Genomic DNA, 144,179 nt, shown 5'->3' with positions numbered 1-144,179 from the left:
TTTTCATTGGGAAGAAGAATTGCAGTTTCAACTCCTTGAAATCAAAGTGCAAAGCTCTGTAAAGTTTTCACTCTGCTAATTTTGGATTGTTTTCCTTTTAACTGCTTGGACTCCTCCTTGGGTTTTGTAGCAAGTGTGATGGAAGATCCACACCCAAGCTGTGACCACTACTGGGAGATGCTGAAGTATCTGCAGAAGTGAGAAAAACTAATCGCTAAGAAAAGGTGTGAATATGCACATATGTGTAGAAAAGGCTCTATATTCAGCTCTCACCCACCTCTGAAGTGGTCTGGGTGGGTCAAGACACTGAAAGTTGTGGCTTTTATGAGACAGAACCATAGAATGGCCTGGGCTAGAAGGGTCCTTAAAGATCAACCAGTCCCAACCTCATCTCTTACTGTCCCAGGCTGCTCCAACCCCCATCCAGCCTGGCCTTGGACACTTCCAGGGATCCAGGGGCAGCCACAGCTGCTCTGGGCACCCTGTGCCAGGGCCTCCCCACCTCACAGGATAGGATTTCTTCCTGGTATCCAATCTAAAGATCCCCTCTGGCACCATGAAGCCATTCCTCCTTGTCCTGTCACTTCAGGTCCTTGCATACAGTTTCTTCTCTCTGCCTTTCCTGCACTGGAAGGCCACAATTAGATAACTCCAAAGCCCTCTGTTCTCCAAGCTGAACAATCCAAATTCTCCCATCCTTTCTCCATAGCAGAGGGTGCTCCATCCCTCTGATCACCCTGGTGTCCCCCCTCTGAAGTCACTAGGTGGTGGGTAGGAGCTCCATAGATGACCAAAGCATAGCATAAAAAGTAAAAATGTTCCAGGCTCTCTGCCAGAATGGGCAGGAGCCTCAGAGTAACATCCCCCAGAACAGAGTTTGAGATCATAAAAAACTGGGGAGCTCTCAGCACACAGCTCAGCACTAGAAATCTACGTTTTGGTGCATTTTACTAAAGCATATGAAGAAAAAGCTCCTGTCAAAACTGCTGTTTGGGTTACAAAGCCCCCAGGGCACAGGAGGAACAGGGTGGCAGGAGCCAAGAGCTCTTGCACATCTCTGGATAACCAGACTAGCCTTGCAGCTCCCGGCCCTTCCCCAGGACAATTGCTGGGGAAATCAGTGCACAGCTCATGAGGGAAACAGGAATATTTTCATTCTCAACACCCTGCACTGCTGTGAAACCAGCCTGGGTTTAACCAGCAAGGTTGCCTGGCCATCACTGCCCTGACCTTGGGGATGCTTCAGTCCCTGGGCCACCACTGATATGTTCAAGATGCAGTTCAGGGAGCAGAGAGGGAAAAACCCCAAGGAGCAAAGGGAAACAGCCTGACAGGATACAGAAAGTCTGTCTGGCTCTTTCCAACAAAGCAGGAAACTGCCCCCCGAAGCTTTGCTTCATGCACAGACTCAGAAAATGCAGGGATTGGGATTAGCAGCCCCCAGAAAGTGGCTGGCAGCTCACAGGCAGGGCTGCAACTTCCCTCAGCTCTGCACTCTTGGCTCATAGAGAATTCTTTGTGCACAGAACATCCAAAAGGAATAAACCCTCCTGGTGCTCAGAACAGGACTTCTCCCCCTCTTGCTGCTTTGTGCTCTCTTCCTCCCTTTCATACTTTCAGAAACAGAGAATATGTATTTTTAATAATACAGATTTCTAAAGAACTGAGTATGCAACATTTCCTTTTCCCCCAGGAACGCAGCAACCTCTGCACTAACACCGACATGGAGGAGAACGCGTTGGAAATCCATCTGCCAGGAGAGGCAAATCAGAATTACATTGACCATAAACGCTGCAATTATGCCTTGGGGCTGAGCATTAGTGCTCACCTGAACAGTCTGTGCACGGCAGGGATGGCGTGACTGCAGAAAATCCTCCAGCTCTGCAGCGAGCTGGGCCACAGAGCCATGAATGTTTCATCTCCCTCTGGCCCTGGAGAGGAGGAACCACGGGAGCTGCGGGCTGGAACCGCGCGGAGCAGCTGTTAATGAGCATCGCCTTCAAACCCTTCTGCTGCTCCAAAGGGGCCTGCAGGGAACCAGAGAGAGCCCCAAAACAGGGGGGAGATGTGCTGGGGCTGAGCCCCTAAGCTTAGGAGATGGCTGCACGCTGTGGAGAGCGATGCCAAAGAATTAAGCTTCATCTTACAAGGCTAAAGCTTGACCTGAAGCTTATTAAGGTCAGTGGAAAACCTTCCACTGATGTGTCTGAGTTTTGGTCCAGGTACACAATGTACTAAATCTCAACTACCGTCACTATAATTTATTTTTGCCATTGCAATTTCATGCATTTAATTCAAGTTGTAGTTGTTGGGTTCTTGGGACCTTCCTAAGCTAAAATCCCAAGTTGTTTAGGTAGAAAAAATGGCTTCCAGATTTTCAAAGACATTCTGCTTGTAAGGAAAACAAAGAGCTGAAACTTTTACCCAGGATAAAAACAAGAAAACTAAGGGAAAAAAATAGACATTAATCCTAAAAATCTCCGTTCTGTGACAAAGAAAAGAGAGAAAAAAACCCCAAATCAACAAACCCAAAGAAAATAAACCAATTCTTTTCTCTGGTTTTTGGCTAAGGAATTGGTTTCAAAGGTTCTCCTAAAGTATTTTTGTGCTTTTACACTTCATACTATAGACAGTATTGGCTCAGTGCTTCCATACCAGAAAAATAGACTAAAACACCTTTTAGCACATCATCAATCCTGATCAGAAACGGACAAATTAGACAAGTTGCTGGGGAAGACTCCAGTAAACAAACTGGAAAACTTCACTCAGCTGAGATTTCAACCCAGCCACCTGGGTACCAATGCAGAACACGCAGCACTTGTGTGGCTTAAAAATAAATGCATATTTTTTTCTTTGGGAAAGAAAAATCAGACAAATACATACAGTCTGTGCAAAATTAAACCCTAAATTTGAAAAGACAGGAAGAGGGAGATGGCTGGGAAGAGATAGATAATTCTATACAAACACAAATATATGTCAAGTAGCCAGAAAAAAGTTCTGAGCTCAGAGAGGAGCATGGGGCCAGATCCTCAGCAGAGATAAATCAGCTCAATTCCATCAAAATCAAGGCAGACACAGCTCATTGCACCAGCTGCCAATCTCATCCACCAACCAGACTCTCCACCAACTTGCATTTTGGGTCCTGCAAAAAAATTTCCTCTTGGAGTATAAAGCCTGTATTTATCCATTGGCCTTAGAAAGTATGCACAGCTGTGACATAAGTAACCCCTGCTCTGTTTTTGAATGTATGCAAACATAAAACGAAGAAGAAAAACGACATTAAAATAATGTTAAGGATTTGGCTGGGGGCCATCAAAGCTAGGACATTCCAAGTTAAAGCTGAAACGACATCCTTAACCTTAAGTCACCCCATTGTGCCTGGGTATTGCAGCTGCTGAAAGGGGAAAATCAGAGCGGTTACGGTCTGGCGTGTGAATGAGAGCTGAGGGACTCTTAAATCCAGGATTATTTGGCTGCCGCACACCATGCACTGCAGCCACGTGCTAGCAATCCTTATGCAATCTTCTCTGGGAGAGGGGGAAAATGAAATATCCCTCAGGCTGCGTGTGCACACTGAGGGGACTTTGGAGAAAGCAGAAAGGGCAGTTTTTTAATTAAGGCGAGAGCTGTAACTGGGTTTGGGGAGGGTGTGAGGAGCAGCAAGGACCTGAACCACCAACTCAGTTACCTGAGACTGACAGGGAACCTCCTGCACCCAGTGATTCTGGGGAAGCAGCAGGTGAATCCCTCACCATTCAGGAACTTTACAGAAGAGGATCTTTCTGACAAAAAAAAAGTTCCACTTCCCAGAATTTTTTTTTTTTTTTTTAATTCATGGTTTCAACACACCAACATCAAATTTCCTGAAAATCAGAACTGCTTTTTGTTTCCAAAAGGAACACATTGAGACATTGGACACACTGAGGAATTGGTTGAATTGGATTTTTTGCTTCTAGGCATTTACTAGTTTGGACATAGATTCCTTCTCTTTTCTCCCATTTTCTTTTTATACCAGTGCATCTCTTCCTTCTTTCTCCTAAAATGGCAGAAATAAAGACAAGGAATAGAAAAAGCAAAACTAGAAGAAACCATCAAGGAAATCCTTCCAGTCCAAACTTGGTCAGTGTCTCAAGAGTGCTGGAAGCTGTAGGTAAAACCAATTGTAAAAACCACTTGTACACGCACATCTGCACGCAAATAAAGAGCAATACATAAATATTTGCAGTTTAGACTAATATTTGCTTGACTTGAGCAATAAACAACTGGAGCAAAGCTGGTTAATATAGACTTTATATTTTTTTTAAGTAGTCCAGATAGTCCTCAAGTTAAGATAGCGAGTGAACTGTCAAGCTCAAAGGCTCCTAAAGCCCTCTCTAGCCCTGGTTTTCTGCAGCCCTCTGGTTCATGGGTTTAGCACATCCAAAAGCACTCAGGTTATTGAGGACAGTCATTAAGAGCTGTGGCTGAAGTGCAACCACTGTGACAGTCTCCAGGAACTTGTTTCTACATCCAGTTTGCCTTTGTTTCAAGTAGCACTGCCAGCACCCAAGGGCAGGATCCTTGGCCACGGACTCTTTTTTTTTTTTTTTTTTTTTGCCTTGAAATGTAAGGGAGATCCTTCCCAACAACTGTATTTTCCAGCTCAGTGTTTCATCTTGCAGGAGAAAGCACAATAAAATGTTATTTTTATAGAACATGTTACTATGTCTGAACCCTCCTGCTCCAAAGAGATAGGAAAATAACCAAATGGGTACAATAAACTCTCTCTATATTCCTCTGCTTGCACAGTACCAGTACATTTCTGCCCATGTAAACTCAGCCCTCAGGAGGGACAAGAGACAAGGAGGAATGGAAAGACCTGAGGGTTCTGTTATTTTGTTTTGCCACAGCCTCCAGCAGGACTGTGCCCCTTTGAATGCTGTGGAATTGGGATTGTTCAGCCTGGAGAAGAGCAGGATTTGGGGTGACCTGATTGTGGCCTTCCAGAACTTGAAGGGAGCTGACACGAAAGATGGAATGAGACTATTTACAAGGGCCAGGGAGAATGGCTTCCCACTGACAGAGAGGAGAGTTTGATGGGATATTAGGAATTAATTTGCCCCTGCTAAGGCCCTGGCAGAGGGTGCCCAGTGAAGCTGTCGCTGCCCCTGGATCCCTGGAAGTGTCCAAGGCCAGGGCTTGAAGCCACCTGGGATAAAGGAAGGTGTCCCTGCCCATGACAGGGTGTGGAACTTGATGATCTTTAAGGTCTCTGCCAACCCAAATAATTCTGGAATTCCGTGAAATTAGAGTCACCTCTATGACACCTACACCCTCTTGGGTGACACATTTACCAAGGACTGGTTAATTTATTTGAAAGATTCATGCAGAATCTCCACCATCTCCTCACTATTCTCCCTTCCCAGTCTCTGCTGCTGCTGAGAATACTTCATTTCAACATGAAGGTAGGGGAATGGCAGAAGGATGGATTGCAGTAATAATTTAATCATGAAAAATAAGCTCCACTGGAAAATACTGATGAGTGGTCATATTTAAAAGTCTGGCGATTATGTTTGATTAAAGTAGAGTGCAAAAATATTAATTAATTGGGCTAGTTACATAGACAGCTTTATGTCCTGCAGCAATTCACATAATAACAAATTGATTTTTAGCTAAGCAAGCTGAAGGAAAGGAGGAACTGGAAACAGTGCCTGAATGCATTAAAGTAGCCTGAGTGTGAAGTTATAATGTATGTCTGGCATAAAAGGCTGGGGAGAAACACAGAGAACAGTTCCTTCAGTGAGAGAATGAATGTTAATTAATTTAGTGCCCTTTGCCTGTTTAAATTCCTCCATTTCACATTCATGTCATTTTACTCTTGCTAATACTCCATACTGGGTAGACTGTGATATTAAAAACCCCAAAATAAATCTGGAATACAGCGACAAGTTAAAGAAGTTTTCTATGAAAATGCCTCCAGCTGGAGTAAGGGACAGCTGTATTTCGGCTCTGCACAACCCAAGTCACTTCCAAAAATAACAGCACCTTCCACCACTCTTGACAAGCAGAGCCAGAAATAAAGGTTATATAGAAAGAAATTTGGTCCAGGTCCCTAAATCGAGTTTAATGGGTTTGTACCATGATTTCAGTGGGATCCTGAGTGAGTCCCGTGGTGGGACTGCTATGCAGAGACCCCAAAAGAGGCTGATGCCTGCACACAGGAATCCCGTGCCAGGTTAGGTGAAGCTGGGACAGCAGAGCACACCCACAAATCTGGATTTTGCTGCATTTATGCCCTGCTCCAAGTCACTGGTCTGCTCCTGAGCTTGGCTTCAGTCTCTGTCCCCCAACCCTTGAGAGCACCTGAGGGAAAACCCCTCAGTTATCCAGAAGGTGGGAGATGGATGGGGAACAGTGGGAAAAGCTGCAGGATCCTGCAGCACTGGTATTGCAGGGAGAAGGAAGATGAGAACAGATAACGATGGCAAGGGCAGAAGGAAGCTGCCTCCTGCCTCACTGATACACTCCCCCTGCCCTGCCTCTGCTTCCCACCAGGATATAGGTGGGATGGTTTTTTGTTTGTTTTTTTTTTGTTTGTTTGTTTTTTGCGTTTATTTTTAGGGTTTTTTGGGTTTTTTTTTTTTTGAGGGAAAACAAAGAGCACTGAGAGGCCAAAGAGAAAAATAAGGGGTTTCAGAAGAAAGAGAGCACTCATGTGAAAAGTGTCACAGCTACTTAGGAAATTGAAAATATTTTCCATCCTTGCCTGAATGATCATTTCCAGATTTTAATTATTCCCCGATTGTCTCCAAGAAGGATACATGGCCACTGACCTCATTTGGGCCTGAGGAAATAAGACTGTCAACATTTTCGGATAGATCTGATCAGATTAAGAGATATTTCGGATATTGAACATTAGAATTTGACAAGCAAGCTAGAACAGTGGATGTGTTTGGATACGTGCAAACCCCCAGAGTATTTCTGCAAGCTCATGCCTACTTCCCTGGGCTGCTTGCACTGAGTTATGAGAACAAACAGTTTGAGCACATTTTCCTCTATATTTGATTTTTTTCTCTGTTTCTACTCCCAGCAACAGCTGGTTTCAAACAATCTGAGCAGAGCTGAGCATTAGCAAAACGAAAGAACAAGAGAAGCCTTAATTTATACTCAGCTAGAAAAGAGTCTCAGGCATAGCCATGAAAAAAGAGAGAAAATCAAGGTCAGTAAATCGAGGCTGAGCTGGACCAAGGTCAGAGGTGAGGTTCTAGGATGCTAACAGAGAGGAGAGTTAGATGGGATATTAGAAGAAATTTGCCCCTGCTGAGGCTCTGGCACAGGGTGCCCAGAGCAGCTGTGGCTGCTCCTGGATCCCTGGCAGTGCCCAAGGCCAGGCTGGACAGGTTTGGAGCAGCCTGGGATAATGGAAGGTGTCCCTGCCATGGCAGGGGGTGGAATGAGATGATCTTTAAGATTTCTACCAGCCCAAATCATTCTGGAATTCCATTAAATTAGTCACTTCCATGACAAGAAGAACAAAGAGCAGTGGGTTTGCCCTCTTGGGGCTAAAGGCACATCTTTTCAATCTGCAAGCACTGAACAGGGCAGAAATAACGAGAAACTGAGTCACACTCTTCCTAGAGACGCACCAAGAGCAAGAGGAAACAGACAGATTACAACAAGAGAAAGTTCAGCTGGAAAGGGGTGGCGGGGAACAGCTCTAAAAGCAAGCACTAGAACAAATCTGCCCAGGGAGACTGCAACCTTTGTCCCTAAAGATAACCCAATCCCAGCTGCACAAAGCCCTGAGCGAGCCCACAGAGCCTCGAGGGGTCCTGCTGGGAGCAGAAGGGCTGGACCAGAAACACCAAACTCCCCCCTCATACCCAACCTAGTTACACTCTGTTTCATCTTCTATTGAGACAGTACTTTTCCTAAAAGAAGAGGGAGTCGGTCTTTTAGCAAGAGAAATGAATTTTGAACACGCCTTGACTCGAATACAGCACAATTGAGTCCAGCCCCCCCAACCCCTCTGATGTTGCTCAGTGAACAGCAGAGCCCCTGACTGTGAGTACACTGAACAGAGCCTCCTGTGAAATCAGGATTCTCTTTCTAGTGCAATTTGATGCCTTTGGTTTGGTGATACAGACAGGGCGAACAAAAGCAATTTGAGGAGAGATTGGCAGAGAAGCTCAGCTCTCACATGTGCCTCACAATGGCACAGTGGTTAGTTCAGATCGTCTCTGAACAGCGAGAGCACAAAGTCCAAAACTGCCTGGGCAGGCACTGGCTCCACTTCAACAGCAGCCAGCACAAAGCGAGGACATTTAGGGAGTAAATGAACATTTCTGGGGGCTCAGCATCTGATGAGTTTGATCAGAAAGCAAACGATAAAGTTTCCATCCTCAAGGCTGGCCCACAGCAAGCCTTCCCAGAGAGCTCTGATGTTATATATAAGTCCTGTGCAGGGAGGAATGTGGTGCTGGGGGTGCATTGCACAACCTCTGCTCCCTGCACCTCCTCCTCACGCAAGGCCTTCATTCCCCAGAGGAATTTTCCAGTCTAAGGAGCAAAACAAGCCAAGAATGTGTTAAAACAGGTGTTCCAATCAGCTCTGAGTGCAATCTTAGCACAACTGAGGTTAAAAATATTTGGGAATGATGTAATATAAAGATAATCAGTTGTTACTGTATATTCCCCTCCACCCACCTCGAAGGAAGGTCTGTGTGGAGGTTGTCAGTTGTCTCTCCTTTCCCAAAGCCTGAGCTCAGGTTCAAGGGCCAGCACCACTGCATTTTGCCATATTAGGCCAGACCAGCCAAGGCTGGTGAGGAACCAGCAACAGCAAGCCCAGACTTGGAAGAAAGGAGGAACTCTGTGGTAGCACAGAACTGTCTGGGTGCTCTCCTGTGCTGGCTGTTCACACCAGGAGCAGAAAGAATAACCAAGTAAGCATTTGGAGCTGGAAAGCTGTTTCATCAGCAAGGAATAAGGAGACACCCAAACACACCATGCCATGAATTCCAGCCCCTGTGTGCTTCAGTTTCACCAGCCAGCCATGCCCCTTAGAGAAAACGTGATGCTCCTTCTCCAGTGCCACTTATTATGCTGCAGGAGAGAGGTGCTGCTGACTGGCCTGGTTAACATGCAAGTGTGCTGCTGCTCACATCACTGTGGCTGCTGCAGAAACCCTGGCAGTGCCTGAGGGATGATCTCTGTGCATGCAACTCAGGCAGAATAAGAGCTCTTCATATTCCCCCCTCTCTGTCACAGGAGGTGAAATCCTGGTGGGCTTGCAGTCAGTTTTCCTGAGGTGGGAAATTTGCAAGTCACAGTGTACCCCTAAACCAGTACTGAGGTTCTGTGTGCATTATTACTGCTCCATTTGTTGCCTCCATAGCTGAGCTATTGTGTGTTTTGTCGTGGCAAAGTGCTTAGGGAGACTCTCAGCACAAAAGGCACAATAGCAAGGCCAGTTCCAGCTGAAATGAAGGCTGTTAATAGATCATTTCCACCCTGTATCCTGATTTCAAGAAAGATCAGTCTGCTTCACTTGGAAAATATCACATCACTTTACATTCCACTCTCCCCAGCTATAAATCATTGGTTAAGACCTACCTGATTTAAATTTGGAAAGCATCCATCTGTCAAGCTCCACATCACCAGCACCTTTTGTGCCAAACACCCCCAGGTGCTCTTATCAAATACTCACATTAACAGCTCAATTAATTATGAGTTAGCCAGATCAAACAGGCCAGTCTCAGGCTTGACAGGCATCTGATGTTCAGATATCCTACCTATGCAAACTTCACAAAGTCAAGCAAATTCAAATTCCACAGGGCTCAGATCAATACCACATTAAGATGCTGAGCTTATCTCCTCACTTGAAAAACTCATGAGAGAGTGTGGAGAATCTGTTTTTCGATTCATCTGTGGAATTAAAATGGAAAAACAACCCACTAGATCTTAACAGTTTGATGTGGTAGTAAAGGACACAAACCAGGAAGCACAGAAGTACAAAACTCCATGAAGCCAACAGAAAGCAGTAAGTGGTGCCTGCAGAATGAACACATGGATGAGATCTCAGAGATACAGAGCAGCTGGACAGAAGGCAGGCACAGGATCTGCAGTGAAGTCTGCCCACCCAGCTCTGCTCCCCTCTGCAAATCTCAGTCTAGAGAGAAGGAAAAGCTCCATAGAGGAGGTTTTTCTCTGAGCATCTTCATCTGCCTTCCCCAGCTAAGACACCCACCTGGGGGCATTTCTCTCCCTGCTCACCAAAGCTTCATGAATCAAATAAAATCATCTCCTTCTGAGCCCATCCCATTCCCCCTCCAGGCTGATGATGCTGGGAAGGGGTTCAACACAACACTGCTCCAAATTTAAGTTCTGTACATGAAAAAAAATCCATACAGGCTCCTGCAGATATCTACTGCTTATGGCTCTGGGGTCTTTAGAAACCCTCAATGCTCACAGAGTTTGGGATATCGCTTTGTTTAGATAAGAGACCAGATGAAAGCCAAACTATTAATCCTGGCTGCAGAGAAATGGCAGGAAAATACAGTGAGATGGAAAGCTCAAAGTCCTCAGCATTGCAGAGCTCCAGGTCTCAGACCTATTCAGAAATGTGAGGATATTTTTCCAGTTCATGCTTTTAATTACTTAAGCTTTGTCAATTCAAATTTGTCAGCTACAGATCCGTAGCTGAGTAAGACTTTACACATTTATTTTGTTGTTGTTAATGACATGGGCTTTTATTTATTTAAAACTAAGGAACTGAGTCACAGATGCCACAGTAAGAGCTGTACTTGGCATTTATGGCAAACAACATTTCCCAGTTTCCCAGAATTTTACAGGCAAAGAACTGATCAATCTTCCCAGCATACATATGAGATAAGGAAGTATTATCTTGGTAATGTATGATTGGTCAAATCTCACACACTTAAGGGTACTGAGCAATGTTCCTTCATTTCAGTCACTCTATCAAATTGCACTGAGGAAAACCTCAGGGGAAATCACAAGTGTTTACACATTTCCATAATCTGTAACACTGTTTGTATTCTACCTCCCAGCTGGCACAAACTAAAGGCAGGACTTGTGCAGGAACTTAAGAAGGGGGGAAAAGATGCAGCCCTGGCTGGGCTCTTGTGCTGCCCAAGGTGGATCCATGGAGGCTTTCAATCAATCCCTGCTTTATTCTTTAGCTCAGTCTGGTCTCTGTTCTAGGGCAGCCCGCACAAGGCATCAGCACAGCCTGTGGCTGTGGTTGGTGGGCAGACACAGCAGCAGAGAGGCGTACCCTGCGGGGACTGTGATTCCCTCATCCCTGTGCCATTCCCTGGCACAGCCCTCAGCAAGTGGCTGGATCCAGCCCAACCTGCTCCAGTGTTTCCCAAAGAACACACCTGGCTTGACCTCAGGTGAGATCTCTACCTGCAGCTCATCCTGCCACACCCCCATGCTCCTGAGGGAGTTCCAGCTGCACAGCTCCAGCTTCCTCTGCCTGCCTGGGTTTTATGGTAGAGACCAACCTCTAATCTGTCCAGAAAACTGAAGGGGTTGAGGAAGCACAGAATGTTTTGGGTTGATAGGGACCTTAAAGAGCATCCCATCCCACTCCCTGCCATGGCAGGGATACCTCCCACTGTCCCAGGCTGCTCCAAGCCCTCTACAGCCTGGCCTTGGGCACTGCCAGGGATCCAGGGGCAGCCACAGCTGCTCTGGGCACCCTGTGCCAGGGCCTGCCCACCCTCACAAGGAAGGATTTTTCCCCATATCCCATCCATCCCTGCCCTCTGGCAGTGGGAGCCATTCCCCTTGTCCTGGTACTCCAGGCCCTTGTCAATTGTCTCTCTCCATCTTTCCTGTAGCTCCTTCAGGCACTGCAAGGCCACAGTTAAATCACCCCTGGTCTCTCCTCCAGGCTGAACAACCCCAGCCTTCCCTCCCAGCAGAGCTGCTCCATCCTCTGATCCCCTGGTGCCTCCTCTGGATCTCTGCAGCAGCTCCAGCTCCTCCCTGTGCTGGGCCAGGGCTGGGGCAGCTCTGCAGGTGGGGTCTCACCTGAGCCCAGGGCACAGGGGCACAATCCCCCTGCCCTGCTGCCCACGCTGGGCTCAGCCCAGGGCAGGGGGTTCAGGGTGTCAGCAGACACTCCAAAAACAGTGTGCTTTATTGCAGTTACAAACATCTAATTTAATACAGCTCACTCAATACTTGGGTGTGAATCCCTCACAAACAAAGATCCAGAGAAAGCAATGATCAACAGCTGAGCACAGCAAGGTGGGACTTCTGCAAGGTCACTCAGGGATTCTGTGGCAGACCCTCCATCCATTCCAAGGCACTGGTGTCCATTGCTTTGATCAACATCATCCCTTCTCCTAATTCCTAGGATTTGATGCCACTGCTTTTCACTATTTAAATGCAATCAAATGCCAGAGCACTTTGCTGGATCTGGGTCTCCTGACTGACCCTTGCCATTGGCAGCTGCGTGCTGAGATAACAGAGAATGAAACACACAAAGGCTGGAAACATCAAATGGGGCTAAGGTATTTTTATGGCCAATTTTTGCCAAAAAAATGTGGAATCCCCACTGGGCCTCTTGAAAATTTCAGCTCAAAGATTGCACAGCAGGGCACAACAGAGGCATCAAACCAGCCTGGACCAGAGAAAGTTTCTGCCTTACAGTCAATAGAGAAAGAGAAAAGATTGTCCACGGGGTGATTCAGAGCTCTGGTGGGCCCTTAAATCTCTTTTAAAAAGTACATTTACGACAGCAAAAGATAGTCACAAACATGCTAATTCCACCAGAGACATCAATTTCGACTGCCATGGGAAAGTAAGTCAAGTGAAAGGAAAATAAAAGGAAATAATTTTCTGTTAAGTTTAGCTTTTCCTCATTCTTGGTAGTTTGTTTTATGATGCATTGTCTGTTATGATCCTCCACTAAGAACCTCTACTTCATCCACCAGGGCTTTCCTCGAGGCTGAAAGCATCATGGTAATTGTTTTCCTCTTCCATTATCATTTATCTTTTATAAAGAGGTGTTAACTATGACACTTGCCTATGAAGGGCAGTTTTTCTTGCTGAAAGCTTAGCTTCAGAATAATGGGAAAGATTAGCATACCTTTAAGTTGTCTCATTTCTTTACAAAGCCATGACAGATAAATGATACTTCACAGAGCCGATTCCCTCATTTTAAGTACTGCATTTAATTAAATGAAGGAGCACAACTGTATTTCTTAAAGGAAGCTTTTGAGTTTCCCAACTACAGGTTACTCTCAAGAGTCTCCATCTGCAGTTTGCTGGTCTCTAAGACACAGTTTTGGAAGAGAGAGCTTTTTACAAAAGTCAGGAGTAAAAATAGAAATTATCTATGCTTCTGTGAAAAATACAAAAGGCCAAAAACCTTTTTGAAATTGAACAAGTAGAATATCTGTTTCTTCCCTACAGAAGATTTTGATGACCAGACATGAGTCTTTCAACACACACTCCTTTAAGTCTGTCTTTCAATCAGAACCATCTAAGATTAAATCTTCCCCGAATTACCTTTCTCTTTTCAATTTGGGGTTGTTTGTTTCTGTCTCAGGAGGGAAAAATTGAGGTTGTACCACTTGAGGAGCAGCAGCTTAGTGAAAGCTGTAAAAGGATATATCAGACTTGCAGGAAATAAAGAGATGGGAATGTGATTTACCCATGTACCTTCTCCAAGGCAACTAAGCAGGACATTTCCTTTAGCAAATTTGAAATCCTCTTGTCTACTGAACCCAAAAAACCATGCAGAACTACTTGTCACGATTCATAAACATATAAAAAATAATGATAACAAGGAAAAAAAGCAATAAATTGGAAGTTTTAAATTGCGTATTCTTATGGAAACACAAATAATCAGATTTGAGACACTCAAGCCAAGCAGGAGTCACAGTTTACACAACATCAGGTTAGAAAAGATGCATCATGAATTCAAGCTCACTGCTAAGAAATTTCTTTGATGGACATCACGAGGGTGGAAAGCCAAGAGCTCGGATATAAAACTGATTCCAGAGACAGAACAGGAGCAAACTAAAAAGGCAAAACCCCTTTTCCCTCCAAACTCTAACCCATGGCAGCACCTCTGAAGGTCATTTGTGCAACATTTGCAGACCAAAGTGTTTCTGACAGATGTCTGATTTCCAAGTGGGCTCTGTGTCTCTCAGTGCATCTTTGTCTCTGTCCATGAACATTGTGTTACAGTTCTAAGGCACGAGGCATTGTGACTTTTAACAATGGGATTAAAAATCACTGGGATCGTAAAAGCTCTGGAGCAGGGGGCATCTCTTTGGCATTTGTACAGTTCCAAGTACAATGTGGGGGTCTTGTCCATGGCCAAAGTCCCTCAGAGTGACAGCACAAATATAAGTTAAAGTCCCAGAAAAGTCCAGGTTTCAGCAACATCGAGCACCTGCAGTTTCAATTATCACAATGGGGCGGTGTGGTACTAATTATTGTCATGCTTGGAATGCTTTGGTTGCCCAATGGGGGAGCAAAAAGGATCCCAGTCAGTGAAGGGAATAGGAAACATATTGGGGCCCCGAGCAGGAATGGGACCCCTCGGAGCTGCCTCCAGCAACTGCACAACAAATGCTCTGCAAGCAAAGCAGCCCTGATTTGCAACCTCTTAACGACAAGAAAAGTTGTTAATCCTGGTTGTAATGAGGGGTTTGGCCCATTCTAGGCTTGAGCATTCAGGGCTCTTGCAAACAGCTCCGTGATCCCTGCCAAGCTGCAGCCCTGCTAATTTCTTCCTTACATCCCTACCTCCCAATTCCATTATTTGTAGTAAGTCAAATGCTGAGCTGGAATAAGCCAGACCAGATCCATTCGTTTATGGAAATACACTAATTTTTACCAGCTGAAGTCTCTGCTCTCTGTGATAAATGGTAACTACATGAAAAATGACTTAAATTAAGAGAACCAGTGCTGGCTTTTTTAAAATGTAAAATATTCATCACTTCTTCTGTTCTGCACTTCCAGAAAATCTGAAGCATTTTCACTGAGCTAAAGCTCACGTCCCACTTCTTTTTTTCCCCTGGATATCCTTATTCACAGCCCAGTGGAGCTGGCACATGTGCTGTGCTCACCACAGAGGTGACTTGGAACCACGGAGGCTGAAAGAAACTCGCTGTGTGATGGAGCTCTCCCTTCTACACGGGGTATCACTTTTCATCCTGCTTCAGCTAAAGCCTGGAAAACAGCAGACCCCAGAGTTTCTCTGCCTCTGAGTTGTTAGGCAAGCCACAGGGCCAGGTAAATAATGCCATTAAAAGGAATTAGAAAGAGCAGGCAAGAATGAAATGAGTGGGAAGAAAGGCCTGGATGGGCAGGAGGGAAGTGGGAATCATATATTTGACTGCAGAGACTTCATGGTAATTCTTCATTGATTTTTTCCCCCCCTTTTGTTAAGCACTCAAAATTATCTATTTCAGTATGGGGCTTTTTTGGCAAGCTTCTTTGTTTTAGATCTTTCTGGAAATTTCCTTACAATTTCTGTAGAATGTAGAACTAGTAAAAAAAAAATATTCTTTGAGCACTGCTAAGATGCTTCTCATAGCAGAGAATTGTGTACCAGGACAGGAGCCACCATTTATGGCTTTCTGTTTTATGTTATTCCATTTATGTGTCTAAATTTCACTATAGAGAGGGGCTCAATATTCACCCAAAACCTGTAACATCACATATTAAACACAGTTAAGGGAAAGGGGAAAACGTTCCAGAGCTCTGAATATGGAACTGAATACAAAAGAATTAGGAATTTTCTGGTAGGGCTGAGATCTAGGGAGAAATTCAACTTTTCTCCTGGCAGACACAGCCCCCAGGAGCAGCACAGGTCAGGCTGCTCTGCCCAGGGCTGCCTGGAGCTGCTTCACAGCCAGCTCTAACACACGAGTGACTCCAGCATCTGCTCTGCCACTGAGTGCTGCTGGCCAAGCACTTCTGCCTCTTCAGCTCCAACACACTCTGCTGCTGTGAAGAAATGAAGGTGAGTGTGAGGATTCTGCTCAGCTATGAATAATATGAGCTGTCTAAAGGCCTCCCGGCACATTCCAGACCAAATTAAAGCAGCAATAAATAAGAGAAGTACAGCCAAAACGATAAGGTACAGACAGAAATACAAAACTAAGCAATCCCAAGCTACAACTTGGCAACACTGCTGTCCCTACCACACTCAGTGTATTCCCTGCTTTAAGGAGACCATCTCCACAACTCAACATACCTTTTTCTATTGTTATTATGAATGCCATTATTGCTTTAGAACAGCAAAGCTTTTAGGGAACAAATAAAGCCTTTGCTAAGGTGGATGTTCCATGATCACTAATCATCAGGCTCACAGAATTAAAACACTTGAATATTCATCCCACCCTTACGCCATCTCTGTCTGCCAGCTTGGTCTGCAAAGATTTTGACAAACAACCTTTCAAAGCTGCCTTTTAGTGCCTGTCTCCCATTCCCAGGAAACTGAAAAGCAACACAGAAAAGTACAACAAAGAAATAATGAACATCAAACAGTCCAAATAGAAAGAGAGGAAGTGATTCCCATTCTGGAGTAACCCAACTCTGTATTTCTTATATTCATGATGATTCTTTCTAAAAGTCTATCAGATTCTGGGAGCCCCTGACATGGCAAACTTGAGGAAGGTGCCCAGCATCCTTTAACCTCTGGATGAGGCAACAGGAGAATTCCTCAGCTCCAGAGGAAAAATGTGAACCCTGACCCACGAAGAGGAGTTCCCCTTAATGTAAAATCTGTAGGGAGAGTCCCCCACACGTTTCTGGATCCTGGCAAGAGGCTGAGGGTCATGTTCTTGCCCTGCCATGGCCTTTGCATGGCCAACGTGGGAAATGAGTAATGGAAACCATTTTTGGCTTCTCTCAAAAACAGCTAAAAATAACAAATAGCTTTGTCAACTGACTAGAGGGAGAACCCCCCTCCCAGAGGATATGAAAATATGAAAACTGTGGGGACAAATCAAGTGGATTCCCCCAATGACATCCCTGCTCCTCACTGGAAACTCTTCCATTTTCAGAAACAAGAGTCACAGGGTAAACACAACACTTGCTACAGAGGCACCTCTCCTCATTGAAAACTGACATTCCTGGGAGTCCCTGAAGAAAATGGGGGAAAAAATAAACACATGTGAGACGTCAGCACTCGGGGGTAAAGGCAACATAACCAGAATGGGATATTTATAAAGAAAAATATATAGGGAAAAGGACTTTCCCTCTGACCTACAGCATCCCATCGAGAGAGATGCCTGGAAAAGCTCCCCAGTCTTCCTATAATGGAGTTACAATATAAAGTACAAATAAAATAAGAGGCTTTAGAAAAAAAAATCTTTGAGAAAAGATGCTAAAATAACCCCAAGGTGCTTGGAGAAATCCCCAGGATTTGACCTGTTCTCTGCAGAGGGATGCACAACTGAGTATATATAGAAAACTCATTCATCATTGCATCCAGCTGCCATCCTGGTGATGACACCCAGATCCTGAAGGCTTGAAAGAGCTGCTCAAAACCACATCCATACCTGTGGGCAAGGAGGAGGAAAGAACTCATCTCTGCCCTCCCAAACCAGGGAGAACCTCACACAACACAGCTGCAAGCCAGCGTGGCCAAGCATAATTTCATTCCTTGAGCAGCAACCCCTCAGCTCAGCCATGTATAATCTAAATTTCCCTACTCCAGTTTGCTCTGATGCTGGAATTACTGCTCTGCACCAGTGTGAGACCGGACCAAGGATGCAAAGGCGCAGTGCCCACTCTTCACCTTCACCTCTTGTGGTGCAGCTGGTGGTTACTCACACTTTTCACACAGTAACACAGATCTCAGCAATGATTTGCTAGTGGCAGTGTTGGTACAACTCCTCTGGAGTCTCAAAAGGCACATTCTGGGCAGGACAGATCACCCAGGTGTGTCACACAGTGGGACAGGCTCCTGTCACCCAGCACCACACCAGTCCTCCCTCTGCCCATCTGTCTTGGTTTGAAAAGCCAGGTGTCTGCTGAGGAAGACAGGAGCCTCCCTTGAAATGGAAAATGTAAATCCCCTCCCTCCAAATTATTATGATTTTGAAATTAAGGGGCTCTCAGGCAAAGATATGGGAGCAGGAATAACAGGTCCTTACTAGGAAAAAAAAAAAAAAAAAAGAACGAAAAAAAGAATTTGATCAGCCATGCAGGGACACTCAGTGGCCATGAACAGCAGAGATCTCCTGGAGGGAGGATTTTCTTTATCTCTCCTGTGGGAGAGATAAAGAAAAAACTGCCCCATGAACAGAGGAGAACTGCCCCAGCTCTGACAGATGGGGACAGAACACACACCCCTCACCACATCTTCCAACCGGAGACACCGTCACACCCGGGGCTCCAAGGGCATCACCACGAGGACACTGGTCAGGGACCCAGCAAACAGGAGCCTGCCACATGCAGATGAGTATTTTAGCAAAGTAAATAAATAAAGGGAGTGTGTATGAAAGATGCAAGATAATCCCCTGCAGCAGCTCCGGTACAGGAAATTAAAAAGCTGGAGTGGGAGCTGTTCCTGAGCCAGCAGCAGTGCCACAGAGCATCACTCCCCTGCCATGAAGCTTCCCCTCCTTGTGCTGGGGGTTCTCCTGCCTTGGGACTATTTTAATTCTTTTCAGTTTGGTCAAAACCATTCGAATAGCAACTCCAAATACATGCAATCATTTCTAACATGATTTTCCCTTTATTCTGTTGGGGGGGGGGGGATATTTTTATATTTATTGTTCAAATTCAGGCTTTTTCCAACACAGAAAGTGGCTTTTTTGGCTTTTTTTTTTTTTTTTGTGTGTAAATTTCCAGCTACACAGACGACCAAGCTTATCTGCTTTACAAAGATGAGTAGCTGAGTCAACTCTGCAGGGATTCAACCCTCTAGGCTCAAACATCATGAGTGCTTCCTCTCCCTCATTATCTAAAACAATTAGTAGGGAGGAGAGAAAGCTGCATTACAGCTGGCATTTCCTGTGCTCATCCCCTGGTAAGACATCTCTCAGCAATGCCTGTATTTATGTGAGCTGATCTTAAGCCCCAGATATTGGATCCAGACAGGGATTCAGATTGCTATCAATCCCCTGAGCTGGGGCTGGCCAGGAGAAGTGATGCAGTTCAGGCACATCAGTAAAGGGGGCCTGAAATTCAGTGATTTGCTCCAAAGCTGGCTGGCATTTTTGGGAGAGGGGCTTTCTCACCTCCTGTTGGGTTCATGTCTAATGAATCCCCCATTAGCACACACTGTCAGACCACTAAAATTCAGTACTTTCAAACCCCAAAAGCATTCCAGGGTGAGAAAGCACAGCTACAATTCAAAAGCAGGTCTGGGCCCAGGAAAACACAACAGCTCATGTGTTTTCAAGGCTTTTGCCCTTTGGGTTTAGCACACACCAGGTTCACTTAAACTCTATTCTGAAGTTCGGAATAGAACAGCTTGGGCTACAGGATAATATTCTTGATGAGGTATATGTTGAGGATGCTTGGAAACGTCACTTCTCTGATAAAAAGTGAATTTTAGTCCCATTTAGAGCAATAAAACCACTTAAGCAGTATCTTTCTTGGAAGGCTGAATCATTGCTCAAGCTAAGCCTGATAAGTGTATTGCTTAAAACTGCCTCTTTCTGCATTTAGAGTCGGTAAGCAGAAAATAGAGCCTTCATTTCTCACTGAAGGCTTAATGTCCAGTCCTAATTTACTGCCTTGGAAACTATTGTCAGGAGAGCATCAAAGGGAGGCAATGAGGGCTGTCAGAGACTGTCAATCTTGAGAACATCTCATTAACTGCCCTGCTAGGACCGGAACAATACAATTTATTCTCAGGCTTTAAGGAAGGGGATCTCCAGGCAGATCTTTAGCTGAAAGGTAGCAGGTTTTGAGGTCTCTCTGCTGGACTTGGGAAGACTGGACAGGGTTGCCTTTCCTTCAGAAAAGGGCTGATGAGGCAGGGAGCAGGATATGGAGTTGGCCTGTGGTTTGTTAATTATCTGCAGATTCCCCAACCTCTTTTTATTACCAGGACTTAAAACCTGCAAACCCAGAGCCAAAGGAGGTTTGAAGTTCACTCAGCAAACCAGCTGACTTTGATGGGAATTACTTAAAGTTCACATAAGGGCTGCAGGACTGGACAGAGAGAGGGGGAAGCGTGGAGGAGGATATTACACTCTTGGATGTGAGTTCTGGCTGAGGAACACATGAGAGGTGAATAGGCACTAAAGAGCACATTCAGGCTGCTGAGATTTCTCCCGAGTCCCTTTGCCTCTTGGCTGGCTTCAAAATCAGGTCTTCAGATCTTCCTTTGGGTCTCCTGAGGACTTCAGTAGTGCCTGGATTTTGATAGAGCTTCGGCAGAGAGATGGAGGTGAAATTTAAACTCTGAATAAGCCTGTATGTATCATTATTTTAACCTCCCCATGAAGGGTTTTTTACTCTTGAGGGAATGCTTAAGAGCAGAGCCTTTGCACATTTAGCAGCTTCACGTGCTTAGCAAAAAGGTGAAATTTTGCTGGTCTATGCAGACTCTACTGTTTTGGGAGAAACTTTGTTATGGCCATTCCTACAATATTTTTCACACCTCTGCTGCACGTTAGTGTATTCCCTAGAAAAATAGCAAAATATAGCTCATATTACCCATAAGAAAGGTAGAAATAAAGCAGAATACAGTCAGATTATGAGCAAAATAAATAAAATAATACACTAACCAGAGGAGTTTATGCACAGCCTCTGTGCAAGCCTTGCCTGCAGCCTCAGACTTTACACACAGGCACTGACCCTTAGCCTATGGGGGCCAGGAGCAGCAGCACTGAAGCACAAGACATGGTGCAACTTGACATTCCTGGCTGCCTTAGGTTGGAAATGGGGAATATCTTTGCCTGAGAGCCACTTAATTTCAAAATCATAATAATTTCGAGGAAGGGGGTTTATATTTTCCATTTCAAGGGAGGCTCCTGCCTTCCTTAGCAGACACCTGGCTTTTCAAAGCAAGACCAGACTGGCCAGACCCAGCACTCCCAGGGCTTTGAAGGGAACAGGAGGTTTGAGAGCCACAAGTTCAGGACCACTGTGCTGGAATCTGGGAGAAAATATGAGTTAGGAAGTTTTATGTTGTCATGTTTTGATTCCCATCCTGAGTAGCAAGCACTGAAAGAGGAGCAGTCTCACCCAGGTGGGGTTTATCTCTGCCTGTACACACTTGCATCCATGACTTGCCAGATGTTTTCCAGGAATTCAAGGAGATTAAACCCAGCTCTAAGAAATTCACAGTTGAACAACATAAAGGGATATGTTAGACACAAGAGAAAGAAAAGGTGGCAGTATTTGCTTCACAGTAATCACCACTGTAAGTCTGCATGAAAGTGTATCTGTTACAAGGAGAGGGAAGGTGTTAGAGCAGAGATACACACGGTATCCTTAATCTGGTTTACTGGGAGCAGCGAGGCAGGAGCTGCCAAAATTAATCCTGCACATGCACAAAGCCTCTCAGATTCACTCTGTGCACCTGGCACTGAAGCCTGGACCACTAAGGCGTGGATTTATCAGCCCTTGAGCTGCCTGGACTAAAGTCACTCTGCATGTTTGGAACCAGAGCTGAGTCCCTTTCACCACAGGCGGAAAAGAGGACTTGCAGTAACTGTGCTGAATATATTTTGCAGTTTAGTTAACCTTCAGTCACTTCTTTTTATGTCTATATTTCTCTATTCCAAACTCAGACTGCTTTTTTACTAACCATCCTAACATGCAGGGAGCCTCCAGCAGCAAATACCTGCCCAGCAGCTGGGTTGGACACCTAAAAGAGAAAGAAAAGGTTTTCTCTCTGGTGCTGGATGTGATTGAGGCCTCTGCCCAATGGCAGGTGCAGAAGCAGCTCTTCTCCTTGGACCCTGAAATTATCCTTGTCACCAAGAGGAGAAGGGCTGCTGAGAAGAGCTGTGCTGGCCCTTTTTGATAATTGATGCCACAATAAAACTTTTGGCCTGGTTCCTGGGGAAGGCTCTGCACTGCATGCAGGCACCATGGAATTCTTTAGGTGTTCATGCTCTTTGGATCCTTGCTGGCATCTTTTATGGGAGCCCTACAGACAGGCACACATCTTCCCCAGAGATTTAAGACAGTGCCATTACCAATATTATTTCTTCAACCTCTTACACAGCAGATGGCTTTAAAGGAGCCACGTGTGATGCAAGTGACCCTGTGCAGACATCCTCTCCCGTGTTGCTGACTCTTCTCAAACAATTCCAACTTCACTGGATCTCCAGCGTGGACTCTGTCACCATTCCCAGTGGGAGAGCGTTCACTGCTGTGTCTCTGTTCAGGCAAATCAGGAGGAACAGCCCCAAAAGCAGGTTATGGAGCTGTACGTGCTGTTTATGCTTGTTTTACTGCAGAGAGCAGTTTCCTGATTACCCTTTTGCCTCACAAAACCTTTTCCTGTGTGCTGGGGTTGGCTCGGAACGCTGCTCTGCAGTGTCCCTGCATTCCATGCAGGTGTGTGCGATGGAATGTACCTCTATCACTCATAAAAGGAATCACTGCTATGCCAGGGTCATGCCAGGCAGGTGAAGGGGTTAAGTACACCCTGCTCACCCCATCCCCACACAGCTCCCTCAAGCACTTTGCCAACTGAACAGACAGACAAGCAGTACATTTTCCTCACTGAATTTTTCTGTCCTCGCTGTCCTGAGGAAGAGGAAGTCATTGATTTTTATTTTTTTCCTGAATTCCTGTTGTTTTGGTTTTTTTTTCTTCCAAACATCGAAATCATAAACACCCTCTCTAGGAGACAGAAGATTTCCCTGCCAGAACAACTGGCAAATCTACAGCCTTGACAACCCCACAGGTGCCATCAAAGGTGCCATCAGGACAGGAGCTGACCACCCTTCAGCAAAGGAAGGGCAGAGTGAAGGGACAGGCCATTGCCAGGGGTCTCCAAAAATTCAATCTGTGCCACAGCTTGGTAGAAGCCAGATATGAAAGACTTTATAACCTCATTCAAATTTAGGGAAAATCTGAGCAAGGAGCTGACTAAAATTTTGGTCCAAACAAGTTTTGATGCCTCAGTTTTAGAAGAAGGGATCTTTGCAATCTGCTTATGGATTTTATAAGTCAAGCTGGGGCATGAATCATTTCAAATGTGTTTTGTAATACAGTAATACTTAAAGCTGAAAGGAAGAGTCTGCATTTCAAATACTGCACTTCAATGAAAACCCCCCATATTTTCTCTTTTAAGTCTCCTTACTTTCCATTTTCAAAATCCAATAAATGAATAGACACTAAATGGGGCTGATAGTGGGGAGCTATTGATTCTAAGCAAGATCTGCCTGTGAAAGAGAGCTAAAATGGGCTAAAAGAAGAGAAAATTGATGTCTGAGGCTTCAGACAGGCATATTTCCAGAGAAATGTAAGCCAGGCAGGTAATGCTGGGCCAGCAAGAGGAGAACATGTGTATTTTTCTGTCTACCTGACTTGCCCTTAATGCAAGGTGAATAACATTTAGCTCTGCCTCACACTCCAGCTGCAGGATCAGCTTTTTCAGCCCAGCCTTGCTCACATCAATTCCAGCCCTGCTCGCTCATGCAGGGACCAGCAGGATGAATCCAGGGTAATCACAGTCAGGGCTCTTACAGTGCCTGGTTCTCACTCTGAGCCAGCCTGTCAGGGGGTGTAAATTAGCAAAGCTTCCCCAAAACTGGGGCTGGAGTCTTACCCCAGCAGCAGGGGTCAAACAGGCCTTTGGTCAAACACAGGTAACAGGACACATCCTCACCACAGGCCCTTTTGCACAGGCACTTTTAAGGGCTTGGTTTAGGTCTCACTGGCTCATAGAGAGGCAGAACTCTCTCAAAGCTCATTGCACAAATTTTCAGCTCATATTCAAGAGCCACCTCCTTTTAACCACGCGAGTTGTGCCCGTGGAGCAGCACAAGCATGTCAAGACAAGCATTTGAGTTCCTGCCTCAAAAAAAAAGCCAGTGTATCCCTCTGTCATTGTGTTTGTGAATCTGAAGGCTGGGGAAGAACATCTGCACTGCCTCAATGCCTACTCTTCAAAACCTTCCCTGACAAAACCATCAGGTAGCCAAGAAAACTTTCAAGCTCCCTAAATTGCTTTCAGCCCTGGGTTTGATACTTGTTGTTACAGAGGTCTCAGCGCAGAGAGCTGTTCCCAGTTTGTTTCTCAGTGCACAGAGTTGTTCCAGTTGTTTTTAATCAAACTGCTTAATTACAAAACACTGGGGAACTCGCTGCTTGCTTTTCAAGTTCGCTCATTAATCTGTGTTAGATTCTACCCAAATGACTGTGGCACCAAGCCAGCCTCTGCCTCACAAACCCAACATTTAAGGAAGTAAATAACCGAAAATGGCTAAAAGGCATAATTATTTTTGTAATGCAACATCTAATTAATCCGTGAAGCTCACTGAAACAAGTGCTAATTGACGAGAATACCTTAACAAGCTTTTCAAAAAGAATGATTAGACATGGTTAGGCATAGCAGAAATCAAGATGCAAAGTCACTTTCCCATTTCTATATTTAAGCTGAGTGCAGGCAGGGCTGGGAAAGGCTCCTGTCTCCTCGCATGAGCAGCCTGATGCAGCACTTGGCTCTTTGCATCCGTCTGAGGCGTGACACGTTCACCATTATCAGAGACAAGGTCCATCTCATCTGCCATCATTTATCTGCCTTTGCTCGTGGCAGCTCCAATATTGCTGCGTAACATCGCAGGAATGTGATAATGAACAACTGACTCATGATGAAGCCATCATCTCCCAAAACCTCCTATGCAGCTAAATGAATCAGGGCTTGCTCTCAGCAGTATCTTGATGTGACTAAGCTCCCACGATAACTCAACCATTCAGCCATTAGGAAGCAAACTGGAACAGCCCAGAATGAGATTTCTGGCAGAGCACCTTCAAGGTAATTTCCCCATGGCAGGCGTGACAAGCATGCCCTCAAGAGATGTGATCCTGTAGGAGAAACATCACAGAGAGGACAGGAGTTATTCAAAAACAGCTGAAATGCCTGATCTGCCAAAGCCCCATTTCACAGGGATCCTAAAATTCCGTTCCCTGTTCTGCAGCTTGGGAAGGTCCAATAGAGGCTTTTAGGGAGTGTATGTGGAGAAAAAGATCATCCCCCCAGCAGGAGCACCAAGCTTGGACACGGTTTCTTTGTCCTGTGTTGGGGATCTGCCCTTTCAGGGTGTCACAGCTCTGAGTGCCACTGCAGGGACATGGATGTCACCAGGCTGTGCCTACCTGCTGCTCCCATGACTCCACAAAACCAGGGCCAGCTCACACTTTCCTGGGAGAAGAGAAATCTTTGAAAAACCCTGATCATTTGAAAGCAAAATAACTGCTACCACCTGCAAGTATTCCTTTATATTTTTTTTCTCAGGAGATTTTCCTCTGATCTTCAAATGCAACCAAGCAGTCTTTTTTTTTTTTCTTTCTTTCTTTTTTTCCTTTTTTTTTTTATTTTTTTTTTTTTTTTTTTTTTTTGTAGTAACAACTGACGTACAAGATGAAACCAGCCTCTGGTACATGGTTCTGATTTCAGCCACAACCCACTGATTACTCCACTTTGCTGCTACAAGCCAACTATTATGACACAGGAAAAAATATTGAAGTGAGTTCAAAAAATCTTAGAATACACACCCAAAGTATTAGCTGTTTTCCAAATGAGTAAACATAATAAAACAAATTTTGTTTATACGGAGCTGGAAATAAGGAGCCTGTGGAATCTATGCTTAATTGTCCCAAAGTGAAGAAAAGCTGTGACAGATCCACTGGTGTTTGACATGCACACAAATGGATGGATGTCACTTGAGATGCTGCAGAATTGTTTGGGGTTTTTTTAAGAAGGCTAAAGTACAATACAGCATCTGAATGTCTCATTGTTTTATTGGATTTTTAAGGTGTTCTTTTGTCCACATTTCTAATAAATGCTTTCCTCAGGATTGCCCTCCCTCAACTGATTCTGTCTGATGGCGAGGATTAAAATAAATGTTTTTTGCAGATACAGCTGCTCCCTTCCAATCTCTCTTATCACAGAGTTATTGGCCATGAGGGCCCTCTCTTTGTCCTGCTCAGTGTGGGCCTGTGGCCAAGGCTGGCTCAGGTTTAGCCAAGGCTCCACATCCTCCAAGGATGGCGCTTCCACAGCCTGTCTAGACAGCCCATCCCAGGCCTGGCCTTCCTTTCTAGGGAAAATTCTCTTCCTAATATTCAACTCTGAGTTTCCAAGCAGCTCATTTACAGCCCCTGCACTCTTGTTTTATTATCTGGCACTGCAGCATCTCCCCCAGCTGGCTAACACCCCTCCAAGGAGCCGTGGGTGCTCGTAGGGATCTGCTCCATCCCCTCCCGGCCCAGCCTGATGCCTTAGGATTTGAGCTTTTATATTTTTCACATTCTGTACTGCTTTAGTGTATAACTGTAAAACTCCATAGCCTGTCAGCTACTGTTCTCCCATTTTATTCAGACAAAAAAAATTGCTCTCCAGGCCTCAAACTCAAGGACACCTCACTGTCTCAGGCCCTGAAAAATGTAAACAACAGTGAATTGGGAGGATAACTTGGAGTAAATGACTTCATTACTGAAGCTTTAATTGGAAGATTAACTCCTGATATGTAAAGGAACCAAATTTATAATTGTGTGAAAAACTCGTGGCCATTGTCCAGCTTGGGTGTAGCCTCTGGGAGCCTTTGACTGCCAAAGGTGTATCTATTGAAGGCCTTTAATAAATACCTACTTTTATTCTCTTAATCTTGTCTAGTCTCTGTTCTAGGCAGCCATCCTGAGGCACCAAGCCCAGTTCTTTGTCTCCAATAACCTCAATGGCTTTGTCCTGGATCCTCTCCCTTACACCTGGAGAACAGCAGCTCCCTGTTTTCAAGGACAGGAAAAACTGGAAGAAGAAGGAAACAGCACTTTCACTTCCACAGCCCTCCCCCCCCGAAACTGGGTCTTGCTAACAAATTTCCCACTTTTTAATTTGGGCAAAGGCAGGATGCCAGCAGCCAATCCTCCAGCTGGCTGTACCTGACAGTTTGCTAATTGTGCATTATCATTTTACAATTGGAATTATGTTGCCATTGGATCACCATGTACCCAGTCCATTCAGGAATAAAACAATGCAATAGAGCTGAAGTGGAATAAATGAGTCTTTATCCCAGTTTGCTCATATGGGCCTTTTACAGCTGTTACAGTAACATCCATCTGTCTGTCGTATTTCTGATGCCATTCTCTGCTGTGATTTTTGCAGCCACGGTCTCCTTTCATCCAAATGAAGGATTTGTGTGGGAACAGCTGGACTGCTGCTCACAGCTCCCAGTCCATCACTCCCTTATTTCTGTGGAGCAAGGAGAAGGGAGCATAACTTTGTGTGCTGCTTCACAGGACTTCAAAGGGAAACCTGGCCTTCCTCCAAAATGAATTTATTGTGGTTTTACCAAACCAAAAAGCTAAAAAAACCTCGCAAATAAAGTCAGCCCCAAACCATTCGATTGATTTATTTCGATGCTTCATTCAGCAGCTTCAAAATAGGAAAAAGATGCTGGAATTCTTCAAGGATCTGGATACAAATACCTCACAAATGATACTGAAATCACCCTCTGCCAGCATTTAGGGAGGTTTTTTTAGTCTCACTTTATGGATTAAGGGTTGAGTGAGAAACGTCAACAAGGTCTGACAATGCTGGAGAAGCCAAACCTTTGCTCCCCTTGATCTCTGCATCAGTTCAGATCCACACTTGCCACATGACCCTTCCTCCTCACTGCTCCATCAGCTGGAGCCCTGTGCCAGGACACAGACACCCCAGGAGCACCAAACAGCAGGAGACATGCCCGGGCTCCAAACACCTTTGTGTTCTCAGAGATGCCATTTGAGGAGGCTGCTGTGCACAAAAGCTGGAGGGGAGCACTCACCTTGACCCACCTACACCAACCAACCCTGAGCTCCACTGGTTCTGCCCCAGCAAAGAGTCTCTGACCAAAATAATGACATCATCCCACAAAATTTGAGTGCCACTGCCTGATTCAGTGGGATGACCTCAGGTAGAACTCCCCTTTGGATTCCTTGCCATGCTCCTCACCCTGCTATAAACCTAAAACCTACAGCAAGACCAGCTAAAGAATTATTTTCTATTGAATAATTATTTTAATATACATTCTATATATATTTTTGCAGACTAACTACTTTTAAGGAATATTATTAAAGAACTAGAGCAGAACAGATATAGCTCAGCTTCATGCTTAGGGGAAACCACTAAAGACCAGCTCAGTACTGGTTTGAGTGGTCCCACACACAGCAATTAATGCTGCTTTCACCAGTCAACACACAGGATGCTTCCCTGGAAAGTTCTCAGCATTTAAAAATTGGCTTGCAGTTATCAGCTCAGTCTTGTGGCCCAAGGAAGGAACAGAGAGGAACCAAGCATTCTCTATTATTATTTTAAAAGGAATCCTCAATTTTGGGGCCGTCTCAAATACTTCCTTTGAGTTCCTGATTTCCCTTTGAGTGGAGCTAAAGTTATGTACTGCCTTTGGACCAGGATTCATGAGATGTTAGGGAAACAAATTCCTGCACAAAGCCAGGCCAGAGGTCTGATATGGGATTCTGAAAGACTGAGGCAAGTCAACAACCATTCCAAGAAAAAATCCACAAGGTGTCCAAGATTTACCCACAAAAAGAGCAGGCAACTGGGGAGACAAACATCCCTTTACCTTCTACTTCCACTATTTATAATCCAGCCAAGGATCCAGGCACACTTCTGCCCCTTGCATCCCCAGCAGAGCCCACAGCAGCAGGAGCAGTGCTAATACACAGCTTTTCCAAGAGCACTGGGCACAACTAATGCCGCATTAATTACAGTGTGAGAGCCCTCGTTAAATCAATAAAGATTAGAGCACAAATCTGAAAACTGCAGTAACCAAAAACCTGCTCAATGTGCACTAAGTGATGCATTTACCCAGCGTGGCTCAGTCTCTCTTACCCTGCCCTGACCTCTCCTACACTCTCTCCATACTTATCGTTCTGTAAAACACAAATTAAAATTCAGTTAACATTCCTGGAGACTTCAATCACAGGGCTCCAAACCCCTACATCTCTCAGCAAATGCACTCATCTCCCAGTTCTGAGATGAGCACAATTTTTATTTTTATTATTTTAAAGTTCTTGCCAGTTTCCATTGCAGATTGTACAATGTCTGGTGAGCAAAATGAAAGGGTAGAATGTTCTCATGCTTTGGGGAGGATATTCAGTGTGGGAGAAAAAGTTTCTTAGAAGAAGTTGAACTCTTTCTAAAAAGAAAAATACAGTACATGCTTGGAATGGAATGAATAGAACAGAAAAGATGACATTAATACAGGGGTGCAGGGAATATTTTGATGGTGGCCATAAGAGCTGAAGATGTTTCTATGCTACGCTGGTAACTGAGAAACATCTGGATGGGGAAGGAATCAGAGAAAGGAGCCTTTATTACCAAACCCTGGCATGAAATGAGAGTGTTTACTTGCTAAAGAGAATACAGGGAGTTTTTATGCCCTGTTCATACAGAAAATCATGATTGCCACCCTCGCATTATGGCTGCCCCAGGCAGATACACTCAGTCTCCAAACTAAACTGAGCTGACAGAAATAAACTTCACTTTTCATGTGTGGCTTTGCACAGGGCTTCAGCTGTTGCCTCAGCACTGTTTGTGCTTCAGGATCTGGGAACAGCAGCAGCTGGCACTGTGCAGCAGGAGGGATGGGGTGGCTAGGGGTTAAAAAACCTCCTGTTTTCATCGGGTTACAAAATAGTTTGAGTGAAAAAGGACCTTAAAGCTCATCCCATCCCACCCCTGCCACGGGCAGGGACACCTTCCACTGTCCCAGGCTGCTCCAAGCCCCATTCAACCTGGCCTTGGACACTGCCAGGGATCCAGGGGCAGCTACAGCTGCTCTGGGCACCCTGTGCCAGGGCCTGTCCACTCTCCCAGGGAACAATTCCTTCCCAATATCCCATCTAAATGTCCCCTCTGACAGTTTGAAGCCATTCTCCCTTGTGCCATCACTCCAGGCCATTGTAAATCGTCTCTCTCCATCTTTCTTGTTGCTCCCCCCAGGCTCTGCAAGGCCACACTGAGCTCAGCCCAAAGCTTCTCCAGTGAACAATCCCAGCTGTGCCAGCCTTTCCTCCCAGCAGAGCTGCTCCATCCTCTGACCATCTTGGTCTTTTGACTGCTTAGTGTACATAGTCTAAATTAGGCACCACTTCTGGATTTCACTAATAAGCATTTACCCCTTTACTTGATAATCCCTGACTCTGCTGAGTCTGGGATTGTAGGAGTTTGCATCAGGAGCTGCTCTGTGGGGCTGATTCTTCCTAATGTTTATAGGGAGTGTAAGTGACACATATTCACCCTGAGAGCTGCAGCAGAGTCATTTACATTAAAGTGAGTTTAATTATCCACAGTCAAATTTAGAAACACTTCTGCTTTGATGGATGCAACTACGACATGCAGTGCAGCAGAAATTCATGGCTGGAGCATGGTTAGGAATTCAGAGAACAGAACAGCAGGGTACAGGTTTAATGATAATTGTACAGTGATCTCTAGGACTTTCTTTTAAGCCCCTCCTTATTTATAACCAATGTATATAACCTATACCATGAGCAATAGCCTCAAAAATATTTTAAAAAGTAGAATATTTGGGCTCTGTAGAAGGTTCAGATTGGCATCTCCCAGCAGTAAGAGAGTGAATGAAATAAGTCATGTTTCGGAGCAGAAGCAGAGATTGGGGATGTGGGGTTTTTCCTATTCAAAGCACTGGGATCAGATTTGGGAGCTAAGCACAGGCTTAGAGCAATTTCACATAAATACAGGAAGAACTGATGACAACACTTGGGAATAATCACAATGAGTCAAATCTGCAGAAGTCTTCCCAATGCTGCAGGATCACTTGGAAAAACAATCTCTCATTTTCCAGTAAGTGATGATAAATGAGGACTCATTTATTAAGAGGGAACTTTGCATTCAATTTTCTTTTCTGAAATCACAGCAGAGGATGGGGCTCTCTGGATGCTGAGCACCTTTCCTAATGAAATAATCCAAACTTGTTCATGGAACCAAGATGAGAGTAAATCTTATTGATAGCTTTGTTTAACACCTTGAAGGGCTCTGCAGCTCCAGAAAAGACAGCAATAAGGATATTTATTTTGAACACAACTCATCTTCTCATTTGACCTCACTTTCCCGAGGTTCAAACAGAAGAATAAGCACATCTCAAGGGAAACCCTTAAACTCAAAAAATGTGTAATTAAAACTGGAACATATGTGATGCTGAAGGCTGTCCTTTGCCTCTGCCAGGATGGCCATGAGCTTTAGTCAATCAAGATTCCCCCCCCCCGCACCCCCACAATGCAGTCAAAGTACAAACCAACCCAAAATGAAGTAGGCAGCTGAGAAGACATCTCCCTCCTGCCATGGGCTGCCACCGAATTCATGCACAGCCTTCATGTCTCTCCCTCTTCTTTTTCCTCACTTACAGGACATAATCACACTCGGTTCCCCATACAGGACTGGTGTGAATTGAAATTCCTTCAGGCTGGTGCAGAGATGATGGGGAATGCAAAGCATCCCGACGAGCTGCAGCCAGCCCTGTGCACGGGAGGAGAATTACAGTCGGGTGGTGGCACAGGGGAAATTATGAAAGCAATTCAGAAGCATTGTAATAAAGTACAATGCACTGTAGTGCTGCTCAAATTCAAACCAGGAATGAATTCTTTCATATGTTAAGTGCTCCCTGAAGTACAGCGCTGCCTGAAGCGCGAGGCCCTGGCTGGGGGCACAGTGGTACATGCTGGAGCTGGGGCTGGGTGCCTGACACAGGGCTGCAGCTCAAATTCTAACTGACATGCCCACAGCTCCTTAGCTGTCTGAGCCACAAAAGCCAAATTAAACATTGCTTCAGCTGCAACTTACCCTTTGTACCTTCCAAGCCATTATATTAAAGAGCAGTGTCATTTATGAGCTGGCCATGGGGAAGGGCAGGTGTCTAACACTGAGAAATCATTGTAGCTAGGGGTGATAAATCCACTCTATAAACTGCAACCAACAGAAATGAGCTCCACATTCGATCCCACCCCTTCCCTTTCTTTTTGCCTTTGCTGGGATGGATGCTGAGCTCAAACCTGAACAGCCTCCTTTGGTGGCAATGGCACAGCTGTAACCTGAGGTCACACCAGCATGATCCTGGCAGCTCTCTCCAATACCTGCTGAATTCAATGGAAACCTTTCAATGGGCTTCAGCGAGCTTTGGTTTACTCCCTAGGTGACACTGCATGTCTTTTTTCCCCCCTCCTTTTAAGCTTCACAGTATCAGGCAGTTAAAAGTGTTATTTAATCTCTAGCCAGCTTGAGTTGTCTTCTCAGCAGGAAGCTCCATCTCACCAACAAACCTTGCAGCCTTCCCCTGCGAAGCTTGGGGGCTGCTTTAGTCATCCCTTCAAATAGATCCTGATATCCAAACAACACGAGTTCAGCGGGGCACAGGAGGCACCTCCTCGCCTCCCAGCTCAGCCCCACAGAGAAGGGGGATCATTAAAACACTCCTGGCTGTTTTCTCAGCACTGGGGCTTGTCCACACTCCTCCCTGGGCATTTAGGGGGTGGGAGGGCCACCTCAGAGACAGCACAGAGCCCCTGAGCATTTACCTTCAGAAAATACAGCAGTGATACTGCTGGTAACAACAACAACGTGTGTCTCAGCCCCTCGAGTAGCTCAGCCACTCAAGGTGCTCTGTTCATCCATCCTCAAGCATTCCCAAATTAAGCCTCGCTTCCAAAGGCCTGGCAGCCACGTGTGGCACGTGTGTTCCTCATGAATATCCAAGTGCACTTCTGCTGCACGAAGGTTATGAACATACAGAGCTTGCAGAAGAAGAATACAAATTATCTTTGCTAAGAACCTAAAAATTACATGGAAACTGGGGTGAAGAAGCAAACCTAACCAATGTTTTTTGTTGGTTTTTATTTTTTTTCTATCTAGCAAGCCAGAGGAATGATCTGCTTCCAAAGCTGGAAGCAGATCAGCAGCAATACCAGCCATGCTTCAGAGGAGTGATTTTCAGACCATTTCCTGAGGGGATACCTCCCCAGCAGCTTCGTGTTCCTCTTTCCATGGTGCTAAACTGGGGAAGATGAACTTGGCTGCTTGGTGCACCCCTGAGTGCCCCTGTCCTGCCACCTGCAGCAGCCTGTGACACTCTGCTGCCCCAGCACCTGCTGAGCTCCTGGAAACACCCCACACTGTTTGTTGAACACAGGGCAGGGCTCCATTACTCACACATTTCTAGGTCCTTCTTTCCTAGGGAGAGAACTTTCCTCTGGAGTGATCAGTATGGAAAAAAATTATCCAGGTTACTCATAGTAAACTACATTTACATCTAGAAACAGATCAAGGTTTCCCTGCTGCTCCAAGGATGGTCAGCTTGGCGTTGGTCACTCAGAGCTTCCCAGGATCACGAAGTCAACAGAACCACAAAACTGGGAGTGGATTTACTTTGGTGCTTGCCCCTGGCACTGTTATTTGTGGTGCCACCTCTCAGTCTGTCATGAGCGAAGTGCAGAATCCTCTCCAGCCCTATCTCACCTCCCCTGCATGACAGCTCTTTCTCAGAAAGGTACTTGGGCTCAGTTTAAAATATTCTTTGTTGTACACAGCCTTCCTGCGGAGTGCTTGCAAAATAGTCACATTGCCTGAACATGGTCTGTAAAACGCAAACCGTGTGTCAAACCACACACTTACAGGGGACTGCTGCCCACTGCTTTGAGTCTCACGGTGTGTAATTACTGAGTAGCATTTTTAGGTGTCACACTAGGCATACATTATGCCCATCTGCATGAGTGGTCTCATTTCCTTACATTTACAACCTGCAAAAACCATGAATAAACTTGGACTTTATGATTTTTCTTCTTTTTTTTTTTTTTTTTTTTTTTGCTTTCCAGTAAATTTCAGGTTTGTGACTTGGCAGAGGGAGCCATTGTATATAACCACCTGTGCAGACATTAACTAAACACTTGAGCTTTACGACCAAGAAAACACAAAGTGCTAACACTGCTCACTGAGATGTTTGGGCACCTTCCAGCTCTTAGCAGGACAAGGTTGGGAATGTGCAGCACCTCTGTGCAGCCTCTGCTCTCCCTCACTGTGCAAGGGGTGGGAGTGCTGCCTCGTGCAGGAGGATTTATGGGGTTAGAGCCATTCCCAGGCAAAATCTGTTGCAAGGAAAGGTGCAGGCAGGGCTTTGGGGAGGTCACAGCCTCTCTGAGTGCTGTGCTTGACAAAGGTTGCTCATGAGCTGGAAGCCACAGAGGCTTCCCAGCTCCTTCCAGCAGGAGTTTCCACTCGTGTTGTTGGAATTATTTCATTGAAAAACATCCCCAGGCCTGGACAAAGCAACAGCCTGGTTCTGTGAGGGGCTTTACAGGCACGCAGGTCACGGGTGGCCCCATCCCTGTGCTGACAACAGGCGAAGAAAAGCTCATTGACCACATTTCCTGGGGGGAGAGTTGAAACCCCCAGGGAATAAATGACTTTACTGATGGCAGCCCAGGCCACAGGCAGCACCAGGGTCTGAATTGTTGTACACCAATTCCAAGATTCACTCCTTAACTCCAGCACTCTCCTTAGCTACTGCTGGAGCAACAAAGTCCATGAGAGCTGGTGCAGAAAAACCCTCACATTCTTCCAAGCTAGAGACACAACACAGAGGGAAGCCTTAGAACTGCAGCAAAGGCAAATCTATACCATGGCCTGGCCCTTCTTGGACTCTCTCCAAACCCTTGCTGTTGAACACCCCAGGGATTTTGATTTCAGAGCGGCCAGGTTTCAGTTAATTCTCTGTATTTTGCGGGGCTCTGGCCTGCCCCATTTCTCCTGTAGAGCCCAGGGCAGGGTGTGCTGTGCCCACCTCTGGAGGGCACATGAGCAGCACAACCTTTACACCCAAGCTGATTTGACACTAACAGCTCTAAGGCTTCAACCAGAGCCCTTTCCTTAGGCTGAGCTGGGCTGTAGCTGGACCTCCCCAGCCCAGAGCCTGTTGTCCATAAAATCCATGTATTCCAAGGCTCTTCCCTCGCACAGCAGAGCCCAGAAGCCCCAGTGAAATGGTCAGTTCAGAGTCAGTACAAATAAACTGACATTGCTCCAAAGTGAGATCATTGGCAATTTATTCCTGCCCGAGCCCTACCAGAAAGAAAACAGTGTTTCATGTTGGGGCTTTTTTCCTCCTCTCTCCCTCTCTCATTTCTCATCTCTCTGCTATTTCCATGTGCTTCCCACCACACTGTGATTAATCTTTTCTAAGGCCTAAGGGACTGGAGGAAAGAGGTAAGTCAGACTCTATCAAAGACCCTACAGAGAGGCAGCCGGGATCTGCCCCAGCCTTTGTGGGGCTTGCAGCATTCCAAGAAACATTTTCCATCCTCAGAAGTTATAAAGAGTCAGAACTTTTACAGCTCATTAGTAAATCATTAATGAGATATTCCCTTTACCTCTCAACAAGCTCCTTGCTGCCCTCCCCCAGACCAATCCTAAAAATCCTCCTGTGAAAAGGAGCATTTTGTTTTCAAGGCCCTGTAAATGCCCAACTCCTCCTTTTCTTCCACTCCCCAGCACATTTTCCAAGAGCAGAATTCAAACCCACCAAAGCTCCTCCAGGGAGGTGCAGAGCTGGAGCCAACCTGCCTGGCACAAGCAAAGGAATTGCCACACGTGAACCTACCATGCCCAAATTCTGCCTTTTTAAGGAAAAAAAAACCAAACCAAACACCAAATAATTAAGAGCTGGAACCATGGTGGAAGTCTGGGAAATGCCTGACTCCAGCACAGATCCTAAATCCACACAGGGAATTTGCCAGCCTGGCCATCAGTGAGGAACAGGAGCAGCTTTTGTGGTATTGTCAGTAAAAGCTCCTCGAGTGCAGCCCTAGAAAAGCATATTTCTCAGCACTTTTCATACACTGGTGGTTATCAAGTAACATCAGCAAAAGCAGTTTCTGTCAGTATAAATTATGCCTATTCCACGAGGATTGTAGAAGCACAGGTGTTTTAGAGAAACAGGTGTAAAACAGGTCTGGAGCTCCTGCACTGAGAAATAAATCCAGTGTTTTCAAAGGAGCAGTTGCAAAAAGGTTCTGTACAGCACAAGTGCCATAGGAGATGGAGACTTGGCTGAAATACTCAAAAATGAATAGGTTTCCAACAGATATTCAGCTCCAAGAAAGTCATCCACCCTATCTACAAAGGTTTGGGGTCTCTGTTAGATCCAAACCTCACAAAATTGCACTTGGCTTTTAGAAAAAAAAAAGAAGTTTAGAGAAATAACTTGTCTTCTTGTCTTGTGGCTTCTAGTTTTCCTTACTTTTTATTAAATAAAAGTATCTCCCATATGTACCTCATGGCATGTTAAGACTTATTTTTGTGCTTGCCATGGAGTATCTGCAACCATTTACAGTGTTTTGGTGTGGTCATTCTTGCAAAATTATCAATAATCTCACACTACTTGACTGTATCCCTGAAGTCTGAGCTGCTGACACCTTCTGATTGAAACCAGAATTCCCTGATAAAGAAAAAAGACTGTCCCTGGTTTGAGAGAGGGAAGTCAGAAAGTATTAGGTTGCTGAAAGATTAGAAGGAAAAGCAAAGAACTCCAAGTATGTTCTATATTTCAATATCACAGGGAATATGGTACTTGGCTGTAAAGTTTTAACATATCACTGATAATAATGGGACACATAAGAGCTAAGCCCAAGTCAGAAAGCATCAGGGCCTAGAAGATGATTAGAAATTGAGAGCTCAAATCCATTTTGTGTTTTAAATGTAAATCCAAACCAACTCTATTCCACGTAGATTTGCCTGAGCAATTTTAAGAGAGATATTGTCAACACCGGAATATTTCACTCAGGATGGGGTCTCCCATGCCATGGCCCCTCTCCAGCTCTTCCAGAGCTTCCCCTGTGCCTGGGAGTTGGGGAAAACGAGCTCAGATCTCACCCAGGACAGAGTTATTTTTTGTGTGGGGCAGGAAGCACAGCTTTGGCTGTTCAGGGTAGACAGACCAACGTTGTCACAGCAGCGCAGTGATCAAACACCACATGAACGTTCGCTAAATTCCTTTTTACATCTGAGGGAGGAAAGAAGGCAGTGTGAAGATGAAGTGTTGCCCTACAGTGTCTCGGGAAGGAGGGTCTGGTGCTGAACTGGGACCACAGCTCAGTGCCATCACACCCCCTTTCTTCAGCTTCTCCTTCTGCAGTCCAACTCAGGTCCCAGGGCAGGAATTTTGCCCTTTTCTCTAACCTCGGGTTATCATCTTTACAGGAACTAAGAGCTGGAGTCCAACCCCAGCAAAGCAAGGTCTTGTGCATCCTTGTAAAGTGTCCAGCACCCATTCTACTCAACATTCAATTAGAGACTAAATCCTACAGGGTCCCACCTTAATAAATGAACACAGCAGTTGCAAGTCAGCAGAGGCAGAAAAAACGTTTGTGATGCTTCACTTTGAGAACATTAAGACAGCAGCTGGCAGCCTTTGCTTTTTAAAATACTACTGAGATGCCCCAGTTATTCAATGGAAAATACACAGAAAAGCAAAATATTTCTTTACTTGCCAAAGTGCAAAGAGGGAAACCAGACAAGATTGAAGTCAGCAATTTTACCCTGACAGTGTTATCAAATCTTTCCTAATGGAACCATATGCAAGATAAAAGTGATCTATTGTCAGGACAAGTGTTCTGGTTGATTTCAAATCAAGCTAACTCTAAAACCAAAGCACAACTGGTGGAGCCCTTGTTTATGTGTGGCAAGAATTAAATCCAGAACCACTCTGTTGGAAACTTCATACTTTCTCTTGCCATCAGTGTTTTTTTGGGTTTTCCTTGCTTTATTCTTTCTGGGTTTTAATAGGGACTGGGTTCTCTGGTGAAGGTGGGCTTAAACACTGCTGTGCCAGAAGAACTGACACAAGAGTTGACTCAGCCCCCACAGTCCTGGTGGAGACCAAAATGAGCTTTTTTGGGGGGTAAGTGGCAAGATCTGAGCCCATCATCCGTTGTCATGGTGCCCAAGGATCCAGCACACAACCCCACTGCCTGTCCCTTTCCCCCAGGTCCCTGTGTCCCTCCACCATCCTTTGGGGCACGGAGTTGTCACCTCATCCATTCTCTGTGTCCCTTGTCCTTACAGGGACAGCACCTCCATGGAGGGATGTGGTTTGGTGGTGGATTGGCAGTGTCAGGTTTGGGTTGGACTGATGACCTTGGAAGCCTTTTCCACCCTAAATGACTCTGTGACAGAGGGGGGGGGGGGCANGGGGGGGGGGGGGGGGGGACAGCAAGGGGGACAAGCTGCAGGGTGGATGGAGCTCTGAGCAACCTGGTTCATGGAAAATGTCCCTGTCCATGGGAGGGGAGTTGGAATGAGAAGGTTTTTAAGATCTCTTCCAACCCAGCCCATCCCGTGATAGCAGAAACAAAGAGGTACATGAGGAATAAATAGTTTGAATTAGGCCATGTTTATGCAAACCAAATGAAGCAAGAACAGCTACAACTATTTAACAGCCAAGCAAAACCTGCCCATTAAGAGATATTTGCATTTTAAAAGGCCCCAAAGGGACCTATTTTTCTATTTTATTTCTTCAAACATCTTTTTTCAGGGAAAGGGTAATTTAGCTCAAATTTTCCTTAGGTTTTTCTTTACTGAACACAGTCTGGTTTTTATTGAGAAGAGAATCATCTTATCAGGAAAGTTATTAAAAAAAGCAAGCCATATATGCTCTATTAAAATTTTAAATAATATATGAATTCATTTGCAAAATGTGAAGCACCAATAACCTCAGCATATTTTAGCCAGATGCACTTTAAGAACAATTCTTTTTCTCCACAAAAAGCATTTTCTATGAACAACTTAAATCAGCTCTATTAGCAGTTTTAGAAACAGGAATGTGGCTAGGAAGACAATTCCAGGCAGAAAAGAGCAGACATTTATTGGGGAAAATTAAGGGAATGTAAATCATTTTCCAATAAATATTCCATACAGAATATTCTGTTCTGTGATATACAATACTGTCTCTTTCCAGAGATATTGCTTTCCCTCCCTGTGGATGCTGAAAGGGATTGCAGTATTAAGTTTCAATTGATTGTTAACAAAACCCCGAGCCTGTTCCTACTTTTGATTCAATCCACTTAGAATGGCAGGCTGAGCTCTCCTAATCTCATTTTAATTTTCCATGGGGGACTAAGTGTCCAAAATCCTTGTGAGGGGGCTGGAAATTTCAGCTGTAGGATGCAACAGCCTGATTCAAAGTCAACAGAGAAAGTCACTTGTTTGGATTAGGTCCCTGGTGGCCTTGGAAAATGCCCTGAATTACCATTTTCTCTTAAAGCAGGATATCATTCTGCCCATATCAGGCCTCCAAATGCAGTTAATGCTCAGCCTTTGGAAGGAAAAGGATGCCAGTGGAATAACACCACTGTTCCCTGGACTGGTTTTCCTCAGTTTGCCATTCCTGATGCTAGTTTGGATTCCCCAGTGCCACATCACCTTTCTAGACTCTGAATATCTGATAAGTGCCTGAGCTCTGCCCCATGCTTCCTGTGCATGCAAGGACTGCAGGGAAAACACAGCAATCATTCCCCAAAATTTTATTCTTGGCCTGCCCTGCTCTACCTGTATCATCCCATTCTTCTTCCCTTTTTTTATCCCCTGCCCACCCCATAACCTGGCAAGGTTACAGGGAGTTTCCTGTCTGGGCAGATTCTCTCTCCTTTCACTGGATTTCACCTTCAAGAAAAACAAACAAAACAAAAACAGCCACAAAAGCAAAACAAATAAGAAAACAAGTAATCCCAAGCACTTGGGCTTCTCAAGTCCATCCACTCACCCTGTGAACTCATCCTGGCTATTTCACACAATCTGTTTGGTCCCACCAATCTCAAAAGTGCCAGGCTGGTGTTGAAGGAGGGGCAGGCATTTGGGGACAGCCTCAAAAGCCTCGTTTCAATAGCCCACACCCAAGATTAAATATCAAGCCCTTAGCCTGCCATTTCACTGTCCTGCCTTACCTCATCTCCCTCCCTCCCTCCCTGTATTTTCAACATTAGTGCCATATATCCGGGAAATTCCTGCTGTGTGTTCAGATGAAGAGGTTGCACAGTAATGGTTCAGACCATCATATCAAACTAAGGATAAATATATTTTACAGGTCAGTTCTTGACCTTGTACCCAACAAGACACACAACAACCCCAGAAGTCAGTCAACAACTCCAGAACCAATTCCAGAAACCCAGTCCCCAAACCCACACCAAAACCCCACTCAGTCCCTCTCCTCAGCAGCTTTATTCTTCAAACTTAATGAGACAGATGCAAACAGCAGGCACTTATTCTCTAATTAACCAATTTGGCTGCCACTTTATGATCATTAACCCAATGTTGCTGGGTCAAGACTGCACACAAAGTATTCCTTCCCTCTCTCCCTTTCATTCCTCATCTGTGCCAGGCTTGGAAATCAGCTTCTTCTCTCCATTCCCCAATCTGAGTACAAACCATCTTTGCTCACTCACTGCAGCACCTTACAAGATGCATTCCTGAGATCTAAAAATAAGCTTGTTAGATTATTTGACAGTCAAAAATTAAATAAAATTGGAAGTAGTAATTATTTTCTTGATTATTTAATGTGGGCCAGACTTTTATCAAAATATTTTGACATGAGAAGATTTGTGAAAATAAATAGGCAATCAGCAAGTCATTGCTAATGGAAAAGGCTTTTTTTTCCTAGGGGAAGAAGTATATATTACCTGTCAGTGCCATGGGAGACTCTCATGCTTTAAAAGATGATGTGTTAACAGCACTTTATCTAGAAGACAGCCTAACAGACAGCTCAGCATCACCAGGTGACAGATTCATGCAGTGCCACACTGAACATGGCAGAAACACTGCACTGCTCAAATATCAGGGAATTGTAAGTGTTTAGGAGCTCCTGGGGGGCAGAGGCTGGAATATGGGTCTGAGCTCAGACCGATGAGAACCTGAATCATCAGTGTAAAAACACTGGGGGGAAAAAAAACCAAAATCACCATCATCCATCCTCCTCCTTTCTTATCCTAAAAACTCTCCACAGAGGAGCCACAGAAGTGTTTGTGCCAGATGTGAAGGAGGGAGCTCTGCCAGCCTTGTGCCACCCACCAGGTCAGTCCTTTGCCTGAACCTGTGGAGTTTCATCTCCTGGCCCTCTCCAAGGTGGGACATCTCCTGCTCAAACCAGATCTCTGTCCTCGCTGATTTGCTCATCTCTGCTTGCCATTTGTACTCCCAGTGAGTGAGTGCCAGTGTTAGTGAAGCATTTCTTGTTTCCTATCCAGGCAAACCTGACTGTGGAGATGATCTTCTGGAGAGTGCTGGGATCTGCAGCAGCTCTGCTGTTCAGTGTTAACCAGCAATACACAGCGCCAGGTTTTTATAGCACAAACAGCTGCTAGAATTATTCACTTCTCCTTTCTTTAAAAGAAGAAATAACATATGAAATGGATTTTATCTGCTTTAGGGATAGAATTAATATCATTTTCCTATGCTTGTCTCTTTTTTGGAACTGCTTTACATAACATTTCCTAGAAACACTCTCCATATGCACACCCAGCTCTCCACAACAGCAAGACTGGGATGCAGGGGGAGGAGGGAGCCATCCCCACACATTTGTTAGCACCAACACACACCAGGATGGGCTGTGGCTGGGCCAGGTGAATCCCTCCAAAACAGCAGGACAGCTCTCATCAGACTTCCACAGAGTGGGTCTGCAGAGATCACGTTCAGCACACAAAACACACACACCTCAGTTTGGAAAGGCCTCATTTAGCATCTGGTGTGGTGTGTCAGATTCCATTTGAGATACTGGGCTCCAGAGAGCAGTGGGAGAAAACAACACACTCCAGAGTCCGTGTGTAACATGAGGAGTTAATCCCACACAGGCATTCATCTTTTCAAAGCATATATTCCTGACAGTTTTGGAAAGCATGCTTACAATTTCCATAATGTTTGAAAACATACAGACACTTTCTCTCAGTGTCACAACGTCTTGAACTTCTGAGACCCTTTTCGTGACACCATAAACTTCTCCTTGGAAGCACAGTATGATGTCAGAGGATGTAACAGTACAAGAGGTGAAGAGGAAAGCTGTGGGAGCATTCAAATAACTTTTTCTGGCCTAAAAAAGAAATAAAATAAAAACTGGAGTTTGATCCAAGAACATTTTGTTCATTTGCTATACAGGGGTGCCTTTTGTATGAGCACAGACTGTTTTGTGGTCTCTGGTCCTCTGTAGTCACCATGAAACAGAAAATATACAATGAAGCTAGTGATGTGTTATCATCTGAGATTTCTATGAATGCTATTTCTGTCTTATGTTCACAGAGAACTGCTGGTCAAATGTTCATCCACTACAACTTGATAAAAACAGGGGTTTAAAGAATTATCCCAGATATTTATAGCTTATTTTCTTTTCTCTCTTTTATCTCATCTGCACTGTTGGCACAATAACGCTCATTAGTGTTCAGGTTTAAGTGAATCATCCAAAATAGCTTTTTAATTTTTTTTTTTTAGCTGCTTGTTTCTCACACATTCATCAGGGTTAAAAATATCCGTATTTTTAATAAATACATACCCTTTGATATCATCCAGGTGAGCCAAACAAGTTTTACGCAAGCACAGCTGAGCTGCTGTATCTGTCACCTTCAGGTTTGACTTGTGCCATGGTTCCAACAGAGATTTAATGAACAAGTCAAATTTGATGCAAACTTTCAGAAGTTTCACAGCTCTAATCAGCAAAATAGAAGTGTGCTAGATAATTACTGGAGTGTTATGCTGATATTTCTCTCTGTAATCCCCCAGATGAAAGAACCAGATTTCACAAGAACAGTCTTTATTTTTAATACCACATGCAAAAATAGACATTATAGCTACTGATGTTAATGATCACTGGACTGTTCACACCTCCAGCCCTGCTCACCCCTGTGAAATGCTTCTCTCACATGACCACAGTGGCTGTCACCAGGATCAGGCTCAGGGCTAACAATATTCACATCTTCCTCTGCCCTCCTTCAGATCTCCACTTTCCCCCTTCCATTTATCTATTCCACACCCATCAGCCTCCATCCTCTGTTTCATCCCAGCCTTTTCTGCTGGGAACCGTCAGTTTAGAGAGCGATAGCTCACAAATTGCACCTTCCTGCACCTCAGAAAAGGCCTGCTACACACTCAGAGAGGGCACTGAGAGAGAAAATCACACCCATCACTGGGAGTAGCCTCCATTAAATTAAATTGGAAGAAGAAATTGTGTAGGGCTGAGATTGGCTTCAGACCTGTGCTGGTGAGGCTGAAGCTGTGAATGTTTGTACTTCTGCAGGATGGAGCCTGTCACCAGTTGTCAGGGCTTGAGATTGGCTTCAGACCTGTTCTGGTGAGGCTGAAACTGAATGTTTGTACTTCTGCAGGATGGAGCCTGTCACCCGTTGTCAGGGCCTTCTACTTACTTCAATTACTGCAACCTCCAAAGTTAAAAATATTGTTTTAAATAGGGGCAAAACCACTTCTCTCTGTCCATGTGACAAATAGAATAGCTGCCTAAAGATTGCTGAAAAATATCCTCCAAATGACTGCCACTTCAGTATATTTATTGGCCTCCAGACAAAAGGTACCACTGGTAACAGTATTCAACAACCTTAAAAAGAGCTGATGCTATTTTTTTTACTCAGTTTAACCTTGAGGTTTTTCACAGACTCACCAAAAACAAAGCCCCAGAGGCAGTGAAAACATTTTGGAAGCTTTAGCATGAGGTCTTCAAAAAAGACTGAGCATGTCAGCTCCACCAAGCAACTTCCATTGTATCACTCCATTGATATTCACACCTACACAACCATGCAAACATTGGTGATTAAAAAATTAAATATAACTGAAACAGAAACAAACATCTCAGGGGGAATGTGTGGACTTCAAAAATGCCTCCATATGCCCAAGGAAGAAAAGAAGAGAACAGATGGCTTTCTTGCTTTGTCTTCATGCTGCTTTCATACTTCTACAACTTCATGCTTTGGGTTAATATTTTAATCCAAACTCGGTGATTAACAATAGGGACAGACGGAGGATTGTGTTTCACTCTATAATTAGGCAGACACAATGAGGTGACTTCTCAGCAAGGTACAGAGGGATATAAAGTGCCTGTAGCTCCATTAGTGATATTCCCAATGCACAAGGGAATAACTTTTATTCCACTACAGGCAATAGAGATGAGATTTTAAAAACCCTCAGACAGACAGAACCCAGGGTTTGGAGTGTTATTAGTGAAACAAAATACCACAAGGCCTCCTTTCTAGGCAAGACTTAACTCTTCCCTAACTTCAAGCAGGAGCTGGGCCCGTGGAACAGAGCATGCCAGGAGATCCAGTGACTGACTCATAGGGAATCCCACAGGGAAAACCAGTGAAACAGCTCTGGGGAGGGCACAAGGATCTGCAAACAGGGCACACCCCAGGGGCTGATCTGCTGAGATTCCTGGGCTGTGCACAGCTGGTCTGGCCACCAGCACCATGAGAATATTTTGCTTCTATGGGTTTGCTCATGACTGAGGTGCTAACGCATGAGTGGGTCAAGAAAGACCAATTCGTGGCAAAACACTTGAGACTAAGTACATAAACAGGAGGGGGGAAAAAAATGCCACAGTAATGAAGATATTTGTGGTTTCAGACCCGAAGGTAATGCCCACACGCTTGCATGACCTGGTTCAAGAGACTTGGAACACTCAAAGGCTGCACAAGAATGATCACCATGGTCACCTGAACTCAGTTTAAAAACTCATGTGTAACCAGGACATAGAAAAACCACCTGTGAAAGACTCTACAAGACTCTGGTCCCATCAGAGTGCCCACAGTGTTGCTGGGGCAGTGTCTTGGGAAGCCAGGCATGCATCTCATCTGCTTCCCATGACAGCTTTGCTCTTTAACAGCTCCTGTTTATGAATGACAGGAAAATGATGGGGAGTTTATTATTGCTAAGACAAAAAAACCACAAAGGAGGTGCCAAAAATAACATGAGATGTGTTGTGTGCAATGGAAGCAGCAGGAGCCCACAGCCTGGACAGCCTGGACAGGGCGGATTTGAGGAGCAGGACCAGATCTGATGAGTCAACTCTTCCAACAAACTCTCTCTGCTCTTTTTACAGCAGGATCACAACAGAAGGACAGAGACCTCTCACATCCTGTCCTCTCCCCTCCTGGAAGCCCAGGGATTGCCACAGTGGCTGATTGGTGGCCAACATGTTTAATGACCCGCTGTCAGCAGGAGCTGCTGCTCCGTGCTACAGAGGCCAAGCACAGCAGCTCCAGACCAGGGGGAATGGTTCCCCCATGTCCTCTCTTGCCATTTGGGATTGATTTATGGCTTCAGGAGCAGCAGGCTTGGAGCCTACCCCAGGAAGGGTTTGAAGACAAACACAACATTAAACATGGGCTTCATGGGCACGTGCTCACATCTGAGGGACTGCAGTGCACAGAGCATTTCCCTGCACAGAGCCACGGTCCTGAACCACAGCTCTGGGGCTCAGGGCATGAGGGCTTGGTCTTTCCCTGCCAGAAACACATCTCCTGTGTGAAGAACTCCTTCCTGGCCTGTAATGACAGCACAGATGCAAAGGCAGCTCTTGGTCTGACTCAGACACACAAATCTGCCCTGCAGAGATCCACAGACTGCCTGGGAGCTGCCCAGTGCAGGAACTGGACAGTCCTGCACATAACTCCTTGCAGGAGGTAACCCACAAAAATATATTTAAACTGGAGTGGTCTGGGGGTAGAATTTTAGTAGGTGGTTATCACTGGCTTTAGCCAGATTTCAAGGGCTCAGTCTGCCTGCAGCTGAGGCATGTTTTCCATAGGCTTCAATTCACCAGAAATCTTACCTGGAAACCTGGAATTGTGTGTCCACACCAGCACCAAAGTGACAAACAGCACTGGCCCAGGCAGACACAAGAGGTACCCAACTCTTACAAAACTATTCTGGACCAAAGCTCCTTTTGCAGTGGTGATGGAGAGCTCTCTAAGTCAAATAAAGCAGCATATGGAAAACCCCCAGCACTGCATGTTCTCATAATTTTTGGAACACTGTAAATATTTGAGTCAGTAGATCTTAATCCATAAACACAGCTGGACTCAAGAAACAATGATGGTAACTTATTATAATTTAAACAATTGTGTAACAAAACAAACCAATGATAATCACTTTGGTTTCCTAAGGACAATAGGCACAACCTTTGCACAAAGTTAACATGATGGTACATGTAATTACATAAAAAATAAACTTACATATGCTAAGATAAATTATTCTCAGCTTTTAAAGAGCACTGTGGAGGGACAACAGTAGAAGAGCAAAGCTGTGTGGTGCAAAGCCAGCATTTCATGTAATGTACAGAACTGGGATGGTAACTGCCAAAGGACATCCCCCTTCCCTTCTATCCTCTTCCAGGACACATTAGTTTAATTGCTTTATGACCAGGAACATCATTCCCCAAGTTCACCCTCAATGTAAGCCCTGGTGCACAAAGTTTACACACAAAGCACCAGTGGCTGATCTCTGCTCTGATTAAGGAGAGGAACATTTATCCAAACTGCATCAGAACAGACCTGGGCACTCATCTCACGTTTTATATAAGTTAAACGGGGCTTAAGCTCTTTCCTGAAAGTTCAGATAAGTTCACTTCCTTCTTATTTCTGCTTTGCATTTTCACAAGTGTTTGCATTCAGCAATAAAACCTAGAGACAGAAGTAAACACAATATGGTTCAAATCCATTTCAGAATTGTTCTAGGCAGGGTGCTGTTCTCAAGTTTTTACTAGACATGTAAAGTGGATTTGTCTACCACCAAAACACGTAGTCAAGACAAAAAGTACTCAAAAACAAAATAGGATTTAAAAGCACGCACGTTTTATAAGCAAGATCATGATTATGGCCATAAATTCTTTATGACTTGGCTACATCAACACACATACAAAAAAAATCCAGCTTTCATATTTTACACCCCATAATCAAGAGATAAGATTCCTGCCCAAACCTTTAAAATTCAGAGTTCAAGTGAAAACTTTAAATAAGGCTGAAGTTCTTTAGTCAAGCATGATAAAAATTTGATATTCTATAACAGCAGCAGCCACACTGAAATTTGGCCCCCTTAGAAACTAGCTAAGCCTCTACACCAGCAATGCAGAAATACTCTGAGCCACAACTTCCAGCTCCTGAAGTCACCAGTGCCATGTAAAATGAGAAAGCTGACATCTGAATTAATTCCTTATACCAGGAAAATCCCTACTTCTAAAATTGCCAGTTCAAAAACGACCACATGAACAGCACAGGGTATTTTCCAGCTCCCTCCCTTGCAAGGAGACAGATGAGCCATATTAACTTCAGCTTACCAAAAAAAGAATCAAGTATGGAAAACGTCAGCTCCTCAGAACAAGTCTGGCAAAGTTATAATCAACTAAAATCAGGTTCTTATAATAGGAACTGACAGGGAAATTCTAGCTACTTGTGCTGCTTAGAAAGCTTAACATTGTCTGGCAAAGGGATGAAGCTGTGAAGCTGAGATCAAGTTCTGGGCTAGAACTTCCCCAGCTTTTCAGAGAATTTTGATAAAGGAGGTCAGTTTGGTCAAGGTGAAAGTGTACATAAATCTCAGAAAAATAAATAAATAAAATATCTAAAACTAGAAATAGTGCCTGTGCTAAACTTGATTATAGATGAACATGCCTTTTAAAAAAGGGAACAGTAAATGTAGAACAATGACCACGTGGATCCACAGCCTGTTTTTCAGGGGCTGCCAAACAACCACTAACAGGCATGTGTGCAAGTTCCTAAATGGAAAACCATTCATTGGTGATGCCACCCTTCAAACAATGGGACATTTTTTGCCTTTTGTGGCTTTGCCATCCTATTTCCTCAGGGGTGCCAGGCAGGTAAACAGAATCCCACTTCAACTGCCTGCAGCTTAAAAAGTAAACCAAAAATAACCTAAAGCCTGTCCATTGAGGCCAGAGATTTAGAGATAAGTGTTCAACATTAGCCACCTAAATCCCAATTTAAGAACTTCAATATGGAACCTGGTTTTTAAAAGTCTTTCAGTAAGTATTTTGGGCTCCACAGTGTTTTCCTGTTCCATGGTGTTCTTCAGTAAGGCACTCTAGGGGAGGGCAGAGAAGGGGGACAAGGGGCTATGGACATTTATTGTCCCCCAGGATTCAGCCACTTGCATGGCAGCAGGACTGGCTAGAGAAGAGCAGTTCTGCTCCCCTAAATCCTCCAAGATTTGGAAATTTATCTTCACATCACTGGTGCAGGAGCAGGGGAACTGTTCTGCAGGAGATTTAGGGAGAGCCAAGGGTGATTGCAGTGGTTGAGAACAGAGACTTCAGTCTGCTGTAACCAGGCAAGGAGTTGCCTCTTGCCCACCTTCCCAGGCCAACAACTGCCACAGAGCTGCCCCAAACCTGAGGAAGCCCCTCCTGATGAGGATTTCAGGAAAACTTACTCCTCCAACTGGCTGAATGCTTTCCAAACCCAGGAGACTTCAAGCAGTAAATGATGTTTTAATTAAAGCATTCTTGGCCATCTCTATTTAAGGGACACAAGCAGATTTCCCAGTCAGGAAGGTGGGACCTGTCAGGAAGCCAGCACGTCTCCAGCACTGCCACCACCACCAAGAACTTGGATGCAGCAACATTTTCTCATCATTTTCTTTGCAGCAGATCTGTGGTGAGGGCTCCAGGGAAAAGAAAGGAAGTTGCTGGAATGTTGAGAATGGGAATGTCAGAAGCACTCACCCTACACCCACTGGGGTCAGAGGCAGGAGAGTGGGCCAAAACTTGCAAAAAAATGTTTGCCTTATTTGTATTAATTTCTGCAGTCAAGAGGCTGGGGAGTAATCAAAGGATGTCTCCTCACCAGGCAAATGTGGTTCTGGTGGAAACCCCATCCCTGGGAAACCCCATTCCTGCTGCCCATGCAGGGAATTTTCACCAGCATCTGGTGGCTCCAGACCACCTTGGCACAGGTCTGCATTCCATGCCCCCCCTTATACCCCTTCACTGGTCACTGCAGGGTCAAACCTTTTCCCAAAGGATCTTCCCCCCAGGGTCAGGATGTGCACACCTACCCTATGCCTCTTATCTCTCCCAGGACCCCAACACTACCAACACCCAGCAGCAGTGAAATGCCAAAAACTAAATTAATGCAGACATAGAATTAATTCCTCCTTCTGCCAGGCAAAAAATAAACATTTTTCTGAATCTATACCATCAGCACGGCCCCAGTTTTAAGTGTCCAGGCATAAAGCAATGGGGATGTTTCTACTGTCTTCAGTAGGATCAGATTTGAGCCAAGACTAGAATTCAAACAAGAGTTAATTGGGCTACATTAGGTTCAAAGTACTCTCAAGTCAGTTGTTCATCACTTTGTGGTTTAAATGTTTAGTTGCCTAAACCCATAGACATTGCAAATTGCAAACACTTCCAGCTGACCCTAACTTTTGGCTTCTTCCTTTTCATGTCTTGTACTTCTCCTTATTTAGTCTTCCTTCATTATTATTTCTGTAAATTATTCACATCAGTCATAGCGAGCCACAAAAAAAGTACTTGAATAGCTGCTTATGTTACAGGCCAGAATCCCTCAGAATTTTCAAATCTGTTAAATGACTGATTGCTGGGTCTCTTTATTTGTTATTTCCAGAGTGCACCCACACAGCAGCCCAGGCAAACCAAGCTTGGGAAGTGGGAGGGCACTGGTTTTTTACTGAAAATAATCCAAAGCAAAACTTAGCAAAAAGAAACATTGCAACTTGAAAATCTGTAATTGTGCATTGTCTCAAGTCAGTCAGATAATCAGATGCAATTAAGAAATAAAGTGAGAAGGAAACAATGCAGGGAAATCTGAAAATCCCAGGCTGGGTAGCTGAGAAGAAGCAGATTTCCAACTCACACTCAGCATTGTGTGTGCAACAATTTCTCCATATTTCTGTGTTTAAATGGATCAGTAAAACAGAGTGAGAAGTGTGGTGATCTACAACTTTGGAACCCCAAAACCCTGCTTTGGGATTTCACCTCTGCTTAGATGAGCTTTGATCTCATGCACTTTTTGCTTGCAGCAAACCTTAACAAGGGTGAAGCTGACCACAGATTTAGGAATTCATTTGTATTTTATGCTCTGAATTCCTACAGGTGCTTTGACCCTGATTTCCACAAGAGCAGATTTGGGAAGGCTGCTGTTCCCAACAGGATGGTCCAACACAAGAAGGGTACATCTGGCATCCCAAATGGGAACTTCATCTCCTGCTTCTCTGGGGGTCGCATGGACCTGATAAATGTCAGTCAATGGGCCCCTCTAAGGTTGGAGTGGCATCAGCTGCCAGCATGTGGCCACCACAGCAGCCACACATCCTCCCCATTCATTTCTGAGGAGAATTCATTGGATAGGACTGCTGGGCTAAAATCAAAGGGATGCCTGGTCCCCCAGAGGCAGTGATGGGATGTGATGGGATAACAGTGCAGTGGAAGCCTCCAATACCCAGCAGGATTGTGCTCTGACTTTGAAGGGCTCCCTCCCCTTAATGCTCATTCCAAAATGATTTGCAGATTTTTATGGAAGTGCATTGGGGAAGAAAAATTAAGCATTACCAAAGGAGGGGAAAAAAAGAAGTGAAAATACATTTTCAGTTAAATTTTGAAAAGTCAATGAGACAACAAAATATGGGAAAGTTGTTCCAGATGGCAAGAACATACTTGAGGAATTTCATTTAATCACATTCGTGCAAGATGTTTTGATTTGGATGACATATATCAATTGCATACTTAAATTAACAGCCCTTCCTACTGCAGCAAATGGAAAGCTCCCAGGAGCAGGAAGGGGTCTCAGTGCTTTCAGTTCAAGTGCAAGCACGGCCTGGATGGGGTTGAGAGTCTTTTTGTTGTTTTCTTGAGGAAAAAATCAGTGGCTCCTCTTGACACAGCCAGAAAGTGTCCACTCAGAGCAGCCTTGGGGCCACCTGGGTCTTCAGTTCTTGGTCCACTGAGCTGTACCAAGACAACTCCCATGCACCAGAGAGGTGGGATGGCCAGGTCCCAGTGCCTTGGAAAGAATTTGGTGGGCTGAGAGCAAGAGCGAATCCTAGACAAGTATGGAAGTTTCACCTCCTATAATCTGATTCACCTTGAACCAGCCCTCAGTGCTCCGTCCCAAAGGAATTCTCCAGAGATGTCACCAGGGCAGCCCAAGGCACCAGCTCTCCTCAGACAGACAGGCAGGGTGTACAGGGCCCCTCCAAACCTCTTGGAAAGCTCAAACAAAACACTGAGGTTCCACTTGGAAGGGAAATTTCATTCTCCACACAAGTTTTCCTCATCCTGCTGTTATTTAACCCATTTTTCAGAAAAAAACTGATGGTCCCAAGATGACCATTTCAATACACACACATATATTAACAGATATAGGTAGAGATATAGATGATATAAACACACTGGTGAGGTTTCAAAAGTCCTACTTGCCTTAATAATTTATATAAGGCAAGGAAGGAACACAGGTAAGACAAACATTTGAACAGAATCAAAATTCTAGCACAGGTTTTCTACAGTTATTTTAAAAAATTAAATTTAAAAAAAAAATCTTTGAGGCTATAGCACCCCTCAAACAGAGCATTAAACACAGATTAATTATTTACCAGGGATTTTTCATCAGAGCTGAATTTCAGTTTACACCTAAAGCGCACATCAAAGTTTTTTGGGATGTGGAGAATTTCAGGCCCATCCCAAACACTGCAGATACAAAACTGGTTTTTTTTTTTGGTTTTTTTTTTTTTTTTTTTTGCACAGCTTCTTCCTGCAGCTGTGCTCTGGAGGGAGCCATACATACACATACAGGTATGTATATTAGTTATTGCTAAAATAACTGCACTAAGGCCCTTTGTTTGGCGACTGTCTACTTCTGAGGAGTAAAACATGAGGAGCTGGAGCTTGCCAGCTGCACATTTCACTTTCTCATCTCCCCAAACAGAGATTGAAAATAGCCTGTTTATCAGATGTGTATCTAAGTCCTATTCCACCGTGGGGTCTAAAAAGGAATTTCCAGCCTTACAAATGTGCCCCTGGTGGGGCGTTACCGTCTGTTCTGATCACTGCAAAGGGTCCCTCTCCCTTCTCCAGTCCCCAACCCACTGAGGCATCTCTTTAATGACTACAAAACAAAAGGCAAGAGGCTTTCTTGACTTAATTTATACACAAATGCGTTACCAATTAAAAGGTAACTGTGAAAAATAAAGCTGATAATTGAAAGCTTTCTGCAATCTGAACTGTAGCATTGCTACCATGACATTAGAATAATTAGCTAATCTACCCCCTAATTTGTCTCAATTTGCATTGGCAGGCTGGAAGCCGCTGTCTATATGATTTCTCATTGAAAACTGTGGTAGAAAAGAAAAGAACGGGGAGTTTCTTCCCACGACCCACCCACTCTGTGCATAATCTTTTCCCTCTTCTCTCCAGCACCACTGTCAATCTGGAATCTATCTCCATTAAGACAAGTAGAATTATACTCGAGATCCATTAAGAGAGGAGAATTTGACTTAATACCCCCTGAAATATACCAAACTCATGCATATAAAAATGCCCTTTCATTGCCCCAGCCTGCTGCCCATGGTCCTGTTGCACTGCCAGGTCTGGCACAGGGAATTTGCAGGCAACTCCTTCACTTCTACATCTCCACGTCTGCTTGCAAAGGGTTTGATCAGTCCATAAATTGCCTGATTTTTCCTCTTGCCACTCAAAGCAGCAGAGGCAGATCCCCACTTCTCACCTCAGCTGGATGGAACATCTGTGCACCCCAAAAACAGGGGGTAAAGAGGAGTTTAAGGCAGGATTCCACATTTGGGAACACCCTCCTCTGACTTCCACGCACATCTCCTTCCTCCAGGAGTCAACTGCTCTGCCCCCACACCTGTCCAGCCAGATGCTGGACAGCAGCAATTCGAGCCATTAGAAAGACATTTTTAAAGTCTATTTGCTTAAAAATAGGGCAGGAAGACAAAAATTGGTAAAGATAATCCTTTCCAACTAGCTCAAGACTTTGACAAAATACATCTTGCCTTTCCAGGAATTATATTTACTTATCTGCACAAGACTTGCAATACCCCCTATTTTTCAAATCAAGTTCCATTTTGCTCCCTTCCACAAGCTGAAACCCACCATTATCTAAAAAAACAAGGACAAATTGTACAACTCACAGCAAGCATTTGCCAAAATGTTAGCCCTCAGCACTTCTTTTTAAACAAACATGAGGAAATAAGATGACCTTTAAATCGCTTCTTGACATGTACTAAATCTACAGAAATTAGAAGGATTCTCTGGAAAGAGCTGAATAATTTTAGTACTCAGTGTATTTTTAGCTAAGAATATTTTGTATACAAAACAATGCTGCATGCAGTAACACTTCAGGGATTTTAAGGAGCTTTGAAAGGCTGAAGTTTAGGTTAAAGAGTGGTAGAAGTGTTAAGTGGATGGCCTGAAGAAAGCAGAAAACCCCCACCATGAGCTGATCAAAACTTGCATCACCTGGTCAATACATTTTTATGGCCCCATCATCTTATCCTTTAACAGAAGAGCTTGGGGATGGCATTAGTAAATAAATTCCTTTTTCACCCACCCCCTTCTAATTCCTGAGACACTGAACGTGCAGGGCAGGTGAGCAGAGTCTGAGCTGCAGCTGCACGGGTGGACTGGAGAGGGCAGCTGGATCAGAGCCCTAAACTGGGATGAGCTCAGGCATCCTTTTTTCCACTGAGATGAATTCTGTAACCAAAGGGGAGATAGTGGCAGAAGAACAAGTGTCCCAGGAGCTAGGGATGCTGAAAGGAAGGAAAACAGGCAGTGGATCTGGATTTGGGAGGGACGGGCTGAGGCACCCACACATGCAGCAGGATTTGCTGAGACCTTGGCAGTTTTTCTCAGATTTATTTCATTGGGAAGGATTGCAGCTCAGTCTGAGCCCTTTGGAGCACTGGTTTTTCTGTGTCCCTGGTGGAGTGTGATGTTCACTCCCAGCCAAGCTCCACAGAGCTGCACTCTCTCTGAATTGCGTCACAGCACCTCTGAGCTATTTAAGAAGGGTGCAAAGGGGCATCTTGTACCACAACCCAGGACACAAAGGTGTAAAAACATCCTGGAACTCCCCACAAAACAGGGATGAGACCCAGATCCAGCACATTCTTGCAGTCACCCATATTCATCCAGCTCAGACTGAACCAGACTTAAGAGCACCCCTAAATCAGAGACAGAGCAGTGCAAGCCTGAAGGAAGGCAGGCAAGGACAAAGTGGAACACAAGGAGGATTTGAAAGTGGCCACATCTCCCAGACCATGACAACAATTCTGGAGAACTAAGGGCACAACGAGCAACTTTCCAGCTCATATCACTCAAGCCCAGCACTGTGAAGACTGAGGCAGATGCAGAAAAAGGGTTAGACACCATTCATTGAATATATAATTCTTAATGGTGAGAAATTAAGAGCTGCCAACACCTTTATTTCTCCCTATTCTCCCTCGTGTGTGCATTCCCTACAAAACTCACACAGACAAAGCTCTCAGAGTTTGCAGAGACAGGCTGGGCTGGCATTGGCTCTTCACTAATGCCAGGAATTGCTCTGCTTGGTCTTCCCAGAGCAGAAGTGCTGACACACAGGTTTAGTAATGCCCAACTCAGCCAGTGGCAGCTACAAGCTCAGTGTCTGTTTTCCTCCCTCTCCTCAGTGCAACTCCTATTAACAAACACCAGCAGCTCCCAGCTACTCCCTGCACTGGTTTCTGTGGATCCTGCCATGGAATTCCTCTTCCCTGTGCACTGCACACAGGAATTTCACTTCATAGCAGATGTTTGAGTAGGTTACTGCCGTGGGCAGACTACACAGGCAAAAACGCCAGGAAAAAATAAACAGGAAAGTGAGGACTTAAATGCACCTGAGCTGATCTCCCAGGCTGTCACAGCATACATCACAGCTGAGATAGCCAGGATACACAAAGCATCACCATACAATAGCAGACGGCTTCAAGCATCTGCTCATACAGAGTAATGTCACTTCAGAAAGCTACAAGCACCTGCCCTTCTTATCCTTCAGCCCAGCCTTTTATCCCCCTCATGCTCATGCACTGCCCCTGTGTGCCCTCTGTTCCTTTGGTGGTTGCTCAGCACACCTGGGCACTCCATGGCTCGTTGCTGTCAGTGCTGCTCACCTGCTGCTCACAGCTGTGCCATGGGGATGAGGCTGGGCCAGCCCCACCCCAGTCACCACAAACTGTGTGCCTACACCAGGCCTGCAGTGTGCAAAGCTTCATTGGAAATAAACACTTCAGGCACAATAACAGAGTGCCACATCTCTGTTTTTGCCCTGCAGGATGAAAAATGCCATCCCAAGGACTCCCATTTCAGAACAGAGCCAGCTCTCTAAGCAAGCAGTGCCTCTTCAAGAGACACAGATGATGAACACGGGGTGAAGTTAAGGCAGGGAATGTTTTGCTTGTTAGTTCAGGATGCTCTGGGAGCCCTGTGGTGCCCCAGCTGGTCATTCCTGCTCTTGTTTGTCCGAGCAGCAGAACATGCCCAGCTCCAGTGGTTATGAGTAAGCGAGGATGGAGCACTGCTGGTGACAGCAGCTTCCCAGAAATGATCCCCAGTACACACAAGTTCTTTGGAGCTTCCCAAATATGTATACACAGCTATAAACCTCATTTGAGGCTTTCATCTGAAATGAGATTTGTTTTCCTGATCCTTTTGATAGGCTCCTGTAGACAGGAGATGTACAGAAGGTGCTGCTGAACACAAGGTGTGCTTATTGCACGTATTTAAGGGTTGCAAATAAGTCTTCCTTAGCCAAATATTTCCACCCATGAGGTGATGTGTTTACACACCCTGTGGTTCAGGACCAGCAGTTGCTTGGGATAGACTGTGCCTCTTATGTTTGGAGCCTCACAAGCCACATGCTGGGAATCAGGTAGCCTCAATCTGTTTGACTTCCCTCACAAACACAGCTCCAGATGTGAAACAGCATCATCCTCCCTTTTTAGAGATGACTTCCCCCATGATTCCCATTCTGCCCTACCTAGAAATATGAAAACTCAAGTTAGCAGAGGAACAGTCAGGAAATAGAAGAAATTATATACCTTGCACAGTATGGAATACATTTGAATAAATCAGGAAAAAAGCTACCAAAAAAAAAAAAAAAAAACTTCCAGTTCTCTGGAAAAAAAAGGGCTTATTTTTCAGACCATGGGGGTGAACCAACATATTCCTATGCACAGGGATGCCCAGAGAAGGAAGTGTATAAATTTAAATTGATTTTGCCATCCCAGCCCCTCTATTTCTATGTCTTTGGTGAGGCAGAGCAAGAGGCATTCAGCTGGTACATATTACGGTTGATTCAGAAGGAATTTTGGAAAGAATTCTGCTGTGCTAAGGAGTCACTTTTTTTCCACAGCAAGGTGCTCTTCCTTTCCATTCTCTGCACCAAAGTGCTTCCTCAGGGAAGGGGTGAATGCAGGAAACTCTGCAGATACTCAGATCCTGGGTAAAGCACTCACCCAGAGCATTTAACCACACTTCAGTTCCAAAACAGAACTGACATTGGCCTCAGATGATTTGTCTGACCCGCCAGAGTTCATGTCCCTCATGCTTCCCCCATCCTCTTTTCCTGCCTGAGCACACTCCTGGGCAGGCCACAGCTCTGCCCTGTCAGCCATGCTGCTGTGTGAACATCAGTGCTAAGGAAAATTCCCCCTCCAGCCATCCAGGAGCTGCTCAGTCTTTTAAAGTCCACCAGAAACCTGCCAGCTTCTGAACCCCAGAGTTCAACCACCAGTGGGTCCTTATCACCTCACCCAGATGCCCAAAGAAACCAGCATTTCTGACTATTTTCTGACTCTATTCCACACAGATCTTGGCACCCAGTGCTCCTTAAATAATGCTGCTTCAGAGACTTGCAGAAATATCCTATGGTTTAAAAATCAGTGTTTACCTAAACACTGGAGTGTGGTGTCCATCGCACACCTTAATTGCTTAGAAAAGCCAGTGTTACCAACCAAAAAACTGGTAATAGTCACGAGAAAGGATGCTAAGAAATTGATTCAGGGAAGGCAGGAGCTTGGAGCAGCCCTTGTAATTGTGGCTGAAGACTGAGGGCTCCTTCAGAGCAGGTGTCAAAGGATGCACAGCTCCACACCATGAGTCCCTGAGTGGCAGAACAGACCAAGCTCAGCTCCTGAAATTGATGGAGAAATATTAAGTCAAGTATTTCCCAGGGTATGGGCCTCTGATGTACCAGGGAGGGTGAAAAACGCCTCCCCCACAGTAATTAAGCTTAAGGAAGGGACACAAATCCTGTACTATCCGATATGACCCATCAGATTTCCAGACGGGTAAAATGGGAGTATTGAAATCAGATTGCCATTCTTTCAATAACCCTAACCACAGAAAGTTTTCAATTATTGGGCTGATTCCTTCCCTGTCTTCTTTTTTTTAGGGGGTACTGCTTAATTCTCACTGGTTGTGTCCCTTCCTGTGTGCTCCTGCAGCAAACACAGAGCATGCCAGGAGGAGCTGCTGGCAAGGCCAGAAATGTGGGGATGAGCTTGTGAGCCCATCTGCAGGCATCCCAGCAAGGACAGGGGCAGGTCCCAGGTAATGGATGGCAGCCCAGCTGCCCCAGATGAGGGAGTTTCCTCTGTGCACCAGTCCCTGAGTTCATCCAGCAGCATCTGGCAGTGATGCTCTTGTTAAGGCTGCTATTCATAAAGCCTGATTGTTCCTTCAGGGACAGCACTTGGCACAGGAGGCCTCAGGAGAGCTGCAGTGATCTGGTTAACAAAACATGCAGCAAGCTGGGAAATCAAGTCTGCTTTTGATTTATAACCCAGCAAACTAAAATTACGATTTGCCAGGCTCGTTTTGGCACTCTCATAATTCAACTATAGTTCTGATTATTTTTAAAAAATAATAATTAAAAACCCACGGAGTTTAATTACCGTAATTATGGGAATACTCAGAGTGAATAGGACATGAAAATAATGAGGCAAACGTGTACAGCTCCAACTCCACGAATTAACAGGATGTTAAGTTTGTAAGACAAGTCTTAGCAGGGAAAAAACTTCTCCACTGGCACCGTGGCAGCAGAAGGGACAAACCCACCTCGTGTCTCGGTTTTATCACAAACCTATTGCACCCTCTTGTGCCACAGCATCAGAATTACTTTGGCTTGGCTGGAAAGGAATTGCTCTGCAGCACTTGACCTTCAAATCCACTCTCCTGCAGCAGAACTCGGGGAAAACCTGCGGTGGTGCAGCAGCAACACGTTAAAGGCTGTTAGTGACGAGCTGGTTTTCTGTGCAAGAGGGAATCTTGTCGACTTCCAGGCTTTTGGGGATTCCCTGGATGTCTGTTTCGTATGTGTCACCTCAGCACTTTGTTGGACAATGGCAAATTGGAGCTGAGTCAGCAGTGCCCTGGAGCCTCAGGGTGTTCAATGATATCAGAAACTTTGCCAAATCCCTTGGTAGATCCAGCATCCCACAATCTGCCTGGCCAGACCTGACCTGGCCCTTTTCTGGGTTCTCTAAGAGAGGAAAGAGCTAAAAACCTACAAAGAGGATCCCTATAAAACATGAATACCTCATCCCCTGCTCAGGGAGGCCAAGGGAGAAGAATATTTTTTTTGTGCCTCAGGTGCTATGTTCAGTGTTTGTGCTGCATTTTAAGCAAAGCAAGAAACAGGAGCAAGTTTGAATAAGAATAAGATGTATAGAAAACACTGACAGAGTGTTTTCTAGGCAGAACCAGCAGGGACTGTCCTGCCTAGGAAAGATCAATGAGTTCCCCTCAGCCCTCAACAAGGCAAGAGGGAACAAAACCCATTTTTTTCACTCTGGTCCTGGTTGATAGGACAAGGAATAACAAGGCTAATTTGATCCATGGGAGATTAAGGTGAAATATTAGGATGACAAAAGAAATCTCCTCAATCAGTCTCTTCAGGTAGTCCCTCACTGCAAATTAAAAGCAGCTTAAGCAGGTCTGTCAGGGGTAGAACACATCCTCCAAGCAGCAGAGTGAATTACATGACTTCTCAAGGTCCTTTCTAGGCTGGCTGCTGCTGTGCTCAGCTCTGGAATTGTTCCTCTCTGACTGACACTGAGGTTTGTTCTTCAGGGGATCAGGCACGAGCTTGTCCCACAGCTAATAACAACGTGGTTCTCTGAAAATCACGTCCCCAGTCCCAGCACTGCCTCTCTCCTGCTGGGAGCACTGGGCTAATGCTGATCTGCAGCTCCTGATCTCTGTGAAAACACATTTCTAAACATTTCACTGCCTTAACTGCAAATTTTAGCCTGAGCTCAAGCTGCTTCTGCTACAGCACGGGAAAATATTTCAGGTACAGGGAAGTATCTAAATCCATAGATTAAATAGCAAGCAGGATCCTCAGCTGCTGCTGTCAGCACAGTGCCAGAGCTTCCCTCAAAGCTGCTTTGGCCCCTTCCTTGCTGAGGATGAAATCTAAAGAAAAGACACTAAATAACAAAGCTAACAAAAAAAAAAAAAAAAAAAAAAAAAAAAAAAAAGGAAAATGGGAATAAAAAATCACCACAAGCCTTGGTTTAACAGGGATAACCTTCCCCATATCTTTTCCTCACAAAGGAACGTGGCTGCAGCAGGAGTGGGGGATCTGCTTGGATTTGCCAAGTGCTGATAGGGAAGTTCCCAAAGCCTGGCTCAGGGGCTGCAGGACAGGCCTGGAACAATTGGAACTAAATTACACTGTGATCCATGAATCAAAGTGCTGGCAATTACCATTTCAAGGCAGGTGAAACAATAACAAATAATGAACAAAGAGATGTTTCAAGCCCTTGCTGATGCACTCCCTGTGCTTGCTGCTCACTGGACACATTTTACCCCGAGCCAAGGTGAGCCTGTGATAGCCCCAGTTAATCACAGCTGAGAAAATGAGGGTGTAATCTCCTGGACTGGAAAGCAGCATTTCAAACCTCCTCCAGTGTGCACCCAATAAGGCTTTTATAGCCTCTGCTCAGATTTAAAATGGGAGAACAGAAAACAGGTATGAATTGAGCCAAATTGCACGTTGGCTGAGAGGCAGCACAGCCTCTGAAACCCCTTGGCAGGGGTTAAAAACACTGCTAGGCAGCAGAAAACTATACACATCTCGTTTTATGTGGGTTTTACTACGCAAGATGAAGCTCTCTGCATTGAAGACATGACATTTTTGACAAGATTTATATAAAATTTTATATTCCACTTACTGAATTGGGTTGGCGTTTTTTTTGTTTGTTTGTTTTAGGGTTTTTTTGTTTTGTTTTTTTTTTGTTGTTGTTGTTGTTGGTTTTTTGTTTGTTTGGTTTGGGGTTTTTTTGTTTGTTTTTTGGGGTTTGGGGGTTTTTTTGTATTATTATTATTATTCCAGTTCCTCAAGCACAGGTTTTTCCCCCACAAGGCAGATCTCTGCATGCTGGTGACAGGTTCCTCTAAACATCTCTTAGCAACTCCTGAGAAGTGGCCACAAACCACAGGCTGAAAACCAGAGATTTCAGTTATTTCCTGGCCTGTTTTCCTTTGTCTCTCAATCCATCCAGCCCCTGGCCACAGCCCATCTCCCACAAATCAGCCACTTTTAACACTCCAGCTTTCTCTTAGCAGCTCCAAGGAGCCACAGTTTGGAAGACAGAGAATCCTGCTTGGGCAAAGTTCTGGGGTTTGGTTCCTCCTGGTCTTGCAGCTGCTTGGGGTTGTTTTGTTTATATTTTAGCCCCATGTTTATTAATGAGTTGCACACTGTTCTCTCCTGATGATTATCCATGGGGTGGGTTAGTCATTGCTGTGATTGCTCTAAATTCCTTAATATTTTTCTTGATATACAATGAGATTTTTTGGGTTGGAAACACACACTTGGCCAAAACTAAGCAAAACTGCAGTCAGAACAAGTTAAACAATAATGTAACCAAAACTTAGCTGAAATTACAGGACAAACAACAGGTATCTGTGTCATGGTTTAAGCCCAGATAGCAGCTAAGCACCATGCAGACGCTTGCTTGTTTGTTCTGCTGCTAAGCTCTTGCCTTGTGCTTGTGACACAAAAGTGAGCTGTCAGCATCCTAACCCTTACCTGCAGGCAGCACCATGGCATCCTGTGGCATTCACATTCTCTGGAAAAATCCCTTCACCCAGGATTTTTCTCCTGGCAAGCTGAGAGGCCTCAGAGAAAAGGAAAACAATTCTTATCTCATTTGCTTCTCCTGTGTTGTGCTCATGTGGAATGTGTTTGCAGATTGTTTACCCACAGGTGATTGTTTCACTGGGCTCTGCTGTGAGTTGTTTTCACTCTTTGGCCAGTCAGAGCCAAGCTGTGTCAGGACTCTGGAGAGAGTCACCAGTTTTCATTATTATCTTTTTAGCATTCTGTAAGTATCCTTTCTGTATTCTTTAGTATAATTTAGTTTAGTATTCTTTAATATAATATATTATAAAGTAATACATTAGCCTTCTGAGAGCATGGAGTCAGATTCATCATTCCTGCCTTTGCTGGGGCATTCCCAGCAAATACAATAGCATCCTGGAGTCATTAAGGCTGGAAAGGACCTCCAAGATCAGAGTCCAGCCTTTGACCAGAAACCCCCATGCCCACAAAACCATATCTCAAAGTGCCACATCCCCTCATCCTTTGAACATTTCCAGGGCTGGTGACTCCTCTACTTCCCTGGGCAGCGCCTTCCAAAGTTTAACCACTCTTCCAATGAGTATTTTCCTAGTATGCAGCCCAAACCTCCCTGGCACAACCTGAGGCCATTTCCCCTCATCCTATCACTGGTTCCCTGGGAAAAGGAGCCTTTCAGCATCAGCCAACCTTCAATCTAGGGTCTAAATTCAACAGCAAAATGACAGAGCAGTGCCCAGCTCCCTGGCGGATGGCATTTCAACCCTCAGACACAGAAAGCAACTGAAACACAGAAGAATGGAGGGAAAAATGAGCCTTACACCAAACTGAGAAGAAGGTTCAGAGATCTGAGTGGAGCTATTGAGGGCTTCCAGCTGCCAAAATTTGTCCCTGTTTTTACCTCTAGGTGCATTGTAAGGGTGGCTGCTTGCACCTCTGAGCTACTGACACTGCCTGACCCCACACAGCAACTCCTGCCAAGCACGCAGGGTCTTTGGCAGGGATGGAGATTTGTCCAAACTCTGGTTTTGCTCTTGAGCTGAATAGAAACAGCCCCAAGAGTGGGCTTTTGGCAGGGCAGGTACAGACACCCAGGGAGTGTTACCCAGCTCAGCCTGCTGTTAACACCTACTAAATTCCCAGCAACAGCACTGGAAACCATGCAGGTACACTGGAAACAAAGCTGGGGCCTGGGCAGAGGAGCTGATGGAATAGGAATGCCTGCAGGAGAAGGGGAAGGGGAACCAACCAAGCCTTAGGCTCCAGGGAACCCATGCCTGGACCATTTCTGGGCACCCACCCTGCTCTTGTTCTCCTGGACCATTAAATTCACAGCCATGGAGAGCTCAGGCTGCTCTGGAGCTGGTGACAGTGATTCCCCTTGTGGCAGGGAGGGAGTGGGGGGTCGGGACCCAGAGATGTCCCTCTGCAGCCCTCACCCAGCTCTTGGCCTTTGCTGCAGGCAGCAGCCGAGCTCAGCAAGTTGCATTTGCAGCACCACTGCAGCCCTGTTCTGCACTGGCAACATGACTCCTGCTCCAAGTGCCACTTTCTCCTCCATTCCCTGAGACCAGAGAGAGGAAAAGGGGGGAAAAGAAGGAGCAGAGAAAAAAGGAGGCTGATTCTCACCACAGCTGCAAGCTCCAGCTCTAAACTGCTAACCCCTCTGCTCCTTGGAAAGCTGACTTCCAAATCCCTAGGTGTTTCATTATCTCTTCCACTCTCCCTCCCAGAGTTCCTCTCAGGTAATTGTTCCCACCATAGCATCTGCTTCAATTTGAGCCTGTTTCCTCCCTCACTCTGAGGTTTTTCAGCATGAGTGAGGTGATGGCTTTGCCTCGGCTCCCTCATTCCCTGCATAAGCAGTGAAAGGTCTGAGAGGCAAATAAACGAGTTTGTGCAGGGACAAATCTCCTGCCCAGGTAAGAGAGGGGATCACCAGCCCCTGAGGAAGCAGTAACAGGTAAGAGGCTAAGCACAGAATCAGAAATTCCCTTTCCCCAGCCAGACAACCTGAGCAGACACTCCTGGACTTGGCCTTTAGACCCATCCTGCTCTCACATACAGATTCCTCCAGCTCCAGGAGGAACAAAGGAATTGCCTTTCCCACATCACTGCTGATAAAGTGCTGGTTTGCAGACAAGTCACCATTCCTGCTATGAGCAGCAGTCAAAAGATGCTGCAAAAACTTGCACCTTCAGTGCTGGTTAGGTCATCATTACCCTCACAAGAGAAGTGAGGAATCATGAGCTCATCCTTTGGCAGGAAGGGATTGACTGTAGTTTGCAATATTCAGAGTAATTTGTGTAATTTAATGCAGAGGTGAAGTTCTCAGCCAGGGTAAATCAGAGCAATGTCAATTCTACACTATTGAAGCAGCTGGGTCAGCCTTTTAACAAAAAAACTTCACTCTTTTTTAAAATTTCTTCTGTTCACCTTGAAGAAGCTTCCTTTAAAGCTATATACTGTTTTTAGGTTCCAGCAACTGTCAGCTAATTGCTACCTGGTCAGTTCTGTAGCAGCTAAAGTGTTTCCATCACAGCTTTGATTGACCCTGTGTAGATGGAAAAAAGCCGAGAAAGCCCAGTGCAAAGGTATTTCAATCAATTAGGAGACACGTGAATAATCATGACTCCCATCAGGTAACTAATTACAGAGCTGACTCAATAACTGGCTTTTTAAAGTGTAACAAAGTTCATTGGGACAAATTCAATACTGCTGCAGGTTCCTGGAAGCACCTCAGTGGCAGAGGAGAGATGGTCTGCTGTCTCCAGCTTTTGCCACAAATAGAGATTTAAGAGCAGGCAGGAATAACTCATCCTTGGCTTGTGTGTTAAGCAAGAACTATTGCTGGAGATCAGTGCCATGGAGAACCCAGAACAGACCAGGGTATTGACACTGCATTCAGAACTCTGAGATGAAGGAGAACCTGCTCTTTGGGTTGGGACACAGATGATTCTCCTCACAGCAGCTGGCACAGGGCCCTGCCTGGATTTGTGCTGGGAGCAGAGCTGGTACCTCAGGGATGTTTGGTTTTGCTCAGATGTGCCCACACAGCATCCAGGACTTTTCTGCCCCTCACCCCAGCAGGGTGAGGGCTGGGGGACACAGCTCATACAAGGGACATCCCATAGCACAGGGCTTCATGCACATGTATAAAGCCAGGGAAGGAGGAAGAGGAGGATGTGCAGAGTGATGGGATTTGTCTTCCCAAGCCACCACTGCTCATGGAGCACAACTGCCCTGGGATGGCTGAGCTCCTGGCCGTGGGGAGCCAGGAAAGAATTCCTTGGTTTGCTTAGCTTGCCTGAATGGCTTTCACTTCACCTATCTCCAGCTCAACCCAGGAGTTCTCCTTCTCACTCCTCTGATGCTCTCCCTGTCCCGCTGAGGGAGGCTGAGCTGCCAGCTGGGGTTCAGCCATGGCAGGGCCTGAGCAATGCAGCATGTGCTGGGCCATGAACAAATCCTCCCTTCTGGCCATTCAGGCAGCATTTCTCCTGCTACAAGGCAACAAATCAAGCTCTGCTCGTGGGCGTGTATGAGTCCATGATGTTCCCCGAGTCTGGGCACACATCACTGAGTTTGGACTTGGGTCCCAGTTGTTTCCTTCCCCACCCCCCTGCTCAGACAGGCTCCTGTGGAAGCCAGAAGTGTTGTTTCCTGACATGCAGACATGAGGAAAGCTCTGTTTCCTCCTGGACTAGCTTATGGGAAGACCATACTGTGGGCCAGCTCTCTTGGAGCAGCTTTAGGATCACCTCCCAGTGACATGATTCCTCCCACCCCTGCCATCAATCCAACACCAGCAGCACTCCAACCATGGCAAAACCACCTCCATTTCCACACAAAAGGCTCAGCTCCAAAGGTTTTATACCAAGGCCGGGCCCTACAGCCACGACCTACAGCCACCACCATGCCTGGGAGCAATTTGCTTTGGTAGAAGCAGGATCTGCTTTTAAACCCAAGTCCAGCAGCCAAGTAGGTGGTCACTTAATATCTCTGGGCACTTTCAGGGAAGATTAGGTGAAAGTCCAAATCCAGGTTGACATTCCCTCTCTCAGAGAAACAGGCCTGCAATAAATAAGGCTGCGTGCAAGTTGTTGTTCCTGCTAAACTGCTCCACTCAGCCACTTACAGCCAATGTGTTCCTCATTAGCACTCGGGGAAGCTGCGAGTGCACAGGGCTCTCTGTGCAGCCCCGATCCCATTCTCCTCCCAAACACATGGAAACACTTTAAAAGTAAGAGCCCTGGGACCTGTGTAAGGGCGACAAGTGACGAGATGAGGAGAGGAGACCAGAGCCAGCCCCTGACAAATTTGAACCATCCAGGCTTTAATCCACAACAACCCCCCAAAAAAATTGATGCTAAACAAGCCTTGCCTTTTCCAGAGAGGAGATTACATGTGTAATGGAAAAATTATGGGTATGGGGAGTCTGGCCTACAAAAATTGGGTAATATTAAGAGCCTTCAGTTTTGCTTTCCATGATTAATGGAACTTCCCCTACATGTAACTCAGTCAACATTTCCATCCCCCTCAGAGCCTATTGAGAGCCCCCTATTTTTTTAATTTAAGGAAAATGGAATTTTAAGGCTTTGTAGCATTTCCATAACTTGCTGGGAGCAGGTGATTGGCCATTTCCCCTTTCAAACACCATCCCCCTCACGAGGCAGGGCAGGGCAACAGAGGGGAACTGCCTTCACATCTCCTACCTGGGAGAAAAAGTATTTAGGGATTTTCAACCTGAAAGATTCCATGATTTCCCTCTTTGTGAGGGGCAGGAAGAACCCACAAAGCCAAGCAGAGAACTGGCTCTCAGGGAAGGAGCCATCCCAGTGCTGCTGGATCTGATGGCTCATGAGGATGCCCAGCTTTTCTCCAGATTTGAGGAGGCATCACACAAATGTCTAATGAAACAGCTGAGCCCCAGCACTGGACAAAGCAGAAACAGGCCATTAATGCCAAACCCACAGGACTTAAAAGTTAAAGCTGTTGGAAGAAATGTTTGTTCATGTTGCTTTCATGCCAGTGGAAACATAAGAAAAAGCTGAAACTCTCTGCACTGGCATAGCAGGTTCAGCTTTGATCTCTCAGGAGGTTCATTTCCTTCATTAGGCTTTTCTTAAAATCCACTTTTATGAACCCTTTTAATTTCCCCCCTGCATCTCACCCCCATAAAAGCCTTTTTAGATTCATTTGACAAAAGGGCAGGGTGGGGGAGGAGAATCTCATTTAATTGCCACTAAACATTACCCGAAGATGCTGGTTCTGTGTGAGGATGCTGGAGCTGTTCATGGTGAGAGTCACAGGCACTGAAGGAGGGAAAAACCCACTAAGGCAATAATAAATCATTAAAAGGGACACAGGGAGCAAAGAGAGAAGCAGAGCCTCAAAGCACCAGTACAAGGAAAGGTACAGGAGAGAGAACAGCAGGGCCATGTCCAGCAGAACATGGCCGGTCACTGCTGCAAAGTGTCCTGTCCCCTGTTTGATCTCTGGATCCCCAGGCAAACCAGGACCTGGCCACAGCTGTGGTGTCCACTCTGCAGATACAGTCCAGCGGCACAGCCTCTTCTTCACAATGGGGCTGCAAGGCTTAAAAATTGCAGATTAAAGGAGTTTCAAGAGGGTTCAGCATCCTACTACTCAAACTCCAGCACCAAGTTGGTCCCAGCAATTGAGCAGGTGGTTTAGGGGTGCTGTTCCTATAAGGAGAAGTATGGGATCAGAGGGGCACCCTCTTTGAAATGCCTACAGTGGGGAGAATTTGAACTCTGCATTTATTTCTGATGGAATCTTTGCAGGAAAAAAAAAAAAAAGAAAAGAAAAAAAAAAGGTGTACACATAATTTCATCCACCCTGTATGCAGGCCACCAGTAACAGTGCTGAGTTCACTCCTCCAAAGAGAAATTTTGGTCCTTTGCAACATCAGGTCACCTTACACCACAAATTCCTTCAGCAGCAAGGGCTGGACAGGTGTTGCCTGGGTTGCTGAATGCAGTCATCCACTTATGCACTGGTCTGGGCTGTGTCATTCTATCCAGGAGGAGCAGCTTCATTTTAACACCAGTTTGTGGGTTTTACCCCACTTTCCTATTAAGAGTTAACTTACAAGTAGCCCGTTCCTTGGAGTAAATTAAACCGTGAAACAACCAGAGCAAACTGTAACCAGCTCATCTGTGCAGATTAACTTGCTCAAGTCCTCAGAAGCATATACTCCTCTTAATGAGAAAACTGTGTCCAGATCCCTGCTCAGGCTGCTCTGGACCCTCAGGGGTTGTGTCCTCTGACAGGAGAGAACAATCCCCACTTTGCACTCAGCCTGCTCCTGCTAGAGAAAGCTGTTATTTCCAGACAATTTCCAAGGGACAGATTCTGACCTCGCATAAAACACAAATCCACGCAAGGAAGGCTGTTCAGTTATTCTGATTTTAAGCCTGGCATGGCACAGAAGAGGTTCTGCCCTGCCTTTTCCTTTCTGATGTTCACTTAACTCCCTGTAACGTGAACACAACTGGATTTAACAGGACTCAACAAATGCAATAGCTCACACTATTTTTTAGTCCTGGAAGCACAGACCACTGCTCTTCTGCTACCTCAACCCCAGGCCTCCCCCAGCGCAAACTCAATTTCAATTACATTTAACAAAGCTAGGTGGATGGACAGCATAAAGTCAGATGAAGTTCAGTGCAGACAAATGCCAGGTAATGCACTTAGGAAAGGATAATTTGAAATACACAGGAAAAAAAAAATAACAGAATGCTTTTGCAAGATAATCATCTGCTGTGCTCAGAGAGGCAGGGAACTGAAAAGACTTCAGTGGGAAGGGATGGCAAGTCCTTCCTTGGGAAGCTGCTCATCCCAGATCGCAGCAATCTGAGCTGAAGCCCAACTCCTGCAGCACTGCAGCAGCAGCAGAGCTCTGAGAAATCACAGGGACTCTTCCACAAGTAAAGCTGGAGTGGAGCTGGAGTCTGGTGAGCGCAGGAAGGGATCCATGAACGAGCAGCTCTTTGTGCACCCCTGAGTCAGAACATGCAGAGGTTCTGGAGAACCAGCTGCAAACAGCAGGGCAGAGAAACTTCTCCCCCAAAACCCCCTTGAGCTTCAATCCAGGCATGCTGAAGCTCTGTACAGACACATTTCCCACTGGTGCACAGGAGCCATAAAATGCCAAGTCATTTCACAGGGCGAGAGCCTGTGCCAAGCAGGTTCCCCAGTGAGACCCTCTGCACCTGCACTGCCTTTGCACACCAGCCCCCATGGAATCCCAGACTGGTCTGGGTGGGAAGGGACCTCAAGGCTCATCTCATTCCACTTCCCACCACACCAGGCTGCTCCAAGCCCCCTCCAGCCTGGCCTTGAACTTCCAGGGACGGGGCAGCCACATTCCTAACCCTGTCCCTCTCCTTACACAGGAGCCCAGCTCTGAGGCTCAAACCTCTGTGGGCTGGGGAGACCAGGGCACCCAGAACAGGGCCACACCTCGAATGCTGTGTCCAGCTCTGGCCCCTCAGTTTGGGAAGGACATGGAGGGGCTGGAGCTTGTCCAGAGGAGGCAACAAGGCTGGAGAGGGGCTGGGAAACCCAGGGTGGGGTTGGTGGGGGGTCTGGGCAGGGCTGGGATTTGGGCTGGGTGATCCTGGTCGGTCACCCCCAGCTGAGGATGTTGTGATTCTGTGAGGGAGAACAAACCCAGCTCCTCACTCCCCCCCACATCTGGTGCTTTAAACACCGAGACCTTCCCTCCCTCCCACCTTTGGAGGACAAAACCCGCCGGCACAGATCTGGGAGATGCAGCGCTCCCTGCTCTGGGCTCTGCCAGCCTTTCCCGAGTGTCTCCAGGCTGTCAGAGCTCACAGGAGGGACTGCAGACCCCACGGAGCACCTGGCGGGCTGGAGCCGGGGCCGGGAGCACATTCCATGAAGTGTGGGGCCATCTGATGGCAGCAGCAGGAGCACCAGGCTCAGCATCCCAGAGGCTGCTCCGCTCTGCTCCATTCATCTTCAGTAATTGAATGCGCGCCCTGGGGGGGAGCGCCGCGCAGGGCGAGAGGGAGGGGGGGGGAACAGTATTTATATTTGTCTTCCCAGATTTAGTTTGTCTTTATCTCGAGCTATTTTGAATGTCATGGGGAGTTAATGAAGACATGTTGTGCATCTGCAACGCATGGAGCAACTTCTCTCCTGTCTCAGCATATTAAATTCTTCCTTACTTACATTAGGAATTACAGGGAAAGAACAGACAAACAAAAAGGGAGGAAAGATAAAAGGAAAGTAGGAAGAGATAAGAGTGGAAGAAAAGGAAGAGGAAGTTTTGTTGTTGTTGTTTGTTGTGTTTGTTTTTGGACATTTTCCCAACCCCTTCACCGTGTCTGTCCTGATCAGAGATGCCAGCCCTGGAAGAAATGTCCTGTTCCATTTGGGATGACACAGGAACAGCCTCTTAAACACCCCCTCTAATATCACTCTGCCCCACAGTGCCCATGACAAATACAAGGTGAGGGGACACAGCAGAGACATCCATCATGAGCTGGAGCACTGTCCCCAGGGACAAGTGGCACGTCCCCAAGCCCTGCTCTAACCTACCTGCAGCCACCAGATCCCCCTCCAGCACCCAGGAAGGGCATCCCACACAGCAGGACCTCAGGCACGGGTACTGCTCTGCTGCTGGGTATTTTTAGTTGCTTTCCCTTCACTACAGACAGGAAACTGAGGCAGACAGAAAATACAGGCTCAGATCTACAAAGGCTTTTGGCCTCCAACCTCTGTTTTTAGACAATCCCTGGCTCAGATCTCACTGGTCCTTTCCAAGAGAAGAGACAAGGCAGTGACAAAAAAAGCCCTTTCCCCAGGATATCCCTTCCTCAGCTTGCCTCTCTCCCTTCTGGGAGAAGCAAGAATACAAAATTGCCTCAGTCATGGGGCTGTTCTCTCAGAAATTAAGATCTTCCCTTTCCTGGCACTTCCCATCCTCTCTCTTTCCCTGAGGCAAGATCTGGCACACCTTAGACATTCTGGTTTGGCCCAGAGTTTTATTTAGACTGTTCCTTGCTTAGGGGATTCTCTGTTTATATCATTGGAGGGTGTTAATAAGGGCAGAATGGTTTCCAGACCCAGACCAGCTGACTGGATTTCCTGAACCCACGCCATCTGTAAAAACAGAAATGTTCCCTTCTCCTTGTACACACAGATAAATGCATTAATGCTAAACCTCCTGGGGGAGGAGTGCAGGAGAGCTTGGGACTTCTGGCCAGCTGAAATCCCAGCAAGTTCTGGAATGAGGCACAGAACCACCATTTTTATTATGGGGGCTCAGCTGAAGACATAAAGATCTCCTCACCCTGTGGAACAGACAGAAGAGCTTGACATTTTAAAAGAGCACACTGAGGAGCTTCTGGCACCTCTCTCAGACACATCTGGCACTGGCCACCCTCAGAGACACCAGAATGTGCAAACTGAGGCCTGGCTGGTATTACAGCACTTGCATGTGCCTATCAGTCAGCTCTTCCACCTCATCTTGCATCTCAGTGCTCACAGAGCTCTGATCCAGATCCTTCCTGACACAGAGAGGCAGCACAGCAAGAGGTGCTTGGACGATGGGACACTTGGAGACCAGTGCCTGGAGTCTGTCAGTCACAAGGGTTTGAGCCTTGTGAGCTTGGCACCAGATTGATAACAAATTCCCAGTTTGGACTGAACTGGAAATTCCGTCTCAGCCAAGCCCCTCTGACCAGGTCCAGACAGGAACTGTGGCATTATGTGAGCCCTGTGTGCAGAGCTGAGCTCAGAGCTGACCCAGCTTCACGTTCCCACTCTCTGCTCTCCCGCCCAGCACAGCCAAGGAAATGCTGCACTCTGCAGAAAGAAGTGGCAGCTGCCAGTAGAGCCAAAAAATTCATCATTCTAGAGCACAAAAATCATTGTCACAGGAAAACAGGTTCAGGCACCCAAGGGTTGATCTGGCTGAAGCAGCAGCAGCAAGTGGCTGTGAAATACCCACCAAGAGAAAAACCAAGGGCTCAAGGAAGGAAATCCCTTATCCAGGGACACCCAGAACCAGTGTCTATACCGAGGGATAATTTGGTTTGCTCAACAAACAAAAAACCCCAAAAGGTTAAAATTCCCATCCCAAGGCACCTGATGAGCTTGCAAGGAAGGGGAAGACTTTAGAACCAGGAGCAAGAACAGAGTGACTCAGCTACTCTCTGCCTGCAGCAAGGCATCCTTCAGGCTCAGCCACTGCACGTCTCTGCCTTCACCACAAGTTCTTCCTGTGATAAAACTCTCCCTGTATTGGATTTGCTGGGAATGCCCCATCGAAGGCAGGAATGATGAATTTGATTCTATGTTCTCAGAAGGCTAATTTATTACTTTATAATATTATATTATATTAAAGAATACTATACTAAACTGTACTAAAGAATACAGAAAGGATACTTACAGAAGGCTAAAAAGATAATAATGAAAACTGGTGACTCTCTCCAGAGTCCTGACACAGCTTGGCCCTGACTGGCCAAAGAGTGAAAACAACTCACAGCAGAACCCAATGAAACAATCAGCTGTGGGTAAACAATCTGCAAACACATTCCACATGAGCACAACACAGGAGAAGCCAATGAGATAAGAATTGTTTTCCTTTTCTCTGAGGCCTCTCAACTTGCCAGGAGAAAAATCCTGGGCGAAGGGATTTTTCCAGATAATGTGAATGCCACATCCCTGTCTCAAGAAATGATGAAGGTACAACAGCCAAGCTGGAATAGGAATGAGCAGCCAAGGGACCTTGGGAGTGCTGCAGGCCATGGGGGCTCCTTGCTGGCAGGAGCACAGATCCACCCCCTCTGCACCTGCCCACAGGACCAGGACATTTCTGTTTGCTCTCCCTGAGCAGTGCTCAGGTCTGAAATATGATTTGGGCATGGAAGTGGCCTTCACTGCCCAGATCAGAGTCACTTCTCAGCTCAGGAAGCACCACTCACCTGGCGGGGCTTGTTTCATCCCCTGGTGCTGCCTGCTCCATGAAATAGCAGAAGTCCTGACCACAACACATCTGCCTAAACCTTTGAACTCCCTGACAGCTCTGACAGCTCAGACCATTTAATGCCCAGCCTTTTATTGAATCACAGTGGAAATGAGGCTGTTCCCCTTTGGAAGCTTCCTTCCAGCCCACTGGAACTCAAACACCTGGTTGTTGTTTTCTCTCCTGTGACTAAAAACATCCTTCCTACAACATCCATCTCACACAGCTATGAGACTGCAAAGGGCACAAGGCATTAAGAGCCCAATTCACTCCAGTTTTCATTGTTTTAACACTGAGCACTGGGCATGAGAGCTGGCTCTTGCCTTGACTTCCAAGTGACAAGAATCTGTGTGTGCTCACAGCAAACCCAGTCACCAACGTGGTGCTTCTGAGCAATTCTGCTCTGTGCTATCAGAAATGCTGCAATACTGAGGATTTCCAAGGTTTTTAATCCTTGATATGTTCAGAACTGCAATTTGGGGCCGAAAATAGAATATAGCTCACATTATGCCAAAATGACAACTATTTACCTCAATTAAAAAGAGCAATTTTCTACACATTCTTATTAGAGTCACCAAGCTCTGGGAGAGCAGCCCTGCAAATACTGGCCAGAATCCAAAAGCACTCTGCTATAAACATTCTTATAACAGACCCACACTAATGCATATACATGAGGATTCAAAACATAAATCCATATTCTTTTGCCTCCATCCCATCAAATTAGGCAGAGTTGACAAATGTAATTATTTCAGATTGCAATGCAATAAATGATCCTCATTATGACTGTGTGTTTTACCTTCAGTAACAGAACCTCTGACCTCCCAGTTTGATCTCAAGAACTCTGAGATTCAGGACATTCCAGAAGCCATTCATTTTTTGATAACTCAGTTTGCTGCTCTCCATTGTGTGATCGTCATAAAGGGCCTTGGAAGATTGTACTTATCAAAGTGCATTCAATAGTAATGGACCATCTAATCCTAAAAATCCTCTCTCGAACAAAAGCCAAGAACAAGCATTCCCGTTTTCAACTTCTTTATACTTCAGTCAGCCTCCCAAAAGTCACTTTATATGGTTCACGGTTTAATAGGAGTTTAAGCAGCATTCCCTTCTGGGGGTTTTGTTTAAAAAATTACCAAGTTTATTGCCTGTGTCAGAAGCTTCCTTACCCTGTTTTTTATTATCTACAGCAGTGCTATGATTTAACCTCTGCCTCAGTTTCCCCTGATGCACGAAGCACTCAGGTGATCTCTCAGTAATTGCTGTGGTGGCAGATCCAGCAATCCCGTTCTGGCTATTAAAGCACCTCATTGTTTCACACCTCGGGTTTGTTCTCCAGAGTAATTAAGAGCATGAAAGACAGGAACGAGCCTCATTAGCTCCCACAAGCACGGGCATCCTCCAGCTCCTCCAGGAACCCTTCCAAGGTGCAGCAACCCTCTGTGGGTACCCAGGGGCGTGTCAGGCTGAGCAGGGAATGCAGCTTGCAGCTTTCCTCCAGCTCTCTGATGATGATTTACACGTGACACCAAGCACAACAGCCCTGACCCCTGAACTCAGCTCACTCGATGCTATCCCAACAAAATCCCCGTGTTCCAGCCTGCACAGATCGGAAAGATCGGGAGGGAAATGCGTGAGAGCTGCACAGAGCCATCAGCTCCAGCTTCTCTCCCTTTCCCTAAAGCCCACTGACAGTCTCTCAGAACAAAGCAAGCCGTTCCCTGGATCTCCCTTATCTTATTGTACATCAATTTGCTGAAACATTCATGGGATCACTGCTCATTTCATTTACCCTTAAGGCCAGCCCCTCTGCTTATTAAATTAAGAAGATGAATGAGAGATTTTCTCTCTTGCTAGCAGCCCAGGGGATTCATTAGTCAAGTAAATGATTGCACTTGCCTCAAGTTATGCTACTGCAATGTTTGTAATGTGTCTTCTGATCTCGGCTCCCCATGCAGGATTTGGAAACAAGGTTGGCTTTCAGACAGGTCACATTTAATTCCAGTCATCTGGCTTCAGCAAATGGAATAAAAAAGGCCTCAAATTCACTATCCTACAATTCCCTCCGTTCGCTCAGCCCTCCAAACATTTCACAGAGCAGACACACGAGGGGAATCAGGAGCTCCATGCAAGGCACCAATATTTGTCCCATTTATGTCGGCATCAGGCACAGTCACCACTTTAACACTGGCAGAAAGCACAGATTTGGGGACAGTGACAGAGCTGCTCTGGGCAGGAGGGAGCAGTTCCCCCACCACACTGGATCATTAATTAAGCACAAAGGTAGCTGTTAACAAGCTCCCTTCTGCCTTCCAGAAAGGAGCTGGCTCTGTAACTGCTGCCAGAGGACAGCAGCATTTCTGAGTGCCATAGCAGGAAAGCAGGAAGGAAATAGCATTTCAGAAAAAGGCTAAAATCCACATCCCAATTAAACTGCACCACAGCATGGATGGAAAAGAGGCTGAGCACAAATGAACTCTGGGGAATAGTTGTCCCCAATTCCACAGGGTTGCTCCATGAAAAGCAGAGCCTGGATGAACAAGCCCCACCAGCATGGCTGAGTGAGCACTTCAGAAGTGGGATGAGCAGCACAGAAGTGATTCCCACTGGTGAGCTGCAGATTGCACACCTTGGAAGCAACTTCCAAGTTGTGTTGTCACATCTGTGGACTCAGTAGGACACAACCTGCCACCTTTAACACCAGGAAAACATCACGGCAAAAGCAGTTTCCATGTAATGGAACTGCAATGAAGCACATTCCCTCTTCTAGGAATGGCAGCAGCAAGAGCTGTGGTTCCTGTCACCCACTACAACTCCTAGACCCAGGTGACTTCACACTCTGCAACAAAGCTACACAGATAAGTCTGAAACACCAGGCACAAGCAACCTGCCCAGCTCCTGAAGGTTTACCCAGCAAGCCTGGAGCCCATCAGAAATGAAGGATGCTGCTCCCTTCCAGCACGGCCCCTAAGCAGAGCAGCACAGCAGGCAGGCACTCAGAAATGCTCCCTGCCCTGAAATGTAGCACAGCTGCAGCAGCAGATGAAAACACCTGAGCTAGGAACCAGCCTGCAAAAGGAAGAGCCAACTCTAACAGCAACAGCTGTGGGAAGGGAATTACGATATCTGAGCCAACACAGCTGTCCTCCCTCTTCTTGCCCATGAACCAAGGGCTGATTTTCCTCCCAGCTTTGCCACAAGTTTCTCACCTGACCTTCATCGAGTCATTTCTAGCCTGTCTATAAATAGCAGAACGTGACAATCCTACTGTCTCTGCAGAGGGAAGGGTTTGGCCAGCACTGATTTCACAGTGAGCATGGCCAGGGTTCACACAACTCCAGGCACATGGAGCTGCTCTGCCCTGGAGCAGTACCAGGACACACTCCATGACAAAGAGCCACTCCAGGGAAGGGCGGGAGACAAGGCTGATAAATTTGCATGGGTAAGTGCTTCCATTAACCAGGCAGCATAATTAGGACAAATTTAACCTTGGAGTAGCCTGTAAAACTGCAGAGGACCTTAGAGCTGCAAAACTCCCTCACTTACTGCTGGATGTTTGCTTCAAAATAATTAATGGATTGCAGAATGGTTGGGTTGGAAGGAACCTTAAACCTCATCCAGTGCCACCCCTGCCAGGGCAGAGACACCTCCCACTGTCCTAGGCTGCTCCCAGCCCTGTCCAGCCTGGCCTTGGGCACTGCCAGGGATCCAGGGGCAGCCACAGCTGCTCTGGGCACCCTGTGCCAGGGCCTGCCCACCCTCACAGGGGAGAATTTTCTTCTAATATCCATCCTAACCATACCTGCTATCCCCCTTGTCCCATCATCCTATGCCCTTGTCAAAAACCCTTCTCCAGCTCTCCTGAAGTTCCTTTCAGTATTGAAAGCCTGTGTCCTTCATTCTGTTGGCTGAATTAGCAGCTAACAGCTCTGGCAGCCCCTCTCAGGAAAGGGTTCTCAGTCCTAAGTGGAGAATCTGCGTGACAGAAGGTGAAGGACAGGAACCACCCAGCCTGTGTGTGCTTGGGATGGAACAACATGCCTTGCCCTAAACCGGTAAGATTTAATTACATTGCCACAAATTTGGAATTAGCCCTCAAGTGTACTTGCCACTCGGGCTGCAGCCACCTCTGATAACCCAAAGATTAATCCTGACCACAGCAGAAATCACAGAGCAACAGCCAGGGCTGCTGGAACATTTTGGCTGGGAGCTAAGAACCCAGGGCTGGTCCAGCCTGGCAGACCCCTGTCCTTGCCGGTGGAAATCACACATACACTATTTATACACAAATACAGTATTTATACACCTTTGATCCTTTTTTAAGGGCTTTAAGCCCAGCTCCTGCACAGCGGCACCTCAGGTAGCTCACACAGCCCAGACCCCGCAGTAAAGCCCAGTCTGGAGGAGTGGGGAATGCTCAGAGCACTCAGAGGCAGCACTTACTTGAGAAGTTACACATTCCAGGTCTCCAGCTCACGAAAGGAACTGATTTTAACCGTGGGGACACCCCGGGCAGGGGCTGCCCCAGGATGCGGGAAGCCCCGGGATCCGCAGCGCTCAGCTCCTGCCACGGCTCCAGGTGGGAACCCCATCCTCTGCTTTTCCCACGCCAAACGCACAAATTTAAGGAGCTGCCGCCATCTAGTGGGTCTGATAGACCCTGTGATAGATGAACCATGCGATGGTTGACTCTCACGATTAAAAGGAAAATATCATGTATATATGTTAGGAAAAGTTTTATAGATTAATAGTCATGTTCTATCACAATTAAAAGGCAAATATAATGTATATATGTTAGAAGTTTTATAGACTTATTGTTTTATAGATTTATAGTTATGTTTTGCCCCCCCCCCCACCTTGTGTTATTATCAGGGGTTGCCTGCGTTTGGGACATTTGGGTGGGTCGGCTCCTTACTATGGCAGCACCTGAGCTCCAGAAAAGATGTCAGGAAGTGATCTCCACCACTGGACAGGGAAGGAGGGGTTGATGGACAGAACTTTGGGAGGGGCTGAAGGGTTAAAAGACAAAACCTCCACTGTGTGGGTGAGCACATGGTGGGAAAAATCCTCTGCTCCCTGCATTGTAATATTGTCTCTATTCAGTCTTCTGCTCTATTTTTTTTTTTTTAAATAAACCTTTTCTATTTTTTGGAAGTGAGTCTCATTTCTCACAACCCCAATGGGCTCTAAGCCCACTGCAGGTCCTGGTGCTGCTCCCCTCATCCCAAACCATGGGGGTTTCCCCTGCTGGGTTTGTCACCCCTGTCCCGCCTCACAGGTGTGACCCACCACAGCCCCATGGCCACCAATAACCCTGAGTGGGCTGGGCATCTCCCACACCTGCCCCTTAAAGGAGCAAATGCCCTGATTCACCTGGTAAGGAAGGTGTGGGGCTCAGGGTGGCCAAGGTCAGGGTTTGATGGCAATAGTGAGAAAATGATGGAGAAGGTATTTCCTGTCATACCCAGGGAGGATGGTGCGTGCTCCTTTTCCTTGTTTCAGGTTAGGTCTTAGTTGTACTCCCAGGCTGATGGCCTGAGGAGAAGATACAAGAGGAAAAGCTGCATCTTAAAAAAAAGGCCACAGGAGGTAATTGCGTTGCTTCTAAAATGTGGGATAATATAGGATCCCTTCTGAGGGAGCCAACAGGAAGGATGGAGAGAGGCTGTTCACAATGGCCTGGAGGGACAGGACGCAGGGAATGGCTCCCACTGCCAGAGGGCAGGGATGGATGGGATATTGGGAATTAGGAGTTGTTCCCTGGGAGGGTGGGCAGGCCCTGCATCCCTGGCAGTGCCCAAGGCCAGGCTGGACAGGGCTTGGAGCAGCCTGGGACAGTGGAAGGTGTCCCTGGAATGGCAGGGGTGGCACTGGATGGGCTTTGAGGTTCCTTCCAAGCACAGCCATTCTATGAATCTTTGGTCCCCAAAACTGACTGATGTCACCAGAGGAAACCAAACTCCAGGACTCTGTGGCTGAGTCCAGGTATGTGTCTGGTTGTCCTGGCTAAACTAGACAGGGTGTAAAAGGAGCAAAGTCTACCCATGGAATTTTAAAAGAAAGATGCCATGAGAAAAATGGATGTAATTAAGAGACTGTGCTTGGTAGTAGGATTTTAGAGAGAGCTGTATGGAGGGGATGTCAAAGATAAAATATAAAAGTGCAAGAATTATACAGTGTAAATATGTTATTTCTGCTGCAAAAGCAGGTTTTATTTCAGGCAGCAACCTGGCTCTGCAGTTTTGTACTAAGTACATCTGCAAGGGCTCTGTGTGAGCCTGACTCCTGCACAGCACAGGCTTATCCAGAGGGTTTGGAGATTACTTTGTTGTCCTGGGAACAAGAAAGAGATTCATCACAGGTGAGGAGCTTTAACTGCAAATCACAAAATTCAGTAGCTGGTATTGGTGGGACAGAGTATTTCTAACAGGGTTGATGTTGGTAATTTTCGGGTGTCTCCTGAAGAGAGACATAAAAGGAACTCCAAGGATTCAGACTAAAGTTTCCTCTGCAGCAAATGGAAAATTCCAACAAATCTTCAGTAGTGTTGAGTTCAGTGAAAGCCTCAAACAGGCCAGACACCACCTGGGCCAGAGTGAGCAGTCAGGCAATCCCAGCTGTGCTGGGACACAGGTGCTGCCCATTCAGGCAATTAACTAATTAGGGGACACCTGCAGATGGTGAGGTTGCTGCGCCATGTCTGGTGTGGATTGCCAGGGCTCTCCTGGGGTTTTGCTGCAGACATCAGTGCAACATTGCAGGGCAAGGTGGCTCTTTTGCTGTGGGGTCAGCTTGAGATGGAGCTCAGCAGCAGTGCCAGCAGGTTTAGAGTGGTCCTGATTCTGAGAGGTGTGAAGTTGGCTTCAGGTTCATGTTGTGGTGGCCTGACAAGCCAAAGGGACACCTTGATGCCACTGCAGGCACTGAAAATATGAGTCAAAGGGCTAGTGCTGCTCCAGGTGGTTACACTGCTGCATTTGCATGGGTACACATTTGCATGGGCTGTATCCTGAAATTGAAGCTTATTTTGTGGGAGAAAACCCAAAGCTGCCAGTCTTATGGCTAGGATTGATTGCATCTTGCTTCACACGCCCTGCTAAAAGGTGAGTGATAACAGGAACTGCCTGTGCTGACAGCAGGCAGCAATTTGGTGATCACTGAGAACAGCACTAGGAGACAGATATTCAATTCCTACCTATTTCAGAAGGGAAAAACAACCTGGACCTGATGTAACAGTGTCCATGACAGCAGCTGCCTTCTCCTCCCAGATCAGGGTGCCTGTGAGCCTCTGGTGGGTTCTAACCAGCTGACACAAACCTTTACTCCAGCTGCTCTCAGAGCTGTGCAGGGTGGAAGGGACTCCCAAAGATGCCAGTTCCAGTCCCTGTGCCATGGGCAGGGCTGATGCTGGGGGATAATGGGGATCCCCAGCCAGGAGGGGATGCTCAAATCACCACCTGGCCTGGGGACTCACTTGGTGGAGTTACCCCAGAGGTTCACATTGCCCTTGGGGTTCCCTGCCCTGCAGCTCTCTGGGCTCTGCCCCACGTGCCCTCAAGCTTTCTGTGGCTTTGGAAGGCAAAGAGGTTGATGGCACCACTGTAATTAGTGTGATGCCAGCCCAGATTAAATGAATTCCCTCATTTGCATGTGTGGTGCAATCACCACTTTGCCTCCAAAGCTGATGGAGAAGCTCGGCTGTGCTGGGAGGGAGGGAGAGAAGTGCTGGTGCCCCTGAGGGATGAAGGCAGTCCATGCCATGTCCCACCTTGCTGACACCAACAAAGGCTGTAGGAGGTTCAGGCAGCTCTCAAAGGCCTCAAAAAGACCTGGGAGATTGAGGCTTGTTCTGAATCCCAGAGGTGATGCAGAGCTGCACATCCCTGGGACCCAAAATAGGTCTGTTTGTATAAACATTGTCTTCTATTTCTCAAAGGCAAATTTGTGTTTGCTTTTTGATTTCCAAAACGTGGCTCTTCCATGTGCAAAGCCAAGAGCAAAGCAGCAGGAGAGGGATGAAACAACCTTCTGCTCTTGAGGACAGATGTACCACCCCTGGATCTGAGTGATCCGAGGACAATCTCTGCCACTCCCACCAGGTGGGGAGGGGAACTGAATTAACCTGAGATGCCTGATCTGAGTTTCAGGCAAGTCAGACTTAACCAGGCCAGAAAATAAATTACTTGTAATGTTCAGAGGAATTAAATCATATTGAATTAGGGTTGAGGTTGCATCCTATATTATGCCTGTACATGTTTTTTAAATTCGTGTCTAGGTACCAATAACTGGGGAGATGCTGGATGAAGATTCTGGCTCCAGCAAAAAGGTCAAAGGAGTATTTGTTGGCAAAGATGTAACAACCTCCTTGGCTTGCTGGCTGCTTTCTATTTCCACTATTGTCTTCTGCAGGATTTGAAAGTTTCTTGAAGCTTGCAGGAGTATGTTACTGACCTTATTTTGGAATAAACCCCATGTTTATAGCTCCTGTCAGAAAGAAGAGCAGAGATTTCCTCTCCAGTGATCCACTGACTGTTCATTGAGCCTGGAGCTTCTCAGGGTGTGTCACAGTGTCCCTGTGCCAGCCCTGTCACTGCTGTGAGCATCCAGTGCATGTCCCAGAGTGCCACTGAGACCTGCCAGAGCCACAGGGACAACAACTGCTCACTGCAGGAGAATTTGGATATTTTTTTTTTATATATTGATGTTATTAATATGTTGTAGATGTTTTAGAGAGGTGGGGTTTTTTTTTTGGTGCAGTTTGGATTCGTTTATGGTAAATGGTGGGGCTGTGTTTTTATTTTTGGGGTAGCTGGTTTTAGGTGTATTTTTGGTAATGCTTAGGGTTAGTTGAACAGTTTTGAGTTTAGTGAGTTTGGGGGTTTATTTTTTAGTAATTTTTGTGATTTGTTGTGTGGGGTATGGTTGTTTTTTATTTTTGTTTTATAATGTGGTAAGAATTATTAGTAAAAAGAGTGTAATGTGGATTTTTTGTTGGTAGTTGGTTATATGGTGGTGGTTTTTTAGTATGTGGATTTTTGTTGGTTTTTTTTATTAGCGAGACTAAAGTTTTAATTTTTAGGTTAGTTTGTAATTATTTTTTAAATTTTAGGGTGATTTAGTTTTTTAGTATGGCTGAGAGAGAGTAGAGCTCCTGGGGAATGGGGTGAAATTCCAATTTGACAGAGCAGCATTGGGAGCCTGGACTGATTCTGGGGACTTTTAGAGCTGTTATCATCCAGCCAGACCAGTAAAGCTGTACTGAGACTGCACAAATGACTGTTCAGACGCCCATCACAAATGATGGGTTCATCTAAAAAAAACAGATAAAATAAAGAAAATCACAAATATTTTACTTGGTATGCTGTCCTGCTTTAATTTCAGGTAACAAATCCAGGTAGATTCCCATCATCTCAGCAATATTATTCACTGCCAGCAGAAGGATTTGTTCAGGAAATCTGGATATCCTAATCCAGAGGAAAAGCTCTGACTGAGCAGGGACCCTGCTCTAGCACACGTGCCTGTGGTGCCTCAAGTGCTCATGGTTCAGTCCCTTGTTGAAGCCCCGGAGTTACAGCATTTTATTATTTTTTATTACCACGGCATTTTGGTTTCCTCTTCCTATGTATTAAAAATCTATGCACAAAAATGTATTAAAAACCTATAACAAAATCTAAAAAATTATAATGCCTGGGATCACCTGGGCAGGTGCATTTTCCCCCAGGTGTGGAATCTGTTGCTGGAAATTGTTCAGGGAGGGGACAGGGTACCAGCAGTGTGTAGGTGGGGTTGGGAGGATGGATGGACGGACAGGGATGGATGGGGGGAGGGATGGATGGATGGATGGATGGATGGATGGATGGATGAATACTGGCATTAGTGGCACGTGTTGTACCACGATTTTCACAAACTCAGCACCACGCACAAACATAAAATGGATAAATTGAGCAGCCCAGGCTCGGTGAGGTCGGCTCAGAGTGCTGCACTCTGCAGTCACATCCCTTCCCCATCCCTATTTTCCTTTTTCACCCCTGGAGTTCGTACCGGGCGCTTCCGCAGGCGCTGGGTTTCGCTGTCCCAGCGGCAGGCACGGCACTCGCAGTGGCCAGGAGGTGGCAAGCTTTTGATTCGCATCGCTCTCTGCTTCCCCCTCCGCTCCCAAAACCGAGGATTCGCGGGAAACAAAGGGCTACGGAGCCCTGATTGTTCCTGGGGGTGAATCCTGTGCCCCAGCGTGTGTGAGTGAGACAGAGGGGCAGAATCCCCCTGCCCTGCTGCCCACGCTGGGCTCAGCCCAGGGCAGGGGGTTCAGGGCTGGGGCAGCTCCAGCTCTCACCCCCAGCACCCCCACGTCCCTCTCCAGGGCTGCTCCAGCTGCTCATCCCAGCCTGGATTGGTCCTGGGGGTTCTCCTGACCCAGGGATAGCACCTTGAGCTTGATCTTGTTAAACCTCAAGAGACTGATAAGGCACTCATGGAGTGTGGCTCAGGTTGCCTCAAACACGCATTCAACAAAAACACCATGCCAAAAATCACCTTTACATATTCCTGCTCCCTGCATCATCCAAAATGAGGAGGAAAAAGACCATTTCCCTTCTTTTCCTGCCTCTAACCCACTGCAAGCTGCTGGTCACATCACTGGACACAGGAGTGCAACTGGAGACACTTGAAAATAGAACAGCCTTTGTGTGCACTTGGAGGTGCATAATTGCATTTATTACATGGTCAGTAAAGCCTACAGCCCAGGCTGCTCTTCTTCCCTTCCTGCAGCCACAGAATTTATTTTCCTTCAACCTTCATCCTTTCCCTCACTCTATGAAATCTTTCCCAGGTGGAAGATGTATTTAATTAAACAATTCAAAGAGATAAGCAGGGCAGACCAAAGGAAATAGCTGCTAACAAGCAGGGAATCACCCTTTGGATTGAAAAGAAACCAGCGTGGGGCAACTTTCACCGGAGCTGCTCCAACAATCCCAGCCTGAGAGCTGGGATTATTCATGGCAGCAAGACACGGGTTGTTAATTGTATGAGACACTCGGGAGCAGCCCTGGCAGCCCTCCAGCAGCTCTCACATTCCCTCCTGTGTCTGGAGGGCTCCCTGCTCCCTCTCTTACCACACACAGCAGTGTGTGAGCCAGAGAAACAGCATCACCCAAGGGCTCTGAGTGCCAGGAGATCTCCTCTGCCCCAGGACACCCAGAGCAGAGAGTGGGAAGCAAAACCTCATCCCCTGAGCAGTCCCTCCACTGAGCCTCACTGAGCTGTTCCCCACTTTTCCATCTGGATTACCCACAGAGGGAGTCAGCCCAAAACTCCAGAGATGAAGCCCAAGTCCTGCAGAACACAGTGGACCTGAAAGAGCTGAAAGGTGAACCTTGCTCAGGTGACCCTGACAGGAGTGAGAGCGGGGACACAGAGTCAGGCTTCTCACAGCTCTGTTTGCATTCACTCACCCCTGAGGGGCTGGAAAAAAGAAGGGAAGAAGCCATGGCTCAGTCGTGCCAGTGCTCCTGCCATGTGCATTTGCTAGGCTGCAGATTTCAACTTTTAGCTACAAAGAGAGTAAAGATTTTCAAAAATGTATTTGTTGTTTTGGCCCTCAGTAGTTTCCAATTCAGATTTCAGATGAATTCTGATGCTGCCCATGAAATGTTACAGATGGAGCTGCTGGGGACTGCCTGCCTGGCCTAGGCTTGAACCTCTGTTAAAAATCTGCTCTTGCATGTTATTCAGCAGAGAATTAAACACATCAGCTGTCCTTTTCCATCTGCATTCCAAGGTAAAGGCTGGAGTTCATCTGATCTGACAGCTGGCACAGAAGGCAGGGTGCTGAATGTGCCTTTTCTCTGCAAATAACTGAATTTGGGGTGGATCTGAGGGGGTGGGGCTGGTGGGTGAGAGTGTCTGCACTTCTGTCTGCCCTTAGGTCTGGCTCTCTGCCTGGGGGAAATGAACTCGGAGCTTTTTCCTGGCGTGGAACAGATCCAAGTACCAGCATCAGCTACTGACAGACTCATCAGGATATCAGCAAATGATTGCCCCCAGAATTAATTGTCCTCAGTGAGAAGCCATTCCAGCCAGACTGTCCACAGGAAGCCAATGCTGCCTATTTATAGCAAGTGAAAAATTTGGACAGACCCAGAGGGGGAACTTTGAGTGTGTGGGTTAAAGGCAGCAGCTGAAATGTTACCCTGGGTCTGGGGAAGCCCAACCCAAATCCTTCCTCTGCCTCAGCATCTGCCCAGGCACAGGTATTTATAGCAAGTGAAAAATTTGGACAGACCCAGAGGGGGAACTTTGTGTGAGTTAAAAGCAGCAGCTGAAATGTTACCCTGGGTCGGGGGAAGCCCAACCCAAACCCTTGCCCTGCCTCAGCATCTGCCCAGGCACAGGGGCACTGGCTGGCTCCAGGGTTTCTCCAGAACTCACAGCTGAGGCAGGGCAGTCTGAGATCAGCCTGGGAGTACCTGGAAATCCTGGAGAAAGGCCCCTGGAACCCCTCAGATGAGCCCTGGTGTTTGCGCCAGGGGAGATCCCTGCCCCCTGCTCACTGTACTCAGGTCAGTCTGTCTGGAGATCCCAGCTGGGATTATTTGGTGTCCTCACTGCCTCATTCCTTTGGCAGTGATCTCCAGGGCACAGACCTCTGCTCCCCACCCTTCAGCCAAGGACAACTGGGAACTTCCCTGTGCAGTGAGCAAGAGGATTTAGTTAAAATGCCCAAGACACCTTTCCACAGGCAGGGATTGCTGTCAGCATCTCCCTGCACATTGCTGGGCCCAGAGCCACAGGGATACAGGGAATGAGGAGCCAAATCCCAACATCTGGCACTGCCTGGACTGAAAGACACACCCCAAGCCTCTAGAGGGATTTCTGACAGCTGTGACACAAAACCATGGAGTTCTCTTCAAAGTGGGACCAGATCACTTCTATTTGCCAGTCTAAAAGTGGTGTCCAGGAGCTGAAACCAACTCCTGAAGTGCTCAGAATTTTATAGACTAAACCCAATGACTGCATGGTAAAGCAGGATTTGATTCCTGCATGAAATATTACAGGATGCCATTTTGGTAATTTCCTCCTCGCTTAATCGTGATAACACAGTCCCTGAGGCACTGGGGAGGCAGAGAAAATGTGCCAAGTGGAGGAGATGGAAATGGGAGAGTCGCCAGTAAAACAAAACATCATTAAGGAAACAGAGCTTGGGAGAGATTGTTGTGTGATAGGGAAGGGTTTGTCTTATTCTCCATCCATCACTTGGAGTGGGAAGTGATATTTTTTTTAAAGCTTGGAAGCAGTTTTGGGGTCTGCTTTGAACCAGCTTCTAAGCTCACCCTGGAAGCCCCTTCCTCTCTAAAGCTCTACATGAACCAACAATAATAAAAAACAGAGAGAGACTTTCCCCTGTCCTTGACCATTCACAATCCAATAAGAACAGAAAGCACAAAATGCCAATGGGGTTTAAATATTTCTCTGCCAACAGCGAAGCAGAAGAAGGGATCCTGCCCTCTCCTCTGCCCTGCTCCAGGATGGTTGATGTGTTCCTTTGCAATGAGGGCAAGCACTGCAGTGTTTGACTCCAGCTGCTTGCAGTGATAATGGGCTCTGCTGCTGGAATCTGGAATGCAGGGAATTCTCACAACTTTGGACCTGTAAGCCAAAGCTCAGAATTAAACCCAGGATTTGATCTGAGACCTTGGAAAAGGCTTCCAAACTTCGGTGCTAGAAGCAAGAATGTGAATTTGTACTTTAAAGCAGAGACATGTTAAGAAAAGTAAAGTTTAAAGTTTTAGAGTTTAAGATATAAAAATAAAAGTAGTTACAAAGGTAAACAAGGAGTTTAGAATGCAGTACTGTAGGTTTGTGTGTCACAACATGATTGGCTAAAACAGCTTACACTGCAGCATGAGTCCATAAGACAAAATATTTAAGGATTGGGTCAAAAACATAAATATCCTTGTTGGCAGTGTTTTATTGGTCAATGAAACCTTAAAAGGTCTTGTAACTAGGGGTCTTGTGACCTTCTGAGCCATGGGGTAAAGATGTGAGCCAAGCTCACCCTTCCTGCCCATGCAGAAGATAAGAAAAATAAATTGCATCATCTAAAAAACTCAGAGGTCCATTCAAAACTCCTTCAAAAATCCCCATACTCTGCTAATTACAGGTGGTTAAGAAGATGCAAACTTCCTGTCCATGAGGAAGTTTGTGCATAGTTTAGCACTTTTCCCAGAAGAGAAGAGCACTCAGCATGCCCAGAGTGCACATTTAATGCACAGGCTTTTCTGAGCAGCTGACTGCAGACACACCTGAGGCTGCTGCACTGCTGTTTCTGCAGAACCATTATATCAGCCAGAGCAGGAGCTGGGAAAACAAGACCTGCTGCCATTTCCTGGGGCTGGGAAACAGCCTGGGATAGTGGAAGGTGTGAAGTGGAAGTGGAAGGTGCGAAGAAGGAAGTGGAATCCTGCCCCTGGAAGGGGGGGTTGGAACTGAATCTTCTCTAAGGTCCCTCCCAACCCAGGCCATTCTGTGATTCCACGATCTCAGAAAGTCTCCAGGTGACCATAAGATGCATACAGACCCCAATTTGAGAAAAAAACCACCCTTGCAAGTGCAACTTAAGTTTGATCCACAATGCTCAGCCCCAGCTTATCCCAGTTTCAAGAGAAGTCAGTCATCCTGTGGAGTGCAGTCTCCACAGGTGCGCTCCTACTTTTTGCAGCAGATTCCCACTTCCCAGGTGCCCAAAGGCTGGGTTTGACAGGAGCTAAAGCATGGAGCAGCTCCAGCTTGATCCTCAGGAAAGCTCCAATGTTTAGCCCCAGTGCTGGCAAACACTGTGTGAGGGTTTAGGAGCAGTGCCAGTGTGAGTTTGTGTGCTTTGCGTTTCCTTCCCCTCAGGCTGGTGCACTTCTCTCTGAATTATTTCCCACTCTGGGAGCAGACAAGAACCTCTGTGAAATGTCACATGTTTGAGCTGGCCTGGCTGAATGGCTGGTGTGAAAAACCTGCCAGGGATGAGCACATAGCCAAGGGTCAGCCTATTCTGAAATTATTAATAAACACTTCCCAATTAATCTCTCTTTGAACATGGAGTGATCCAGGACTGGCTGGGACCCTGGGGAGCTCAGAGGGCGAATCACACTATTGTGCCTTGTTTTTCTAAGTGCTGCTCTTCCATGGAGCCCTGCTGAGGAGGTGGCAGCCCTTTTTCATCCTCATGCCTGCTCCCGTGGATGGCAGAGGAACTTTACCAGGGCAGGAAAACTTTATTACATGTCTTTTCAAATATTCCTTCAGCTCTGGGACATTATCACCTCTGGTGGGCTCAGAGAGGGTTCTGGGCTGGAGACCAAGCTTGTATCGAGTGAAGAAGCTGTGACTGTCTAAACCAGGACTTGGTTCTTCCTTCTGCCTCAGTGATAATCCCTGGGAATGCCAACAATTGTCTGTGGCCTCCCAGAACCTGCAGCAGCTGCCCTGAGCAGCTCGGAGCCAGGCACCAGCCGTGGCAGCAGGGGATGTTGTGTTTTACAGCCAGGGGAAGCCAAGGCTCTTCCAGACACACAGAAAATGCCTCCTGTGTGGAGAAAGCATCAACTTCCAGCCTTTGGCAAATACATAGAGTAACAGAGGTGTTTTCATAGAATTATGCACTGGTTGGGGTTGGAAGGGACCTGAGATTCATCTCATCCCACCCCTGCCATGCGCAGGGACACCTTCCACTGTCCCAGGCTGCTCCAGCCTGGCCTTGGGCACTGCCAGGGATCCAGGGGCAGCCACAGCTGCTCTGGGCACCCTGTGCCAGGGCCTGCCCACCCTCCCAGGGAACAATTCCTAATTCCCAATATCCCATCCATCCCTGCCCTGTGTCAGTGGGAGCCATTCCCTGTGTCCTGTCCCTCCAGGCCCTTATAAACAGCCTCTCTCCATGGTTCTTGTCAGCCCCTTCAGGTGCAATGCAGGCGAGGTCTCACCTGGCCAGGACAGAGTGCCTACCCTATACATCATATTAGATACCTAAAGAAACCAAATGCTTGACAATAGCATCCTTTTCCTGCTTTAAATGCCTGATAAACTGCACAAGGAGGAAGGTAAGGAAGAGCTTCATGTCCAACAGGAGCTCAGGGACGACACAGGGCAGAGAACAGAGAGCTTCAGACTCCTTCTTGCCTGGATCATCCCCATCCTTCAGGGTGTTATTCAAAGGGATTTATGGTGAGCTTTAGTGAAGCGTGTTAGAAATCTGGCATTGCCTCTTTGGGCTCTGGCTGCTCCAACTTTTCTCCTAATGCAGCAATTTTTATAGGAAATCAGGAACTCATTTAGCAGCTTTAGGTGGGCGTTTCAGAAAGAGAAGTGGAACTGCTGGGTTAAGCTGCTGCTTTACAGGCAGGAGTTATGGGATCTGGGATACTGCTGTTGAGGGACCTGACCCCAACCCCTACCACGAGCAGGGGGGTTTATAGGGACCCCGTGCAAACTTTACAGGAAGGGACTGGCTGGGGAGCTGGGAGGGAGGAGGGCAATTCCTACAGCACAGCTTCCCACAGTAATCTGGGATTGACTTGGAGGTGGTCCATGAGAAAGCAAAACGTGGTGAGATCACAGCCCCAGCTGAGCTGATAGGGAAGAGGGAATCCTTCCCCAGCTGGAGGCTGATCTATACATGTAAATATGTGAAGTCACAGCTTCCATTAAAGTCTGTCCATCTTGGCATGGGATAGCTGCTCTCAGCCCCAGTGATTCACAGGATTAACCCCGATTTCAGCAGCCAGGGAGAATTTGTAGGATCTTACCTCGGCAACTGGCAGCACCCAGAGTTCAGCAGAGGGATGGAAATTATGGGCCAAGCAGACAAAAATGTGGGGGAGGATGTGTGCAAAAAACAGTTTGGGAGTTTAGGAAAATATCCAGCCTCCCACCATGTTGCTATGGGATAATTAATGAACGCCTCATTCTCTCCATTTTTGCTTCCAATCTTCTCCTCCCCAGGGCCATGAGCTATCATCAAAGAATGTCTGGGTTTGGCGTGGTGGGTTAACAGTGATGGATGGCTACAAAGGAGCAGGTTTGGAACCCATCTCACCTCCCCCTGTAGGAAATGAGTCACAGCACAGGTGGCCAAAATGCAGGTACAGAGGGACCCAAGGCTCCCTGGGGCTGTTGGTGTCAGCTGGCCCACGAGGGCAGGGTATTGTATTTGCAAGGTACCTCCAACGAAGGCAGGAATGATGAATCTGACTCCATGTTCTCAGAAGGCTAATTTATTACTTTACAATACTATATTAAAGAATACAGAAAGGATACTTACAGAATGCTAAGAAGATAATAATGAAAACTCCTGACTCTCTCCAGAGTCCTGATACAGCTTGGCCCTGATTTGGCCAAAGAGTGAAAACAACTCACAGCAGAGCCCAATGAAACAATCACCTGTGGGTAAACAATCTCCAAACACATTCCACATGAGCACAACACAGGAGAAGCAAATGAGATAAGAATTATTTTCCTTTTCTCTGAGGCTTCTCACTTCCCAGGAGAAAAATCCTGGGTGAAGGGATTTTGTCAGAAAATGTGAATGCCACAGCAGGGCACAGGGACAGCCACAATGGGACAGGAGAGATGCCATGCAGGCATCAGCCCCTGTTTGATACCTCCTGGTTGTTTTGTGGGGGCTGATGGATCATCTGCCAGGCTGCTCACACCACTCCAGCTGGCAGAACTCCTCGGCTGGAAGCGCCACACATCAAAAGAGACAGGAAAATCAGCTGGAAAAGCTCCAAAGCAAAGAGAAAGGAGTGATCTGAGCTGTGGAGAATGTGACCTGTGATGAAAGATGGAAGAGACTCGGTCCATTTAAGCCTGGAGAAGGCAAAGGGGAAGATGTGATAACAGTGCTCAAATATGTGGAAGGGAATTGCAAAAAGAGAGGAATAAAGTGTTTCCTGAATAATTTAGGGAAGCTGCAAATTTGCCAAGGTTGAGTTTCTAAGCAAGTTGGGCTGTTATCAGAGACCAGTTTGGATATAGCAAATTCAGCCCTGAGCATGGGGCTGGTTAAACCATTCCTTGAGGTACCTTTCAAGTTTTTTCTATGATTTGTGTTAAAAAAATTATGTGTTCTGTTGCTCCAAGTGAAGAACACAGAAGAAATAAACCCAGCAACAAAAGTTAACATGGATGAAACAACCAGATACTTAGAGCTGAAGGATATCAATACCCAAAATATCATCATAAAATCTTTTTTTTTTTTTTTTAATGGAACCTGCAACTTGACCATCAGATCAAAACATATAAAGGGTTATTTGTGGGGTGACTTGAGGCTGGGGCTAAGGGGAAATTAATGTTCCACTCATTCATTTTAGAAATATCCTCATTAGTAATTGCCCCATTTATAGTCAAAAGAAAACAGTGCACTCAAATTCCTGGCAGCAAAACACTTCCCTTGCTCTAGATAAATATTGATATTGGCCTTAAGTCAGTTTACAAAAAGAAATGGAAAGAAAACAACAGCTCTGGTGATGCCTGTCAGGCTTTGAAGCATCTTTTGAGAAACTGTTTGGTGAATATCGTTGTGCACGACACGAAAACAAAACTATTCACTATTAATAGTCTGGTGTGAGGAATTCAGGAGAAGGACCCTGTGGAGCTGGGATGTGCCTCAGCCCCTGGCCCAGCACAGGCAGCAAAACTCCCACAAAAATCTCAATCTTCAGCCCATTTCAGCAGGGCTCCGTGAGCACTTTCCATTTCCAGAATTGAAGCCTGGTCTTTGGCTGGGAAGTTGTGGAGATTGAGAGTGGAAATGTGGGGCAAAGCAGAGGGATTCTTCCCTGGGAGGGTGGGCAGGCCCTGGCACAGGGTGCCCAGAGCAGCTGTGGCTGCCCCTGGATCCCTGGAAGGGTTCAGGGTCAGTTTGGATGGATCCTGGAGCAGCCTGGGACAGTGGAAAGTGTCCCTGCCATGGCAGGGCTGGGATGGGATGGGCCAAAAGGTCCCTTCCAACTTAAACCATCCCATGATTGCACAATTCTATGGGCTGTGACTTCACAGACACTGGTCCTTTGGAAAGTTGAAATGCATAAAAATCTGAGCAACTTCAGGTTCAATTAACTTTAAAACAAGAAAAAGAAAATGCCTTTCTGCCAAACAGAAAAGAAGGATGAATGCTGAGGTGATTATTTACCACATCTTATTTGGCACTGGCACTTCATTTGTCAGGCATGTCTGGCAGCTTTCACTTGTGAGATATGGGGAATAGCTGCAAAGAAAATAGAAATGGCTCAAGTCATCCACAAACTCACTGCAAACTAATCCCAGCTCCTCAATCATGGTGGCTTGTAAAACTCTGACTGTTCTGTTCCCAGCTCTACTCCTTCTTTTACAGAATGAACTAATCACAGAATGAACTAGGTTGGAAAAGACTTTTGAGATCATCAAGTCCAACCTTTCTGCTGAGGAAGTGCCAGATTTCCTGTCAGGATCAGGAGTTAGGAGAGCCCACAGAAAGGCCCATGTGAAGAAAGGTGCTGCGTGCAGATCTAGAGAGGACCTGCTCTAAGAGCTCACAGAAGTCAAACATTGTTCCGTGCCTCAGTTTCCCCACTGGCTGTGTGTCAATAAAGACTCACAGGTGCAACATGTGTTGCTGTGACACATTTTCTGTCACAGCCTGGAGCAGCCCAAGCTCTCTGAGGGTCACTGGGGGCTGCCAGGGGTGCAGACCTGCAGGAACCCCAGCTGACCTTCCAGCCACCATCATGTGATGTGATCTTCAGTCCAATACTCAGGATTTTCCATTCATTATAAGGACAGGATGGCAGCCCCATAGCTCAGAAAATCATCAAGTGAGCAGGAAACTACCTCAACCCTTCTGGCTGATCCTGATGCCTTGTGCAGGCTGCCCTAGAGCAGAGGCTGGACAGAGCTACAGAATAAAGCAGGGATTGATTCAAAGGATCTCCTCCATGGATCCACCTTGGGCAGCACAAGAGCCCAGCCAGGGCTGCACCCAAGATGAACCCAAATGGTCCCAAAATGCACGAGCGCTCACGGGGTCTCTCCCTGGGATCAGCTCTGCTCCATGTGCACATTGCAGTTCAGTGTCCAATTCCAGCTCAGCCCCTGCACTCCCATCCTGCTTGTTTTTCTCTCTACAGCCCACGGGGTTTGTGCTCCTGGGCTGAGATTTGGATCATTTGTCCTTGGTGCCCAGCTGGAGCAGGAATTGTTTTGTCTCCCTGCTCTGTGCACAGAGCTCACCATCCCATAATATGAACCCAGACCCACACACTGAAGCAGCACAGAACCTGAAAATGGAAAAGCTGAAACCTGAGGCATCAATCCCTTTCACTACCTCTCCTTTTTGTGCAGGAGAAGATGTGGTTTGGAAAGCCAGGCCAGCACACAGGATAGTCAGGCAGGAGGAAACAGAGGTTTGGGGTTCCTCCTGCACTGTGTGACCTCAGGCACGTCACTCAGCTGCTGCCCCCACTCTTCCTCTCCGTGCTGTGGGCAGCCACAAAGCCCTGGTGACCAGGGGGTCCCTGGATCACCTACTCCCACACTTAACAGGGGCCAGGCACTACATTTCACCTCATTATTCCAATGAAACAATTTGTCCTCGCCTAAAAGGTCTCTTTCAGAAAGGCTTTGCATGTAAACAAATGCAGCAGCACAGAATTTCTCACACAAATTGATTCAACTTCAGATCTATCTGCACTTTCTTGCTTTGCTGAATAACTGAGGAGCTCCACATAGCCCAGTATTTTATTTTTTCCCTCAGTATATACTTACATATTTACTTCACCTCTCAATATTTTCTTTTACAAATTAAATATATTTAAACAATATATATTCTTGTTCTGAAGCACTTTCTCAGCCTTCATGCAACTTCTGTACCTTCCTTCACAAGTTTTTGCATTTCCTACAGAGCCAGACTGATGTCACAGTAGCAGAGTTTGGGGCATGTGATGACACAGGACATCACAGAGGTAGATTGGTGGGGAGGAATCATGTAATTAATTAGATCAACTGGAGTCAGAAGGAAAAAGTTTCATAAACATAATTTTTTTAGATTTTCAAGTTCCTCTCTGCTGCTGTACAGAGGAACTGAATCATCCTGCTAGTCCTGCTGTGGCTCCAGTTGAGCACAAGCAGCAGGATGAAGTCTGTCCCTCTGGAGACACTGACAGATGCTCTGCTGCCTTATCTGCCCTGCCTGTCACGATGGGTACAAGAAAAGCCAAGGGCACACTGTCCTGGGTGACATGGGAATCAATCACAGTCACTGAATGATGGGAGAAAGGCTCCTGCAAACCTCCCTCTGCTTTTCAAAGGGAGAAAGTTTGTCTTGGCAGAAAAGTGAGATCTGCGTGGAAGATTTTAAAATGTGTGCTGAAGAGTTTTGACAGCTGCTTTTTGCCAGAAAGGTTATTTGAAATTCTGCTATCCAGAGCTGTCATGTCTTCTGTGCTTCTTAAACTCTTGTGGAGCTCCCTCTGATCTCTGGCATGTCCAGCATTCCCTGAGTTATTCTCTGAGCATTAGTTTTCTCCTTCTAATTCAGCTCTTGGACTCGTCTTCCAGCTGAGGCTAAAAAATTGTTGTACAATGGATGAACTGCTGTGCAAGGCTGAGCAAGCCCTGAGGGCTGGGCTGGAATATCCAAACAAACAGAGGAACAAACAGTGGTTCTGGGAGCACACACAGGAGCAGAGAGAGAACCACCAGCCCTGCCCAAAGCCCTCTGTGCTCGTCTCCATGGCCGTGTGCTGCAGGACAGATACTTCACAGAATCTTGGAATAGTTTGGGTTGGAGGGACCTTAGGGATCACCTCGTTCCACCCCCTGCCATGGGCAGGAACACTTTCCACTCACTCACAGGGGATGTGTTTAAGGAGAGGTTTCCCCAGTTAAGGACCACAGAACGAAATGAAGGAATTGTGCCACTGGGAGCCATGGTTTAGTTGAGGTGTTGGGGCTGGGATGGACTTGATGATCTTTAAGGTCTCTTCCAGCCTGGTCATTCTGTGAATTCTCCACTTGATTAACATTTTGGATCCCATTATTTCTTTGTTTTTTTTTCAAGTTTATCCAGGAGTGAATGAATTTCCATTCTGTCAGGAGTGCGTACAGACTGTTATCAAAGGGGATGAGCAGTTATTAAAGTGGCTATAACTGTTATAAAACTGAGATAAACTGATAGAACGGTGCCACTGAGGTGTGGATGGGCACTGAGCAGCCTGCACAAGGCATCAGCAGCACAGCACCAGGTTCAAGGTATCAAACTGACTCAAAACTGTGAGCCCTGAGGAGACTCAGAGAAATGACTGGCAGCTGAAAAACCACCGAATCTCCAAAGGATCCTCCCAGAGGAATCCATAACTTTAGCAATATCTAATTGTACAGGGGCTGGAAAAGTGGTTTTTTATTTACAGAGTCTGTCAAAAGCTGTGGGGACAGAAAAAGGTGAATTGGGGGTTTTGTCAGTTGTTTTCTGTTGTGCTCTCAGTCTGGGGGTAATATTTTGATGTGTCTGTCTAAACTGATTTATTCCTAATCTGAAGATGGAATAAAATATGTTCTCTCTTTCCTAGGCTTAGTCTGACACTTGCCTTCCCCTGTGCCACTGCCACATCAACACACGCCTGCAAATCCAACTACTCCAAACTTTGTCCCAAGTGCTGGAAAACTACTGCAGGCTCAGAAAGTGCTGCTTAATAGGATCCATCTGCTCTGGAGACATCCCTAATTCCCTTGATTTACTGGTTAATTTTCTCCTGTCTAATTGCACGGCAGCGCGGGGCACTGGCAAAGGGGAGGAGCGGGGAGAGGAGGATGCAGCTGCGAGGGAAGGAGTGCATTTCGTGCAGCAGGCACTAGCCGGCGTGGTCCCCACAGCCATCACAGCTTGTCCTGGTCCCTGCCTCAGGGACACGAGGGAAACGAGGAGGGTTTTTCAAGGGGAATAACAAAAGGGAGAGTCCTGATGGTTGGGGGAATTTTGTGTGAGGAGAAGAGCCAGAGGTGCTGTCAAAGGGTGGATGGGCAGTGATTGAAGGGCTCTGAATTGTGCAGTCACAGAATGGTTTGTGTCGGAAGAGACCTCAAAGGTCCTTAGTTCCACCCCTGCCATGGGCAGGGACACCTTCCCAGGCTGCTCCAAGCCTGTCCAGCCTGGCCTGGGGCACTGCCAGGGACCCAGGGGCAGCTCCTGGCTGCCTCTGGCACAATTACAAGACAATTACTCTGACAATTACGGGGCTTTAGGAAAATTTCTTCAGTCATTCAGCAAAGCAGGGCCTGCTCAGACAGATTCGAGCCCTGCCTGTGATGCAAGGAGGACACAAACTGTCTCTAAATCTGAAATTGTCTATTCCCAACCTGATCTACTGTCCTGCAGCATCTCCCCTCTGCCTACTACACCTGAGGCACCTCTGTGCTGCCCCAAAAATGACAAGCAAACTTCCCCCATGGTCTGGTTTACCCCACACTCCCTTTCTGCCCCTCTGAGCTCTGCGTTTGGTTACTCCTTGGATTCATTCACCTTCCCTTGCTGCAGCAGTGAGGAACCCCCAGCTCCTCCTGAAAGGTGTGGGGTCCCCCACAGCTGCTGCCTCCCCAAGGGGCTCTTTGAAAGCAGGAATTTAGGAAAAGCTACTCCAAACTACTCCTTTCCAGGAGTTGTGGTTGATTCCTGCAGGCATCACTCACTTTTCCAAACCTTACCAATGCAGTACAGAACAAGGTGTAAGAGGGAAACAGCAAATATAAATCACTTGTCTTCTCATCCTGTAAGGGAATTATTCATCTCTCTCCAAAAGGTGCTAGGGAGATCTGATAATATTTAGAAAATTACTAGTTATGAACAAGGAATGCTTTTCTCTCCAGATGAACACGTGGGCCCACCTTTTAGAACCAAGGCATGCAAAATAAATCACACACACAACCCTTTTGGCATTGCATCACTGGCACCTGTTAGATACCCTTCCTTTTCCTTAATGTCAAACTTATGAACTTTATCTTAATTCTGAGGAAATAATAGGAAATCTTAATTTTGCCAGTAGAAAACAGAGAAATAACCAATCCAAGGGCTCAGACACATGAAGAAATTGCTGTGTTGGCTGATCTGTGACCCTCAGCAGAAGGTGACCCATGAAGGTTTCCTCAGCCACTCTCCTGTTACAGCACATGAGGCCAGGCATCCTCCTGCAATTTGCTCCCTTTAAGCACCTCATTCCCATGAAAATCCACCTCAGCTCAGCACTGAAATACTGTCTGGACATTACTGAAGTCACCTATATCTCCAGTGAGATCTAGAGTTGAACAGGCTCTTTCCAAGCACCATGACAGCAAAACAGCCCCTTCACCTGCCAGCTCTAGAAAAGAAAGGAAACAGCCCGAGGGTGTTTGTGGGATTTCAGGTTACTGATCAAAATACCTGATAAATTAAGTGGAGATCATGAGCCACAGTGTTTATGTGAGACAGCCATTAAAAGATATTACTAAAAATAGGGAAAGATAATTTTTATGTAATTTTTTTTTCTGGGCTTGTTTTGTTTACTTTTAAAATATTGAGGGGTTTTTTTCAGTAATTTTCAGTAATTTCAGTAAATTGGAATTTTTAAAATCCCATCAGCACCAAAAGCAAGTAGGACTACACAGGGTTCACCTCTGCAAGCTTCATCCAAACTGTCCTGCAACCCAGAAACCTGAGGAATCCCTCTCATATCACTCCACTGGATTTTTAACTCCCTCACCTTGACTCAGGTGTGAATTCAGAAGGTGTTTGATGCAACAAACAGCTTTTTGGGGCCGTAGTTTTTAATCCAGGAATGCTCCTGGCTCTGAGTGTGAGCACTGGCAAAGTTCCCACTCTGGGACGAACCCAGCCCCGACCCTGCTCAGCCCTTCCAGCTCCAGTTTCCACGTGGAGAAACCCAAGCCCGAGGCTGGGAATGCTCTGGGCTGTGCCTTACAGGCCCCCAAGGGGGACAAGAAATGCAGTTTATTGCTGGGCACCAAACAGATGCAGTGACATAATCGGGGTGTGAGTGACATTAACACCATTTCCTCAGGGCTGCCTTTCAACACTTCCTCTTCCATCTGGAGCTGGGAACAAAGGCAGGGGGGTTAGCCAGGGAAATCTGGGGGAGAGGAGGGAGGGCAGGATGTCTAGACACACTTTAGCACATGCTCAGGGCTGCTCAGGGCCAGGGAGCTGCCTGTTCCTTCCTACAGGTGCAGAATTCGGGTTCAAGGCAGGAGCCCCAGGCAGCTGCTGATCTCACCCATGGGATTTCTCACCCAAACCATCCAGGATCTCTGTGCAGGCCCTGCTTTGGTGCGCAACAGCAATGTGAGCTCTGGGGATGTTGGTGGCTCCCAACAGATGCCAGCAAGGAGTTCTTGCCTGGTACTCTCCACCTGCAGAGCTGCCTGATTGCTTGGTGAGCAAAATCCAAAGTTTTTCTTTCTCCTTGCTCAGAAATCTCTTGCTTGGGGTTCTCCTACATTTTCTATAATAGGTACTGAAAACATTTTGGCTCTCTCTGCTTTAGCAGCCAATGTGTTTTCAATCCTGCAGGAGAGGGAAGGGATTTATTTTTGATCAGTCTTGTTCATAATGGGCCATCCATAGCACAGACAATCTCCAGGAGTTTAACCTATATGGGGTTTTTCACCCCATTCTTCTTCCCACGTGGCTCTGTAGAGGCCCTGCCATGGTTATTTATGTATTCTGGACCTTTCAATAGATAACCATTTTAATAAATAACCATGGTTATTTGTGCCTTTCTTCCCCATCTCTCTCCCATCACAGCCTGGTTTGCCATGGGAGCATCTCCACGCAGGAAACAAAACCCTCCAAAGAGAAGACACCATGGTGTTGTTCCTCCTCCTGCAGGAGCTCCTCAGGTGGATTCTGTGAATTCTGTACAGCTCTTGGCTGAGACTCATAGCAGTAGGAAAATAAAAACCCCATGGATTTCACATCTACTCCGTCTGTGTGACTTGCTATTCAGGGTCACATTTTCTCTTCATATTTCGATCCTCCTGTTTGTGCCTGGAGACTTTGGCCTCAGAAGAGGATTTGGAACTCTTGTCACCTGTAGCTGATGCAGGACATTCAGCAGTTTCTGGCCTCTGTGCACATCCAAACCCCTCATCCCATGGCCAGGCACAGAACTTGCTCATGGGGAGCATTCCCAGCACAGAGACCACTGCCCTGATAGCTGAGGTGAAGGTGATCCCTTAGGATTTGAGCTTTTATATATTCCATATATTTGTAACCCTGCAGTTCTTTAGTGGATAGCTCCACACTCCACACACAGTGTGAGCTGCTGCTTTCCCGTTTTGGGCAGACTCAGCAATTCCTCTCCAGGCCTGGCAATCAAGGACACCTCACTGCCTCAGGCCCCAGAGATGGAAACAAAAGTGAGTTTTGGGGGGAGCAAACTTGGGGTCAATTCCTTCATTAGCTGAAGCTGTAATTGGCAGATGAACCCCCAATATGCAAATGGACCAAACTTATAAAAGTGTGCAACTCATCATCCCTTTTTGGGTGTAGCCCCTGGGGGGCTTCGTCTGACCAAAATGTACCTGGAGGCCCTTCAATAAATATATCTGCTTTTTATTCCTTTAATTTTGTCTGGGCTCTGATTTTAGGTAGCCCCAAAAAAGGCATCAAAAGGAGAATAATCATCATGCCAGCCCAAGCACTCCTCAGGTCCTAAGGTGTCAACACAAAGTGTTTGTCAGGCATTCTGGGTGGATACAGTGCCTGAAACAACAGAACTGCAGCTCCTGAGGGGATTTTTAGGTGTTACCACACTATAAATAATAAATAGCAACAACAGAGACATTTAGAGAAATACATAACCATACTTCAGTTCCTTTTACGTTATTTATTCATTATGATCGGGCAGTGAACTCAGTAATGAAAAACACAATTACACACGCCCTGTATTTTGCCAAAAAAATCAAAGTGCAATGAATTTCTTTGTATATTTCACTGCTATTTCACTGCTGTTCCTACTGAATTAAATTACTCAACTGATATGTTTTCATCATGTCTTACAGGCAAGGCAAGTGCTTTCAGTCTCTGAGTAGCACTTGGATTTTAAGAGCTGGAAGACTCAAATCATGTTTCTGTCATTAGCTATTAACTGTCCATCTGTGGCTGGGAGCCTGTGAGTTGAAGCAACAGAATTCCTTCTGGTTTTGAGTGAAATATCTGTGACTTCCACAGTCTGGGTGATCTCAAAAAGTTATACTTTCTACAGAAGAGAGAGAATAACACCATGCCCACACCTGCCACAGGTAACACAGCACTGAAGGACAATCAGCCCTCACACAGAGCATACACAGCTTTTCCTGCTTTTTTTGCATTGTGTGACAAGATGAATGTGGTCCTGATGAAACTGGGGGGGAATTATATTCCACTCATCGTTCAGAAAAGGCAGAATGGCAGGCTCTCCCCTGCTGGAAGTCTGGAGTGAAAACAAACCCAAGTCAGTGAGTCAGTTGCTTGAATTTCTTTGTTCAACCACTCATGGGGATGCCCCTGTGCAGCTGCTTCCCCTCTCACACTTTCTCTGCTAAAAATGCAGAATTTGTCTTCCACAGTGGTGATGGTGTGAAATCACAGGAGGGTTTGGGTTGGAAGGATCCAGAAAGATCATCCCCTTCCAGCCCCAGCTGGGGGCAGGGAAGCCAGTCACCAGATCAGGCTGCTCAGGGCCCCATCCAGCCTGGCCTTGGACAATTCTGGGGCTGAGGCATCCATAACCTGTCTGGGTAAGATGAAAATGAGATAATTCTGGATTTCACAGTGTCCTCCCACTCTGGTGATGGTTCTTTGGATTCACTGACCAGTTGGATCCGTGTCTGTGTGTGTGTGTGTGTGTGTGTGTGTTGGGACTCTTGGGCAGAAGGTCACAGGTTTGATAGTTAGTTACTTAGTGATAGTTCTTGTTAGTGTCATATTCTGTAATATAGTATAGTATAATAAAGTAATTAATTAGCCTTCTGATATCACAGAGTTCTGTGCATCATTCTTCCCAGACACTGGGCATCTTAGCACTGATAAGGACACACCCTGCAGCAGCTGCTGGCTCATGCTTTGGAGCCCTGAGACACAAGGATATTAGTGTTGTACATCCCCATTTTGGAGGTGAGAGTCTCTTTAAAACTTGGTAATAATTCCCCAGGAGAGGATGCAGAGCCTGTCTTGTGGATGTTTAGGCTCCAGCTCCTCCTTGGCTGCTTTGCTGATGTCCTTTGGAAGTCCTGGACGTTGGGAGATGCCAAGAGCTCCCAGCCTGAACTGAGTGCTCGTGGTGCCATGCAGCCATCACCAGTAAGGAAGTGGTGACAAGAGGGATGCAGGATCTGCAGAGCTCCCAGGCTCTGCCTCTGCTCAGCCCATCCATCACCACGGCCTCCCTCACACAGCTCTGGGAGGAAATCCTCATAATTATTGTATTGAGGAGAAAGCAAGCACCAGCTTAGAGATGGAGGTGCAAATTGTGGCCCATCAGCAGCCAGAAGAAACAATTCCTGCCGGATCACACCCATTAATCTCCCCTGGCTGCCCTTCAGAGGGAGAGGCATTCCCTTAGTGGTGCTGACAGCTGCTATTAAGACAGAAAACGCTCCAAGCCTGACCATTAACGCTGCCAGCCGAGGAACTGGGCATTCACATCTCTGGCACAGCTGGGTCTGTGACATTTGTTTGCTGGAGAAGCAGGAGGGGAGACACTGGAGTGCCTTGCAGGCAGGGAAGGGGATAAAATGGCTTTCCATGCATGAATTGCATTGGAGGAGCAGCACAGCTCTGAGAGGGTCATTTCTAGCCCAGAGCTACCTGGAGGTTTTATGGACGGTGCTGTTGAAGATCAAAGATAAAGAATAGCCATCACTGGTGTTATGATGAGGTTGTTGGAGCAGGGATACCCCTGCTGGGTACCTCAGTGCTGATACTCACTTTTCAAGGAAGGAGCTCTGTCTCATGGTGTTTACACCCTGGCCTGGCCAGCTGGCACTGACCATGACAGAAGGGGTGGCTGGAAAGAAATTGTGAAGGTCCCTGATCCAAGCTCCCATTGAGCTGTTGGATTACTCCCAGAACCAAATCAGGGCAGCCAAGACTGAGAGCCCTGGGGACAGCAGTGGCACAACCTCTGACCTGCTCAGTGCTGCAGCATCTTCTCAGGGAGGATTTTCCCCCATGCCCAACACAAACACCCACACCAGAGCTTTCACATTCACACAGAAGGAACCACAGAAAGCAGATTTGGTCCCCTGACTGTGCCCATTCGTCTGAACTTAAGACCTCAGACCCAGTTCTGGGTACTCCTCCCTGCAGCTCTGGAGCTTCCCCACTCACAGCAGCCACAGCAGCAGAGAGGTGAATTGGGGACTTAACCCTGCACAGTGCCAGAAATGTGTGCCCTGCAGAACAGCTGTTTCCAATTCCATCCCAAAGTCATGAACCTTTCCAGGGACAAACACCTCCCCTCGTCCACAGCCCCATGCCTGTTATTGTTCCTTAAACTCCTGACAGTGTCTGGGGCTGTGTCAGTGCTTTTCCAAGCTTTACCATCAAGCCCGAAACCGTGGCTAATCTCCTCCTTTGCAACACTTCCACTGGGGAATATTCTGCCACAAGGAGCTGGTATTAAGTGAGGAAAAAGGCCAGACTGCTATGTCAGGTGCTGGGGCACATTATGGATGCACAGAGTGCTCAAACACAGCTCCACGTCTGGCTGGAAGCAGAACACATTCCTGCCCTGAGCTGGCAGCTTCCCTCTGTCTCCTCCTGCAAGACCCTGACTGACCCCAACCCCATCCCATCTCCCTCCTTGGCTTTATCCAGCTAGTATTTGGAGACACAAATAAGCTGTCTTGTGAGCTGGAGGTTCCAAAAAGAAGAGAGAAACTTGCTGCATCAGTCAAATTCCTGCACTCCTCTTTCTCTAAGTCGTAGCTGGGCAAGCATCCATAGAGTCCAGGAGCGAGACAGCAAAAAGGAGCAGGGAGGGAAGGAAGGGGCCAGGGGAGGACAACAACAAAAAGTTATGAACTAAAATTATGAAATGGAGAGGAAAGGGTAAAGTCTGGTGAAGGGGAAAAGGGAATAAAGAGGGAAGACAAGGAGAAACTCTAAGAAAAGTGGCACATGGTGTCTGCCTGGAGAGTCAGCACAGATTTAGATTTCAGTGTTAGAGGAGGGAATCAATGGCTGGCCCCACGCCTCATGCTGGCAGCCTCTGCTGTTCTGATCTCAGGACCAGCATCTGTCAGCAATTTTCAAGAGGAACCATTAGAAATCACAATGTTTAACAGTTTGTCTTGGCCCCCTGGAATTTTACCACCCCCATCAGCTACTGAAAAAAAAAAAAAAAAAAAAAAAAAAAAAAGCAGGGGGTTGGAAGGAGAGGGGAGGAGGGTGGAAGAGAAGGAGGCAGGGAAAACAAAATGGTACTTGTGAGATTTAATGTGTGCCTCCCCCTTTTCCCCCCTGCTTGTTTTCCACATCCGCAGAGGTGATCTATGGATGGTGGGGCTGGCCTCATTCCTGGCTGCTCCAAGGGGTGCTGGACGGGAGGAGAGCTGGCTGGAGGCTCCCTGGGAGCAGAACCCAGGCCTCTCTGCTGGGGAGCCTTCCAGGAAGCACAGCAGAGCCCGAGATTTACAGCACTTTGCAGAGCAAACTGCTCCTGACACCAGGGTGACTCCTGGGCACCTCGCACACAAACCCAGCCGGGAGACGCGGCCTTTCCCAGAAGTGGCTCAGTCACTTGGCTACCAGCAGACGATTTATTCCATCTGTTCTTCCCTGCACATCTCTAAATAGGGAGCCACAAAAGGCAGTGTGGGGAGTGAGGGAAGGGAAGAGCAGTTTCTCAGAGGGTTTTGGCAGGGCTGGCCCTGTGTGGTGCTCCATAGGCAGCTCTGGAGGGGACACCCAACGCTCACAATCCAAAGGTTTTCAAAGGAAGACTTCAAAGGGCTGGTCCTGCTTGGCACTGATGAAACTGGTAAAAACAATACTGAATGAAGGAGAACAAATCACTGTGGTGAGGTTTGAATGTGTTTTCTGCAGCGCCAGTGGTGTGAATGGAAGCCACTGTGCTGAAGGAGAGACTGAGGTGGCAGCTGAAGGCTGGGCTGTCACAGCACTGGGGGACTCTGTGCCCAGAGGTTCACAGGGACCACAGTCAGGCAACTGGGCCATTTCCTGCCTAAATCCAGCCCCAGAGCACCTGGTGCTGCAGGGATTCCAAAGTCCATCGAAGACTGAGTGGGATTTCAGGTCCAGACCTGAATTTTGATGCTGCCTCCACTTCTACATGAGCTCGGTTGTATAATTCCAGTGAGGTGAGATCTGTTTGAGACCAGCTGGATTGTGCAGTATGAACCTCACATTTCAGTTCTTCCACAGACATAACTATGGTCTGGTTATGACTATTGGTCTTTAAGTATGTGATTTATATGGTTCTGGGAGATAATTTGTGGTTTATAGACTCAAAGACTCCAGTTTATACAGGCTCCATCAGGCCTTGCCAGGAGAGAAGAGAATTTGTAAAGTTCGGATGAGCCTCACCAGCTTGACATGTTGATTTTAAAGGTCCTTTCCAACCTAAATGATTCTGTGATCCATCATTACCTGTGAACAGAGGAGGAGAATCTGGATTTTGACTCACCCTCCTCAGAGAGAAGGAAACTCTACCTCTCCTGTTCCACTCTTCACCAAAACCAATTTCCTCACAGAACCACTGACTTTCCAGTGATAATTTGCTAGAAAAAAGCTCAGGTTAAATACAGACATTTGGGAAGTTGCTCCTGGGCAAAAGGCCACATTATCAGTGTGATTTGATTTATTTTTAGAGCACTTGGAGCCCCTCTACAGGTCTCAGAGCAATCCCAGGACCCCTGTCCAGCACCTCTCTCCAGCTCAGAGGTGAACTCAGGTGGGCAGGCTGAGCAAGGAGTGACAGAGACACCCAGGGCAGAGAGGTCCCTCAGCCTCTGCTGAGTTCACAGTGACTTAAAACCCTCAAACACAAAAGCCAAAAGAGTTTTGAGACCTTCCAGGCAGAATAGAGTGAAATGAGTTTTTCAGATCCCCTGGACACTCACAGTGAGTGCAAACACAATGTGACTTGCAGCATTTCAGAGCCTGAATTCCAGCAGCACCATAACAAAATGCAGGTTATTTAATGTCATTCACATCAGGCACAGGGTGACAGACATGGACAGAAAGGTTTAATCAGACTAAAACTAAGAAGTTGGCATTGTCTTGGCTGTCAGATCTTGATTTGCCTGCACATGGCATTTGCAGTCTAGCCAAGTTTTAGAAAATACCTATAATGAGCTAAACCAAGTTTGGCTACCTGTGACATTGGACTAGATTAACAGAAAGAAGCTGCAGGTTTTAGATAACTGAAAAGATAAGTCCCTATTTGATACATTTGGTTCATATTTGAAAGATTGCACCAAGTTTTATTACTCGGTTCTATCCCTATTTTCACAGTCAATCAGCTAAAAAAGGGGTCTTTTAATTTTTTTTTTCTTTCCTTTGGAAGAAAAAAATGTTTCCTGGTTAAAGTGACATGATTCAGGGTTTTAGAAAGGAGCAGAGGAATCTTAGCATCTGTTTTCACATTGCCTTGACAGGGACAGGCCTCAATTAAGGATCTTATTAAAAGTGTCTCCTCCTGCATTATATCAAATCCTGGTGCTTCTGCTGAAAGTTGAAAATGTGCACACATGGCAACCACAGACTCGGAGTCCAAAGGTGATGGAGCTGTCAGGAAGGCAAGGAATACATTCTGGATTAGCTGCAGAGGAGATGGATCATGGAAACTAAAAGAGACTGTGGCAGCTTGGCCAGTGCCTAGGAACACTTTGGGTCCAAGTCTATTGGAGTGTTTACTGGGGAAGTACAAAATATTCTCCAAATCCCAGCCAGAGACTTTTAAATTAATCTGTTGCTTTTTCCATGTTTAATTTGCTTTAACTGCCTTGCTTGATTGAGCATGTTTTTTTTTTAGTTCACCTGTGGGTATCTCTGACATTCCAGGTGCTTCCCACTGCTGCAGATGGAAGAGTTTAGGGTACCTTCGAGAATCAATCAGCTTATTTGGGCACATGGAAAATCCAAGAATTAAAAAAGTAAATAATATTTTTTTAAAATAAACTTTGGGTTTCCCAGCTTTGTTTTTGTCACCTCAAAAAGGTGTGAAAACATTTCCAGGAGAATTGTATGAACAGAGAGCTGGATTATCTATCCCAGATCCCTGGACCTGGTCAGTTCACCCCTTGCCCTTGGACCAGCCCTCGAACCCTGAGCCATCAGGGAGGAATTCCAGCACAACCACCCTGCTTTATTCAAGCCAAACCTTGGCCCATCAGGTCTTTCCTGCCCAAACTCCTTGTTTAAATCATTAATCCCCCATAAACACCTGCCCTGGTTTCAGGGGTGTGCAATGCCTGCATGTTTGCAGCTCTCACCCTGCACAAACCTCTCTGTCCCTCTGGAGCTGTAAATGTTTGATTCCTTCCAGCAGCTCATCCCTGGGACCAGCTCAGAGGACATTTTTGGGTGATGTTGTCATCTTTCCTGAAGCAAAACAAGTCGTTCAGAGGAGAGGATGAATTAATTCTCCTTGGAAGTTTTATGTAAGCCTTGGTTTGGAGGCAGCAGTGCTCAGCAGGGTGAGCCCAGGGATGCATCCAGCATTCCCTGCTGGGAAAGAACCAAATCATTTATTTGGGATTTCCTCAACTTCCCCATCTCAGAACCATTTACTGAACATTTTGGTCAAGCAGGTCTTTCTCTGGTGCTGTGAGTTTGAGAGAGAGACCTTAAAGAGCAGAAACAAACCTGCAGCAGTAGTCAACAGATAGAAGATGAATTTTCCCATCCGTACCAAGGCCCTGGGAGGAGTCCAGGAAAAGCAGGTGTATCTCATTTGAGGAGCATTCAAGTAAATAACAACCCCACTCTGGAACAAAAAAAGGACTCCACAGAGCTGCAGCTGATGCCTGCAGAGTGTCAGAAGCTGATTTTTTTACCTTCCTGGATCACTAAGACCAAATATTTGTTTGAGTGTACAGGAATTAAGTCACAGAATATCACTGGAAATCAGGGATGATGGCTAAGTTTTCTATCCTTTTGAAACTTCTATGAATTCCTGGCTATATGGGATAATTTGTTTGGTCATTGCTTCAATCTGTGTGCATTTCTAAATGTTTCAAGCAGGACATTCCACCTTCCACCACAGGGATGAAGTGACTTGCAGTGGGAAAATCCTGGTTTTTCACATCTCAGGCTGAGGAGGATGAAAACAGCAAGACAAAGACCAGCACCACATGACCTCTAAGTGTATTCCAGAATGATTTTTTTAATCAAACAAAATTGCAATATCTTCAATATTTTCACAATATTTTCAACTGTACAGAAACATCCTCATTATGGGGTTAATGTAGGTGAGCAGCACCGAGGTTAATTAAGCTTTGGTAAAAAGGGTCACCCTGACACACAGCCTGTGCATTCCCATGGGTGTGTTTCTGGGATAAATGGAGCCGTTTCTGGAGGTCTCCACCCCGCAGCCAGTGGGTGCTGCCATGTAGATACAACAAAATGTCACAAAATGTACAAGCTGTGCTGAGGCTGTGTGTTCTATCCCCATCTGTCAGAGCTGGGGCAGTTCTCCTCTGTTCATGGGGCAGTTTTTTCTTTGTCTCTCCCACAGCCAATCCTCCCTCCAGGAGATCTCTGCTGTCCATGGCCACTGAGTGTCCCTGCAGGGCTGATCAAATTCCAGCATCCCATGGGAGATGCTCCGCCCAGGGGAGGAGCCAAGCATTCCTACCTGGATACAATCTGAGCCTGGAACAGCACAGCAGCCTTTGCCCACTGCATTCCCAGAGGAGCAGCTTTCTCCTGCCCTGCATTCCCAGAGAAGCAGCTTTCTCCTGCCCTGCATTCCCAGAGGAAGAGCAGGCCCATCTCCAGCAGCCCTGGAGCTTCAGAGGAAAACTCCAGCCTTGTGCAGGATCCCTGCTCCAGCAGAAGCACAGCTGGCACTGCAGGAGGGCTGAGCCCCCATGGGATGGGACTGTGCCACCACCCTGACACACAGGGGGTCAGGGCATCTCCTGACTCTGGCAGTGTTGTTTTCTTCTTTGTACTATTGCATTTGTATTTTTAATTTTCTTAGTAAAGAACTGTTATTCCTATTCCCATATCTTTGCCTGAGAGCCCCTTAGTTTCAAAATTGTAGTAATTCAGAGGGAAGGGTTACATTTTCCATGTCAGGGGACGCTCCTGCCTTCCTTAGCAGACACCTGTCTGTTCAAACCCAGACACACAGTTGGCCTCAAATGTCACCAAGCAACAGCCAATCACTGGATTAGAGTAGGAAAAAATTCTTCACCAGAAGGAGTGTCCAGCTCTGGAAGAGGCTGCCCAGGGAAGTGCTTGAGTCACAATCCCTGGAGGTGTTTGAAAGCCATGGAGATGTTGTTCCTGGGGACATGGATTAGCAGTGGACTTGGCAGTGCTGGGGGAAGGTTGGATTTGATGATCTTGAAGGTCTTTTCCAACCTAAACAATTCTATGGCTCTATGACATTTGACAAATATGTCTTTGAGATCACAAGGCTTTGCCGTGCCCCACTCTCACTTCTCTTTTATGGATTCAACTGCGAGTGTGTTGAATCACCAAGACATCCTAAAACTATTTTATAACATGCTCAGCATATGCAGTGAAAGGAAAGAAAGCATCATGGCAGTGTGAGCCACAGTTTAAGTTATTCCTTTTCCCTGGAAATTATGGGTCAGGTTCTGTCTCCCAGACAGAAATTGTGCTGTTGCTGTCCTGCTCTTCCCAAAACCACAGCGTGGTCCCCATACTGAGGAGATTTGGATGGGTATGAGAGCAGGAGGCAGAAACAGCCTGGAAAAAAAGAGCATCAGTTCTGAGGGTAAGCTGCTCTGATTACTGACTCACAAACCATCATCAAAAATGAACAAACCTCTCCTTTTACTGGGAGAATAAGCAAAAAATGGCTGGACAGGATGGGCTTAAACTTCTCTCTTGTTGTGCCTTTCATGCCCTCCATTTCCCTACAATTCCTCCCTGCCCCCCACCCACACAAACCTTTGCTACATTGTGGTGTCTAAAAATATAGACATAAATTGTCAGATTCTTATTATTTAAGTGGAGATCATTATGTCCTTGTTGTGGTCACAACTATAAGCATCTCTAAGAAAACATTTAAAGCTCTGGCTGAGGTTTGGGTCTGAAATGAAGGAACTGGAAGTGAAGAGAGGTTCTGGCCAAAGTCAACCAAGACAAGAGAGAGTGAAGGAATGTAAAAGAGTCTGGAAAAGTTGAGCTGCATGGAGCTTAGAGTCCAGAAAGTGCTGGGGATGCAGACTGGGATCCTTTATACATCAGACAGTTGAGTTAAAGCTTCACTTCTATCCTTTAAACCCTTTTTGCCCATTTAATGATGAACATCAGCACTCAAGAAGTGTAAATGAAATTTAGAGCTGCCCTAAGGAGGGTGACCCCCACCAGTGCCCAGACTTGGAGCAGTTTGATTTCTGAGAACTGCCCACCGTAATTTGGGCCACAGTGGCACAGAGGAAGGAGAGACACTGCCTTGTCAGCCCTGAGACATTGCCAGCCCTTGCACACAGCATTTCTTGGAAGGGGAAAACACCACAGCACAACCGCGTGTACCTAAAATTGTCATTAAAGAAATCCACTCTGCTGGCAGCCAAGAACACAAACCCAAAATCACAGGCTTGACTCTGAGTCAGGCTGTTTTGATAAAACATGAGAACCAACTGATTTCTGCAGAGGGGAAAGCTAAAGATAGATCTGACAACATCAGCAGCATACAGGGCTGGACAGCCTGGCTGGAAACCTCCTTCCAAGGAGAGACAGGGGTGTGCAGGAGCTCAGTTCCTTCAGATCTACCTCTCCCACAGGCCCCACCTTCCAAATACCTCAAGAAAAGCTGTCTGTGAAATGCTTTGCTCTTTGGTGCTGAAGGATCTCACAGCACCAGTGCTCCCAGACAGGCTGGCTTCAGAGAGTCCCTCTGAAAAGGAGTTCCAGCAGCAAATCCTTCCCAGGGAAGACGTGGAGGAGGGCAGTGGAAAAAGTTGCCTATAGAAGGAGCAAAATTAGACTGACACTGTAAAGGTCTTTCTGTAAAAGAAAATGGAAAGGAAAATCTGCAAGTCAATGAGAGAATTCACAGGGATAAATAGCAAAAGGCAGATGTCAATGAGTCACTGCTCGCTCAGAAAAATCAGCCTTTTGCCTTTTCTTTGAGGCACTGGCATGTCCTGCAGCAGCAGCAGCAGCGACCTCTTGACATGAACCGTTTTTAACAATTCATTACTCATGTGGTCCTCTAGCCCTTAAAAAGCTCTGTGAAGGACTGAAGCCCAGGACATCACCCCTCACCCATGCTATTCCCCACCTGGAACACTTGCTGGGGGGCAGCCTTGGGTGTTAGGGAGCCTGTCAGAGGGCAGGTTTGGGGCTCACAAGGATTCCCATACCTGCAGTCCTTGGTGCATGCTCTGGGACTGACCCTGCAACATTCAGGAGTCACCAGCAAAAAAAACCCCAAACAAACTGCCTGGGCTAAAAACACCTTCAAAAAATGTGTGAAGTTCTTGTCAGCTCCACCATAAAACACCAACTCCTCACTTTCAGTCCACTGCAGGAGTTCTTAATAAAGCTGTGAAAAACGTGTTCCTCAGAGGGACACAAACAGGCATCCAGAGGTGCTCTGGGGTCCAGATGTGAAGCTACAGGGTCATAGCAAGGGCAGAGAAAAGCACACAACATGAAACATCACAAAATGCTTCCCAGCTTCCAGGCAAGGTGGTCTGGCCCAGCAGCCTGGTGCTAAGCCCTTAATCTACAGACTGCAGTTTTACATCTGTGAGTGTTTTTTGGGGGCTCATTTTTCCTTGCAGGATGATTTCAGGCTGCAGGATAAGTTATGTATAGCATGTGGAGCTGTGTATGCAGCACAGAATCAAGAGGCATGTAAAGAATGCAACCAGGAGAAGGAACTTATTGGAATCACTTGGGATTTTTAGATTGCATGTTTCCAGGCCAGCTTCCATCAGCCCCACTCCCTTATTTTTCAGTCTGGTTATCACAAACCATCTCAAGGTTTCTCTGTCTGCCAGATTTGTGCGTGACTGTTCCCCTCCACATCTTGCTACAAGGGACAGTCAGTCCCAGGGCATCTTTGGACTACAAATGGATTTAACCTCAAACCAATGTAATTTCTTTTTTTTCCAGGGCTTTTTCTTACCCTGCAATCATGCTTAGCTTCTTTCCCAGGACCATGACACAGTGACATCAGAGAAAGGAGCAATTTCTGATTCACCAGGGCAGGCAGTGGTACCCACCAGAACTCACACTGCCATCACTCCAGACTGCAGGAAAGAGCCACTAAAAATGAAGTCAGGATGAAATCCTGAATGCAGATCCTCAATTTAGAACTGTTTCCATTCCAGAAGTCACTCCAAAGCTTGTGAGAAATGAGCAGGGGGTGTCATAGGGAATTAGGATAGGAGAGGATTGTTCTGTTGTTGATTTGATATTGATTTCAAGAATGAAGAGCCATAAGAGAGAAACAAAAGACGTTTTGCTGCTCATGCATGAGCTGGACCTGTGTTTTGCAAAGGAGAGGGCTTCAGTCTCAAGGCTTGCTGAAAGGAGGCATTTCTGGCATGAATTTATCAATGTTGCTTTGCACAGTGAAGCAGCAACAGCTTCTTCCTCTTACAGAGCAAGCTCTGCTTATGGAGGAGAAATGTGATTTGAGAAAGTGACGTGGGAAGGTGAATAGAATAAAAGTTAAGAGTCGTTTGCTACACACTCTCAATCTGTCTAACCATCCAAATCCAGCCATAGCTGTCAAACATATCACCCAAATGACTTCTGAAATGAAGGGGTGATAGCAAACTCTTTTGAAACCCAGTTCTAAATTCAGGCATGGTGCTGTGTGCCTGGTGAGGGGGTCATTTGTGAAACATCCTGGGCAAAGACATTTATTTGGACACTTCTCAGAGAAGGCAGTGTTATGGTTGCTATTTCAGAAAAGGGCGTATCTAAGGTTTGGTAAAAATATTCAGGGAACAGCTGGATCCTCTGAAAGACTCTGGGAGAAGAAAACATGAGGCAGAAGTTGGGCAAAAGAGCTTCTTTCCACCTCAGAACTGCACCCAAACTCCTTCTGGTGCTCACACTGAGTGAGCAATTTCACCTAGAGAAAAGGGTCTGCTCCCAGCCGAGCCTTCCAGGCAGAGCAAGGGAATTGTTGTTAAGGTTAGCACTTAGTTACTCCCATCTACAAACTGACAAACATCAGCCCAGACTTGTAATTGCTTTCAAACTTCAGCCAGCTGCCATGGGGAAGAGGCTGGAAGACCATAAATATTGGCTGACAAAACACTGGAACGGATCCAAGCTCCTACGCAAAGGAACATGTTGGGTAAGAGCTCCCTGTGACTTGGTTCTGACTAGAAATGAGTTTTATCCTGATTTTTCAAGCTCTTCACAGCCTTGGGTGCCGGAGAAGATAGAATAGGTTGGAAATCTTGCAAATAGTCAAGCATGTCCCAAGGTTCCTGGGGAATCAGCTACATTTGCCCACTCAGATTGCTCAGGATTTATGGGCTCAGCCTGTGCAAACTGCAGGTGAATGGGCAGGAGCTTTGGTCAGGTCTTCACACTAAGTCTCCATTCTCAGGGAGTACAGTTTTGCATGAAAAGATGGAAATGAAACTAAAACAAAGCCTTGTCTAAGTCATGGATATTATCAGCCTCACTGGGCTGAAAGCAGAAATTATTCTACCAGACCACACCACCACCTACTCTGAATCAGCATCTAGAAGGTGAAATCTTCCCCACAGGTCAAACCACTTGTGAAGATGGATATTTTGAAGATCAAAATACAAACATAAGCAAACTAGGAAGGTTTTGCACTCAAATGTGGTTGGAATACCTGGTTAGAAAATCAGCTATGCAAACACCGTGGCTGTGATTCGGAAATTGGTGCTCGTTAAAGCACTCTCTGGAGACAAGGATCTCCATGGCAGGATTATCCCCAGCAAATCCATACTGTTTGTGGAAGGAATGGACTGCAGGAGGGACAGGTAGGAAGACAAAGCTTACACTTCTAAGTAACTGCATAGACTGTGCATTGGAAAATAATTGATTTGCTGAACAATGAGCCAAAGGTCTCCTTGGGCTGTTTTGGGGGGAAAATGCTCACATCAGCTCAAAGGCCTCAGTCACAGTCCCAGAATACATTTTGTAAATCAATGCAGAGGTTACCTATAGGCCAGCATGGAATGAGCCTCTTGAGGTGAGCAATATTTTAGTAATACCCAGTGATTTACCCCTTCTGCAAACAGGCAGAGCTTTGGGTCTCCAGGACTAGCCCAAAACCTTTGATCTTACCTGAGTGCAAAGCCAACAAAAACCTTTCCTGGGTTTGGAGTTGTTGCCTTTGGAGAAGGGAGTATCTGAGGCTACTAAATACTGAACCCCAGCTGAAAGCACTCCTCAGCTCATCTGCCCACAATTTAATTGCTATTTTAGTTAAAGTAGATTAGTAGCAAAATTGAGTTTAATTTAAGGTTACCAGGGAAAGAGTCAACCGCAATCAGTGGTAATTTATGAAACAGATTAATTGCTCCATTGCTAGAGCACTGCACAACATATTCAACCCAGTCCTGCCTCATTGTGGCTCCAATTTACCAGTCATTTTAAACTAAACAAAACAGAGGTTCTCTGAAGAGCTCTTCAGGCTCTGCACTCCCACCCTTCCACTTTCATTTCACTCTGTTTCCATGGCCACCGTTATCTCTTAAAATCACTTTGACTCATCAGTTCTTCCCCACACAGGAGTCCAAACTCCAGGAGACAAACACTAAAGAGCTGGGTTACTCTTAGTGGATTTAAAGGCATAGGAATTAAAAACCCAAAGAGCAGACAGCAAGGTGTTATCACAGAGGGGAACAACGGGACTGGCATTGGGATATGGAACCAGACATTGCAAGGCACGGAACCACAGGCAGGATTTTTACCTTTCTGCCTTATTTGTTTTGTTTTGATGTCCAGACTGAATACCACTAAAGCAGCACAGAATCTGAAAAACAGAAAAGCTAAAACCTGAGGCATCAGGATGACTCACAGTGCCCCTTACTGGTTAAAAAAAAGGACAGAAAACTCAACGCTGCTAATTCATGTGTTACATGAAAGCAGACACTTTAACGAGTATTCATTCAAACTTCTGAGAGTATTCTTGAAGTGAGTGACTAACACAACCCCTTCAGCACCTGCAGTCCTTCCTCAGGAAGCATCAGACTCATCTTGTTCTGCTGACATCTTTACAGAAGAAGGAATATTTGGGATACTTCAGTAATACCTGAAGAAAACCTGCAGAACTGATTTCTTACAACAGCTCTAACTGAGCCTGGTGATTAGGAGGAGTCTTTTAAAACCATCTTAAAAATAAAAAAAGACCCTTCTCAGCTCATCTCCATATCATTGCCATGTCCTACTTTTAATTCAAAGGATTAAACTGTGAGAAAACAGACATAGAGAGGGCAGAAAAGAGAAATTTTATAGGAACCTTTCTTATCCACAATCCTTTACCTAGAAAGGGAGTTGCCTCTTTTCCTTGTCACCTTCTGGCTCTCTGTACACATATCTCTCCATCCTTTTTAGAGAAAAACCTTTTTAAAATCACTACAGTGGGAATGAGCAAAAAAGCTCCTCTATTTCTTTCTGGACTTAAACAACTGGGAGTTACTGTGAATTTTCTCGGAGTCACTGGAAGTGTCACTGTCCTCAGTGAAACATTTCCATGTCCTTCACATCAGCATTTGGTGGTGGTAAAAATATAGCCAGGGAAATAAGGAAATAAGGAATTTCTGGAGCTGGTGTGTGCTGGCCTTTTCTCTGTCTGGGAAGATGATTATGGTTCTAGGGAGTGTTCCAGAGCCCTCCATCTCTGAGCACAGATGAACCTTCCTCTCCCAAAAAAAAAAAAACAAAAAAAAAAAAACCCTCAGGAAGAAAAATAGATCAGGAAAAGGAAGCTATTTCTAACAAAGACTTGGTAGAAAAATCCCAATATTAACAAGGCAGAGATCATAGAATATCCTGAGTTGAGTGAAAGATTTCCTTCCTTCCTTCCTTCCTTCCTTCCTTCCTTCCTTCCTTCCTTCCTTCCTTCCTTCCTCTTAGCAAACCCTACCAGAAAGATACACCAATCCAGTTCCTGTCATTAACCAAGTTTCTTTCTTCAAAGTTGCTGAGTTCCCTCTCACTCTGCCATGACCACACCCCCCCTCCCTCCCTACTCAAAAATATTTCAAAAAACACCCCAGACGTGCCCTGCACTGAATTAGTACTGCACAACAATAGAAACTTTTAGGCTCCTACTTCATTTCTAGGAAGACCCAGATGCTGCAGGAGGAAGGATTTCCTGGAAAAGAAGAGATGAGCTCATGGCTCAGGCAATTGGAAGCAGACTTAGGCTGGAATCGGCTTCTGTCACCACCAAGCTGAGCTCAGTTATTTCAGCCAGGTGGCCACTGTGTTTGTGTGCTCCTGGTGTGTCCCAGCTGAGCTCAGTGGGAGCTGGGATTTAATAAATGCTCCAGACTGCTGGGAAAAAACAGCCCTTGGGGATCTCTCAATAAGCAGCCAAAAGTTAGAGGTTATTCCATCCTGTGTCCCTGTTTTCCCATCCATCCCATGGTATCCAACACTTGGGAAAGAAATATAAGAGGGGTTTGTATTTGCTGAAATGTTGTGATGGGCAGAGTAGGGAAATAACAAACAGAAAAACTCAGAATGGATTTGATTTTTATAAATAAAGTACGTGACTTATCTAAGGTATAAAGAAAAATAAAATATAAGAAATATAAAAAGATGAAATTCAGGTTACTTAGGAACTAATTCCCACTTCTGCCAACTTCTGAAAGTTTGACCTTGCAACTTTTAATGCACTTGCATAAAAATAGCTCAAAAAATACATGTGCTGGCAGAGTACTTTGATGGTAAGAATAACTGTAGTGTAGCTAAATCTCTTAAATAAATCCTAAATCTTCAGGCATTAACACTTTAGCAAAACAAGGAAAGTTATCTCAACTGTCTTTTGTAGGTTTTGCAATAAGATTTTCTTTAAAAAATTTTTTTTCTCAGGCACAATGGACAGAAGAGGAAGATGCTGACTGGGGAGTGGGGGCAGCTGAGAATATTTTAGGCCAGGAGAGAGGTTTGATTCTCTGTTCCATCACAGATTTCACATGCAGCATTCTGAGAGCCAGAGGACCAAAGGCATGAAGGGTGTTCAAATGCCAGAGTTCGAGGTGCAGAGCTCTGTAGCCCCAGCAGCCTCCTCCTCTCCCTCTGCACAGCTCAGGCCACGCACCAGCCCTGTCACCCATTCCCCTCCCAGGACAATCCAAGGCAGGGAGCCCTGTGAGGGATGGTTTTGAAGCACAGAGTGTGGGATAGTCTCTGGTCAGAGGGCTGCAGGCTGTCAAAGAGCTCCGTGCTGTGCCTGGAGAGTGTTGAGTCCCCCTTTCCCCTGCTCTACAGAGCCTCAGGGCACAGAGCAGCTCAATAAACATTCCCATTTTAAAAGTTTTCTTTCTCTCCTCCCTTTCTGGAAGCAACACCAACACCTTGCCAGACAGTCTATAAAGACCTGAATCAAATTTGAGGAGCTTTAAAGCTTCTCAGTGTCTAAAATATGAATCTGTAGCAAAACTGAGAACCAGTCCAATCCCCACTCCCACACAGTGCTTGTGCTCCTGGCCTGCCTTCATAACACATTTATAAACCATTTTCTGTTTAGTAAACTCTGCTTGACAAATCACTTGACTTAAATTCCAGCATCTGAAATAACCAGCAGTAAGAGAGATAAGGTAATGGCCTGAAGACAAGGATATTAATCCTAATTATTTCTGATAACACCCTCCTTTGAAATAGATGTTAATACTTAGCCAGCTGTGGTTAGTTTCCCAAAAGCAGAATTTCAAAACACTTCCTTACCCAAATCAGCCCCTCTGACCTCAGATCTCTGCATCCCCAGACAACTTCCAGGATGTCAGTCCAAGCAAGTCTTCCCAAGTGCACCTCGGGGAGTGATTCCTAGATTGGTACTTTCCATTGGAAGTGCTCTGGGCTCTCTCTAAGGATATTGGGGAAACACGTCTGTGCTTTCCCTCTCTGAGTTAAGGAAGCTCATTAAAACATTCAATGAAACCCAAGAAGTCTGTTGGTTGCATCACTTGCCAGTTTTTTGGTTTTTTTTTTTTTGGGGGGGGGGTTGTTTGTTTTTTTCAATTATTTTTAATTTGTTGCTTTGTGTGCAGCAATCTAACAGAGTTTAAAACCCTAAGCGCAAACATTGTCTGTGCTGGCAGAACTGTTTTCTCATGCTTGTGACAGCTGAGTGACCTACTTTTGTTTGCTGGTGTGGCAGCCTCTGTGGTAGGAGGCCCAAGTGGGACGTCACCAGTGCTTGAGAGGGGTTGGGCTGAGTGACTAAACCTGGGTCACCTGTGCCCAGCTGGGATTTAGAGGCCAACAGTCCAAGATAAGTGACAGGGACAGGGCAGAGCCTGGGCTCAGATCTGGGAAGGCAACTTGCCACTTGGACCAGGTGTGGATCATCCTCCTTGATTGTCTGTGATGGTTAATTAAAAAAAACCTCATCGTAAAGAACAGCTGCAGCTTCACCACAGCAGGAATCAGACTTTCACAGGTTGCCAGTGCAGTCTTCTACCCACTGCTTCCAGAGGTTGCCCATTTTTAGCTAGAGAGTGGAGAACAAAGCTTTCAGCCACAGCCAGCAGTGCTCTGGAAGCACCTTAAGAAAGTCCAGCTTGACCTCCACATTTCTCCCCTTCCACATCTTTGCAGAATTCCTGCAGGCCTTGTGCATGCCTTAAATTACCCCAAATCCTGAACTTTGAATAGAACACTTTGAAGAATTGCCACATCTCTGAGAAAACCATGTTCCAATCCTTCAGAGAAATATATTGCACAACATAAATATTAACTAAGAAGGAGCCAATGAAAATACAGAAGGACAACAAGATTAATAATATGGTAGAAAGTGCTAACAAAAAAAGAGGGAGTAAAAAATTGGGCAAATTTGCCCAGTGGACTCCCTCCATAGTGGTCACATCCTGATCTCTCTCCTACTTGTAGGCAATTTTCTCTCAGTAATTAACAAGTGGTGATCACCATTTTCTTTGTTGACAACACAATTTCATTGAAATCCATGGATTTATGAAGGCATGACTTGGGATCACTCTGTGGCAAACACACTGCTTCCTCTGGGTAAATATTATTAGAATGGTTGGGAGGAAGGAATGCCCTCTGAAAGGAAACGTGCTGCATCCAGGAAGAGGATTTTAAACTTGGCAGAATAACCTACAGGAAGCTGTTACTTGTGCCAGACTTTATGCTATTGATTCAGTAAGGCAAAGAAATGTTAGTTGGGTTTGTTTTGCTCACATCCTGAGTCTCAGCTCAGGGAGACCAGTATGTCCAACAAGAAAGTGCAGCAGGCTATGCCCCACTTGCCTTGTTCTGGGAAAAATTCCAGGGCTAGGAAATGTTCAGAGGCCAAAGCTGAAGGTTTCTCTAGAAAGGAGACTCTCTCCATCCCCATTAATGTCACTGGGATCGCTGCTGCTAACAAAGATCTGTATTTTGCTCCTGATAATAATTACCAATCCCTCAGCCTTTACTGCAGGCTGGGCTATCCCTGGTTTATGTCAATTATCCAGACTGGAAAACATCATCCTTACAAGGCTGGAATCAAGAGCTGCACTGGTCAGGACCCAAAATACAGTGAAATATCTCCAAAGTGTCCTTTGTAATCCTGTTTTCTGCTGTTCTTCAAAGCATTCTTCCCCATGTCTGCCTCTCCTCTGGTGTGTGTGAATTTGTAATGAATCTTCCTGCACCCAGGCTCTGGGAATGAACAGCTCAGCATCAGCTGGGCCTTAGGATGAAATCAAAGCCCTTCCCCATATCAGCCACCAGGTAAATAACCTGGAAAAACACCAAAATCCAAGGTCGTCCAAGTCCTCTTGAAGGAAATCATCAAACCACAACACTTGGTAGTAGCTCTTCACTGCTTGTTGAGTTTGAGTTCACAGCTCAGTGACATCACAACTTTCCCAAAGCATTAAATAGAACAAAGAACCTTAAAGACTCCAGGACACAGCCTGTGGGAGCTACACCCTGCCAAGGGAGACAGCACAAAGGCTCCTCAAATCCCTCCAGTCCCACGGCATCTGCAGTGCCCATGAAACACCGAGGGAGGAGGAACAGACCCTTGGTTTGCTCAGTTACTGCAATTGCTACGAGCACCTGGAAAAACGACAGGCTCAGATTTCCAGATCACCACAAAACTGCACTGATACCATTTCAGTGACCTCCATCACCCCAAAGGCAGAGACACAGAAGCTTATTCAGTAGTTCAGTCCATGATAAAGAAGAGTAGGTACAGCTCAGATAGAAGTGCTGAAGCTCTGAAATCCTTTTACACGTATTTTAGGATAAGAGGTGAAAGCTGAAGCCATTCAGGTGAAAAATGAATTGGCTGCCAAAATTTATCTTGTAATATAATCCACTGCTGAACAAAGAGGAGATGTTTTTCTTCATATCTGTATATCCTTTCCCCATTTTTCTTGAGACCAGGGAATTCTGCAGGAGCAAGACTTTAAAGAGAAACTTTAATCTCCTTCAGAAAGTTTCAATTGTCATGTCTTAACATATGACTGAAAAGCCTTTTTATTAAGTTTTTATCATTTGTCCTGGTTGTTCCTGTGATGAAGGATTTTAAAATTCTTCCCACTTCACCCTCCAGGCAATCAGCACGGCATTACAGAGCTCTTTAGGGAATTAGATAGGGCCACACATCTGCACAGGGGAGCCAATAGTTAACTTAGATGTTTCACTGCTTCTGTTGATCAGTCAGTAAGTTTTACCTTCTCCTTGATGAGTTTTAGTTCCTGCTGCAGTGAAAAAATTCCATTTCACTGTGCAGGGTGGTTTTCAATTTTTCCATAGAGAAATAAGATAATTTTTAAAATCAATTCATCTGCTTTCATCTTGAAGAGTATTCATTTCAAAATGAGAGCTAGTAAGAATTTCTGGCTAAATATATGAATATTTTGTCAGGTTGCAGCTAAAAAAAACCCCTTTTTAGATCACAGAATCATGGAATTGTTTGGGTTGGAAGGGACCTGAAATTAATCTCATCCTACCCCCTGTCATGGGCAGGGACACCTCCCACTGTCCCAGGGTGCCCTATCCATCCTGGCTTTGGACATTTCCAGAGATCCAGGGGCAGCCACAGCTCTGGGCACCCTGTGCCAGGGTCTCCCCACCTCAGAGGGAAGAATTTCATCCTAATATCCCATCCATCCCTGTCCTCTGGCAGCTTAAAGCCATTCCCCTTGTCCTGCCCTTCCAGGACCTTGGAAATTGTATCTCTCCATCTATCCTGTAGCTCCTTCAGGCACTGGAAGGCCACAGTTCAGTCACCCTGCATCTTCTCCTCTCCAAGTGAACAATCCCAGCTGTGCCAGCCTTCCCTCCCAGCAGAGCTGCTCCATCCTCTGATCCCCTGGTGCCTCCTCTGGATCTCTCCACAGGGGGACATTTCCACCTTGCTGATGTGTCTTCCTCAAAGGAAAACTTTTCCTCTCAAAGAGTCAGTTTTACCTGAAAATCCATCCCTTTTCCTGCTCGTTGATTGGGCTTCATCCCTCCTTAAAAAGGCAGACTTTGATAAAACCATGGCTTAAAACATTGCTTAAAAATGCTGGAGTCACGTCCTCTCCCATGGGAGTGGCTGTCCCAGCTGGCTCTTGGCAGGCAAGGAATGTCCCTCAACTGCCCCACACGCCATCCTGGACTTCACCAGCGCTGAAATTTTCAGTTGTGTCTTATTCCTCCCACACATCTTTCCCCCTTCCCCACTTTTTTTTCCATTTTGTAACCCAGCTCTGACAAGGACATCCTTGTTTGCAGGAAAACCGCCGGCCACTGAACCGCCTTCAGGCAGAGCAATTCCTCGCGCTGTAAACTCATTTCCTCGTGCTTTATTAATTTTTCCATCTCATGATAATGATTTGCTGACCTGAGTGACAAAGGGGCCTCTCTTGAGCACAAACAGACACTCCCAGGCTCCTCCAGCACAGCATTCCCAGGGGAAGAGCCGTGTTTACCCACACGGGCTGACTTTATTTCTCTTCTGTCTGGAGTCAAGTGAGGCACGTTCCAGTTGAAGTCAAAATAATCCCAAGAAAATCCCTGAAACTTTAGACTTTCTGGAAGAGTTTTGGAACACCCCCAAAGGCAAATGGAGGGATTTTATGAAGCATTCCAATACTCATATGAAAATGATTGTGGGGAAATACACACAATGCAGATCGCTCTGGGGATTAGGAGTCTTCCAGCAAGGAATTCCTTTGGCTTTGCATTTCTTGGATAAAAGTATTTAAAAAACTAGCCGAGCATTATAATCTCATTTTTGGGTGATTTGTTCTGACTGATGGGAGGTTTGGTGCAGTGGCAGGTGAGGTGACTGCGCTGAGGTCTGATCACAAGTATTTCAGGGAGTATTGGCTCTCTAAGCCTATTTTCCTGCTTTTTTCTCCTTCTCCACATGCCTCTGCTTAACCAAGCATCACCCATCCTGATTCTTCCCTCAGAAAGAGCAGGATAAGTCAGGAATAATCCTTGTGAAATGACTAACTTAAGTCAGCCTAAGTAGGGAATCAGACTCAAAACCCAGCAGTGAGTTGTGAACCTGCCTTTTCTGTCACAAGTACAAAGGGCAAGTGAGACGCTCCTGGATCAGAGGGAAAGTCTCCTTTCATTATTAGTGATTAACAAGCAGAAAAAACAGACCTTGACTTTTTCACTGGGAAAAAAAAAAAAAAAAAAAAAAAAAATCTCAGTTTGGCCTTTTTGCCCAACTACAGAGCTCTGTAAACACATTAAAGGAGAAGAATTAACAAAATAATGCACGTTCTCAGTGAATTTATTACAGGCAAACAACACATGAACACTGAAACGAGCCAACAGTGCTTTGGTGGCCTATTTGAACTGCTGGTTTCACTCTATTTTCTCAGTAGATAAAATGTGCACATTAATTATGTGCAAAATACTCACACAGAAATGGGTGTAGGCCTGTAATTGCAGGATTTTTCTTTTTATTTTGGTTATCGTTCTGGAGCCCGGTCCAGTTTGGCAAAAACAATCCATTCTATATAAAAATCTGCTTAGCAGAAGTGGATTTCTTGTACAGCAAATCCTGTGACTCTCCCACAGGCCAGCAGTGTGTCACAAAGTGACCTTCAGCACTGGTCTTTTTTCCTAATTTACCAGGAGGTTCATATGTTAAAATAGTATTTGGGAGATAACTGGGGCTAAATAATGGCATGCTTCCTAGATTAGGTCATGCATGGCCTTTCTGCCAAGCACCTTATCTAAATAATTATTCTTTTTGGGGAAAGACACCACCATGTTTTTTTCATTTCTAATCTCCTGTTTGTCTCCTTCCTTCCTGCACACTAAATAACGAAGATTTGAGGTATTCTGTAGTGAAAGGAGAAAACGTAGTGACTTGAATCTCATTTTTATTCCCAAATTTCATTGATCTTTATTTTTCATTTCACTTGAGCAGTCTGAACACCAGAGCTGTCTCTCCTTAGGGCAGTGCCTGAAACACAAGGCTTCTCCAAAGTGGAGAGGTAAGGAATTTTCACTTTCCTGCGGCTTGAAGGTGTTTCCACTGTGCAGATGATATTTCCAGTGCTTTGAACACCCAAACGAGGGGTGAGGCTGAGCTGTTGCATTGTGGCTGCTCTATTGCAATGTCCAATCTGAGGACACTTTAAATTAAGAATATAGAAAATAATATTTTTAAAAAATTAAAAAGGAATCACAGCTCATTTTCCCTGTATAAGACCTTGTTTGAAGATTTTGAAGGGAATGAGATGTGAAGCACAGCCTGTCCCTAGTGTTTCCTGCCTTGTTGGAGGGGATAACTCCCTGCTCAGAGCTTTTTTCCCCCCTTTCTCAGTTGTGAAGCATCAAAGCCTTTCATGCTGTGCAATGCAGAGCAGTAGCCCTTAATTCTGCATTCCCAGCCCCTGCTGGAACTTGGAGCACAGGACCTACGGACAGAAATGTCTTTGGAGGACAGAGCTGGCAGGAACAAGGAGCAGGAGGCAGAGGTGAGCTGCTTTCAAGTGAAATTTGAGTTGTTATGATGTCACTAAGTCTGCTCTGGCTCCCAAAAGCCATGAAACACTTCATCCCCCAGTGCTGAGACATGACACACGTTATCCAAAGCCTCGTTTAATCAGCTTAGCAACCTGAATAAGGCTAACAGCAAAACCAGCTCCTGCCAATCCCCTCTCCAGAGTTTTTGCTTTCTAAGCAAGCCAGAGTTATTCCCAAAAATCCCATAATCTCACCAGGAAGAATTTATCAAACACACACTTTTAAAGGGGTACTTCTCAGTGTAGTCAGTGCCCTCATTTCACTGGGCATTTCTTTAGAATATTCCAGGTAATTCAGAATTTTTCTTCAGTACATCCGCATGTGCCTTTTACCAGCATTCAGCCAGGAAGGATCAAGGCTGGTTCCCTGCTACTGCCAGCAAACTTTTCCATGTGTCCATAAGGTGATGGCCACGCTGGCACTGGTATCCAGTGTTCTGTAGCCCTCTCTGGAGGGCCAGCTGCTCCCAAAGGGATGGGCAGCAGGAGGGATCCTGAGGCTGGAGCAGCAGGAACCTCCTCATCCCTGAGCAAGAGGAGCAGGACAGGCCAGGGGTGGTGACTCTACCAGGAGTCCCCAGCACCACAAATCCATCGTGGTGCATCAGGTTTGAGGCCATGGCAGGAGCAGGTCCCAGCCAGCAGGGCAGCATCAGGGTCAGTGGTGGGGAACAGGGTCACCCCCAGCCCATGGTGACAATTCAAGTGACTTTAATGACTTCCCAAGATCAGGAAAATGAAGATATCACCATTAAAGTCCTGTGTTATGACACATTACTGAGAAACCACTTGCTCAGAGTTGAATAAGGATGAGAAGTTTCCAGTGTTGTCAGACAATGCAGGGTTTTTCTGACAATTTAGGAAGGTCTTGTGCTCACCCAGCCTGCTCCCTGCTGCTTCCTCCATCCCATTCCCATTCCCATTCCCATTCCCATTCCCATTCCCATTCCCATTCCCTTTCCCATTTGTGTGCCTGTGCAGTGCCTTCTGAAACCACACTGACCTGGCTAAAAGCTGAAATTTTTAAATTATTTTTAGGCAAGATCACTTCAGCATTCTCCTTCAAAACCCTGTGCACACTTTTCTCAGCGTTACTAAAAGCAGGCAAACTGCATTGTGAATTTGAATTCTTCTCAATGAGCTTTGCTGTTGGAGAAGACCTGTCTGATTATTTTTCCCTTTCCAGAAATGAATGAGAAATTGGGTCTTTCTTCCCTGATCTCTCCCTGCTGCTCATTCAAAACATTAATTTCATGCTCTTCCTATTGAAAATTAGAAAGAAAAGCACAAATCCTAATTAATTTTTGGAACTTGTAGCCTGAAAAGCCCCACTGTGTTAGGTCAATCAGTTTTGTTCAGATGTCAGGCACTGTGCTGGATTCATTTATTGTGTTTCAAAACCAAGAAAAGAGGATTATAAAACCTATAGGGGAGTACTGTACTTAAACTTTAAACATTTGGGGGGAGGGGTGTTTTTTGCATTTCCAAAGCTGATTTTTGCTGTCCACAAGCTCCACCAAAATTTATTCCACAGTACCTGATCACACACAATAGTTTCTAAGCAGTTCTACCACAGGCCAGTTGTGTTATTACGACTCAAGTCCCAGCCAGATTTCAAGTGCCTTCAAAAGAAAATTTAATTTACCCAGTTAACCCTATTTTAGGGGGACATGAAGGCATATTCAACACTTTTCAACTTTTGGCTCTGTCTTAATTTGACCTTGTGCACATAAAGACTCCACATCAGAGGACAGATGCTCTACAGGCCTGGTCAAACCTCCTGCATCACTCACAGCCCATTATTTCTGAAGTGCTGTTAGCAAGGAAACCCAAACAATCCTTTTCCCAGGCTGTCCTTTCACCCATGGCCTTGGCAAGCTCTGAGAGAAGAGCAATCCCAAAGCCTCTCCAGCTAAAGTGACACGTTCCAAATGGATATCCAATTGTTTGTCAGGGTGATGATTCCCTTCTCTTGGATTTTATTTGGATTTCCTGGTAGAATTTGTGGTACCCAGCTGGCTTCTACATTGAAAAGGACTTTCTGCCCCTGCTCTGTCTGCCTTTATTTCTTCCTCCTTTTGAACTCGTGAGGGAATGAGATGGTGCAGGTGACAGCGAAGAGGAGATGGCATCTCCTGGATGGAAGGAGCTGGAGCTGAGGCACCCAGTTTGCTCCTCCTGAGACTGCTCCCTGCAGCCAGACACCACGAGAGTGCCAGCAATGAAGTCAGCGGTTGTACAGATGCCTTGGGTTTGGGCTATGCTCAACACATAACTCTAACACGAGGTTTTTGGGAGGCTCCTCAGGAGCAGGGCTGGACAGTTCTTGCAGTGCTGTCTACAGGCAAACACTGCTCTGGCTCATTGCCAAAGTGGCACAGTACCAGTCACTTCGGGGACTGCTGCCATTGTCACTGCTGCAAAACTGATCCTTTCCACAACGAATGTCACTGCTTTTTGCAGGTATCATGAGTAAATAATCATTAGTTTACCTCTGAGTAACAGGAGCAAAAGATGGCCCACCTACATCTAAATTACCATATTTCTCTTCCCAAAGAACTCGTTGAGGACAATTACAGAACCACAGAATGTCCTGAGCTGGAAGGGACCCACCAGGATCACCCAGCCCAGCCCCTGTCCCTGCCCAGACCCCCAACAAGCCCACCCTGGGCATCCCTGGCAGCGCTGTCCAAAGGCTCCTGGAGCTCTGGCAGCCTCGGGGCCGTGCCCATTCCCTGGGGAGCCTGGGCAGTGCCAGCACCCTCTGGGGGAAGAACCTTGCCCTGATCTCCAGCCTGAGCTGCCGTGGCCCAGCCCCAGCCGTGCCCTGGCTCCTGTCCCTGTCCCCGAGCAGAGATGGGAGCTGCCCCTTGGGAGGAGCTGCAGCCCCGGGGAGCTCTGCCCTCACTCTGCTCCAGGCTGAAAAAATTAAGTGATAATAATAATAATAAATAATAATAATAATAGTCACAAAGGCTATTCGTGTTGAGAAGCTGATCAGACAGGCTTGCACAAGTCACTTTCTGAACTGTGAATCCAAGTGTGCTCCTGGGTGGCACTGCAGCTCCCATCCACTTCAGCTGTTCTTTGTTCTGATGACATGGACTATTTCCTAGTCATTTCTAAGAAGTTTGGTCTTAGGGATTAAAAGAAATGGAGTTTGACCTTTTCATTATCCCCACCAAGGCAGCCTTACTGACCACTGGAACTTCTGAGAGCTGTGCTGGCGATGTTGCTTTTTCTAATGATGTGAAGCAGACTTGTCAGAAGGATGAGGCCTCCTTAGCTGCACAAGATCAAGGGACATTTTTAAAGGCAGGACTATTTGCAGCCCCACCCTGAGGATAAACAATCAGGAGTGGACACCTTGCAGCTTGGATTTAGAGAATCGATTCATGCAGGAGGAAATCTGCCTCCTCCTGAAGGGTTAAATTTGATTGAGGGTCATGGGAACCACTCTTTCACAAGCTGGATTTTAAAGGAAACTTTGATACTTACAGATCAGAGTTCCAGTTCAGTTCAGTTCCCATTACATCAGTAGATTTCCACTTTGTTACCATATAAGAAAGACTCTCTTCCCAAACACTTATTTGGCACTTCACTGTAACAGCCACTGCTTTTTTACAGAGCTGCTCCTTTCCCTAATGCTGACACAAGCTAAAATGTGAGAAGAAAGTCACGTGATTTTGCTAAATGAAGGCCTGATTTACTTTCATGATTTTCACTGAGACAGGGAATTGCATCTTAACCTTTCAGGCTGCTGCTGCTTCCCTGTAGGAGCCTGGGAGGAACTGTGACCTGGCCATGCCCCTGACATCTCACACCGCTTTGGTTCCTTCTGCTAAAAACCAGGGGTGCTCCATTCCTGGCTGCTTCCATGTGGTCAGAGTAGAGCAGTTGTCAAGCTTAGTATCATGTCTTCACTAGTTGTTCTATAAGATAATCTCTTTAATTGTTATCTTTACTATTTGTTCTAATTTATCAGCTGTAGTCTCAATCCTATGGCCGGGATTATCAGGGTTAGGACTGGAACATGATTTGCTATGAAGGTAAAAACCTGGAATGTCCTGTTAGAGGATAATAAACCACTGACAACATTCTTCCGTTTCTCTGGCCAATTCAATTTGAATCATTAAATGTTATTGGCAAACACAAAGAGACAGTCAAGGTAAATAACATCGTTTATACGTGGGTTAATTAACTGCCTGGAGTACCACCCATGAAGCAGATAAATCAGACTATTCTTCTGAGCCCCGACTCAAAGGAGGTTAAAGGAATTATTTCACCATTACCATAATCTAATATGTGACCAAATGTACAGATGCTGCACTCAAGAGAGCAGAAACGAAATAACTGTTCTGCTGTGGGGAGGCTGGCTGGATAAATGCCAGCATGTTCACTGCCCTGAAAATAGAAGACAAGAAAATACACATATCAAGTTAAACTAATGATTTATGTGTCCCAAAGGCCAGTACCAGGAGAATGAACCCCTAGAAGGCACAAATAATGAACACATTGCCTGTAAGAGAAGTGTTTATTTCTCCTGCTAGTAGGAGGCTCTCTCCTAACAGAGAACATGAGGATTTGATCTTCCTCCCAGCTCCCCAGGGGACTGTCTGTCTGCAAGGAAGCTGCTCGGAGAGGGCAGCAGGTACTCCCAAGGGCAGCTTCATTTGTCAGTGGGTGGGCTGAGAGCAGAGATCAGGGCTGGTAAACTCGAGAAGATGGTGCCTGGAAGCATGTGCTGGGAAGCAGAACAGTGCAGGGAAAAACAGGGCTGGAGAGAGATGGGAATAAGGTGACTCAGTGGAGAGAGGTCACAGCAAAGCACACAGGAGGAGTTTTCAGAAACAGAGGAGTTTTACAGAAAAAAGAATTTAGCAGAGCCCTGACCAGTGAGTGTTGTTTTACTGCACAATACAAAGTGTCTCTCCTAAGGAAAACGGGGAGGGAAGGGAAGGGAAGGGAAGGGAAGGGAAGGGTGATGATGACTTAGCTTGGCAGCCTCCTCCTGAGCTCAGGGCAAGGTCTGTGCAGTGCCATTGCCCTGTGCCATCTGCCAGGGTCTGTCTTTAGCTCACAAACCTGGTGTGCACCCCAAAGCACAGTGTAACTCCAGCCTCAGGAAATGCCCCTCTAGGACCCCAGAGTCATCAAGATTGGAGAAAACCTCCCAGATCATCACATCCAACCTGGAGCCAAAATCCAGGAGCTTGCACTCATACAGGCTGTATCCTGAATCCACGCTCTGGTAGGACAGCAGGTTTTCAGGACCTCAAATTCATTGGCAGGATTCTGTCCAGGTGGCTGGTGGCTGTCACAATCCCATGGTCCTTCCTAGATGAGCTGGTTCTAACACTCTTCTAATTCTGGAAAAAAATAGAGCCTCAGACAATTTTCAGCTGTGATTGTGTGAGTTTAAAGATAGCAGGGTCATGGATTATTCTCACACCATCCCTAATTTCTTCCTCCATTTAAACAGATGTCCAGAAGGAAAAACCCTGCCCACCAGCAAGATCCCTGCCTGGAATGGTTGTGGAAGGAGTGGGTCCTGATGCCTCTGTGTCACATCAGCTTGGAATCCAACCTTACATTTGCCCTGATGGATGTGTTCATGCCTAAAGCTGCACTCAGGAAATCCATCAGCCTATGGCTGCCAGCAGAGCTCTTAACAGAGACACACAACAGCTCTGAGCAGGCACATCCCAGACTCACATGATGGCCCTGAAATCCCACCAGGAGCAGCTCCATGTGCTGACACAACCACAGGGAAAGGGATGTCCTTTACACATGTAAAAGATCCCAGGAACCAATAAGGATGTGGGATGAAAGGAGGAGAGGGGAATAAAAGAGCTCTTTGAATAGACATAAACCTACTATTTATAGTAGAATGAGTTCACAGGAAAAGATACTTATGATATCAGAAACCACCAGGACATCTGTTTATTTTACTAGTAAAGAAGATTTCCCTAGGGGACATCTGAGTGTGCTTCAAGGACTCCCAGGCCAGCAGGAGCCAGGAAGGCAGGAGGCAGCAGGATCCCACTGCTCCCTCCCAGACTGCCTGCAGACAGTGAATCAGATCCTGCAGGGTCCCACTCTCCAGCCCATGGGTGTCATCCACTCTCCAGCCCTGCAGGTGGGAAACCCCCGGGGTCCCCAGACTGGGAAAGTGACCCAGACATGGAGCCAGGCACAAGAATTAACACCAGAATGTGTGTTGGGTTTCTTTAATGAGGGCACAGGGATGATAATTGTGGGTTATGGTGCTGCAGGCTGGTCTGAGGGGGGTGAATTGTTACTGGTGCCCGCACAGATCTGTGCTGCCCGGAGTACTGAGGGACATTTAGGGTGACCAGAGGGGTGTAAAGTGCCACATGACATCAACATCCACATTTATCCAGCAAAAGTCAAAACCAGGACAGCTTATTCCTTTATCTTAACAATCCATGGACTTCGGGAAAGAAACTTCTTATTTCCAGAATGGCAGAAACACATCCCAGTAGTGCAAAGAAAAATCCCACTCACCTGCAAACAACAATCCCAGTGGACATGTTTTACTTTAAACTGGGATACTTAAGGCAGAATTGAAAGAACTCTGCACAGGGCTGAGAGTGTTCAGTGTGTTTTTCTCTCATGAAAGATGCAGGAACATATTTGTTTTTTGAAATAAACTGGGAGATAAGTGAATCCACAGATCTATGATGGATGAGCTGCCAGGACAGTGCTGAACTGTCTGATACTGAAAGACTCACAAACAGCACATCATTAAAATTCAGAGGAAGCAGTCGTGGAGTGTATCGATCCATGGAATAACAACATCCTGAGAAGGAGCTGTTTGTAGTTTTAGAATCTAGAATCACCTGGAATAAAGGTAGGTGTTCCAAAAAGCAGTCAGACATTGTATTGTGCCACAGAACTCTTTTGAAGCCCCATCAATGTGTTGATGTTTTCATTGTCCTTGTCTCCATTGACTAAAAATGTCAAGTGTTTTATGAAGGCTAAAAAGCCTCGAGCTGCAAGGCCAAAAGTCATGGTAACTGGAATGAAGCCTTGGGAATGAAGGCTGCTTTGAACTTACTGGGAAAAGAGTCAAAAGAGAAAAATAGTCGATAAAGCGTTGGATAAAAAATGCCATGAGAAGGAGGCAGCTGAAGGAGAAAAACCTGTAAGGAAGTATCTCACATCAACTTTATAGAGGGTTTTAACCAACAGAGAATGTGACTTGGGTGCTTCCAAGCCTAAATGAGACCAGCTCCTCCAACTTCAGGGAGCTCCTGACATACTACCTGTGTTTAAAAAGTTAAAATGGGGTGGAAATGCTTGAAATCCTTGCTCCACACATGCCAATAGAATATTCAACATTGCCTTTTCCTTGGAAATTCACTTGCAAGTTAAATGTATTTGCAATCGCCAATAGAAAGGGGAAACTGGCAGCAGAATGAATGATGTGTCCTATAGCCTGATATAAATAATCCACTTCCTTTCCAGCTGGGACAGACAAGTGTATTCCCTTGGAGAGGACATGTCAGAGCAGAGTTAAATTAATGAGGACAAGACTGTGGTGGTTGTTTAGGAAGGTAACAAATCCTTTGGGACTTGAAGATGTTGCCACCTAGAGCACAATGAACACCACCCTCAGAGGCTGCTCAAGGTGCTGCTCTGAAAAGAAGCACAGGTTATCCCAGGCAGTGTGTCTGCAGAGTGTGAAAAGAGCTCAAACTGTAAATAAAACTCACAGTGAAAAATACTTCAGTTATCAAATTACAGCTGGGTCTGCAGATAGGAAGTTGTGGCTGTTGCTGTCACAGAATCATAGAATCATAAAATAGTTTGGGTTGGAAGGGACTTTAAAGATTATCCAGTTCCACCCCCTCCCCCCTGCCCTGCTGCCCACTCTGCTTTTGATGCAGATTTCCCTTTCCACTGAAAAATGGGTTCATTACAACAGGAGCTGAAAGAGGAAAAGAGCTGAACAGGAGCAGAGTAAACACTCAGAGCTTTGCCACAGCAATCTGAACAACCCAGGGTGGGCACGGAGCTGGGCTCCCCCCCGGGGCTGTGGAACACAGCTTCAGGAGCTCAAAGAGCAGAAAATCAGGGTGATTTCCTGCAAACACTGCCTTTCATGTGGCTGCCAGCTTGAGTAACTTCCCAGAGGCTCCTCTTTGCTAGCCTGGCTTGATCAAATGTTTCCCAGCATAAACCAGTACCTCTCTAGACAAATGGATCATCCAAGACCTTATGCACAAAATGAGGATAATATCTCCCAGAACTACCACAAGACTAGAAGCATTAATGATTGTTTGCAATAGTAAAGTGAAAGGGAACGCAAAGGAAAAGATCCATGGGCATCTCTCCCAGTTTCCAGTCCTGGTGAGTTTTCTGACACGCACCCTGTGTCTCAGTCACCTCCGAGAGCTTTGTGCTGCAGGTTCTTACCAAAAACATCCCTGCAGAGGCTGCTCAGGATGCTGCCCTGGACAGCAGAGCAGCTGCCTCTGGATGTTGGATCCTGCCTGGCTCAGCACTAGATCAGATTTAATTAAAAACTCCAGGCCAGCACACAAAGCAGTGATGTGGAGTGCTCCCAACTGCACGCACCAAGCTCTGCAAGTGGAGCTTTGTTACCAAACCTTTTCATCTTTCCAGCCTGGTAAACAGCTTCATCTCCAACCTGCTTCAGGAATCACTGCAAAGAATTCAAAGGAGGGAATGGGGAGATGGAGTAAGAAAAGAGGGTGACAAGGAGCTTTCTGTTAAATAAGAGAGTGTTTTGAATTGATATCTTGAGTGCCAAAACAAATGGCCTTCAGATGTGGCTTTACAAATTACAATATCAGTAGGGGAAAAAAAGTCTCTTAAATGTTAAGTTTTCCCTCAAGATTGAAGTGAGTATTCATGCTGGCTTCATTCCTTCCCCTAACTTCCAAGCTGAAATGTCAGCTCAAGCTCTATTTACAGCCCCTACTTTAGACTTTCCTATGGCACTGTCAAAGTAACATTTGAATTTCCATTTCATCAACTGAAAGAAAAACAACCCCAAACTTTGGATGGAGTGGATGCAGGGATTAGAGCTGTGTACTGCTTACATGTCTCCTGTTGTTTTGTCTAAACCAAGGGGTTTGTGCAGGATTCTGACATGTGTGCAATATCTGAGCCATGAACTAATGCTAATGGGGCTAGTGCATGCTGAGAAAGTTAATTGAGGCTGTTTTTCTGTAGGATATTTAGCTGCAATCATGGCCTTACATGCTCTACTCCTTTCTGATTATGGCATAAATCATATTAACGCTAAAGCACCAAGAGAAACATTTTGTACCTTCTTTGCAGACGTGTTCAAGGTCGTGTGTTCTCTAAAGCAAATAAATGAAATTATCTGGGTTTAAGCGCATTTTAGTAGCTTTTATTTAGAAATCACTTCCCTGATCCACTCCAGAGAATTTCTCCCACATCTGAGAGGTGGCAAGCTCTGAACTTGTTTTGTGTTCATTCACCCCTGTGTGTCTGACATCGTTATAAAAACAAGCACAGCGGCTCCTGAGTAACTCTGTTTTCTTCAGAGAGCAAATCACTACAAATAAATCCCAAATCACTTTTGGGATGTCTCTGTTTGGATGCAGAGCAGCCCAACTCTACTTCCAATTCCAGAGGCTGTGTTTGTCCTGCAGGATAGGGAGCACCAGGAACCAACACCCAGCTCCAAAATCAGATTTTCTCCATGGCTTGTGCCTACCCTGTCAACAGCCAGGCCTCTGTAGGGCAGACTTATCCCAGAGCTTAATGAACTGCTCCAAAAGAGATTTAACAAGGAGTTCTTGCTTGCTTGGCCTCCTCCTTTCCTGCACCTCCTTTAATTGAGCTGTAGATTTGCACCAGCAGAGCATTCTGTGCCCTGAGACCTCTCCAGATCTGTAACTGAGGGGTCAGCAAGAGGGGTCAACTGCTCTCCTCTTGCAGAACAGCTCTGCTGGAAGGTTTATTGGGATTGATTTGACTGGGATCATGTCAGATCACATCTCCAGCACCTACCCTCTTAGCCTCTGCCTTGTTAACTTCTGAGTCTAAACCCTGCTCTCTGCAAGTATTTCAGATTGGGGAAAATCAAGTATTACTTGCAAAATCATCTGGATTTAAAGTCTTTTCCTATCTTTCCTATCTTGTTTCCTTGCTGAGATCAGACTCGTTTTGCAGCCTTTGCTTCCCTCACAGAATGAGTGACCAGACATCAAACCTTGTAGCTGTTTTTTCCTCTATTTAACTGTCCTTTTTTTTTTAAATGAAAGAGAAGGTGGAGAGAAAGGAAATAGGGAAAACTAGAAAAATTATTTCCTTACATCACTTGCTTCTCTCCATCCCTTATATCTATTAGCACAAGGCTAAATTCTCCCTGGGGAAGAGCTGGGACCTGGGGTCCCTCTGGGGATGTGTGAGGAGCTCTGCAGAGGTGGGGAGAAGGTGCCATCACAGCCAAACTGTGTCACAGCAGAGGAAGCTGCTGGTGTTGTACCTGGCCTGTCCCTGTGCCTGCTGGAGTTTCTCTGCTCTGTCAGGATACAGAACTCCAGACCTTGTGGAAGTCAGGACAAACCCCTCGATGCTATTTCAGGACAGCTCAAGCAGCCATCAAAGAATAGCTTCCTGTTGCAGACGTACAGGACTTGTGCTTGACCAAAGGAAAAAAATGATTTTTCCACCCTCCTGCTGTTTCTTTTCTCTGTCTTGGCATCTGTGGCCTTATCTGGCACGTGCACTGGCACCATGCTGTGATAAAATGTTAATAAAATAAGAAACTGGCAAACACTCCTCCCTGGCAACTTCTACCAGTGAGTCACTCCTGCTGTAGGAGCCATTTCCTTTAAAGTGGAAAAAAAAAGAGAATATAACACAGAAATAAGGAACCAGTCAGTGAATTTTCCATAAATAATGTTTCCTCCTCGTGTTCTTTCACCAATTGCCTTCATTTTTGCTCTTTCCTTTTGCTGCCCCAGTTCCCAGCTCCTGGTTCTGGTAATTTGTCAATGAACTGCAAAAGGGGCAGTGTGATTCATACCAAACCCAGACAACCAGCAGCCTGTGGGGAACCTTCCCCCACTCCAGAGGGGAAGATTTGATTCCCTGGCTTTAAAAACTCCACGCAATTAGAAGGGAAAAGGGGAAAAAAGCTGTTCCAAGCATGATGTCACTGTTTCCACTGCTTCACAAGGAAAGCATGTCCCCTTCTTATTTTAAAGATGACATATTAGTGCTTATTTTCCTGTCAGTCCTCTGTGTGTGAGGAAGGGGAGGCAAAAGGAATAAGGGTTTTCTGGCTTCTTTTACTTAACTCTGAAATTATCAAGAGCCTGCAACAGCAAAGTGGAAAGCAGCTGAAATATATCTGGAGAGAAGGGAGCAGCCAAGCAAGCTCGATGATGGGAAGCTCCCTGCTCTGAGGAAATCCTGAGCTGTGGACTGAACTCCACAGTTCTCAGGGAGCCCTTCAGAATGCCCAAAGTGTGACAAGAAATGGGGCTGTGTTCAGAGGTTCGTCAAGGGTTGGATGAAAATTGGATAGGTGTGGAATAACTATGACTACAGACCATTCCTCATTAAAATTATGGCTCTTTTCCCTGCCCCTGAGCCTGGTAAAAATTGCTGCCAAGGGTAGAGGTGATAAACTTAAGGTAGAGGTGATAATCCTGCACCAGTCCAATCTGAACACCCTGTTTGTTATGATTTAAGTTACAATAGTAAATAGAGTTTTCTCACATTTGCTCCCCAGTACAGGTGTATGATGAAATGGAATATTTGGCAGAATCTGTTCATGAAGGTGCACGACAATGCTGCCATACACCAAAATTTGTGCAGCAGAGTGCTGGTAAATAACCCAGTCCCAGGTACCCCAAATCACTGCAGCATCTTCAGTCCCCCCTGGCTGGTAACACTGGGGGACTCCAGAAGTCAAGGCTGATAGAAAAGAGAATCCAACAGATCCACAAACATTTTTGCCTTCTCCTGAGTGTGACATTGTGGATTATTTACCCTTTTATTCCCAGGGCCATCACTCTGTCTGTTAAGAGCAACTGGTTGGACAAATCTGAAGTGATTTCTGAGTTCAAGCATTGCAATTGATCAAATCACAGAGTCATGGAATGGTTTAGGCTGGAAGGGACTTTAGATCATCCCATTCCACCCTTGCCATGGGCAGGGACACCTTCCACTGTCCAGGAAGTGTCCAGCCTGCTGTGGGCTGCTCCAGGCCCTGTCCAGCCTGGCCTTGGGCACTGCCAGGGATCCAGGGGCAGCCACAGCTGCTCTGGGCAGCAGACCCCTCTCCCTGTCACCACTGCCTTCAGCCACAGGCTGCTCTTCCCACCCTGGCTCCCATCCTGTGCCTCCAGAGCATCTGGCTGTGTCCAGGGGGAAGCAGATCCATGGATAATCCCCTTTGTGGTGCTTCAAACCAAGTGCAGAATTGCCAATCCCCATCAGTTCCAGTGCCCAGAAGAGACAGAAGTGCCTGCAAGCATCATCACCTTTGTCAACATTTTCCTTCCCTTTTTCTCTAAAAACAGTGTAATGCTGAAATTCCCATCCCCACCTCCTCCCTCTCATCGTGCAGAGTTCAGCATAAAATGTGGTTTTGTTTATAGATGTAAGGAATTAAATCCATGTCTTGGCTTGACCCTGTCTGCCCCACTCCATTAAAAACCGTTCCTGAGACTTTGAGACAAGGAATGAAAGGCTAAAGCCTCTCTCAAGCATATACACCAAAAGGCAATTTGTGTTTAGAGTTTTTGCACTCATACATTGCTCTTGTCATTTTGATAGTGATTCTTCTTCTTTCCACATAAACAATGCTTAATAATCCTCTAGGTTATTTTAATTTTAATAATCCTCTGGGTTATCTTCATTTTAATAATCCTCTGGGTTTCTTTCCAAATGGTTTTTAAAGTCAGAGGTGTTTGCTGTCATGCCCACCACAAGGAGAGACTGCAACATATGATTTTTACTTTATTATACTACAAGTGATGAAGTCATGGAAGGCTCAGAGAATGAGACACGTGTCCTGGCAGTGGAATCCTGCCCCCACAGCCATCCCCATGGACACTGCTACAGGAAAAGGCTGGGAAGAGAGGGAAATGCCTTTCCCACCAGCAGCTGGGTCCAGACACTACCTGTGGCTCAATCCACAGCTGACTCAGCTTTCTCTTGTGGTTACAGTGAGGTAACCCTGGCTAAGATAGTGCACAGGGGACATTAAGACTTTTGCACAGAAAATTTAATCAGGCACAATACAACCCATTGTTCTCTGCTTGCTTTGTGTTAAGGAAAATGCAAACCAGCTTACAGCAGAGGTTAAAGAACAGACATTTTGCTCATTCACACAACCATCACCATCACTCAACAAAATGAAACAGCCATGTGGACAACAGCACAGAAACTTGGGGAATGTTTGCAGTTTTACTCTTGTAGTGAAAGGAAGGATGAGTTTGTGGGAGGTTGCACTTCCACCCCACTGAGATGTCACAGGCTCTCCAGGGACAGAGCCAAGCTCAGCCATTTCCAGCTCTTCAAATGGAGATTTACATCTTCCAGGAGATAAAGCCTGTGCTGGGAGATCACCTCCACTCTCATTTCCTACCAGCAGACATCCCAGGGAGCCCCTGCAGTGCCCCAGCCAGGCTAGGACAGTTTTCCATACTATTTAGCTCTCCTTGTACAGTTCTGAAGAGAAAACCAATCTGAAATATGTTCTAACAAAGATCAGCCAGGGCACTGAAGCACAAGACTGAGCAGAAAAACCCAAGTGGAGTTTCTGGAATTTGAGTTGGGGTGTGGGCAAGGGAGCTCTCAGGCCATGGGAAATGCAGTGGGAGAAATAAAAACAAAGAGAATGATGAAGAAACAATAAAGAAAGAAGAGGATCTTAGAGCCAAGAGAGAAAGAAAAATGAGGCACAGGGTAGATAATGGAAATAGTTATGAATTCCAAACACTGAAACCCCTCATGCTTTCCCTGCTCCAACAAGTGAGCCAGAAATCATGTATTTCATTAACCTTTTTGTGTTTACTGCCACTCTCAATTTATCTCCCAAACAATGGTTTTTACTACAGCTCCAAAGAATCATCAGATGGAACATTGCAGGAAATAAACCAATTCTTATCCGGGACAAATTACATGTTCTTCTCCTGTTCTTTTATTTCCAGGAGCTGCAGTTTGGAAGAACAGCTCATAGAAACTAGCATGGCACAAAACATGGGCATTAAATGCTGAAGGGTCTGAATGCTTAACCGTGCACTCAGTTAAAATCCTTTGATGCTGATGTGGGATCTGTTGAATTCCCAGTTCCTTAGGAACATAATTCAGATTTGTTTTCTCCAGGAAATCCATTTTCTGCTGTGTGCATATACATGTGTTTGCTTGTGAATGCTGCCTCTGATCTCCATCCTTCCCATCCTCTGAGCTGCATCCTCATTGTTCCTGAGAGCTCTCCAAGCCCTGGGGCTCCCTAGGAGCTGGACTCTGCAGACTGATCTGTGGGCAGCTGTCCATGCACGAGGGCAAACAGCTCCCTGCAAAAACTCCTGCTGACCCATCAGCAGAGCAGCCCCATGCAGAAGTGTGTCATTAATCCAGACAATTCATCCTGGAAGCTCTTTCCCCAGCAGGCTGGGAGGTTTGGGAAGACATAACAAAGTTGAAAAGCATGAAAAAGCCCAGGATGAAACGCTGCTTTAAATTATCCAACTCCCTCTCCTGGAGGGTGCAGACAAGAGAGAGGCAACCCAGCAAGAAACCAGGGCCAGCTGAGCAGAAACCAACCCCAAGCCATGTGGCTTTTCATCTCACACTGGTGATTACACAACTGCTGGGCTCTTATATAAGTAGGAAGATGAAGTTGCCTGCAAATAATCAAGTTAAAATTGTGAAGGTCCAGAACTATAAACATCCTCCCCACTGGGAGCCCAAGAAGCCTTTTGTAAGAAGCATGGATCTCATTACACTAAAAATATCCAAAGTGATTAGATTTTGTCGTGGGTAGCTTCTTTGCTGAATCTCCTTTATAAACCTTATTTTGCTTTTAATGATAAACAAAATCCCCAAAATGCCAGTCTGGTACATACATTGCTTTCAGAAGCATGGGCACTATGGTGAAAGTCTTTTTTTCCTGAATTAGGACAATTTAATTTGCTGTTTAAAATTGCTGGAGACTTCAACTTATTTTATCTTTTTTTCCCTACAAAATGAACAAAACGCCCTGTCCAGCTCCATCTGAATCTTGTAAAAAGCAGCATGAAAGAAAGCAAATAGGGTTCAGTGTGATAAGAAAACAGAATTTTCCTCTCCTTTGTTGCAGCCCATAAAGTTGCTCTGAGAACCAAGGCTGCTGATCTCTGCCTAGGGCAGGTAAATGCAGCCTTTCCATAGAGTGACCTCGGTGCATTCACATTCAAATGAACCTGGAGAGAGCTCAGAAGCAAAGAAGAAAACTCCTCGACAGACATCAAAATAAGCAGTATTTTGATTTCCTAGATGAAATATCAGGATTCTGCGTATCACTGATATTCAAATAAAATAAAAAAAATCTCCCCTGTAATAGCTGGTCTTAATTCAGCTGCTTTTTCTTGAGAACAATCTAAAAATCCTGAAATGGTCTTACTGATCCTGAACTGATCAGTTTATTTTACCAATCTTTACTGATGCTAAAGAAGCACCTCACAGCCTTTTTCACCCCTCTGGTAGGACCCACCATCCCACTGGGAGCTGACCTGAAGCTGAGAGGTGAGAACTCCTTAGGGCTGGAGCTCCCTCAGCCTCATTCCTACACCTCCTCCCAGCTCAGAGCCTTCCTGAGCACCTGGAATTTGGTCTCTGTGCAGACAAAAACAGTGCAGCACCTCTGCAGGATGATCCCAGCAAGCTGAGCAGCCACATAATAATGGAATTATTATCCTGGAATCATCACTGACATCAGCTCAGGAAGCACAGAGCACCATCCCCAGGTTTTCCTTACCTATGATTAAAATCAACAGCCTCTGGATACCCAAAGAGCCTGTGGAAGTTACAGGACAGCTGGAAATCAAACACAGCAAGGGATCTTTACAGAACATTCCCATTCCTCAATATTCCCCCTTCCCTAAACTGAGGAAAGTCAAAATTGCAATCCAACCTGGGTCACCTTTCCACAGATGTGTGTGCAGAGTTTGTCAGGCTCTCACTGATCTGGTCAGTGAGCCCAGGTGTGCTGCAGGAGGTTGACTCCAGGCTTTTGAGATTCAGGCTGATCCATTTGCAGTTCCCCTAAATGTACCCAGAAACAGCTTTCCAAAAGCTGAACTAGAACTCATGAAAGGGGTAAAGCTCAAACTGGCATAAATCTCAGCAAATGTGTCTGGTTCAGATGAGCCTGGACTTGAACATTGAGCCAAATCTGTTTAATCTGGAAGTGATGCTGGAAATCCCATAAAGTCAGACTTTCTTGAAAGATTTGTAGTGCTTCCTTATTTTCATGTGGTCAGAAGTTACTATAAGAAAAAATGTCTTTTCATGCTATTTCAGTATTTCAGCTTTATGTTCGGGCCAAAATCGAAGCTGCTTTAATTTCATTTTCAGTAAGATCTAAACAGTCTATAAAAAAATATTAGATTTAGGATGAGATGTCAGGATTTGTTCTACATTCCTGAATACAATATTGATATGCTTTTTTGGTGTTTTTTCCTTATTAATCAAACAATCTTTCCATTTTACCAGCAAGATTTTTACCTGGTATGGCCAAGGGAGTCCTCTTTTGCCAGGATAAAATCCACATACAAATTTTAGCATCCCAGTTTGTCAAGGAACTCTCCCACCTGTCCTTTTAGACATCTCTGAAGAGCCACCTGGGAGTGCCTGAATCCCACAAAGGGAGCCTCATTCAGCAGCACGAGTTCCTTGTGTTTTTAAAGGAAATAATTCCAAATGCAGCTCTCTGGTGCCCATGGACCCCCTTCCATCTGCCCCAAAGGAGAAGAGGTTTCTGCCAAGTCCAAAACCCGAGTGGCTCTTGCCAGTTCCGGATCTTACTCAAGGAAAGCTGCATTTTCCAACCCCACCATAAGAAATTCTTGTCACATTATTCACACCAGCGGTGTCTCACCCTGTGAGGAGCCAGGCTGGGCTAGGGAAAAGCCAAGGTTAATATTTGCACAAGCCAAGGCAGGCCAGAGCCAGGACAAGGGGGACAGTGTGTCCTTGGATCTCAGAGCACAGGCTGAGCAATGGGAGATCTCCTCCTGGCAGTGCAAGGGCTCCTCAGGACCACAACTGGTGGGAATCCGTGGATATTTTGAACCCCAAATCCTGGTAGCCTGGCCCACAGGCTGTTTGCCAGCAGTGGCACAAGGATCTGCTGGGATGCAGGCTGGATGCACACCAGGATGGAGCCTGGCTGGATGCCACATCCAATGATTGGGTGCCAGGAATCCTCCAGCACCATAAATACACCTGGAACTCCACCCCCAGGTCCTGCTGTCCCTCTGAGCCTCGTCCTGGTGGATATTCCCTCTCTGCCATGGCACTGGGGTGAGGGGATGGGAAGAGACTGTTCTCCCACATTTCCTTCCCCAAGGAACTCTTAGCTTCACAAGGAGGTGGCAGATGTGAGATGGAGAAGCTTCTCCTGCAATGTGGTGCAATAAAGTGGAGCAGAAGGCTCCCAGCTCCATCTGCCATTCCACCAGGACAAGCTGCATTTGGATTCTTCCTCTGAAAATGCAAAGTGCGGGCAAAAATCCAAAGGGATCTTCTGCTGTAGAGAAATGTTTTGATGTAATTGTAATTTCTCCTTGTTAATGAGAAATCTTTGGGAATAAAGGCTCACATCAGAAGCACGTTGCGCACCTTAATACAAATTATCAAATATTGGAGGTAATACTTTGGAGAAAAGCTGACAAAGTGCATGAACCCCACATTTTTTTAAAAGAAAAAAAAAATCAACAAAATGAAACACTTTATCCAGAGAAGCTACAGGATATCCACAGGATATTCTGGGAATAACAAATAAGATTTGAAACGCCAGCCTAAAGGAAAGTAAACTACTCCAGCTTGACTTAACAGTGGCAAGGAACTCTAGAAGTAAATCCATGAGACTGAAAAATCCAGAATTTCCCAAGATGCTGGCAGCAAACATCACAAAATCCTACCTTTGATGCCAAAGGAATATTCCAGTTAATGAAACACACAGCTTGGAAGGATCTGCTAGAATTTGTAAAAGATGCCTTGAAGAAATTCATCCCTTCTAGCAAAATTTCCAATTAAAAAAAAAATTACTGAGCAGGAGCTCATTTTACTTTGGAAAGGAGTTTCTCCATCCCAGAGGACTCCTGGAGATGAGCTGAGAAAAGGGGGCAAACAAGTGACTCAGAACCAGGGGGAGTTGGGTCTGGCAAAGCCAGAGCTAGAGGAATGTGATAGGGATGCTTCATATCCCAGAAAGGATGGCCTGGAACAGACCACAAACAGATGAGGAAAACATGGATAGAATAAATGAGGAAAAGGGAAAAAGAAATTTTTTGAGAGGATTAAAAAGCTGTTTTAGATGGGAAGGTAGAGGAAAGAGGATTGTTGTCCTATTAGTCCAGCTCTCTGACATGGAATGTCATTTGGCAATGGAAACTTGGTGGCAATAATATTTGGAGTGGCATTTATGAGTATAAATGTCAGGAAGGGAGAGAGCCAGGTAGAAAATAAAGGCTGTTGGCACAATACCTTAATCTTGATTAAATGAAGTTTGGGAGCCTTGCTCAAAGCCTTCATTAATACATGGCCATAAGCTGGACAACACCAATAAATTGGAGATAAGGAGAGTTTTAACCATTACAGATAAGATTTTAAAGTAACAATCTCACAGCAGCAGCGGCACTCAGCCTGGATTTGAAAATCTTGATGTATTTATGGATGCCATTATGATATGGATGCCTGATAGAGAGTGGACATGACCTTGGGAGACCTTTCCAGAGCTTTTCCCCCGTTCTTCCAGCAGCATCCCATCAGTCACTCTCTGTGTTCACCCCAGCACTGTGCTCTTCCCAGCTCCCCACACTGAAGTTATTCCATGTGGTGCCTCAGGGATTTTAGCTTTTGTATATTCCATATATTTGTAGCCCTGCAGTTCTTTAGTGGATAACTCCACACTCCACACACAGTGTGAGCTGCTGCTTTGCCATTCCTCCTTTTTTCCAATTCCTCTCCAGGCCTGGCAATCAAGGACATCTCACTGCCTCAGATCCCAGAGATGGAAACAAAAGTGAGTTGGGGGGAGCAAACTTGGGGTCAATTCCTTCATTATCTGAAGCTGTAATTGGCAGATTAACCCCCAATATGCAAATGGACCAAACTTATAGAAGTATGAAAACCTGTCGTCCATTTTGGATGTAGGCCCTGGGGGGCTTCTTCTGCCCAAAATGTACCTGAAGGCCCTTCAAGAAATATTCCTGCATTTTATTGCCTTAATTTTGTGTGGCCTCTGTTTTTAGGTAGCCCTGAATGGGTATCACATGTTCACCAGCTGAATAAAAAGCAAAATCATCTTTACAGGAAATGCACCAGCCTTTCTTTCATGTTTGGATGCAAGACCCAAAGGCCTCTCATCCAGCAGCCAGGGCGGCTTTGCTTGAAATCTTCCCTAAACCAAACTTTAGCAATGCTTTGGAAAGGTTTCCCCACCAGGAAGGGCCGAGTTTCAGATGTCGCACTCTTTCCACGGCTTCATTTCAATTTCTCTTTCAGCAAAGGTCACAACTGTTTGGTTTCATAGCCTTGCTGCTGCCCATCCCAAGAGGAGGAGGATTTGTAAAATTTGGATTTTGCAGCCCTGTGGGCTGCAGCATTCCCCACAAGGGCTGCAGTGGAAGTTAAGTGCCTCATCAAACCATGCACAAACAAACCTTGATGCTCTGGAGTGTTCTTACCACAATCAGGCAGAGAATTCTTCTCTTTCTTGGTTAAATTCAATATATAGTTGATTTATTTTATTTTATTTCAAGATATATTTTTACCTCTGCTAAAACATCAAAGAGTTAGTGAAGAGCACCTGATTTCAGTTCTGAGCAGGGCCTTGCAGTTTATCCTTCATGCCATAAACACTGGTTAGATATATAGCATTTATTTACATTGGGGCTGAGTCAGGAGCCAAACTTTCTAATACAATGGCATGCAAAAAAATAAAATAAAATAAAATAAAATAAAATAAAATAAAAATATGAAAAATGCATCTTGGCTTTTACAGATCTATGGGAGCGGACAGGAGCTATCACAGATTCTGCCAACTGCTCACCAACCTTATCCTTGATGGAAGAAAATTCCTTCTTTGCTGAGCTGTTGCCCAGAGCAAGTACAAACAACACACTGGTCCCAAAAGCAAAACTGGGGTTGGGGTGTACCCAAAACTGGCTTAAAGACAAGGATTCAGCAACAGCACATTCATCAGAGAGAGCATTAAACACCGAGGGAAGATGGAGTTTTGGTCTGGAGGGCTTGGCCAATAGCCAGTTATGTTTGGAGAAAATTAAAAATAGGTTTTTTTCTTTTTCTCTTGGTCCTTGGCAGCTTCAGATCATCCCAAGCCAAGGGATATTTGGTGGAACATTGTCAGTAGCTCATCCTGCAAGATCAAGACCTCGACCTTTGGAACAGCATCCATAACCCAAGTCCCCTTAGGCCCAAGGCTGGGTTTGCTGTGTGAAGATGACCAGCACATCAGAAGCTCTGCTTTGTGCTTCTTCAGTCAAACACTGATTTTTATGCACCAGCATGAAAGAACACACAGGACCTTTTTAGATTCCAGTGCTGTTCCAGTGCATGAAGAGAGCTGGAAAGAAAGTACTCATGTGCTTCCCATTGGGATATAAACCCAATATCTATTTCAGGGAGAAAAGGAAAAAAAAGCCATTATTCAATTGTCACCAAAAGCTGAAGAACACACAGACACCATCTTTTGAAGCTTGGTATAATATATGACAATATTTTAAAGGGCTTTATGCCATTCAAATGCTTTTATTGTAGTAAATTCTTCTGCTTAGCATGGGGAGACTGAAAAAGGAAACCACACGAGGATGTTCTTCATAATATCCCACTGATTTGAAAGGGTCAGATTTTCTCCCCTCGAGATTTGGTACTGGAGTTAATTAACCTCATCTCCAAAGTGTTGGAGTTTTCTGTTCTTCAGACTGTGCAATGACAGCAATGCCACCCACCCCATGGCAATTCAGCGCCTCCGTCTCCTCAGAACATTCTGTAACAACATTTCCTTTGCTGTGATTTAAAACTTTCACTGCTGTTCTTATTTACGCTGCACTTGGGGAACATTTTCATATTTTGCCTCTAACTTTTAAGTATTTTAAGAACATTATGTGTGTCTGGTTGCTCCTCTCCGCATTTCATAAACCCCATTCATACACCAAAGGTCACGCCTGTT

The sequence above is a fragment of the Pyrgilauda ruficollis genome, unplaced genomic scaffold, assembly GCF_017590135.1.
Source record: "Pyrgilauda ruficollis isolate IOZ18807 unplaced genomic scaffold, ASM1759013v1 scaffold34, whole genome shotgun sequence".
Lineage (NCBI taxonomy): Eukaryota > Metazoa > Chordata > Aves > Passeriformes > Passeridae > Pyrgilauda > Pyrgilauda ruficollis.
The sequence above is the reverse complement of the archived record's forward strand: the minus strand, read 5'-3'. Positions refer to the sequence as shown.